This window comes from Macaca nemestrina, chromosome X (assembly GCF_043159975.1).
Source record: "Macaca nemestrina isolate mMacNem1 chromosome X, mMacNem.hap1, whole genome shotgun sequence".
NCBI classification, from domain to species: Eukaryota; Metazoa; Chordata; class Mammalia; order Primates; family Cercopithecidae; genus Macaca; species Macaca nemestrina.
This window is the reverse complement of record NC_092145.1, coordinates 43,610,845-43,755,023: the sequence shown is the minus strand read 5'-3', so window position 1 is coordinate 43,755,023 and position 144,179 is coordinate 43,610,845. Positions and strand designations below refer to the sequence as shown.

Here is a 144,179-nt window from a genome sequence, read left to right as displayed (position 1 = left end):
ATGACATATTCCAGATAGGTAACTGATAAATTATATTCATACCACAGAGATGGAGGCACTATGGCACATTGTAGGTAAGTGATTGGATCCTTGAAGATAAATAAATTCAGCAGAAGAATTAGCAATATTTTTACATTTTTATAATTTTGTATGACTTCATTTACTCCCCCAGCCAACTATCTTTGCAATCCTCCCTAAACAATGTTAACCTCCAGGCTTCCCTGAGCCTTCACATTCACATTTTTGTTTTGATTCCATTAATTTCAGCAAAGATTTGTTGAATATTTACTATTTTCAAGGCCCTGTGCTAAGTGCTATAGCAGATATAAAGATAAATGAAATCTTCTCAATAAGCTGAAATCTAGTAAAGATCATAATACCATAATACAATGTTATAAGAGGGATATAAACAAATGCATGAACCCAAAAGTGGGAGAGCATTTCTACCAAGGCGGAATCAAAGCAGTATTAGAAAAATTATCTGAAACTTAGAAGTAATGCAAAAAGAGTTAAGGGGCACATAGTTTCAATCTCATAAGAAGGTGCAGGCAACTCAAGAATTGCCTAGGGCAATGGTGAGAAAACTTTTTCTGTAATGGTCAAGATAATAAATATTTTTGGCTTTGTGGGCCATATGGTCTCTTTCACAAGTACTCAACTTTGCCCTTGTAGCATGAAAGCACCCATACACGATATACGAACAAGTAAGCATGGCCAGATTGGCCCACAGGCTGTAAATTGCTGACCCTTGGACTAGGGGACCCAGGTTAGTAAGTCATTCAACTCACTGTTACTAGTTGTTTAAGGTTCCAGATTTAGAGAAGTTGCATATTAACATGTAGATTTTTGTCTGGTCTAGATGCAGATAATTTCTGTCCAGTAGAGAGATAACCTCAAAGTTTTATGGCTCCATGAGACATTACTCACCTTGTATCTAATCCAGGAAGTTTACCATCCTATCAATATTCTATGTTTTAAAATGGTGTTTGACCCAATCATGACATTTTAATGGTTCTCTCATTTATTAATGAGTCAAATAAAATCTTTGATACTTGTTCACTTTATATTTGCCTGAGTGTTATGATTTTACATGGTTTGAAATTATATATCGACAGTTTTGGAGGGTGCATGGAGATGTTCAAATTGACTCACCTGATGGAGACAAGTAAACTGTGATCCTGGAGAAATGCACCTCAAGTCTATTTAAGCCCAAGCATATTTTTCTTGGCTGCCAGAAGAATCCCAGGCAGCAAGAGAACTTTAACATTGCTGATTCTATTTCTGTAGCTTTAATTTTCTTCTTGCTATTGATTTTTGTGTTGCACATGACAAAAAGTTATTTTCATTTGGTGGCAGCAACAATTGGGAATTTGTTTTTATTGTTTGGCCATTTGGTGATCTCTACTGGGCAGATGGTGAAGTACTGTTCTCTGTTGGGTGAGAAGCAGAGAAACTGGTTCGTTTAGGCTTTTTGCTTGTCTATTTGCAAAATCAAATCAATTAAGAATTTTGTGCCTATTGTGAAGGAGAACAATTCTTTCATATTTAGACTAACAGAGTTTTGTATTTATACGTTTACACTCGACCTGTGGTAGAAGCTGTAGAACTGAAGCAATAAACTCTCCATATATCTTATGTTTTTCTGTAAATTAGAAAGTTCTTTCTCTCTCATGTAAAGTATAAAATAATTTCCTACCCATGAAGGGCAATACTAAATCTGATCATAATGTATCTCTGAGGAGGTCAGTTGTGATTAATTTATAGATAATAATATATGAATCTAACAGTGCTATAAATAACAGAAAATGTTTAAATGAACTTCTAATACTTTAAATGTGCTATATATTTACAAAATTCTTACAGAAATGTCTAGCTCAGAAACATTTTAAGAATTAATGTTTACTTAAGATGAATCTTTGGACAGTTTAGATTGGTTTGATAATTTAGATTTAAGGTTGGGCACAGTGGCTCATGCCTGTAATCCCACCACTTTCGGAGACCAAGGTGGGTGGATCACTTGATGCCAGGAGTTCGAGACCAGCCTGGTCAACATGGTGAAACTCCGTCTCTGCTAAACACAAAAATTAGCCGAGTGTGGTGGTGCGCACCTGTAATCCCAGCCACTTGGGAGGCTGAGACAGAAGAATCGCTTGAACCCAGGAGGCAGATGTTGCAGTGAGCCAAGATTGCACCACTGCACTCCAGCCTGGGCTATAGAGCAAGACTCTGTCTCAAAGAAAAGAAAAAAACAGTTTGAAGAAAGAAAGAGGAAATCTCTAGGTCTTTTTCTCAAATTTTTATTAAGTATAATAAAATTTACATTTTATTTTTATAAGATTGTTTTCTTTCATGAAGAGACTATTTAATGTGAACTTCTTAAACATCTTTTGGTTTACCAATCAAACAAGCCAACACTCCTACATAATCTGTAAGATTATGAAAATGTAGATTCGTATTTTATTAAATGTCATCTTCTGACAAGTGTTTTACTTCTACTCTATGTTTTGTAGCTTGAACATGATTTGCAATATTCTTAGGTAAATTAAACACTTAGATTTCAATCAAATTAAACCAATTAATGAATAATTTTTGATTGCTAGATAATTTCTAGATGAAGTAGAATACTAAAAATAATGATTATTGAGCATAATTTAAAACGGTCATAAATTTACTTCGTATTTTTTATATGCTATAGGGTGACTATGTCTTTGGTCATGTTAACAGACATTTGCTTTTTGACACATTAAGATGTAAAAAGAAATTTGAGTCTGTAAAAAATTGTGCATTCATAAGCTTTGCTAGTTGGCTTAAATTCTAGTGTGTGGCATTTCTCAATTATTTACCTCCCAGTGTTTTCTGTAAGTGGAATTTAGTTACTCTGGTTAAAACTTATTATTAGCATGAGTGGTTGAAACTATTCTAGGAAAAACAGTAACAGAGAAATAAACCTGGGTATATAAGGTTATGTGCTTTTTTATCAAGATAAAAAGTTAATGCTTTTTTTTTCTTTAAAGCATCTGATCTATAATTTAAAAGAAGATGGGAAAACACAAAGCTTTAAGTTACAGAAAGTTATAGATTTTCAGAAAGAACATTTTCGTTTGCCATAGTTTATAGTACTGACTCTGAAAAGAAGTAATAAAATGTGTAAAAAATTGCCAAAATTTGACTCAATTTTAAAGGATTTGTTCATAAGCAAAAACAGAGCTTGTGAAATTTTACTGCCAATATTACTGCAAAACTAGAATTTGGCTCTCTCTGTATTAAAATGATAAATTACCAAGGGACATGCAAATAGATCAATGGAATAGAATATAAAACCCAGAAATTTTAGATTGGTGCAAAAATAATTGTGGCTTTTGCCATTAAAAGTGTAGCAAAAACTGCAATAACTTTTGCACCAGTTTAATATATCCCCACAAATATGTCCAATTAATTTCTGACAAAGAAGCAAAAGCAATTCAATAAATGGGGCTGAACAAATTGGATATCCATTAGCAAAAAAAAAAAAAAAAATGAACTTTGACCTAATCTTCATACTTTATGTTAAAATTAACTCAAAATGGATAATGAACATAAGCATAAAATGTAAAACTACAAAACTTCTAAAAATATATATAGGAAAAAATCTTTGAGACCTAAGTAAGACTAAGCAAATTTCTTAGAATTGACACAAAATAACAGGATTGATCAAATGAAAAATTGATAAATTGGACCTCAACAAAATTTTAAAATTTTGCCTACAAAAGATTCTGTTAGAAGAATGAAAGGACAAATTCTATATCCAATAAAGGCTTTGTATCTGTAAATAACTCTCAAAACTCAATATCAAAACAAGCAATTCAATTAAGAAATCGACAAACAATATGCATAGATATTTAATCAGTGATGATATACAGATGGCAAATAAACATATGAAAAGATGTTTAATATCATTAGCCATTAAATAAATGGAATTTAAAAGTACAATGAGATATCACAACACACCTGTCAGAATGGGTAATGAACAGAATGAAAGATAGTGATAACACCAAATGCTGGTGAGGATGTGGTGAAACTGGATTATTCATACATTGCTAGTGGGAATGTAAAATGGTACAGCCACTCTGAAAAATTGGCAAGTTCTTTCAAATCTAAAAATGGACATACCATATGATCCAACAATTGAACTCTTGGCATTTATCCCAGAGAATTGAAAAGTTACTTTCATGCAGGAACTTGTACATGAATGTTCCTAGCAGCTTTATTCATAAGAGTCAAAAACTGGAAACTATTAAAATGCTCTTCAGTAGATGGATGGTTAAAAAATACTCAGCAATTAAAGAAAGAATGAATTATTGATACATGTAACAACTTGGACGGATCTCAAGGGCATTATGCTGAATGAAAAGAAAGCCAATCTTAAAAACTCACATACCACATGATTTTATTTGTGTAATACTCATTAAATAGCATAATTGTAGAGATGGAGGAGAGATTTGTGGTTGCCAGGAAATAGGGGTGGAAAGGAGAAAAAATAACCTGAAGGAGTATTGTGGTGATGGTACAGTTGAATATGTTGATTGCAGTGGTGGTTACACAAGGCTACACATGTGATAAAATTGCATAAAACTACACACACACACACACACACACACACAAATAAATGCATGTATAACATTTAAAATCTGAATAAACTCTGTAAATTGTACCAATATCAATTTCTTGGTTTTGATACTCTTCTGTGGTTGAATAAGTTGTCAACACTTTGGGAGGCTGGGGGAAGAGTAAATAGAACTTTTCTGTACATTTCTTTGCAGCCTCCTGTGAATCTACAATTATTTCAAAACAAAAAAGATTTTAAATGAGAAATTGATCTTCAAGCTCTCCTCAGGGGGTAATAAGAGGATATATTTACCTTCTGTATAATATGCCTGATAGCAGAGATTTCATATATCACAAGAATAACTTAATCTGCATTGTTTTGTCTCTATCATGTCCTTGATTTAAATATACATAGATACATATTATATATATAATATATATATACACCCAAAGAGGGAAACAAAGAACACAGATGAAAGAACTAAGTTTTCTTATAACCATGTTACCTTCCTCTATAATTACTTTAAAATATTTTATTGTCATTTTTATTAAATAGATAACCAAACATTGTTTTTAAGGTACTCCTGATTCATCTTAATCGACAATCGACTTTGGCTAGTTGTTTTGATTTTGTCTTCCCAAGAAAGGATTCCAATTTTTAAAAACTAAAATACAATTTTGAGGATACTGTCTTCATATTGTGTAAACTCAACACCATTGTAAATTCTCAATTCTGAACCAATGGTTAGCCATACTAGGTTAAATTTGAATAGATAACATGGTATTAATGTAAATATTTCAGAAATTATGCACTGTATGAGAAAACACTGGAGATTTGTCAATGTCTTCACTGGGAAGTATGTTTTTAAACTCAGGGGAAAACATTGATCAAACCCTTATGAAATAGTTCTGTTCTGTGTGCCAGTGGAGAATTTTACTGTCTGCCAATCTAATATTTGTGACTGTAATAAACTAACCATACAATACCCTCTCAGCCTCATTATTAGACAGATTTCTGATTCCTGATGCATGCGTAAAGTCTCTACTATAAGGTTTTGGTTGGAATTTGTGTCTACAACAAAAGTACAATCCCAGTGACTTGTGGATAGGATTATATCAGGTACTCTAAACATTTTTTTTTTTTTTTTTTTTTTTGAGATGGAGTCTCTCTCTGTCTCCCAGGCTGGAGTGCAGTGGCGTGATCTTGGCTCACTGCAACCTCCGCCTCCTGGGTTCAAGTGATTCTCCTTCCTCAGTCTCCCAAGTAGTTGGGACTACAGGCACCCGCCACAATGTCCGGCTAATTTTTTGCACTTTTAGTAGAGACGGGGTTTCACCGTGTTAGCCAGGATAGTCTTGATCTCCTGACCTCGTGATCCACCTGCCTCGGCCTCCCAAAGTGCTGGCATTACAGGCATGAGCCACCGCACTCAGCCCTCTGAACTAGTAATACTTTAAGAATACACACTTGCTCAGATCTCATGTTGGAGGAGGGGCCTGGTGGGAGATGATTGGATCATGGGGGCGGATTTCCCCCTTTCTGGTCTCATGATAGTGAGTTCTCACAAGATCTGGTTGTTTAAAGGTGTGTAGCATCTCCCTCTTCACTCCCTCCTTCTCCAGCCATGTAAGATGTGCCTGCTTCCCCTTCACCTTCTGCCATGATTGTTAAGTTTCCTGAGGCCTGTCCAGTCATGCTTCCTGTAAAGCCTGTGGAATTATAAGTCAATTAAACTTCTTTTCTTGTAAATTACCCAATGTTAGGTAGTTTTTATGTAGCAGGACGAGCCGCAGACAAAACTCCTCAGACACTGGATTAAAGAAGGAAGAGGTTTTTTATTCGGCCGGGAGCGTGGGCAGACTCGCGTCTTAAGAACCGAGCTCCCTGAAGAATAAATACGTGGCCTTTTTAAAGGCTTACAACTTTAAGGGATCCATGTAAACGGGTCATGATAAATCAAGCATGTGTGGAAAACGTGATGAAGGGCTACATGCATCAGCTAACAGAACAAAAAGTTTTACAGTGCTTTCTCATACAATGTCTGGAATTTACAGATAACACTAGTAGTTTTGGTCAGGGGTTAATATTATCATTATTATTTTAACCACCAGCGCCAGGTGGTGGTGCCAAGGTCGTCTAGCTATTTATCTTACTTCTGTTTCTTTCCAACTTTTTGCTTTCTCTCCCTTCTCCTGTCTTATAAACTAGGGAAAAGGGGAGATGGGGAAAAGCTGGGAAAGACAGCAGAAGTGGTGGTCTCATTCTATATTTATAGTGATGTGAGAACGGACTAGTATATTGCTTACACAAGTTTCAGACTGAATGGAGTGAGTGTTTCCAGGACCCTTTATAGTATAGAAATAGAAGGAAGACTTTCATCCAAAATGCAGTGGACACAAATGAAACAAGAATTAATTGCACAGACATAAATGAACTTATGAGGGCACAGGTAGTAAGCCATGTGGGTGCAGGGCCACTGCAGAGAGTTCCTATTGGGGTAATGCCCAGAAGAGCTGTGGGTACAGGGTCACCACTGATCCCCAAGAGTGTTAGAGTCTCACAGCTCCATTAGGCACTGCCCTAGTGGAGGCTGTCTGTGGTAGCTTTGCCTTCGGGGTGGCACGCGGCCTCGGTCCTGTGCTGAGGCTCCATGGGCCTCCACCCTTTGAATTCTAGGCTGAGACAGACATGCCCCCACAGACTTAAAGTCTTTTGATCCACCTACTGAAGGATGAATAACAATGAATGAATAAAAATCAAGACTCAAATACATGCTGCCTACAAAAGACTCACTTCTCCATTAAGGACACAAGTAGATTGCAAGCAAAGGGTTGGAAAAAAGATATTACACGCAAATGGAAATACAGAGTGGGGATAGGTAGCTATACTTAGATAAAATAGACTTGAAGTCAAAACTGTAAAGCAAGACAAAGATGGTCATTGTATAATGATAAGGGGATCAATTCATCAAGAGAATAAAGTGATTGTAAATATGTATGCACCCAACATGGGAATACCTAAACATATAAAACAGATATTAATAGATCTGAAGGAAGAGAAAGACTGCAGTACTATAATAGCAGTGGATATAAACATATCATTTTCAAAAAAGGACATATTAAGACCACTTTATACCTAGATCAATTTTCTCAATTACTTTGTAAAGGCTTTAACAGTAAAAACAGTATTTTATATGCTGTGCAATGCTTTAATGTAATGTCAGTACTGCACATGTGTTAAAATAATAATCACTAGCTCCAATAGTGTGGGTAGTTTTGAAGGTTAGATTTGTTAGTTTTTTTGTTTGTTTGTTTTGTTTTTGTTTTGTTTTGTTTTGTTTGAGACGGAGTCTCGCTCTGTCGCCCAGGCTGGAGTGCAGTGGCACCATCTCGGCTCACTGCAACCTCTGCCTCCCGAGTTCAAGTGATTCTCCTGCCTCAGCCTCCCTGGTAGCTGAGACTACAGGCGCGTGCTACCATGCCTGGCTAATTTTTTGTATTTTTAGTAGAGACGGGGTTTCACTATGTTGGTCAGACTGGTTTCGAACTCCTGAGCTTGTGATCCGCCTGCCTCGGCCTCCCAAAGTGCTGAGATTATAGCCGTGAGCCACCGCGTCCGGCCAATTTGTTAGTATTATCTGAAAATGAGCCCAAAATTCCAACTCTGTTATGCAATACAAATCTGTCCACCCAAATCTAGAAGATGGGTCACTGAGACATTGATACTAACAAAATTTTAGACACATAAGAGTCATATTTTCTGCTCTTTATTTATGTAAACAATATCAAAAAGCAAGCACATATGGAACCAAGGATAGATGAGCTGCCAAAATTTAGAATACTCGTCATGTAATGAGGAACAGCATCTAGACATAGCAATACAACTTTAAAAATACCCAGGAGACATAAATTTGCTAAAAATCATTGAATACTATACTTCAAATGGTAAATTATATGATTTTTAAAAATATGCCTCAATAAAGAAATACCCAGGAGAAAGAAAAAACTATAGTTCTTGAGTTACTATATGAATTTTAGAAAACATACAGATAACAAAAAAGTCCATTATAGTAAAACAAAAAAACAAAAACAAAAACAAAAAAAACAGGCAACCTGTTAGGTATTGTAGATATTTAAATCAAACGGATGTCTTATACAGCTGTAGTTTAATACAGGTGATACATGCCACTTTGGAAATGGATTTATTAATTAAACGTCGGATGCAATTAGAACTCTAGCTATTCAGGAATAAAAATTTCAACAAGTCTATTTTTTTTCCTTTTCTGGAACAGTTATTATCATGCACACATTCAGAAATGTGCAGTTCATATAACCAACCCATCAATGACTTTCACCTTGACCACAGACATTGTATGGAAAAACACCAACAGTATTTGCTAAATAATGTGCAGTTTCTTCTACCTAATTAGTACCTCAGGGCAGTTTGTTTATAAACAGAAAACAATAAGGGACATATTAAATATTCCCAGCAGTACTTTCTGCATACTGTCAGGTTTAGATATAAGGAAGATTGTTTGCATTTGAAACAATAAGCCAGCTAGCTACCAGACTTCCATTAAGTACAAGGGAACCAACTAGAATAACTTGTGATCCGTGAAAAAATAATGCTGTCTGTAGCTTCGTACGCTGAAGAAGTGAATATAATTTCTTTTAGTTTCAAATCAAAAATATGATTAGAGGGCAACATGGACATAGATACTATACTTTTTGTTTCAATATTAATAAAAAAGAATGATACTAAAACTATTTCACCCTTGATGCTAACTATGGCCTAATTTTGTCTATCCCCCAATTTCCAATAATCACCCCCAAATGACTACCTAGTATCCATTTACGGATCACTATATAAATCAGCAACTAATCAGGGAACCTCTGGCTCAAGGGACCTGTAATGGGTTGCAGAGGATTGCACATCACGTTTCACATGTAGATGAGGTTGCCATCTGGTGGATTTTCTCTAACTAAAACCTAAAAACATTTATAGATATAAGCAAAGCAACTTTTTTTATAGTTGCAAAAGCTGCCATTTTTAGAAAACATATAGTTTCTTTTAACATTTATTGTGTCCATTTTCTGATTTGCACTGAATGGGTGCTATTCTTTGTAACTGTAGTATGAGAATAGTAGGAAAGTGAATATAATAAAGCTTTAGATTTAAATGGTAAATGTGACTACATTTTTTTAATTTAGCAAGTTCTTGATAAATTAAATTTTGTTACATTAACACTAAAATATCTAGAAATAAGGCCTATGACCTCACAATGGCTGTGTTTTAAATAACAAAGTGACTTTTGATGTCATGTATGTCTTTACCTGATAGCTTTGCCATGAGAATTTGGGTTCAGATACATGCAAGAACTGTAAATGGTTCAAACTCTAATCTACTCTAATGCAGAATAACTGTTGTTTCACACACCACTACCCACATTTTCTAGTTTTGCTCTTCTCTCCATCATTTCCCTATTGGAATTCTCTAAAAGTGATCCCCCCATATATTGTAATATGACATTTTTCCTTAGAAGGCATGGTAATTGATTAAAACAGTGTGCTAGAAAATTGGTCATTCATTCTGTGTTTACACATAGGCCAGTTACCTGAACTCTGTCCCATGGTCATCAGTCATCTCACAACTATATATTGTCTATTAATCACAAATTACAGCAGGGGTTAAAAAAAAAAAAAGAACATGGGCTTGAGTTAGATCTGAATTAAAATCTTTTCTCTGCTCTTTTTTTTTCCTCCTTCATAAGTTAGTTCTCCTTCATAAGTTAGTTCCACCTACTAAATAGTAAGTTTTAGCACATCTCAGTTAAATGTGAGAAATTTGTTTTGGAAAAGTATATGTTTTTCTGGCTTAATACAGTTGTCATGTGAATCACTGCCTTTTTTTTTTTTTTTAAACTGGAGACCTATCTACTTTTCTACTCCAAAGGTTTTTATTGACACTATGATGTTTGCATGAAATAACCCACATCAAAGCTAGTCTAAAAATAAATATTAAACATGAGCAAGCAAATGCATATACATACATACATACATAAAAGTATCAATTTAATACTAATGTAGCAGCTATTCCAGGGGTATGACATCGCCACTGCATATGTGATATTATGTGAATGGGTATTTGTCACCTGGGATAAAATTTTCTTGAAAGCAAGATGATAATAATAGTTTTATATAATATGTCATGTAACCTAGAAATGAGGGCAATGAGCTCTGAAAAACAGTTATATAACAAAACTAGACTCTAGTGATGTTCAAAATGCATGTGCATAATTCAAATGAATTATTTCATGAAATGGGATAAAGCGACACAGCAAAATTCATGTATTTATATAATGTAGCTTTAAATAATTATTTTACTAGATTAAAATTTCAAATGCCAAGAATAAGCATTTGATTCATTCATTGATATCCATAAAAGATTTTATAATCCAGTTGACAAGGGAAACTTTCTAGTGTCTTCTTTTGAAGTCTCCTTATATTTGAGGAATATAACACATCTTGATTACTACTAAATCTGTATCTCTAGCCTAACCCTTTCTCTTAAACTCCTGATACCTACATACCTCCTAGACATCTCCACTAGCATGTTCCACAGGAAAGATAGCAGAGCCAAATAGTTATCAGTACAGGCCACAGGAGTTAAACAGACTGGGTTGGACTCCTGACTCCATCATTTACCAGCTCTGTAACTTTGGGCAAGTGTATTAGCCAGGGTTTCCTAGACGGGCAGAACTAATAGGATATATATATGGGAATATATATATATATGGGAATATATATATATATGGGAATATATATATATGGGAATATATATATATGGGAATATATATATGGGAATATATATATATGGGAATATATATATGGGAATATATATATGGGAGTATATATATGGGAGTATATATATGGGAGTATATATATGGGAGTATATATATGGGAATATATATATGGGAATATATATATGGGAGAATATATAGATGGCAATATATATATGGGAATATATATATGGGAGAATATATATATGGGAATATATATATATGGGAGAATATATATATGGGAATATATATATATGAGAGAATATATATATGGGAATATATATGGGAATATATATGGGAATATATATGGGAATATATATATGGGAAAATATATATATGGGAATATATATATGGGAAAATATATATATGGGAATATATATGGGAATATATATATGGGAATATATATGGGAAAATATATATATGGGAATATGTATATGGGAAAAATATATATGGGAATATATACATGGGAAAAAATATATATGGGAATATATACATGGGAAAAAATATATATGGGAATATATACATGGGAAAATATATATATGGGAATATATACATGGGGATATATATATGGGAATATATACATGGGGATATATATGGGAATATATATATGGGGATATATATATAGGGGATATATATATATGGGGGAGTTTATTAAGTATTAACTTAGAGGATCACAAGTTCTCACAGTAGGTTGTCTGCAAGCTTGAGGAACAAGGAGAACCAGTCTGAAGAGCTTGGAGTCTGATATTTGAGGGCAGGAAGGATCCAGCATGGGAGAAAGATGTATGCTGGGAGGCTAGGTTGGTCTTGCCTTTTCACATTTTTTTCCCTGCTTTATATTCACTGGCAGCTGATTAGATTGTGCCCACCAGATAAAGGGTGGGTCTACCTTCCCCAGTCCACTGACTCAAATATTAATCTCCTTTGGCAACACCCTCACAGACACACCCAGGATCAATACTTTGCATTTTTACAATCCAATCAAGTGGACACTCAGTATTAACCATCACAGCAAGTTACTTAGTTTCTCTGAGCCTCACTTTCTTCATTTGTAAGGTGGTGACAAAAATAATACTGACCTCATATGGTTATTGTGAAATTAAATGAGATATATACCTAACACAATTGGCTGAATGGAATGTAGTTAACACTCAATAACTTACATATTCCATATGAGCCAAACACAAAAATACAAGTTCTGATTTGATGTGCATATCAGCACCATGGAAACTGGCAAGGCATCGCTGAACTCAGGGCAATTGGCACAGAGCAGATGAGCTATGAATCAAAGCCTGAAGAAAACTGCTGTTGATGGAATTATGGACACAGATTGCTTCTCACCCTATGGCTCCCTTTAATTCTGAACCAGGAGACTTAAACTTGACACTTTGATGGACTAGATCATCGTAGGGCATCACTTCTCATTTGTAACCCCAAGTAACAAAACTGTTAGCCATTTAGAATACAGACATCCAAGTATAATATTGTTTCCATTACTATTTCCGGTTACAAGGAATACATTTATAGAAATCTTCACAATGTTGTTTTCTTATTCGAACAACAAAATAAATACTTTTCTATGTCAGGCATTTTAAAAAGTTTTGCATTCCATTGAGATAAACACATACACATGTACATCTTTGAAATCAGAAATTTTTTCCCTTGCATGACATAGCTGGCAGCCCTTTTTCTAGACTTGCTGTACCTAAAATGCTTTCAAGGGTGTTTTGTAGCTGTTATAGAAGATTGACATGTATGATTAGGGTACAAAGAAGCACATATATTTGGAATGTCAGCTATATAATTCATTCTATATATATTGCAAGTTGGCAAAATGGAAAATGAAAATATTTGTGTCATTCATGTGGTATTTTTCACGTAATACTGTGTAGAGTTTGGCAGTTATTTTGTATATGTCTTATCCTCAACACTTGATTATGAGCTTCTTGGTAAAATAGATAGCATCTTAGACTTTTTAATATTTTTTCCTCCATAATGCTTATCACAATGCCTTGCACAAAGCAGGTACTCAGTAGATAAAAAGTAAGTAAGAAAGAAATCTACCTTCTTTTTTCTTTTTTTTTGAGACAGACTCTCACGGTCACCCAGGGTGGAGTGCAGTGGCGCGATCTCGGCTCACTGCAACCTCCGCCTTCCAGGTTCTTCCAAGCGATTCTCCTGCCTCAGCCTTCCAAGTAGCTGGAATTACAGGCATGCACCACCATGCCTGGCTAATTTTTTTGTATAGTAGAGACGGGGTTTCGCCATGTTGGCCAGGCTGGTCTTGAACTCCTGACCTCAGGTGATCCGCCCGCCTTGGCCTCCCAAAGTGCCAAAGTGCTGGGATTACAGGTATGAGTCATCACACTTGGCCTCTTCTTTTACAATAAAAAAGAATAACGGAAATTCTGATTCTTAAATAATCTATAGGCTCAAGTATATCTTACTAGTCTTTTGGATAATTATTTATATTCTCATTTTCTAGATTATTTCCATTAATCCTAGACCAATTTTATACATGTTCCAGACTTTTGCGTTCTTGTTAATTTGTTTGACTGGATATGTATTAAGTCTTCCCACGCTGATATTATTTAAGACTTTTGTAAAGGTTTGGTCATTTGAAAACAGCAGCCACATTCCTTTCAAAAACAGATTTTAAAATCGTAGTAATGCCTTGGCAGGTTTCTCTTTCTTCTCTCTCTCCTTTTATTCTATCTCTTTCTTTACAAAGTATCTGATGGCATATTTTGGAAAACAGTAATCTATGTGTGATTTGAACATTTACTACATATGCAAAATCAAAGCTCCTGCTTGAAGTTTCAAATCATTAATCTTCAAATTCAAGTAGCTAAGATGAACTATTTAATATTAACATACTAAAAGAACATCAAAAAGCATGATAACGTTCAAAATTATGCTATGAATATAAATAAGTCTAGAACATTCCTTGAGATTGGAAGGCATGGGGATGGAAAGAAAATGAGAACACCATAAGTATTTGGTGGTGTTTGCAACCTCTCTCCTCCTCCTTTCTCATTTATCCTTCCTTTTTTACTGCTTAAATATATTTATCAAATAATCACTACCCATTTGCTATTAAATAATTTATGAAAAGTGTTTAGCACAATTATTGGTACATAGTAAACACTCAATACGTGTCAATAAATGTATTGTGTGAAACTCTACTTCTTTGCTCTTACTGTACTCTTTTACTCAAATTTATATACAGGCTGGGGTGTGGTCAGGATTATGATAGAGGAAGACCATGCAGAGTCTTTTTAAAAAATACTTAAGTTCTGTCTGAAAATTTGTTTAAAAACTTTGTCTGCAATTCACCTATTTCATAAATCTAAAACATTAAATGCCTTGCTCCATCCTTCCATTCTGGAGCTGTTCCAATGAGTCACTAAATAGCATGCTTCTTAAGGTTCCTAAATGTGGTTAATTAATGTCTAAAGGCAATTTTCATAAAATACACTCAATACATTCTGTATCCACAAATCACTAGACAAGCCCATATATCTTATGTTGATTTATTGACTTATCTATAATTTTAAGTATTTGAAAATTCATGTAATCCAGTTTTCTATAGCAACAGAGCTTTTGCTTTTTCACAGAGCAGTGAATAGTCATATATATGGCTTATAGAATTTTTAAATTTCATCTGTCTCTGAAACAGATTTTCATGTTTGTGTTGCAAAGTGGGCTTCTTATTTTCACACCCTTAGTGTTATCAGCTTTTGGCCATATTATTTCTCAATATAGAATGTGCTATAAACTTCCAGTTAGACAAGGCAGATTGAACACATGCATTTATCTCTGCTGTTTTGTGAGGTTCCACTAAAATAACAGTAAAAAATTTTGTGAGGTGCAAAAGGACAAATGCAGTATAAACGCAGAAGGATACTGGGCATGGTGATGCACACCTGTAGTCCCAGCTACTCCAGAGGCTGAGGTGGGAGGATTACTTAAGGCCAGCGGTTAAGAGGCTGTAGTGTGCTATGATTACATCTGTGACTAGCCACTGCACTTCAGCCTGGACAACATAGCAAGACCTCATCTCTAAAAAAATGCAGAAGGGGCCAGGCGCAGTAGCTCATGCCTGTAATCCCAGCACTTTGGGAGGCCGAGGAGGGAGGATCACTTGAGGTCAGGAGTTCGAGGCCAGCCTGGCCAAAATGGTGAAACTTCATCTCTACTAAAAATACAAAAATTTAGCCAGACATGATGGCTCACGCTTGTAATCCCAGCTACTTGGGAGGCTGAGGTGGTAGGATTGCTTGAACCCGGGAGGTGGAGGTTGCAGTGAGCCAAGATTGTGCCACTCCACTCCAGCCTGGGCGACAGAATGAGGCTCCCTCCCCACCACACTCCCTGCCCAAAAATGCAGAAGGATAAAGAGAACAGGAGAGAAGATAACAGAAAACAAGTAAATTCATCAAAAATTCAGAGGCTGGAACACAATATATCAGATGAGTGCTAAACCAACATAATTGGAGAAAGCTGAACCCTGAGGCTGGTGGTGATGGGCTCAGTTCTTAGAGGTACTCAATACCTCTGAGGTACAGTATACCTCTGAGGTACAGGGTAAATGGAAAGCTTGCAAAGGAAAATTGATTGAAAGTCCAACTCAAGAAAAAATTAGATCAGGCCAGGTGTGGTGTCTCAGGCCTGTAATCCCAGCACTTTGGGAGGCCAAGGCAGGTGGATCACCTGAGGTCAGGAGTTTGAGACTAGCCTGGCCAACATGGTGAAATCCCGTCTCTACTAAAAGTACAAAAATTAGCTGGGTGTGGTGGTGGGCACCTGTAACCCCAGCTACTGGGGAGGCTGAGGCAGGAGATGGCTTGAACCTGTGAGGCAGAGGTTGCAGTGAGCCAACATCACTCCATTGCACTCCAGCCAGGGCAACAAGAGCAAGACTCCTTCTCAAAAATAAATAAATAAATAAATAAATAAATAAATAAATAAATAAATGCAAGATAAAAAATAAAAAAGAAGAAATTAGATCTCAAGAGTCCCTTGTCCATTTCAACAAAAGATTCAAGTTTTATTTTCTGGAGTAATTAAATCATCTCTCCAGAAAAGAAGCTCTAGTCATATAAACAGGCACAGCTGAGGGTTGAGATGATGAACTATAATAAAAATGGTGATTAAGTCTCTATATACTAAAAGACACCCCCACCCTAACTCCACACCCCCATCCCAAGCACCTTTCTGCTTTCTGCTGCTTACTCTTTTTCTCTTTTTCTTTCTTTCTTTCTTCTTTTTCTTTCTTTCTTTCTCTTTCTTTCTTTCTTTCTTTCTTTCTTTCTCTTTTTCTTTCTTTCTTTTTCTTTCTTGTCCTTTCTTTCCTCTTTCTTTCTTTCTTTCTTCTTTCTTTCTTCTTTCTTTCTTTCTTTCTTTCTTTCTTTCTTTCTTTCTTTCTTTCTTTCTTTCTTTCTTTCTTTCTTTCTCTCTTTCTCTCTCTCTCTCTCTCTCTCTCTCTCTCTCTCTCTCTCTTCTTTTTTTTTTTTCTGTCTCCCTCCATCACCGAGGCTGGAATGCAGTGACGTGATCATTGCTCACTGCAGCCTCAGTCTCCCAGGCTCAAGCAATCTTCCCATCCTCCTGAGTAGCTGAGACCAGAGGTGCACACCACCATGTCTGGCTATTATTATTATTATTATTATTATTATTATTATTATTGAGATGGAGTCTCTCTCTGTTGCCCAGGCTGGAGTGCAGGGGTGAGATCTCGGCTCACTGCAGCCTCCGCCTCCTGGGTTCAAGGGATTCTTCTCCCTCAGCCTCCAGAGTAGCTGTGACTACAGATGTGCACCACCATGCCTGGCTAATTTTTGTATTTTTAGTAGAGATGAGGTTTTGCCATGTTGGCCAGGCTTGGTCTTGAACTCCTGACCTCAGGTGATCCACCCACCTCAGCCTCCCAAGGGGCCGGGATTACAGGCATGAGCCACCACTCCTGGCCTGGCTATTTTTTTTTTTTTAAGTATAAGTGGGGTATCGCTATGTTGCCCAGGCTAGTCTTGAACTCCTGAGCTCAAGCCATCCTCCCGCCTCAGCCTCCCAAGGTGTTGGGATTACAAGCATGAGTCACTGCACCCGGCCTGCCACTTGGTTTCTAAGATATTGGCAGCTCAGCAGGAGATTGGAGGATTCTTGAGAAACAGACTAGCTCTAAAGTAAAGCCTTACAGATACTGATGTTTGAGTTTTTCCTATAGAAGACTGGATTTATGTCCAGTTACTCTTTAGTGAAGCTCAAAAATCTAAACACAATTTCCAGTCATCATTTTAGCACCTCACTTTTATTTATGGTGGCTAAATCACTAGACATTGATGACAGTTTCTAAAATGAAAGAGACCAAAACAACAACAATGACAACAAAAGTAAAAGGGAAAAGAGAAAACAGAAGGAATGAAAATAAAAAGGACTTAAAATATAATTAATAATATTCTTCAGAAAGATACAAGAAGATACATTAGAGACAAAAGATCAGCATGCTATAAAAAATGGAACTGTTAAAGAATGAGAAGGAGATCTTAGAAGGTCAAAATATTATAGCAGAAATCTAAGAAATAAATAGAATACAAATTTAACGTTGAGGAGATCTACTAGAGAGTAGAATGAACAGAAAAAGAAATGAAAAATAATAGAGAAAATATGAGGAAATGTAAGGATTTGGTACTGCAGGGCCAAATTACAACAACAGAAGTTCTAGAAAGTGAGGATAGGGAAAGTAGAAAAAAAAATAAATTATTAAATAAATAATGCAAAGAAAATTCCTAGCACTCTAGGATGATGATATGATTTGGATTTGTGTCCCCGCCCAAATCTCATGTCCAGTTGTAATCTCCAATGTTGGAAAAGGGGTCTGGTGGGAGGTAATTGGATTATGGGGCAGACTTCCCCCTTGCTATTGTGATAGCCAGTGAGTTATCACGAGATCTGGTTGTTTAAAAGTGTGTAGCACCTCCACGTTCTCTCTCTTCCTCTTGCTCCAACCATGCAAAAAATGTCTCCTTCCTCTTTGCCTTCTGCAATGGTTGTAAGTTTCCTTAGACCTCCTTAGCCATGCTTCCTGTACAGCCTGTGGAACCATGAGTTAGTCTCTCTTCTTTCTAAATTAGCCAGTCTCTGATAGTTCTTCATAGCAATGCGAGAATGGACTAATACAGATGATAATACAGATAGAAAAGTTCCACAAATGTACATGACAGTGAAATTTCAGAAGATGGATTAAAGAGAAGATTCTAAGAGCTTCCAGAGAGGAAAAACAGGTCATATACAAAGGATTGCAAATAATATTAAGTACGAACTTCTCAACTGTATTCCTAGACTCTGGAAGACAAGTTCTGAGGGAAAAAAATTTCCAACTGTAGTAGGCTGAATAATGTTCCCCCCAAACCCCACCCAAAGATGTCCTAATCTATGGACCTATGAATATGTTACCTTACATGGTAAAAGGTATTTTGCAGATGGCAATTAATTAAGGATCGTGAGATGGGCAGATGATCCTGGATCATCTGGGTGGGGCTGAAGTAATCACAAGGGCCCTTGTAACAGGAGGACCAAAGTAAGATGTGAAACCTGAACCAGAGGTTGGAGTAATCTGTTTTGAAGATAGAGGAAGGGTCCATGGGCCAAAGTATGCAGGCAGCCCCTAGAGACTGTAAAGAACAAGAAAAATATGTTCTTCGGAAGAGCCTCCAGAAGAAAGCAGTGTTGCCAACACCTTGATCATTGAAAGCGATTTCACATTTTTGATGGAAAGATAATAAACTTGTGTCATTTTCAGCCACAAAATTTGTGGTAATTTGTTATAGTAACATTAGAAAACAAATACACCAATCTAGAATTATATATCAGTTGAACTAACAATCTGATGAAATATTAGAACAAGGTGTTTTCAGATGTGTAAAATCTAAAAAATTGACCATCTTTTCTCATGAAGTCATTGGAAGATATTTGCCCACCAAAATGAGGAAGTTAAATCGAAAGTAAGGAAGACAGAGTCCAGAAAATAGAATCTGACATAAGAGATAGGCAAAAGAGATTTTCAGGATAAGGGTGAGGGGAAATCCCAGAGGACAGCTATTTATAAGGACTAAACCAGTTCACATTGGAGAAGGACAAAAATATCTAGCACAGACATCTTTACTAATCATAAAAAAGAAAGTTATTGATAACCTAATGTATTTGAACATACAAAGGGAAGATGTACAGATCTTTTGGAAAGATCTGTTTGAGAATGAGTGATAGATTCATAGAGAAAATCTTGAGCAAATAAAAATTAAATAAAACATGACAAAATTTTATAGAGAAGGAAATGTTATAACATACTTAATACATAGTTAAACTCCGAAAAATGTTTATAAAGTCATAATAATATAATCACTAAATATTGATTTCACCAAAAATTGTGGTATGAATATTCTGAGAGGAAAGACGGTATGTGTTTACGGCTATGTAAGAGAGCCTAATTGTCACCAATTATAATAAAAATATCAATAGATTAAAGCTAAACAATCAAGATATAGCAATACAAGCATGTTATATGGAAACGTGGTAGTAAACACCATAGGGAATAGCGAAAACTGTTTAAAGTTATTGCCCTTCAGTAGTGAGAATTAGAAATGGAGATGGGATTTTCTCAGTATACTATTTTTTAAAATCTGTGCATACGGCATTAATTTAATAAAATTAACATTTTAGTTTTCAAATGAATTATTCCCATGAACAGGGCCAGGGGCAGTGGCTCACACCTGTAATCCCAGCACTCTGGGAGGCTGAGGCAGGAGTATTCGTTGAGCCCAGCAGTTTGAGGTTGCAGTGAGCTATCATGGGACCGCTGTGCTCTAGCCTGGGCAACAGAGTAAGATCCTATCTCTAAAAATCTGTTTTTTTAAAGGAGTTATTCCCATGAACAATACACTTGGACTTAGCTTAATTACTCTGGGATGTGTTGTGTGCATGTTCTAATCTGGAAATCATAATTTTTAAGACAAGTAAAAGCCATCTAAATATGTTGTCACGTTTTCCACTTGCTCAATTCTTGAGGAATACAAACCAAACTCTTTCCCATGACCTGTAGGGCTTGTTGAGGTCTCTGCTGGCTCCTTTGCTTATTGTGCTCTACACATACTGTCCTTTTTCATTTCTTTGTTCAAACAAGCTAAGCCCCTTCTCTGATGGCCTGCTCACAATCTATTCACTTTGTTTGGAAGGTTATTCCCTCTGTCTTCTCCTGGTTGGCTCCTTAGTTTTCAAGCCTCAGCTTAAATGTCACTTCTGCCAAGAAGCTTTCCCTGACCATTAAATCTAAAGTTGGTCCCCACCCCAGTTACACATCGCCTGCTCTCTTGCATGGCTCTGTTCTTTACCACAGTTTATAAAAACATGTTTGCATTCATGTTTGTGTGTTTCTTCTAGATTGCAAACCGTCTAGTGCATCTGTGCATAGCAGAGGCCTTGCACATAGTAAGTGCTTAATGAATATCCTTGAATGAACTTGTTTTAAGTGATACAGCTGTGCATCTGACATTTATGAACAATGGTATGTTATATTCTTTTATTTTTGCTGTATGATAGTAAAAATTAAGGAGGATTGAAACAAACTAACACAATTCAGACTTTTTTTTTTCCTTTTTCAATTTTTATTTACGTATCAGGGGGTACATGTGCAGGTTTGTCTCAAAGTTATATCGTGTGATGCTGAGGTCTGGGTATGACTGAATCTTTTTGAAAATTTCTTAAGAAACTTCCAAGTCATAATACATCCTGTCTCATTTAAGCACTAGCCCTTTATTATACAACAGATTCAGAGCAAGGTCTAGATTTTGAGTACTTATTGATTGGAAGGGGCTATACTCAGACTATATTCAGTGTCCTTAAATCAAACATTTTATCATTTGTAGCATAGTTGATTACGATAATTTTACAAATCAGGGGATTCATTAATAACATCACTGATCCATACAGGAGGCATATACTCATATAATCAAGTTCACATAAATATATTTTCCTCCTTTTCAAAATACTTGGTATTGAGATATATTTAGCCTAGTAGTCACCATAATACAGTTAAATGTTTGACCAAAGTGACTTGCTCCATATTCAATGGATTTTACTTAAAGAGATCCTTTCATGATTTTTAATCTTTGTCACTGTGGCACAAGAGGGCAGGGTTTGGTGGCTCACACCTGTAATCCTAGCACCTTGGGAGGTCAAGGTGGGAGGATTACTCAAGGCTAGAACAGCCTAGGCAACATCTCTACAAAAAAATTTAAAAATAGCCAGGTGTGGGCCAGGCGCGGTGGCTCACGCCTGTAATCCCAGCACTTTGGGAGGCCGAGGCGGGTGGATCACGAGGTCAGGAGATCGAGACCACGGTGAAACCCCGTCTCTACTAAAAATACAAAAAAATTAGCCGGGCGTGGTGGCGGGCGCCTGTAGTCCCAGCTACTAGGAGGCTGAGGCAGGAGAATGGCGTGAACCCGGGAGGCGGAGCTTGCAGTGAGCCGAGATGGCGCCTCTGCACTCCAGACTGGGCGACAGAGCGAGACTCTGTCTCAAAAAAAAAAAAAAAAAGCCAGGTGTGGTGGCATGTGCCTGTGATTCCAGCTACTCAGGAGGCTGAGATGGGAGGATTGCTTAAGCCCAGAGGGTTGAGGCCGCACTAAGCCATCGTCATCCCATTTCACCCCAGAGCGAGATCCTGTCTCAAAACAAAACAACAACAATAAAAAAAGCACGAGTTTATTTTAATTATTTCCGTAATATTATAGCTTTAATATGATTTGTAGTATAATTTTCTATAAGCAGCAATTTCATGTAAAGATTGGTTTTATAAAAATCTTTAAATTGTATTTGGATAAAATTGGATCAAATATATAATGTGTTTACCACAATGCTTGGCACATAAGGAGTGTTCAACAAAAATTAGTTTCTTTCTCTGCCTCTGGTGACACAAGTAGTGATACAGCCGACTCTCATTTATTATAGTTCATTAAAACTCCAATTTTGTACTGCACAGTTGCTTTTTTTAAGCTAAGACTGATCTGATTTATTTCAGCTGATTGTTTCGCTACTTCATATTTTTAAAAAATTCCTTCATATCTTTTTTCATGTATCCAAATGAGTTTATTTCTTTCAAAAGAATCACAACACATTTATTCTTACAAAGTTGCCATTATTTAATTCTTTTTGAATCTTGATTTTGTCAGTTCTCTTGCTCGCCCTTGGGTGAATGGAGCAATTTGTTTTACTTGCTAGAATCTTGAGAAACAAAGCTACCTACTATAAACATTTTAAAGATAATTTCAGTAAAAATATCCATTAATAAATTAAACAATTTTGAGGTTATCCAGAAATTGACTCTATTATAGTATTATTTTAACTCTGGATTTGACCAATATAGCCAGAAAATAATTATTTTCGTGTTCCTAAAAGTAAGACAGTTGCCAATAATAATAGTATTGTGATGGTTAATACTGTCAACTTGATTGGATTGAGGGATACAAATTGTTAATCTTGTGTGTGTCTGTGAGGGTGTGGCCAAAAGAGATGAACATTTGAGTCAGTGGGCTGGGAAAGGCAGACCCACCCTTAATCTTGTGGGCACAATTTAATCTGCTGCCAGTGAATATGAAGCAGGCAGAAAAACGTGAAAAGGAGAGACTGGCCTAGCCTCCCAGCCTACATCTTGCTCCCGTGCTAGACACTTCCTGCCCTAAAAAATCAGACTCCCAGTTCTTCAGCTGTGGGACTTGGACTGGCTCTCCTTGCTCCTCAGCTTGCAGACAGCCTATTGTGGGACCTTGTGATCGTGTAAGTTAATATTTAATAAACTCCCCTTGAGATATATATGTGTATATATATATGTTAGGTTTTGGCAACTTCCTAAGAACGTAAACATCCACAAAGTGGAGATTATAAGTGGGTTTTATAACTCGAAACTTTTCAGCTTTGCTCGAAGACATTCACTATAATAATAAAGAAAAAAATATACAGAAAGTTTTGATGAATGATGGAAAATTAAAGAAATGAATCTAAAGTCACTTCAAGGATTCTGCAATGTGCTGTGTTTAAAAGATTAAGAAGAAACATTTATGATTTGTCATCCTTTCAAGTTACATTACTTTATATTTTAATGCATATGCCACTATTGAAGGCTCTTCATTAAAGGAAAGGTCAGCACAGTGTAGAGGAGCACAGGGCAGGCATCAGAAGGGTTGGAGTCAAGCCTTAGCTCTGCTATTACCAGTATAATTTTGAAAAAAAAAAAAACAAAAAATCTATTGATTTGAGCTTCTGCTTCTTGTCCATAAAATAAAAATAATGGATTCCATAGTTTTCTTTTTAATCTTTTGAAATTTCACAAACCATTAATCAACCCATGAATAAGACAAATCATCTATTGTTGGGATAGAATAGGAACTATGTTTTATTTATCTTTGTAATCCCAACAGGCCTAGGTATCCCACTAGGTAACTAGTAATTTATTTTTTGTTCAATAAACATTATTGAGTATCATCTAGTTTCCAGGAATAGCACTAAATCCTGGGAATTTAGAGATGATTTAAATCTGGTCTCCACCTTTTAAGATTTTACAGTACAAAAGAGGAGAAAAGTATACAGGTGATTTAAACATCAAGAATTATGACAGAGGTAGCCAAAGAGTGTTACTGGTGGCACAAAATGGGCACAATCTTAAAAGGGGTGGAGAAAGGCTTCCTGGAGGAAATTACACCTCTGATGAATCTTGAAGGAATAGTTAGCCATATTGATGAGGCAGCAGAGGTTAATAGCAAGAGCAATAACAAAGAAATGTAAAGATTATAAATAAATGAATATGTCATACATTCATTCCAAATTCCTTCTAAATTTTTAAAATAAAATATATCCTGTTATATAAAATGGGTATGAAATCACCTTTATCATATAATAACTTATGCTACTTTATTTTCCATATTTCCTTTAGATTCTCAGAAATAGCCACATGTTTATTTTATCTGGGTAAATGTATATATTTCTTTAGAAAAAATAGAAAACCTGGGTTTTATATTTATATTAATAACATTTTATCAAAACAAACTTAGGGAAGATTGAATGTCACTTCTGTATAACAATTATTCCCATGCAACTTTTACAATAGTAACACATAACAGTTTTGATCAGGGTTACACCTGAAAGTAAAATAACATTATGAACAGGGAGGGCACTGAAAAGTGCCAGGGACTTCCCATAAAGCACACAATTTCTGAAATACTTATTTTAATAACATTTTATTAAAACAACTTAGAGAGGGCTGAGTATCTTTTTTTTTTTTTTTTTTTTTTGAGACGGAGTCTGCTCTGTCGCCCAGGCTGGAGTGCAGTGGCCGGATCTCAGCTCACTGCAAGCTCCACCTCCCGGGTTTACGCCATTCTCCTGCCTCAGCCTCCCGAGTAGCTGGGACTACAGGCGCCCGCCACCTTGCCCGGCTAGTTTTTTGTATTTTTTTTAGTAGAGACGGGGTTTCACCGTGTTAGCCAGGATGGTCTCGATCTCCTGACCTCGTGATCCGCCCGTCTCGGCCTCCCAAAGTGCTGGGATTACAGGCTTGAGCCACCGCGCCCGGCCAGGGATGAGTATCTTTTTTGATCTAACAACTATTTCCAACATCTCTTTTCATAAGGTCAAATAATGAATCTCTGTGATTTTCCAAAGGCCCTCTGAGAAATTTCAGTGGTTTTTAGGTTAAAACTTTTAGTTTTAGGTATAAAATATATCCTAAAGGGTCGGGCGCGGTGGCTCACACCTGTAATCCCAGCACTTTGGGAGGCCGAGGTGGGCAGATCACGAGGTCAGGAGTTCAAGACCAGCCTGACCAACATGGTGAAACCCTGTCTCTACTAAAAATACAAAAATTAGCCTGGTGTGGTGGTGCATGCCTGTAATCCCAGCTACTCAGGTCTGAGGCAGGAGAATTGCTTGAATCCGGGAGGTGGAGGTTGCAGTGAGCCGAGATCGTGCCACTGCACTCCAGCCTGGGGGACAGGGCAAGAATCCATCTCAAAAACAAACAATTATATATATATATATATATATATATATATGAAATGTTTATTTTATTTGATCAAATTTAGGAACTGATTTTGAGAGGGCAAAATTAAGAGTTGTGGAGTTGATTAGGTGAGATCATGAGTGCCTGAGAAATAAGACTTCTTTACCTATTTAATCAAAGTAAAAATAAAGCATTTGAAAAAAACACAGAAGGTAACACTATCGTAAAAATGTTCATTATTTCATAAGTAAAAACCATATGTTCTATGGGATTTTTTCCCATAGATAAGGACATAATAAAGACAATGTAATCATAGAACATTTTTCTTGAAAGGCACAGAATCTCTTCTATTTACATAGATTACACAGAAGATAAGGATTAATTTTTTACATTGCAGGTAGAAGTATTAAGTTCTAAATAAAAGAAGCAAAACCCATTTAAGCAGAGGGACCATTGTAAATATCTTACTATATTTAATAGCTTATTTTCAGACTCAAGTATTATAAATCAAGGCAAATAAAATGCACTTTCCAAGTTTTGTTTTTCTTTCTGCTCTTTCATATTTGTTTTAGAGGATCTGTGAGGTCAAAACAATTTTCATAATAATGTCATCTGCCTATTTGACTCTCATTCTCTCATGAGTATACAGTGTTGTTTTCCATAGGTTACTTAATATATGATATTGTAAAGGATTAAAACTAGAAGTTAGGCCTGGCACGGTGGGTCACACCTGTAATCCCAGCACTTTGGGAGGCCGGGGTGGGTGGAACACTTGAGGCCAGGAGTTCGACACCAGCCTGGCCAACAAGGCAAAACCCCGTCTCTACTAAAAATATAAAAATTAGCCAGGCATGGTGGTGCAAGCCTGTAATCCCAGCTACTTGGGAGGCTGAGGCAGGAGAATTGCTTGAACCTAGGAGGCAGAGATTGCAGTGAGCCAAGATCACGCTACTGTACTCCAGTCTGGGCAACAGAGTGAGACTCCATCTCAAAAAATAAAATAAAATAAAACAAAATAAAATAAAATTAGTAGAAGCAGATACAAGGATCCAGGTGCCTTCTACCAGCCAAGATAAGAAAGAGATATGCGAATATGTGAAACAATTATATTCTTCTCATAAAATTTTCTGTTTTAAAAAATAGTTACTTTTTGTAAAAAAAGATCATTTATGTCAACATGCAATGTGTTCATCATTGCTATTTTTCACTGAATCAATCAATATTTTAAAATTTTCTTTTTTCTCTAATATGGTAAATATCAATATTTATAACTCACATTATAAATCACATAAGCAAAAGCTCTTTGAGGTTCTCAATAAATTTTAAAAGTGTAAAAAGGTCTGGAAACCAACAAGCTACTTAAGGAAAAACCTAATTTTTTCCTTTGAAAAACAAAAGCACATATACTGTTGTAATTCTCTGTCAGTGTTATTACTTAAAGAGTTTAAACCACCCATATTAATTATAACTTTTAATCAAAGTAACTAATTTCTGTTTTAAAAAGAAAAGAGCCAGAAGGAAAATAAAGTGTCTGGCATATACAACCATTTTAATAGAGTAGCAGAGGTTAAGAATACATATGACAAAACTTTCTATAGCCACACAAATTCTTTTTATAACTTCCTAAAGTGGCAAAAATAAATGCATTCATGACATGACTCCAAGATATAGCTAGCCACTTAACAGCACTTAAAAATAAGAAACAAAAACATTTAAATTTAAAATTATGTTTAGGTTAAACCAGTGTTTAATATTCTATTTTACTTAGAAAATAAAATATTTCTGGCCGGGCACAGTGGCTTACGCCTGTAATCCCAGCACTTTGGGAGGCTGAGGCAGGTAGATCGCGAGGTCAGGAGTTCAAGACCAGCCTGACCAACATGGTGAAACACCGCCTCTACTAAAAATACAAAAATTAGCCAGGCGTGGTGGCGTGTGCCTGTAATCCCAGCTACTCAGGAGGCTGAGGCAGGAAAATCACTTGAACCCGGGTGGCAGAGGTTGCAGTGAGCCAAGATCACACCACTGCACTCCAGCCTGGGCAACAGAGTGAGACTCCATCTAAAAAAAAAAAAAAAAAAAATTCTGTCCAATGATTACCCATTAATTAACTCAATTTAATGTCAGTCCATGATTTTGAGTTGCTTAAAGATCTTGGAAATAATCTTCAATCTGGCCTACTTCAAAGCATAATAGCTGTTGATATAAAATTTATCACAGTAATGATTTCATTTTCTTGAATACAACTTTACATCTTTTATAATCATAAACATTTTTTGGAATAATGTCAATTTATTTGATCAGTAAAACTATGCAAGTTTAGGAAAAAGAAATCCAAGTAAAATACAATTTATGCTTGTATTTCACTTTACACTAATAAGTCAGAAAAAACCATAATTGTCAAAATAATGTTAATTATGTAATCTTGGTTTCTGAATTAGTTTCTGTAAGAAATGTTTTGTTAAAGTCCAGTACATTTAAAGTATTATAAGTCAATTTGTTTGTTTTCTGGGAACTTAACATTTAATTCATACATGTACTTATGTTCTCTATTCAGAACAGTGCTCCTTTATTTTTTTATTTTTAATATATAAAAAAATTTTTTTAAAGCCATCAGCAGCTTATATTCCCAGGCAGTCTCCCATCCAAGTACTAACCAGGCCCCACCCTGCTTAGCTTCACGAGATCAGATGAGATCAAGCACATTCAGGGTGGTATGGCCATAGACTAATTTAATATCTTATAGGAAAAAGTTTCACAGATTCAATGAGATGTAAAGATCTTTCTGAATTATAGCCACACAGATTCACAGAGAACTTATAACTTCAGATCTACAACTTCAGGCACAGATCAAGATTAAACATAGAAACACAAATATTTGCCAATCCTGATATCAAAAACTATTCTTCTTCCCGGCAGCATAAATTTTTAATTGACTTGAAGACAAAATTGGCAGACAGACAAAACTCATAAGGGAATTCTGTTGTCTCTTGCCTAACAGGAAATAGTCCTTTATAATACATTACTATTAATCTATATAACCCATTAATGCAGAGATTGAATAAACACGCAATAATATCAGATTCCCAGCTATTGCTGCTACCAAATGGGAATAACCTAGTGGTCATGTATAAATTAGAAATAAAATAATAACCCCCAAAATAACCCAGGAAGGAGAATAACAAATGAAACAGAGTGTACAAAGTTAAAGTTCATTGGTTGCTTTGATTTACCTCAGGGAGGCAAGAAAAGACCTGCCCAGGCTTAAACAGCTCAAGAGCTGGACTTCTTCAGTAAGTTGCTTCCCAGATATGTGATCTTGAGCAAACAGCTTAACTTCTCCCATTCTGTTACTCCATAGGGAAGTTGTGTAATTAAAATATGATGATGAACATGAAGACATTTAATAACACTGTAAAGTGCCATACAAATGTTAGTGATAAATATAAGAATCAATATGATCAGTACAAGATGTGACATTAACATTAAATATGGATTTATATTATGTATTAAGAATTTTATTTTTTCCTGCTTTGTCATCAAACAGCAGAATATTTGCTCTTGGAGTTATAGAGTGTATAGTTAAAAGACCTAATCTGAATCTGTTATTTTCATTGTAAGTGAGAAAACTAAGGCTCAACAGAGGTTAAATGATTTCTTTGAGGTCATATAGCTAGAGTAGCGGGGTGGTGTGATATCTAGGACACATTGCTCTATTCTGCTTCTATTCTAATGTATCAGCTAGAAGTGGTTTTGTAAACTATTTTTAGGGTTTTATTTTAATAGAAAATGTATTTCTTTCTTAGTCCACATATAAGAAATGGTCTCTGTAGCTTATTGTGCTTTGTGGTATAATTCATAGCAAATGAGGCATTATAGTCTCTGATTCATGTGTAGAAATCTTAAGTCCTGGATTTTTTTTTTTTTAGGACAAGTAATACTTTTGAATATTTGTGTCTTTATATTTCACTAAATATTCATATTTTATGCTCTATTTGGGCAGAAAATGATTATGCTTGTTTCATTATTCAACCATGACCTTTCTATATTTATTGTTATAAAACTGTAGTTTCACCATTATCATTAATTTTGTTAACAAAAGACCATGAGGTCTGCAAAGGAAAAACAAAGAAGAGTTTTCTTTTTTTTTTTTTTTTGAGACAGAGTTTCACTCTTGTCGCCCAGCCTGGAGTGCAATGGTGCAATCTTGGCTCACTGCAACCTTCACCTCCCAGGTTCAAGCGATTCTCCTGCCTCAGCCTCCCGAGTAGCTGGGATAACAGGCATGCACCACCATGCCTGGCTAATTTTGTATTTTTAGTAGAAACGGGGTTTGCTCATGTTGGTCAGGCTGGTCTCGAACTCCCGACCTCAGGGGATCCACCCGCCTTGGTCTCCCAAAGTGCTGGGATTGCAGGAGTGAGCCACTGCACCTGGCCGAAGAGTTTTATTTTCGAAAAAAACAATCACAGCCTCTGTTGTAAACTGAAAGCATGCTATCGGGAAAGTTCCCACCCCAGCCCTCAATCAGGTCCATATGTGCAAATGAAGAATGCAAACTCTTTCAGCCCAAATTGGTTGAAAACTGCTGACTACCAAACGGGTAGTTTTCAAACCAGAACCAGAAGTCTCTGTTGGATGCTCCTTTCAGGCTGCTGGTGGGAGTTTTCCTGCCACTGTGTCTCAGCTCCAATTACTGGTTACAGGCACTGCCTTAGCTCAGAGGCTCAAACAGGATGTTCATCTGGAACTGCCCTGTCTGGGAACTATTTTAAATTTTAACATGTCAAAAAATGTCTAAAATACACAGAATTCCCAAAGCTATGACAATCAAGGCAAAAATAAAGTAAATGTAAGGGCTGAGCATATTACTCATACAGGCCTGGTCTGGAATCCTGGGTTAGTTGTCAACCTTATATGTTGTCTTCTTGGCCTGGAGATGGGGTTTTAGTGATCTGAATTTGGTATTAAACACTGGCATTGATGTCCAAGATTCTCCAGGAGTTGGTGCCATTTTTAGGTGAGATATATGTATCCAAGAGTCAATACACTGTAACTTGGCAGCACAGAGATTGATTAACAGTACCTGAAAAGAGTTCTTCTTCCAACAGGGCTGAAGGTAGTCTTTCAATTGATGTCTCTACCAACGTACATGATCACTAGGGTGGAGGCTGCGATGCTAGAGGTCGCCATCTGATTTGGGCCTGTAAAAGGATTCCACAACCTGGTGGTGGTTAGTCTTTAAAGCTTTGACAAGGCCTTGGTAGTAGGTTAGGAAGTCTCCCTGTAACTGAGCAGGGAAAACATTTCTTCAGCCAGGTACATCAGCAGACCAGCAACGATCTCAAAAGGGGAGAGAGAGTGTTTCCTAGTAGGTGTGGATTGTAAAACTAGCAATGTCAATGGGAGGGCCTTATGCCAGGGCAGGTTAAAAATACGTAGGTTCTTTGCAAATTGGGTTTTTATAACCCCATTTATCTATTCAACCAGCCCAAAAGATTGGAGTGGTATGCATAATGAAAATGCTGCAGAATGGGCTAAATGTTCCAAATTTTTGCTAATACTTGGTCAGTTAAATGAGTTCCTTGGTTACTATAAAGGGAGTTACTTGTAGGGCTGTAGCTTCAGCAGCTGCATCAACAAGATGCTTGCCCTTACTGTCTTCAGAGTTTTCAGGGGAGGGTCCTTGGATCTTGATAATGGCAAGAGATAATAGAGCCTGAATAGCTTTTAAAAATGTCAAAACAAAAATCTTTATTTTTAATAGGTTGTCTGGAGGAGGTCAAAAAACCTCATTGTTTCCAGGGCATACGAAATTATGTGCAACCCAAAGGCGAATCTACCATCTGTATAAAAAGTTAGTTGTTTTGCCTCCAGCCAGCAAACAGGCTCATGTGAGGGTATGCAATTCTGCTTGTTAAGCTGACCAGACTGTGGGTAGGGGGACCTATTCAATAGTCTCTGCTAGGGAAACTATGGCATATCTTGTGAGGTAAGAGCCAGCAGGGCTCTTGAGAGAAGACCCGTCAGTGTACTAGACAAAGTCCAGGTTGGGTAGAGGCATTTCCTTTGGGTATATGCTGGTTTGTAAAAGGAGGGTATCTGTAAAACTGACACAGTCACAGGATGTCTTCCACTGGATATGGTAAAAGGGTTTTAATAGATTGCAGTGGGCAATGGCTAAATTGGGAGAAAAAGAAAATAGTATCTCATAGGAGGTCAATCGGCTGGCTGAAAGATGTTGGGTATGATGAAAAGTGAAGAGGCTTTCAATGGAATGAGGGGCATACATAGTGAGAGGGGACTGTATGACTATTTTTTAGTAGCCTTTACAAACATAGAAGTAATAGCAATGGTTCTCAGATAGGGGGGCAATACTTGTGCCACAGGGTACAGCTATTGACTATAATAGCCAATCAGTTGATAGTTGCCCTCAAGGGGCTAAGGCAAACCCCCTAATGTGTTACCCTCTCCTTCATGCACAAAAAGGGAAAATCATAATAATTTGGATGTCATAAGGTAGGGGTAGTGGACAATTGAGTTTTTTAAACTTGGAAAGCTTGTTCACCATCAGTAATCCAGACAAGGAAATGGGGAAAAGAGGCTTTAAGTAAGGAATATAACGGTTGTACCATTAGAGAGAAATTAGGTTCCATATTCTGCAGTAATCCACAGGCCCTAAAAATTCTCTGGGCTGCCTTTTTGTAGCAAGTAAGGTGAGGAAAAAGATGACTTGAATGTGAGAGGGATCAAGGCTTAGCCCTGAGGAAGTTAATACATATCCAAGAAATTTAGATGAATCTTGACCAAATTGTAATTTTTCTTTAGAGACCTTATGACATTTATTGAGGGTCAGTTGACAGAAACAAAATGAAGAGTGTCAGCAAGGTAAGTGTTTTGAGAGGGCGAACATAAAAGCATATCATCAATATATTGTTACAGGGTTGAACCTTATAAAAAGGTTACCTTTTTCAGGTCTGCTCAAAGAATCTGGAAAAAAATAGATAGGGCTCTCAGTATATCCCTGAGGAAGCACTGTCCATGTATATTGCTGGCCTCTCCACATGAAGGTGAAAAGAAACTTTCAGGTAAACAGGGATGCTGAAAAAGGCAACACAGAGGTCAAGAGTAGAGACATATTGGGTGTCAGAAGGCACATTATGTAAGAGTGTAGGTGGATCAGGCACAATGGGGTGTCAGGAATAACAATATTGGTTACAGCTCTAAGTTGTTGAACAAACCTCCATCCTCTCCCATTATGTTTCTGCACGGGTAAAATTGAGGTATTGCATGGGCTAGTACAGGGGACAATGAGTCCCTTAGAAATAAAATAATCAATAATAGGTTCCATGCCTGCTAATGCCTCAGAATTGAGAGGGTATTTTTCGCATTTAGAAGAGAATTGTTAGGATCTATCTGAATGAAAATTGGTGGTGCTGAGTGAAAAAGACAGATATTGGTATTCGTTTTTTCCCATAGGGTCTCAGATAATTCCCTTAAGGTAGGTTATTCAGAAATGGCTGGACAGACATGGGCTCACAAGGGAAACACATAAGTGATGTCTTAGACTGGGCGCAGTGGTTCATGCCTGTAATCCTAGCACATTGGGAGGCCAAGGCGGGAGGACTGCTTGAGCCTAGGAGTTTAAGGCCAGCCTGGCCAACATAGTGAGACCTCGTCTCTATATGTAAAAAATGAGCCGGCTGTGGTGGCGACCACCTGTGATCCCAGCTACTCAGGAGGATGAGGTAGGAGAATCACTTGAGCTTAAGAAGTCAAGGATGCAGTGAGCCATGGTTGTGCCACTGCACTCCAGCCTGTGTGACAGAGCAAGTCCCCCTTGTTTTTTGTTTTTGTTTTTGTTTTTTAAGGTAGAGGTCTCAGGTGAGTTTATTCCTAAAATAACACATTTCCCTTATGGGTAAAAAATGTTGGCTTGACTCTTTTCAAGGAAATCCTTTCCTAATAAATGTACGGGAAGAGAGGGGAGAAGGAGAAAGCTATGGTATCCAATGATGGGTTCTATCTGATAAGGAATTGGATTTGGCTTGACTATCATTGGCTGGCTGGGGACCCCTATCATCTGGGTGGTTTGACTACTCTAGGGAAGGCGATCTGAAAAAGAGTTGGAGTTCAGCACTGAGAGTGTGGCACCAGTATCTATCCATGCCTGGACCAATTTGTTATTTATTTGCAAACCAACCTTCTTTAGCTGGTTCACAGAAGGAATAAGATTGCCCTTATTTCCCTGAAGCACCCCAATCTTGTAATGAAGAAAAATCTTGCATTTTTCTTAGCTTTATCTGGGTTCTTCTGAAGCCATCATTTGTATTTTTCATAACCTCTTTTGTAGTGATAAAAGCCCTTGTGAAAGAAATAGATCCTGTTTCCCAGAATCTTGAGAACATTTTGGTTCTGTGATTGTTTTTTAAATTGCTGAATATGTAGGGCCATGAACGTAGTGGCCTTTTCCTGATAATCAAGTGTCTTATTTATTCTTCCTTTGTCTCTTTACAAAGTCTTAGAGAGATAGTTTGCCAAGGAGGCAATTTTGTGGGATTTCTTAAAGGTCCAATTGAGGTTATATTGTTTGACTAAGGCATTAAGAGTTCATTTAAGCTCTGAAAGAAAACTGGAATCAAAAAGATTAATGGTATCCTCTGTTAAGTCCTTGATACCAGAATTTTGCTGGAAAGATTTTTATTTTTATTCTTATTTTTTCAGACAGAGTGTTGCTCTGTTGCCCAGGCTGGAATGCAGTGGTGCCATCTCAGCTCACTGCTACCTCTGCCTCCTGGGCTCAAGTGATTCTCGTGCCTCAGCCTCCTGAGTAGCTGGGACTACAGATATGCACCACCATGCCCAGCTTATTTTTGTATTTTTAGTAGAGATAGGGTTTCGCCATGTTGGCCAGGCTGGTCTCGAACTCCTGTCCTCAAGTGGTCATCCTGCCTCAGCCTCCCAAAGTGCTGGGATTACGGGCATGAGCCACCGCGCCCAGCTTGGAAAGTTTTTTTGAACCAGTCAAAATAATCTAAGACAGACTCATCTTTTATTTGAGTGAATCGTTCAATGGCTTTCCAATTAATTTGCCAGAGGAAAAGCACTGGAATGACCTTCAACAAATCACAGGTTATTTTCTTTGCTTTTGTTACGGCCATGTCCCTTTTGAAATGGAAGTCCTCTAGAGGTTTTATCCATTTAGTTAGGCATATACATGTTTGAGCTACAACAATGACCCCTAGCATGTGAATTAATTGATAGATTTTGGTGAATCTGTGCTAGTACGCACTTACGATGAAACCAAAGTGGCATTCAAATTCAAGGAAGTCAGTTTTAGGACAATCGCCAAGAGTTCAGATTTAGACTAAGGAATGTAAGATATGGTCTAACCTCCCTCTGCATTTTCACTTATTTTAAATGGGGCAATAAGAGGAGTTGAGGGGTTATGGATAGTGTGCCTGGGATAGACAGTGAGGAGAAAAAAGGAAGTTCAGAAAGTGAAGAAGGTAGTGGCGGAGGAGAATAAAGTAGAGGTAGTGCAGAGGGAGTGAAAGGAAGAGGAACAAAGGGTTTGAGTCCTTCTTGGGAATATAATCTGGGTTAGGAGGATTTTCAAGTTTTTGGAGGCACTAACTGAGTTCAGAATTAGTTTCTCTCAAGAAGGCAATCTGAAATTCCTGATTGCATTTGGAGTTTTCATAGTATCTATTAAAGAAAGCCTTGTATTGTCTTTGAGAGACCTAGATTCCTCTGTTCTAATTGCATGCATAAATAAATTTGATTAGGGATACAGAAAGTTCCCCAATTTAGTCAAAAGAGTTTTAAATCACCCTGGGTTAATTTTATCCAGAGCCTTAAATAGGCACAAGAATGTTCTCCACAGGTTTTAAATATAAAATTCATTGGTGCATCATCAGGTGGCTGGTTGGAGACCATTACCTTAGAACATGGGTTACCCACAGCACTGTGACAAAGGCATCCCTTTGAGTGCAACAGAGCATGAGTGTCCCCACAAAACTTGCAATGTGAGCATACTCCACCAAGCACAAGTACATTGCAAAATGCAAAAGTACTCCACAAAGTGTGAGTGTACCCCGTAGGGCCCATAGAGCCAGGTGAATGTGCTCCTTGGAGAAAACAGTCTCGGAGACCTCAACCTAAAAGCAGGAGATCTGCAGATGGGGAAACATAGCCTCCAATGTAAACTAAGTGTGCTCCAAAGAACAAAGAGTGGGTCTGGCTTAAATAGGGAAAGTCTCCTCCCAGCCCTTAATCAAGTCTGTGTATGCAAATAAATAACTCAAAAGTAGTCCCCATTAGTTGAAAACAGCTGAGTCCTGATTGGGTAGTTTCCAAGTCCCAACCAGAAGTCTCTGTTGGATGTCACTTTCAGAAAGGCAGCTGGCAAGTTTTCCTGCCATTGTGCATGTTACTCTTCAAAAAGACAACTGCCTAAGTTTAAAGGAAACACCCTGTAGAAATAAGCCCAAGGGTCTTCTCAGGCTATGTTCTAGGCCCAATTTACCTCCAATCCTTTTTCTCCTTGAAATAATTTCTTCTCACAGCCTGTCTTCTGTATATATCCAGGCAGGGCAAAGCACAAATATAAGCTAAGGTGATACTTTAAATAGGGAATACACAAAACATTAGAAGGAGATAGAGTGAGCAATTATCTTAACAATGGTATGATGGTAGGAGAAAAAAGGGGAGTTTTGAGAAATAACCTCTCCTATACATGCCTGCCTAAGTGTAAGTTATCTGTGGTACTTTATTGTGCTAATGTGTAATTTTACATTTAAATGGTTCAGTGGAATAATTCAATAGATTGTAGATCAAGGCTTCAGGCTTTATCACCTCTATTTTACAAGTCATGCTTGCTAATGGGGGTTAACTGCTTGCAGCTTCCAGGGGACCCTGGAGGGCCCTGGTTTTCTGAGAACCACAGTTCCTAAAGAGCCCAAGTTCCAGTGATTTTTTTTTTTTTTTTTTTTTGAGACGGAATCTTGCTCTGTTGCCCAGGCTAGAGTGCAGTGGCACAATCTTGGCTGACTGCAACCTCCACCTCCCAAGTACAAGCAATTCTCCTGCCTCAGCCTCCCAAGTAGCTGGGATTACAGGCGCTCACCAGCGTGCCTGGCTAATTTTTGTATTTTTAGTAGAGACAGGGTTTCACCATGTTGGCCAGGCTGGTCTCGAACTCCTGATCTTGTGATCCACCCCCTTCAGCCTCCCAAAGTGCTGTGATTACAAGTGTGAGTCACTGCACCCAGCCAGTTAGAGTGATTTTCTAAAAGCCAATTTTGATGCACCTGTAGGCCCAGCTACTTGGGAAGCGGAGGCGGAGACGGGAGTGATCTCAGACCAAACTGAGGGTGGGCCTACTATTTTTCGTGACTCAATGACAAGATGCAAACAAACTGGGGAGGAAGAGAGTTTTTTATTTCTGTAACTGTTTACAGGGAGAAGGCCTGGAAATTATCACCAGACCAACTCAAAATCACGATGATTTCCAGAGATTATATACCTTCTAAGCTATATGTCTACATGTAAGTGTGCATTCATCTAAAGACATAAGTGATTAACTTTTTAAAATCTATAAATAAGGTCTGAATCTTGAAGACCTTCCTCTGGAACCTCAGTAAATTTACTTAATCTAAATGGGTCCAGCAAGGTGCAGTGGCTCATGCCTGTAATCCCAGCACTTTGGGAGGCCGAGGCGGGCAGATCACAAGGTCAGGAGTTCGAGACCATCCTGGCTAACACAGTGAAACCCCATCTCTACTAAAAATACAACAAATTAGCTGAGCGTGGTGGTGGGCGCCTGTATTCCCAGCTACTCCAGAGGCTGAGGCAGGAGAATGGCGTGAACCCAGGAGGTGGAGCTTGCAGTGAGCCGTGATCATGCCACTGTACTCCAGTCTGGGTGAGCGAGCGAGACTCCGTCTCAAAAAAAAAAAAAACTAAATGAGTCCAGGTGCTGGTGTGATTACCCTTATCTTGCCTCCTGCTAAATCACAGAGGTTTGGAGAGTTCCTTCCACTTCCAACAAACTTGTTTGTGGAGCCCTGGGGGAGTTTCTTCAGACCTACAATAAAACTTGTTTAATCCTGAATGGGTCAATAATTCCTTTGTTATTTTGTCATGTTTTAAGGTCCAGGAAAGGCCTAGGCAAAACTCTTGGTGGGCTTTAGCTACATTCCAGCCTTTGTATAAGGGCACTGACTTTTTTTAGCTTTTAATATTAACTTCAACACTCAGTACTGAAACAGTTGTTATGGAGGCCTTCGTTAGTGAGACATGGCCTGCCATAGGAGGACTGCTTGAGCCCAGGAGTTAGAATCAAGCCTGGGCAACAGAGCAAGACCCCATACCTTATAAGATGCCTTTTATTTTTAGTTTTTTAAAAATTTTTTCGAGACGGGGTCTCAATGTCGTCCAGGCTGCAGTGCAGTGGTGTGATCATGGCTCACTGCAGCCTCAGTTTTCTGACTAGCTAGGACCACAGGTGGGTGCTCCCATCCCCGGCTAATTACATTTTTTTGTTTGTTTGAGACAGGGTCTCATTCTGTGTCACCCAGGCTGGAGTGCAATGGCAGGATCTTGGACTCACTGCAACCTCTGCCTCCTGGGCTCAAGCAATTCTCCTGCCTCAGCCTCCTGAGTAGCTGGGATTACAGGCACCTGCCACCATGCCTGGCTTTTTGTATTTTTAGGAGAGACAGGGTTTCACCATGTTGCCCAGGCTGGTCTGGAACTCCTGACCTCAAGTAATATACCTGCCTTGGCCTTCCAAAATGCTGGGATTACATACTTGACCATTGGCACCTGGCCTAAAAAATAATATTTTTAAGAGACAAGGGTTTTGCTATGTTGCCCAGGCTAGTCTTAAACTCCTGGGCTCAAGCGATTCTTCCCAGTAGCTTGGGATTACAGCCACTGTGCCTGGCAAGGCACTTTTATTTCTGATATTCCCTTAGCCAACTCGAAGTAAAACCATCTCTTAAATGTATCTTGACAAAACTTGGCAGCAAACAAAAAAATCTCAAACTTATCTGTCATTAAAAGATTGTGGTACCCACGCAATGACACCAACACAATACTTAGGGTATGGTGTTTTTTTACCCACCAGTTTTGAAAAAGTTAATTACATTTGGCAATTCCCCATTCCCTTATAGTGAGGGGTCTCAGGAGCTGGCTCCTACACATAAAGGGGCTTAGAAGAGTGGCTGGCACCTAGGCCACCAATAGACTTTTGCCCCACCCAACCGGTGACACAGCCCGGGGCCCCTCCGCCCCCTGGCGGCCATTACGGATTTCCGCCTCCCTCACAGAAGGCAGCCGCTGCAACGTGCGTGGCCTCAGTTGCGTCACATCCGGCCCTTGCGATCAGGGCTTGAGGAACCCGCGCCATGAAGTGCGTGTTTGTTACCGTAGGGACCACCAGCTTTGACGACCTCATTGCGTGTGTGTCGGCGCCCGACAGTCTGCAAGTGAGTGAGGGAGGCGAGCAGGCGGCGGCTTGGCTCGCCACCCGCCGTCTCCGGCCTTACTGAGCCAGCCGCGGTAGCCTTGCCTGACCGTCACGCTCGGAAAGAAACCCCCGCAACTCTACCACAGGTGCCGCTGTCTCTTAGCTGGCTCCTGCCTACGCCCGGCGGGGCCCTTCGGCTACCCGGCTACTCGGGGTCGCATGTTTCCTCTTCCCATTACCCAGGCCGTTCCTTTCCCTCATTTCTTCGGCTCCTTTCCCGGGCTTCCCCCGCGCTGTATTCTCCGCCTCCGCGTCCTCCGCCCCTCCTTCCAACGGCTCCGCCCCTCCGAGCCCGGGTTTTCCACCGGGCTAGGCAGTTTCTCCTCAGCCCCCCTGTGGACCGCGCGTCGGCGCCGGCGTCTCAGTCAGCCGAGCTCGCCTCAGAGCCCGGCTCCTTCCCCTCAGCGCTTGACCGGAGCCCGCGCGGTTCCCCTCAGCGCGCGTGGTCCCCTCAGGGCTCCCGGTTCTCGCAGTTCAGCAAGTGAGGCAGAACGGGTAGTCCCTGGGTTCCCCCCGAGTGTGCGACTCCTTTTCCAAAGTCTTTTCCTGCTGTGGCTTTAGCGGGACTCTGCGAGCTGGGTCGCTTAGATTCACGAGTGCTCGGGAGGTTCCTCGTCGGGCCCCGGACCGGAGAATACGTTAGTTTTGAAAACTAAGTGAAATTGGCCACAGGTAGGCTCTTTGGCGGCCGTGCCCCGGTCTTAACGTCAAACTTGAGTAGTGATGGTGGTTCCTGCTCTGTTTTACATAGTTTAAAAGGCCCTCGTGTTCTGATTTCCTCTTTCAGAAAATCGAGAGCCTCGGTTACAACCGACTTATCCTGCAAATTGGTAGAGGAACGGTGGTACCTGAACCCTTCAGTACTGAGTCGTTTACTCTGGATGTTTACAGGTACAAGGATTCCTTGAGAGAAGACATCCAGAAAGCAGATCTTGTTATTAGTCACGCAGGTAAAGGTGCCTTAGAATCTCAGGGTTGGGTCTTTTAATTTTAATTTTTTTTTTTTTTTTTTTTTTAAGTTCTGGGGTATTCTGGGGCACATATGCAGGATGTGCGGGTTTGTTAACAAAGGTAAACGTGTACCGTGCATCATCTAGGTATTAAGCCCAGCATCCATTAGCTTTTTATCCTGATGCTCTCCCTCCAGTAAGGAACTGACACTTGAACCTTTTCGAGGTAAAATAAAATCGCTAGCTGAACTCACTGTAGCCCTTTTTGAATACACAACTTATTTGAATATGATAATTGAGAACTTTATTGGAGAGAACTTAGTATTTTGGGGTGAGAGAAGAATGGGAAATTAATCACTGTAGCCCATCTTTACAATAAAAAACCCTAAACACTGAGGGGCAAAATAATTCACCCGGTGAAGTGTAATAAATTGTCAACTTGACATTAGTACTTGGGCTTAGCTAAAGGAGTGTTCTGCCTGCTGATTGGTTGGATTGGTCATGGAGTAAGTGGAATTGTAAGATTGTTTACACTTCTGTTGAATGTGAGTGAAATGAATCCAGTCAAAAATAGTAACAGCTACATACTGAGTAAATTGTTTCCTCTTCAGAGGACCGCCCTGATGGGCTACTTAATTAGACTTCTAGTGCATTCAGAAGAACTGCTTTTGGGGAGCAATGCAGTTTTGACTTGTTAAATAAGGTTTATTTTTATTTATTATTTTTTTAAGTCTAGTTTGAGGAGAGAAAAGTCTTTAGAAATAGACATTACCAAAAGATTGGTGATTAAAAAATGTATCTCCTAGGAGGTAACAGCCTTTGGCACTGCTCTGACTGCTTTGTGTGTATTAACTTTACTCTTTTTTTTTTTTTTTTTTTTTTTGAGACTGAGTCTGGCTCTGTCGCCCAGGCTGGAGTGCAGTGGCCGGATCTCAGCTCACTGCAAGCTCCGCCTCCCGGGTTTACGCCATTCTCCTACCTCAGCCTCCGGAGTAGCTGGGACTACAGGCGCCCGCCACCTCGCCCGGCTAGTTTTTTTGTATTTTTTAGTAGAGACGGGGTTTCACCGTGTTAGCCAGGATGGTCTCGATCTCCTGACCTTGTGATCCGCCTGTCTCAGCCTCCCAAAGTGCTGGGATTACAGGCTTGAGCCACCGCGCCCGGCTAACTTTACTCTTTTAAACAATCCTGTGAACTAAGTACTGCTAGTATCTCCATTTTACACGAGGAAACTGAGACACAAGAGTGGTTAAGTAATTTGTCCAGCCAGGAAGTGGTGGACAGATAACAATCTGGTGCTGGAGTTTATGTTCTTTTTTTTCTTTTCTTTTCCTTTTTTTTTTTTGGAGACAGAGTTTCGCTCTGTTGCCCAGGCTGGAGTGCAATGGCGCTATCTCGCCTCACTGCAACCTCCGCCTCCCAGGTTCAAGCGATTCTCCTGTCTCAGCCTCACGAGTAGCTGGGATTACAGGCGCACACTACCACGCCTGGCTAATTTATTTATTTATTTATTTATTTATTTTTTTGTGTATTTATTAGAGACGGGGTTTCACCGTGTTGCCCAGGCTCGTCTCAAACTCCTGAGCTCGGGCGATCCACCCGCCTTGGCCTCCCAAAATGCTAGGATTATAGGCATGAGCCACTGTGCCCCTCCGGAGTTAATGTTCTTAACTAACCACCCTAGCGTAAGATACCCAAAAAGGATTTATCTATTCACGTATCAATCTCTTTGCTCTCATTTAAAATAGCTAGATGATTTTACATTTCAGAATTTAATTGATCCTAATATTTTATATTTGCATATTTATGGAAATCATTCTTGACTGTTTCTGGGATAGCACTTCACATGTAAACCCATACAAAGTGGTCAAGGTTTTTCGTTATTGATGCCTGCCTGTCTCTATTGTAGGCTTGCTTTTCTACCTGGGGTTGAATAGAAATGAAATATAATTTCACATACAGTATGTGAAACCTCGATCTTATCTGCATTGAAGGCCATGCCCAAAGCATACTCCAGATGGCCCAATGTACAATGGTTTCACTTAGTTTTTCAACTTTATGGTGGTGTGAAAGCAATACACATATGCATTCAGTAGAAACTGCTCTGCGAATACCCATACAACCATTCTGTTTTACACTTGCGGTATTCAATAAATGGCATGAGATATTCAACACTTTATCATAAAATAGGTTTTGTGTTCGATGATTTTGCCCAACCACAGGCTAATATAAGTGTGTTCTGAGCACGTTTAAGGTAGGCTAGGCTAAGCTGTCATGTGTGGTGGGTTAGGTGTATTAAATGCATTTTCTACTTAGAATATTTTCAACCGCTTTTTTTTTTCTTCCTTTTTTTGAGGTGGGTTCTCTGTCACCCAGGATGGGGTACAGTGGTGCAATCATAGCTCACTGCAAGCTCTAACTCTTGGGCTCAAGCAGCCTTCCTGCCTCAGGCTCCCCAGTAGCTGGGACCACAGCCACCATGCCTTATTAATTATTTTTCTTTTTCTTTTTCTTTTTTAGCAGAGACAGGGTTTCTCTATGTTGCTGAGAGTGGTCTTGAACTCCTGGGCTCAAGCGATCCTCCCACCTCGGCCTCCCAAAGCGTTGGGATTGTAGGCATCAGCCACTGCACCCAGCCTGTTTTCAACTTATGATGCGGTTATACCCCTTCATAAGTCGAGGGTCATTGGTACTAGAGAGCAAGTAGCATAGCACTGAATCATAGGCCATAATGTCATCATCAGTGATAAAATAATGTATTTTTCAAATAAAGTTTCTAACACTTTTTATTAGGGAGCAACTGATAACTATACTCTTGTCATTTTGAATGTATAATTGAAAGACCTAGCTTGTAGTTCTGTCAACTTAAGTTTTTTAACTTTTGAGTTCTAGCTATAAAACTTCGTGGGGACCTTAACTTATTTTAAATTGTGTTAAACAAATTTAATTTATATTTGTAGGTGCAGGAAGCTGTTTGGAGGCTCTGGAAAAAGGAAAGCCACTCGTAGTGGTCATAAACGAAAAGTTGATGAACAATCATCAGCTGGAACTGGCAAAGCAGCTACACAAAGAGGGTCATCTCTTTTATTGTACCTGCAGGTATACTAGAGACTGATTATTTTTGATCTTTTGCTTTAATTCGTCCCTTGCTGTTCCTCTTATCCACCTACCTCCCTCATCTGTCTCTTCTGCCTCTTACCTTCTCCCACTTACCAAACTTTTTGATTTTCTCAGCTCTAAAACACTCCCATTTGTTTGTCTCCCACTTTGCAATCTCTGTGTTGTATTTCTATGTGTATCTGTGGCTGTTTCTTTGCATATGTGAATATCTGAGAGAGAGTGTGTGTGTGTGTTTAGACGCGCATGTCTCTGAGACACTAATTTTGGAGTTCTAAATTTTGAGTTCATTATTTAGATTTTCATTATTCAAGGAAGACATTTGCTTATTTTAGTTAAAAGTTTTGCTTATAGTAAATCCACTAGAATCCGTAAATTATGTTTACTCTTTCATTTAATCAGTTACACCGAATATATAAAAGACACTGTTTTAGGTGCTGTGGATACAGTAGTAAACATGAGATAAAGTCCCTGTTCTCATGGTGCTTACATTCTGGTCGTGGAAAATTGATAGTAAACAAGTTCACAAATAAATGATCAAGGTATTTCACATGGTGAAATGTACTATGAATAAAGTAAGACAGGGTGATGGGGTAACTGGGGTGAAGACTGATTAGAATTGTCAGAGAAGGCTTGGCAGAGTACCTAACATTTTGATCTTAGACTCGAAATACAGGGAAGAGCCAATCATATGAAGATTTAGAGGCAGAAGGAACAGCAAGTGCAAAAGCCTAAGTCAGGAATGAACTTGGAGCTTGGTGTGCTTGAGGAACAGAGGGAAGATTAGTGTTGCCAGAGCATAGTGAGCAATATAGCAATATAATAGAAGATGAAGCTGGGTAGGGGTAGCTTATGTAAGAGTTCTGATTTTATTGATGTTTATTGAGAAGCCATTGAAGTATTTTAAGCAGAGAAATTATGGTAAGGAGTATTATTTTCTACAAGTATATTAGAATTCAACAGGAACTGATCATCGTAATAGAAGGATGAAGAAAATTGCTTGTTTGTTTTCTATTAGTTCTTCTTTGAGACACTAGAAGCTTGCCAAAGGGCCAGGTCAGTAATTCCCAATTGTTTGACTTTAAAACCTATCCTAGTTTGATGTTTCAAGAAGTAAATGCCTCATAGAATTACTATATATGTGTATATATATGTTTATTTACGTTATAGTAAAATGAAATTAATTTTAAAATAAAAAACCTGAGAAGAAACTGGCTAGAGCATAAGCTTTTCTTTTAGTTTTACTGCTTCTGTCTCTTAGGCACTCAGTAAATACTTATTCATTCATTAAATATTTATTGAGTACCTTCTATGTGCCAGGCATTGTTCTAGGCACTTGGTATACATCAGTGAACAAAACAGACAAAGACTCCTGTTCTTATTGAGAGGAGGAAGATTCATTGATTATTTCAGGAGTAAAATTGTTGGTGTCATTATCACTATAATGTTGGAGAAGAGGGAATGTCAGGGTAGCTGTGTAATATAGAAGCCAGTCTTGAACTATTTAGTGAGTCAGGAGAGAAGCTAGATTAAAGAGGAATAAACTTAATTTCCTAACTGATTTATGCAAGTCAATTTTTTCCAGATACTTTTAATTAGTATTTTCATTCTAAATGTTAAATCAGCTTTGATTTTATGTTAGCACATTAAAAGGAAAACATTGATTTCATAAACATATCCTGATTTTTTACTCATGCTGAAAAGGAAGGAAACTGTACAAGTCTCCAATTTCTTTTATTTTTTTTACAGTTTTAAATGGCTTTTTTTCTATATTAATTTCAAGAAAGTCACATAAAAGTAGTAAGCAGTAAGTCAATAATTGGTTATATTTTCTTTTCTTTTCCTTTTTTTTTTTTGAATTTCGTTCTTATTGCCCAGGCTGGAGTGCGATGGTGCAATCTCGGCTCGCCGCAACCTCCACCTCCCGCCTTCAAGCGATTCTCCTGAGTAGCCAGGATTACAGGCATGCGCCACCATGCCCGCACTAATTTTGTATTTTTAGTAGAGATGGGGTTTCTCTGTTGGTCAGGCTGATCTCAAACTCCTGACCTTAGGTGATCTGCCTGCCTCGGCCTCCCAAAGTGCTGGGATTACAGGCATGAGCCACCGCGTCCAGCCAGTAATTGGTTATATTTTCATTTTCGGTAAATCATTTATTTTCCCCAAACCTAGGCTGGGGGGTGATATGTATGTTCTAATTTAAGCGATTGGTTTAAATAAATTTCTGAAGTAATAGTTCTATGTTTAAAAGCTTATTTCTAGCATACATGGTGGTGTGGTATATTGTTTAATTATATATGAAGTCATGATAGTAAATTACTGGCAAAGATTATTTCACAATCTTCATGCGTGGTCTAGTAGTTTCCCCAGCTTATTATCTTGTCTAGCAGCTATTATTTTTGGTTTCAATTTTTAAATATCATTTCTGAAATAGTTGACATAGGAGATAAGGTATCTGCTGAATTTATATTGACATTTTATAGTACTCTTTGTATTGCTTTAATAATCCTAGTATGTATACTTATAATATTAAAATATATACAAATTCGCATGTGCAATTCTTAGAAGTACCACTATATTCTTGGAAGTTAGATTCAGTCATCAGTGGGCAGCAGATAAAGTATGGAATTTTCTCCCATGTTGCCTAATATTTTTCTTCTTTTGTTTTAGCACGCTTCCTGGGCTGTTACAGTCAATGGACTTATCAACACTGAAATGTTATCCTCCTGGCCAGCCAGAAAAATTTTCTGCATTTTTGGATAAAGTTGTTGGATTACAAAAATAAACACTAAACTCTCAACACTTTAAAAGCAACCCCCAAATTCAACCTATGGAATGTGATTAAATCAAATTAAATACATAATATATATATTTACAAAATAATATAATTAATAAACTTCCTACATCTATAGAATGTATAGGAAATTTTATGGTGTGCACATTTGCATTGGGTCCAAATCCTAATTGCAGTTTAGTAAACTTTCTAGATTTTTTCTAATCTTCAGTATGTAGTAAGCATTCACAGATTTTCTCCTAGAATCTCAAGTGGAATTGGAATCATGAAAATGAATGAGATTTGAAAACTTTCACAAAGATTATAAATGTAGTTTGATGTTCCTTAGAATAAAAAATGAAACAGTAACAACTTAAAAAAAATTTTACATAAGAGTCAGCATCTTTAGCTTTATAATCTAAGGAACCAAATTTAAAAAATGATGGATTACGCTCTGTGAAATGAAAAGACTATCAAGTTAGTTGATCTCTTGTACGGGGAAAAGCTACTTTTTTCCTAAAGAACACAGTGGAGTGGATATGTTCACTTTTTTTTTCTAAAACATATATACAAAGTGTTAAAAGAATCGTGCCTAATGTCAAAACTTTACTGGTTTGAGAAGAACAATCAAAAAGGATTTATACCAATAGGACTTACTATTGTTTTTTTAAGGATCCTCTCTCACGGTGGTAATGAAACATTAACTGTAACAAATTTATAATTTATGTGCTTATGAAATTAGTTTTATGAATGAACAATAAACTGATGCATATAATGGCTTAAATATATGGTTTTAAAATTGACTTAACTTGAGCAAGATACATTATGAAGTTCTTTGATGAGAGTGTGTGGTCTCAAGACCTTTACAATAGATTATCCTTAAGTGTCCATAGCTCTCTGGTACAGTGTTTAGATATAGTTTATCTATCAAAATAGAACATTCACTATGAAGACCTCCCTTCCATTCCAGTCATATTATCCCAAAATGCTAAATGTTCCAAACATTTTATTTGGAATGCATTTTATGTTTTTATAGGTTTATTTTTCTGATTGTGTTTTATTTAGGCTAATATTTAAAAAATGCTTACTAGTGGTAGAAGGTGGTGACAAAGAAATACTCTGGGTAGCAGGAGGAAGCCAACTTGGATTAAAATTTTGCTGAGAATAATCTAAAAAGTGAGTAATCTGGTTGAGAATTCACAGCACCATAATCATAATTGCATATCGGTGTTATACTAATGTTTTAGGAAAGGTCCTATTCAAATCCAGGGAGAGAATCTTTAGTGTTTTCTGGGCCCTCATAAATATGTTTTTCTCATTTGAGAAAATTGTGACTCAAAGTTTATGTTGGTCACTTAGTTTATAGTTTATGATGAAGAATTAAAGAGAAACAAATGAAAGGCAAGGTCTACTCAAATATCAGACAACTAAAAGCCTATACAGCCCCTAAATCCTTTGCTATCTTCTTTCCCAGAATAATGCATAACCTAAATTCCATTATTTCATTTAGCAGAGGCTTAAGCCATTGTTGTCAATTGTGTGCAGTAACATCTCTGACTACGCTTTTGTGGAATTTTGTGTCAATTTGGATTTTTAAGTCAAAGGAGACTTTAGAATCATTTTGATTTGGCAGGGATTCTTGAAATTATCTAGTCCAATTCCATCATATTCAGATTTTGCCATTTGCTTAAAGTAATACCTTTTGGCAGAACTGCCCCTAGGAGCAGCTCCTTGATTCCCAGTCCCCTGCTCTTTCTACCATATATAATATATGTTGTAAGCTTTTTGTTTCTTTATAGTGGTTTGCCTAGTATTCATTTTAGTTACTTGAATCCCTTGCAAGGTAGGTTTTGTTTGTTTGTTTATGAAAGTTATTTAGTAGGAATTTCACACTTAACTGGGTTTTCCTTTGGCGTATGACAACCTTACCTAGGACTTAGAAATCTGTGATTTCTGAGTTTTTGGAATTTAGGAAAATGCTCTGGGTAGGATTGATAGTAGATTGAATATATTAAGACTTTAAGACATAATTGTAGACTTTGGAGTTGGGAGATAATCTAAAGAATATTTTAAACCACTAGTTTTACAGGAGGAAACATGCTAAATTAATCACCACATTTACATCTTATTAGTCCTTATTAAAGAATGGTAACCAAAAGTCTGTTTGAAATGTTTGCTCAGTTTGTTTGGTTTCATTACATGATAGAGCTGCAGGTTCTTGATATTAATGAGTAAGAGGAATGCAATTTATTTAGCAGTTTTCTGTTACAGATACTGAAATTTTCAGGGACAAGGAAATGAAAGAGAGAGTTCAGTATTGGGAAATTTGCACCATGGATAGATTAAGAGGTAGACAGTTAATAGAACATTTATGGGTTGGAGTAGATGAAAAGAGATGTGATGTTATGGGATGACCTTGGGAATTAAGGATTTTGGATGCTTATAATTTGGGAGGAAAGAAAGCCTGAAGGATTTGTTGGTAAGATAGTATAACCAATGAATTTGACATAGGGTTCTGGAACATTTAAAAGTAGTCATTATCTGCAGGTACCGTCAAGTATCTGATTTTGGACACCTTAGACCTCTACTTTTTTGGTAGAGATGGGGTTCCACTGTGTTGCCCAGGCTGGTTGCGAACTCCTGAGCTCAGGCAATCCGTCCGCTGCGGCCTCCCAAAGTGCTGGGATTACAGGCGTGAGCCACTGCGCCTGGCTTTACTTTGTATTCTTTTAAAGGCAAGTCATATATAGGCACAAAAAAGACAATACAAAAAGATTGTTTGCCACTTTAATATTTAGTTTGAGGAGTTTTCCAAGACTAAAGTAGGTAATGACTAGCAGTAATATAAATATTCTTCCTGGCCTTTTATTATGGTATAAGCACGTAATTCCTCTGATTTGTTCATAATGTAAAATTTGTGGAGATGACCAAAACCCTGCATATAGTCTGAGAAATAACACATATGGACAGATTATTTGAAATTAATTTTTGGGAAAGATTTGGAAAGGGTCATCATGATAGCCATGTGGTGATCAATTTTCTGCTGTACATGTAATACCATTTATTTATTTATTTATTTATTTATTTATTTAGAGACCAAGTCTCGCTCTGTCACCCAGGGTGGAGTGCAATGGCGTGATCTCAGCTCACAACAACCTCCACCTCCCAGGTTCAAGTGATTGTCCTGCCTTCGCCTCCTGAGTAGTTGGGATTACAGGCATGTGCCACCACGCTGGGCTAATTTTTGTCATTTTAGTAGAGACTGAGTTTCACCATGTTGGCCAGGCTGGTCTCGAACTCCTGACCTCAGCTAATCCTCCCGTCTCAGCCTCCAAAAGTGCTGGGATTACAGGTGTGAGCCACCGCACCTGACCGTAATACCATATTTTTATTGGGGAGTGGGGAGTGAAAAATAATTTTGGTTAACACTTAGTGCTTTCTGTGTATCAGGTACTGTTTGGAGCACTTTATGCATATATACTCATTTAATCTTTAAATAATCCTATGTCATTCTACAAATGACATAATGTGAAAAAAGTTGTATTCCATTTTAGGGTCCAAGAGATGTTGTGGAAATTGTAATTTGAACACAGAATTCCAGTATACTTCCATCCTTTATGGGGACAGTAGGAGAGAATATTTGAAATCAGAGGATTTTCCTAAGAAATTTGGATTGTATGCTAGCCATAGGCGTATAACCTTTTTGAATTTTTACACTGTTACTTAAAAAACCACAGTGATGGCTACTCGTAGAATCCATGTGGAGAAACTCTTCCAATTGGTTTACCTGATTGAAAGTTATTCACAAATCTTTTTCTTTTTTCTTAAATATTTGTATTTTAAAGTTTCATTTTGGTCCTTGCTTTATTTGTTTTCTTGGAATTTTCATCATTCCCACAGCTTCTACTGTTGACTCCTTTATCTGTATCTCCCAACTCTGATTTGGACTCCTAAATGGTATTTCCAATTGCCTTTGGTCCTGTCTGTCTGTTAATTCTGTAAGCACCTCAAACTCAATGTGTGCCCCAAACTGAAATAATATTTCTTTTCATTCTTCTGAGGTGCTTATCTTTATTAATGGTATCATCATTTAGTCATTCTTCTAGCCTTTAACTCTGTCTCCAACCCCTTATATCTAATTGGTTTCTAGGTACTCACAGCTTTATTTCCTAAGTACCTAAAGCTCATGTATTCATCATTGAGTCTTTTAATATAAATGCATAATGAGAATCTACCTTTTGTATCGGCAGGATCCAAGACATGATTCGTGCTCTGGAGGACCTATGTCTTACTCATTTTTGAGTTCTTTGTCTGGAACACAGTAGGCTTTCCATAAATGATGAAGTCACTTTTGTAACTTAGTACTCTTTTTTGATTACCTTGATTAGGATTAGGTATTGTTCTAGGAAACACTGTCATCTTGCACACATTCATTTCATACTGACTTTGATTTGACAGCAAAGTATCTAGTAAGTCTCTTGTTCAGAAGATGTGACCATCATATTGTATGGTAAGTTTGTAGGATCAAGCACATATAAGAATAGCGTACCAAGTATAACAGTGCTGATTCTATGCAATATCTCAATGGTATTTAAGGGTCTGTCAAATAATGGTACCTGTTGGGGATTTGTGGCAAAACATGATGTTAAAAATCAGGTATATAAAAAGCAGTAACTATAGTGTTTTCTAGTAAAAGCTTACAAAGAGGTTTAGGATATTACCAAATGATTTTTTTTTTCTTTGAGACAGGGTCTCTCACTCTGTCACCCAGGCTGGAGTGCAGTGGCAGCTCCTCTGCCTCCCCTGGTCAAGTGACCCTCCCACCTCAGCCTCTGGAGTAGCTGGAACCACAGGCATGGGCCACTACACCTGGCTTATTTTTTGTAGAGACAGGGTTTTGCCATGTTGCCCAGGCTGGTCTTGAACTCCTGGGCTCAAGTGATGTGCCCGCCTCAGCCTCCCAAAGTGCTGGGATTACAGGCGTGAGCCACTGCGCCCAGTCATCAAATGATATTTAATTACTTATTAAATGGCTAATGGCTAATTCCCTACATTAATGCTCTATGTATTGTATAGTTTTTAATTCTTTTTTTTTTTTTTGTAGGCGGCTAAACAAAAGGTAGACAAATCTGGCTAGGTTCAAACAGGAATGTAGAATACATGCTGCTTTTTTTTTTTTTTTTTTTTTTTTTTAAATGGAATCTCGCTCTGTTGCCCAGGCCAGAGTGCAGTGGCGTTATCTCAGCTCACTGCAACCTCCACTTCCCAGGTTCAAGCATTTCATCCTCCTGAGTAGCTGGGATTACAGGTACCTGCCACCACATCTGGCTAATTTTTGTATTTTTAGTAGAGACGGGGTTTTGCCATGTTGGCCAGGCTGGTCTTGAACTCCTGACCTCAAGCGATCCACCCGCCTCAGCCTCCCAAAGTGCTGGGATTACAGGTATGAGGCACCTTGCCCGGCCAGAATACATGCGTCTTAATGTTGATACTGAGTCTTGAAAAATATTTTGATAGGCTTTTAATACCGTTATATACTATCTATGTTGGTATTTCTAGATCTTCATTGTCTTATAAATTTTTTTACCATATCATGGCCAAAATTACTAATTTTGATTGACACTTGTATCATAGCTTTGAACATGATTTTATTTGATGGCTGCAGTCCTGTTCTCTGAGGCAGTGGTTCTTAAGCTTCTTTTAGCCATGGAACTCTTTAATTTAAAACTATGACTTTTCTTAAAACTATGGCTTTTCTTCTATATATACATGATTTTGCATTGACTTTCAGGAAGTTTGCAGGACCTTGTGGCCCCACGTTAATAATCCATAGGCTGAGGCAACTTCGTTAACTTCATTTCTTGGTCATTGTTCATTATTATTTTGGTGTTAACTCCTAGACTCATTTGTAATTAAACCCTTTTGATTAATTACGTTTAAATTTAGTAATTCCCAGTTATAATGTAACACAAATTCAATACTTTTTTCGTTAAGTTTAAAGCATACCAGCCAATACATTTTTGAAACTAACCTTAATATTCTTATGCTATTAACTCAGTATCTGTAACCCATAATGTCTTATGTAGTGCCTTTTCTAACAGATAACAAGGACTACATGGAATTTTTTATTTGTAGTAATTATTTTAGAATATCCTACAATAGACTGGTGAAGAAATCCAGTAAGGCAACATAATATTGTATTTGCTCATGGTTAAGTGTGCTTCTAAAGTACTTGTTTGCAGGACCCTGATAGTCACTTTTAGAGTGATGTCTGTGAGACGCCTATAGTACATCTTTTTGATTGATCATTTCTCCTTTTGTGCAGCATTACATACTGGTCAATTCTCCACTGCCAGTGTGAAGTGAGTGGATAATACACTCCCCAAATTTAGTAGTGAAAAACATTCCTAAGTCCCTAGCCTAAATTAGTAGTTTTCTGGATCTCAGTTTTCCTGTTTGTGAATTAATAAAACTAACTTCTCAGGTGATTTTAAGACATAAACCTAGTTGTGTGGCATGTTTTAAAAATTAAAAATGCTGTTGAAATAACACATTTTCTCTTGGTTAGTTTTCATTTTGAGAAGTAGGACTAAGATTTATTTTTAGAATTTGCAAAATACAGTCCTAAATGATTCAGAAAGCAGATTTTTCATTGAATTTCATATTTAAACTCATACTCAGTTTCTAATTGGGGTTATAGTTAGATAATTTAAGTTTATTTAGAAGTTTAAGTGAATGGGTCTTTCCAGTGCTTCAAATGTTCTGGATTTTTTCCCTCCTTCCCCTAATCCTGTCTCTAGAGTGATCAGACACTGCAGGTATCTTAAGTCAAAAAACAACCCTCCGCTAGGCGTGGGGGCTTATGCTTGTACAATCCCAGCATTTTGGGAGGCCAGCGCGGGCAGATCAGCTGAGGTCGGGAGCTCGAGACCAGCTTGACCAACATGGAGAAACCCGTCTCTACTAAAAATACAAAATTAGCCAGGCGTGGTGGCACATGCCTGTAATCCCAGATACTCAGGAGGCTGAGGCAGGAGAATTGCTTGAACCTGGGAGGCAGAGGTTGCAGTGAGCCGAGATTGCGCCATTGCACTCCAGCGTGGGCAACAAGAGCGAAACTCCGTCTCAAAAAAATCCCCTCAGTATTTCTGTGCCAGTGCGATATATTTTAAAGCAAAGTAGTATTTTCCTTTTTAAAAAAAATCTGTATTGTCATGCTATCAGGTGGAAATGGGGAAGAGAAGAAAATGAAAGCAAGTGGTTCTTGGTAATATTTTATTTTGCATTTCCGAACAAGGATCACTTCTTTGGGAAATCCATTCTTTATCTTGCCTTTATTTTCTCCTTCCTAAAACTTGAGGAGGAGGTTGAACAGGGCTGCCAGGCCACACTTTGTTTTAGAACCATTGTGTTCCCTTCCTTCATAAATCTTGCTTTACTAATTCTGCTTGAATGTTCACCCTGAAAAGTTGATAGGCTGTAGTTCCACGGTTCTGTTAAAATACACTTTTAAAAAACATTACCATTATGTTTTCAGTAATGAAAGACCCTAAAAAGAGGTTCTGTAGAGTTATTTCCCTTAATTGGCTTCATGTTATTTGGTACTAAAAATTGAAGTTATTTATGGCTAATTTTTAACATACTGGCTTTTCAGTAGGTTCTGTTACAAGTTGTTATGTGTTAATACATGGGTTTGTTATCTTAAAAATCTAGGTCTGTTTATGTGGTAATGTCAGATTTATTCATTTTTATGTGGGCCAGTCATCCCCACTTTTTGCCAAGATAATAGGCTAATAACCCAAAAGCTATTTTTAATATTATCACAAATTTGACCACTTAAAGGAAGGTGTTATCAATATTTTAATATTGATTACAAATTTTACCACCTAAAGTCTGTTATCCACTGTTGAATCACAGAGTAATTCCCTACATTTGGAAGAGTGCTAGAGATTATATAGCCCATCTACTTTATTTTACAGATGAGGAAACTGAGACTTAGAGTAAAGTGGTACAGCCAAGTTCATAATATTCTTTTCATGATACCATATTGCCTCTCAGAAACTAATAACTCATAGCATTTTGTCATATACATTTACAACTATACCTTGTGTGTCACAGGTAATGTATGCTTTAAAAAATAATTCCAGACATATAGCTCATTTAATTGGTTGAAATGTGAAGTGTTATTTTAGAATTAAAATCATTAGTATTTATATGTCACACTACAGTTTCCTCTTTTGATCAGTGGCGAAATAAATATAGCAATTAAAAGGACAAATTATATATTCTAGCTAAATTTCAGTATAAAAAGTAGTCATAAAATTAAAGCCCATCAATTTCATGACAGGTAAACTATGTTATTTAAAGTTACTTTAATATTTTTTCAATTTATTTTAATTTGTGCCCAGAGGTACAGTGCTTAAAACGTCCTTTTTAAGACAATCATTTTCTTTCCATTATACTTCGATGTCAAAGGGAATAATTTCATTAGGGATGGAGAAACAGGATATGGACACATGTTAGAACTTTCATTTCCAGTAGAATTTCAGTGAAATTGCTCTGGTTCTTACCTTTTTTTTTTTTTTTTTTTTTTTTTCTTGTACCAAAGAATGATTATTTGGTGAATGTTTTGTCAGGTAGCAGCTAACAGCAATCCATATTTAAGCACGAATGTGCTAAACACTGAATATACGGTATCTTATGTATTATTCTAACAACCTTAGGTTTAAGTCACAAAAATTTCTAGAGCAGTGTTTCTCAAACTTTGAAACATTGATAGGTGATCTATGGAGGGAAAAAGGTGTTTGGTAAAGGCTAGGTCAAAAATGTGAAGCATTTACTGTAAGCATTCCTTAGAACCTTTAATGTTGCTAATGGGCACTGTGACTCTCAAGGATAGGATTATAATATGCAAAGTTTGCTGAAATTTTGGCCTTGAAATTCTCTTTTTAGGAATACATTGTTCTAGAGCAGTGGTTTTCAAAGTGTATTCCCTCGACCAGCATCATCATCATCACCTGGGAACTTGTTAGAAATGCAAATTCTTGTGATTCATCTCAGACCTGCCTCAGAATCCCTTGGGCAAGAGGCAGTCTTTTAACAAGCCCTCCACTTGAGAACCACTGTTCTGGAGGTTTACAGGACTAAAGTAGTTTGCTGTGGAGAAAGCCAATTGGGATTTCAAGTGCGATATTTCAAAGGGCAGTATTAAGCACCTTGAAGTGGCTTTTTATTATATGCGAGACAAAGTCTAGCATCGACCCACAGGTCTCTTTAAAATATTCTATTCTACTAATCTGCAGAATGGAACCTCTGCTTTACCACTTCTGGGCCTTTGTTCGTGTATTTTCTGCCTTGGTATGTAATTCCTCTTTATGGCAATTGTGCAAACATCAGGAGATTTTATATAGTTTTAGTTTCAGTACTGTTGCTGATTGGATGTGAAAACTTAGGTCTTAAAACTATTTCAGACCTGTTTCTTCATCTGTAAAATAAGAGGTCCTTTGGAGCTGTAAAATTCCAATTACTTGTTTTCCCAGTTTATGATGCTATCATTTCTTGCTCACTAATGATAAAATGTTTAAATTTACTTTTTAAAATTAAGGTAATACATGTGAATAGTTAAAAATGTTAATTCTGCAAGGCTTACAACAAGGAACAGCAGTTGTATGTCTTACTCCTTCCCATCTCTTTTACTTGCTTCTTACAGGTGACCATATTACTTTATGTTTTATAAATAATATGCTTAAACTGGCTTTGTTTTGATTTTTAAATTTGAATATCAGTTTAGGCTTCCTATATGGAAGAGGAGACTTTCAAAAATTAATGTTTTTAATTTACAAGTCACGATTGTATATACATTTATAGGGTACAATGTAATGTTATGCTATTTGTGTACAATGTGGAATGATTATGTCAAGCTAATTAACATATCCACCTCACTTACCTATCATTTTTTATGGTGAGACATTTGAAATTCTTATTTTGAAGTACACAATATATTATTATTGACCGTGGCAACTCTGCTGTACAAAAGATCCCAGAACTTGTCTTCTATCTGAAGTTTGTACCCTTTGATCAACAACTCCCCTTTTCTCTTTTCCCACTCACCCCGCAGCTTCTGGTAATCATCATTCTAACTCTCTACTTCTATGAGTTCAACTTACTTAGATTCTGTATGTAAATCTTGCCCTCTTTGTCTTTCTGTGACTGGCTTATTCACTTAGCATATAATGTCCTCTAGGTTCATCTGTGTTGTCACAAATGACAGAATTTCCTTTTTGTAAACACTGAATAGCATTCCATTTTGTATATGTACCACATTTTCTTTATCCATTCATCCACTGATGGACACTTAGGTTGTTTCCTTATCTTGGATACCGTGAATAATTCTGCAGTGAACATGGGAGTGCAGGTATCCCCTGACATACTGATTTGATTTCCTTGGGATATATATCCAGAAGTAGAATTACTAGATCATATGGTAGTTCTATTTAATGTTTTGAGGAACTTCCATACTGTTTTCTATAATGGCTGTACTAATTTACATTCCCACCAACAATGTACAACAGTTTCCTTTTCTTTGCATCCTTGCCAACACTTATCTTTCATCATTTTAAATAAAAGCCATTCTAACAGTTGTGAGGTGATAATCTCATTGTTTTGATTTGCGTTTCTCTAATGATTAGTGATGCTGAGCATTTTTTCATGTACTTGTTTGCCATTTTTATATTGTCTTTTGAGAAATGTTCATTTAGTTCCTTTGCCCATTTTTAAATTGGGTTACTTGTTTTCTTGCCTTGTTGAGTTGTTTGATTTCCTTACAGGTTTCTTTTTTTTTTTTTTTTTTTGAGTTATTTGATTTCTTTACATATTTTGGATGTTAACCCATTATTATATGTATAGTCTGCAGGTATTTTCTCAATTTCTGTGGGTTGTCTCATCACTTTGTTAATAGTTTCCTTTGCTGTGCAGCAGCTTTTTAGTTTGGTGCCATACCATTTGTCTATTTTTGCTTTTGTTACCTGTGCTTACAGGGTCATATTCAAAGAATCATTGCCCGAAGAACTGTGGAGCTTTTCCCCTATGTTTTCTTCTAGTAGTTTTGCAGGTTCAGGTTTTATATTTAAGTTTTCAATCCATTTTGAGTTGATTTTTTAATATGATGTAAAGGATCCAACTTCATTCTTCTGCACGTGGATAGTCAGTTTTGCCAATACCATTTATTGACGAGACTGTCCTTTCCCCATTGTGCATTATTCTTAATACGTTTGTTGAAAATTGACCATAAATGTGTAGATTTCTTTCTGGGCTTTCTATCCTGTTCCTTTTTTTGATGTGTCTGTTTTTATACCAGCATGATGCTGTTTTGATTATACTCACTTTATATATGATTTGAAGCCAGGGAGTGAGATGCTGCCAGCTTTGTTCTTTTTACTGAAGATTATTTTGTCCATTTGGGATCTTCTGTGGTTCTATATAAATTTAAGGATTGTTTCTTCTATTTCTTCAAAAATGTCATTGGAATTTTGATAGAGATTGCATTGAATCTGTGGATCACTTTGGTAGTGTGGACATTTTCACAATATTCTTCCAATCCATAAACATGGGATATTGTTCCATTTATTTGTGGGTTTTTGTTTTTTTTTTTTTTCAGTTTTTTTCATGAGTGTTTTATAGTTTTCAGTGTTATATTAGTCTTTTACCTCATTGGTTACATTTATACCTACGTATTTGTTGCTATTGTAAATGGGATTGTTGTCTTAATTTTCTCTTTGGATAACATAGAAACACTACTGATTTTTTGTATGTTGATTTTGTATCCTTCAACTTTACTCTTTTTTTTTTTTTATCAGTTCTAACCATTTTTTTTGTGTGTAGTCTTTAGGTTTTTCTATATACAAGAGCATGTTATCAGCAAATAAAGATAATTTCAGTTCTTCCTTTTCTAGTAGGATGTGTTTTCTTTCTCTTGCCTAATTGCTCTGGCTACAATTTGTTGAATAAAAGTGGTGAGAGGGGGCATCCTTGTCTTGTCGCTGATCTCAGAGGAAAAGCTTTCGATTTTTCACCCTTGAAAATGGTCATAGCTATGGGTTTATCATATGTGGTGTTTATTGTACTGAGATACATTTCCTGTATACCTAATCTGTTGACAGGGTTTTTGTTTGTTTGAGACGGAGTCTCGTCCTGTCACCCAGGCTGGAGTGCAATGGCACGATACCAGCTCACTGCATTCTCCGCCTCTCAAGTTCAAACGATTAACCTGCCTCAGCCTCCTGAGTAGCTGGGATTACAGGCGCCCGCCACCATGCCCAGCTCATTTTTGTATTTTTTTTTTTTTTTTTTTTTAGTAGAGATGCGATTTCACCATATTGGCCAGGCTGGTCTCAAACTCATGACCTTGTGATCCACCCACCTTGGCCTCCCAAAGTGCTGGGATTACAGGTGTGAACCACCGTGCCCGGCCAAGAGTTTTTTGTTTGTTTTTTCATTATGAAGGGGTGTTGAATCTTGTCAGATGCTTTCTCTGCATCTATTTAAACGATCATGATTTTTATTCATTCTGTTAATGTGGTGTATCACATTTATTGATTTGTATATATTGAACCTTCCTTGCAGCCCAGGGATAAATCCCACTTGATCATGGGGAATGAGTCTTAGTGTGTTGTTGAATTTAGCTTGCTAGGGTTTTGTTGAGGACTTTTGCGTTTATGTTCATCAGGGATATTGGTCTGTAAATTTCTATTTTTGTGGTGTCCTTGTCTGGCTTTGGTATCAGGGTAATGCTGGTCTTGTAAAATGAGTTTAGAAATATTCCTTCTTTTTCAGTTTTTTGAAAGAGCTTAAGAAGGATTGGTACTGGTTCTTTAAATGTTTGGTAGAATTCAGCAGTGAAGCCATCAGGTCTTGGACTTTGGTGGGAGACTTTTATTACTGATTCAATCTCCTTCCTCATTATTGGTCTGTTCAGATTTTCTATTTCTTCATGATTTAATCTTGGCAGGTTGTATGTGTCTAGGAACTCATCCATTTCTTCTAGACTATCCAATTTGTTGGCATATAATTGTTTATAGTAGTTTCTTGTGATTGTTTGTATTTCTTTGATATCAGTTGTAATGTCTCCTATTTCATTTCTGATTTGAGTCTTTTTCTCCTAGTCTAGCTAAGGGTAGGTCAATTTTGTTTATCTTTTCAAGAAACTAACTTCTAGTTTCATTTATTATTTTTCTATTGTTTTTCTAGTCTCTTTATTTATGCTCTGATCTTTGTTTCCTTCTTTCTGCTAACTTTAGGCTGTTCTTCTTTTTCTAGTTCCTTGAAGTATAATTAGATTATTTGAGATCTTTCTTCCTTTTTAGTGTAGGCATTTACCACTATAAATTTCCCTCTTAGAACTGTTTTTGTTGCATCCTGTAAGTTTTTGTATATTGTTTCCATTTTCATTTGTCTCAAGGGTTTTTTTAAAATTTCCTTTTTGATTTATTCTGTGACACATTGACTTGTTCAGAAGCATTTTGTCTAATTCCCACATATTTGTGTATTTTTCAAGATTCTTTCTGTTACTGATTTCTAGTTTCATGCCATTGTGATCTGAAAAGGTACTTGATATGATTTCAGTTCTCTTAAATTTGTTAAGACTTGTTTTTTAGCCTAACAATATGATCTCTCCTGGAGAATGGTCCATGTCTGCATAGCAAGAATATGTATTCTGTTGCTGTTGCATTGAATATTCTGTATATGTCTGTTAGGTCCATCTGGTGTAAAGTATAATTCAAGTCTGATGTTTCCTTATTGATTTTCTGTCTAGGTTATCTGTCCATTGTTGAAAAAGGGGTCATGAGGTCCCAAAGAGCAGACTTGTTCTTTTTTCTCTTCCCCATTTTCCTTCCCATCCTCCTAATTTAGTTTTATCAGTTCTGTGAGATTCATTTTCAATGTTGATATTGCCATGACTGCTTAACTACAGTATTATTCACATCTGAGCCATGTAGTGTTCAATGATTTGTTTCCTTTCCTGTAAAACTTCATTTTATCTCATTTTGTTATTTTCTCATTTTCTCAGTTTTTAATAGTAACATCTCCAAACTTTCCAACAGAAGTGTACATCTCTCGTTATATTCAAACACATCGAGTTATCTAAACCTTTATTATCTTTTTCGAGATATCCACACTGGAGTTCTCCATCCTGTTTTTGGAAATACTTATTTTCTAGTCCTACTGAGTGTCTTGTCTTCCTGTGATTTCCCCTTCATCCTTATCCTGTAATTTCTCTTTGCTTTTCTCTTGTGTTGAATCTCCTATCTCCAAGATTGCTCCCTGACACCCCCAGACTTTAAAAGAAAATTCTTTATTTTGGTTTCACATATCTTCAGTAGCTTTCTGAGAAAGGGTGGCAACATTTTTAAATCTTTTTTTTTTTTCTGAAAACACCTTGTTTTACTCTTTCATCTGATAGTTTGCTATAGAAATAAAGGTTGGAAATAACTTCCTCTGTAATCTGGAGCTTCATTGTTTTCCGAATCCCAGTTTTTTGAGAAGTATATTGTGTTCTTATTTGTGTTCTTTTGTGTATAAACTGTTTTTCTTCTCTGAAAGCTTTAGGATCTTCTCTTTTTCCCCTGACTTCAGAAACTTTATTATTATGTCCAGGGATGATGATCTTTTTTGCTTTCATTGTTGTGACTACTTCATGAGCCCTTTCAATTTCAATATGGATACTCATGTTCTACAGTGCTAGAATTTTTTTATATTATCATCATCATCATTATGATTTCTTTCCCTCTGCTTCATCTCATTTTGGGCTTCCTGTTGGTTAGATGTTGGCTTTCCTAGATTGATAATCTAATTTTCTTATTTTTTCTTTCCAATATCGTTGACTATTCTGTGAGCTCCTCAACTCTATTTCTTCTGCTTTTTTGTTTTACTTAACTGTTAAATTTAAATACAGTAAAATTAGCCTGTTATATAGTTCTATAATTTTGACAAAGGCATAATCATGTAACCACTGCCACAGTCGAGATGCAGAACAATTCCAGTGCCCCCATTTATCCTTTCTCTTTGTAATCAGCTCTTCAACCCCAACTACTGACAAAAACTAATCTGTTTTCCCTTCCTATCCTTTGGCCTTTTTCAATATGTCATATAAATGCAGGCATACAGTGTGTAGCCTTTTGAATCTTGTCTTTTTTCGGTTCACATGTTACATTTGAGATACATGTTCTTTTATGTATCATCATTTCATTATTTTCTATTCCTAGGAAGTATTCTTTTGTTTGAATGTACCACAGTTTTTGTCCATTCACCAGCTGAGAAATGTTTAGATTGTTTCCAGTTTTGAGAGTTCATGATTATGGATAAAGCTACTATGAACATTCACATAGAGGTTTTTGTGTTACCATTTCTCTTATGTAGATACCTAGAAGTGGGATTGCTTGATCATATGGTAACTCTGTTCAATTTTATAAGAAACTGCTAAACTGTTTTCCACAGTGGTAGTACTATTTTACATTCCCACTAGCAACATATGAGAGAGTTCCAGTTGTTCTATATCCTTTTCAACACTTAGTATTGTCAGTTAAAAAAATTATTTTAGTTATTCTAAGATGTATGTAGTGGTATCTCATTAAAGATATACAAATGGTCAATAAGCAGATGAAAAGATGCTCAATATCATTAGCCACTGGGGAAATGCAAATCAAAACCACAGTGAGATACTACTTCACACCCACCAGGTTGACTATAATCAAAAGATGGAAAATAACAAGTGTTGATAAGGATCTAGAGAAAAATTGAACCCTCATACACTATTGGTAAGAATGTAAAATGGTGCAGTTGCTCTGAAAAAGTTTGACAGTTCCTAACATTAGGTTAAATAGAGTTACCATATGATCCAGTAACTCCACTCATAGGTATTATGCCTAAAATAATTGAAAACATAAGTCAAAACAAAAACTTGCATGTGAATATTTATGGAAATACTATTCATAATAGCCCAAAAGTGGAAACAACCCAAATTTCTATCAGCTAATGAATGGATGAACAAATTTTGTTTTATACAGTGGATTGAACTATGTAGTGATGCACCATGCTACAACATGGGTGGACTTTGAAAATCTTATGCTAAGTAAAAGAAGCGAGTCACATAAGACCACATATTTTATGATCCCATATATTTAAAATGTTCAGAATAGGGAAATCTATAGATTCAGGAAGTAGATTAGTGGTTGTCTGGGGTTGGTGGGGATAGAGGGATTAGAGGTTGACAGCTACAGGATGCAGAGTTTCATTTTGGGATAAAGACAATGCTCTAAAGTTGATTATGGTGATGGATGCACAACTCTATACAACAAACCATCGAATTGTATGCTTTAGGTGAGTGAATTATATGGTATGTGACATACCTGAAAGCCGTTAAATTTACCAGTTTTAAGAGTACAATTTAATTTTTAGTGAATATACAGAATTGTACACATATCACCACAAAATAGTTTTAGTAGATTTTTGTTATTCCAGAAAGATTATTTGTGCTTATTTGTAGGCAGTGCCTATTTTCACTCCATCCCCGGGCAACTACTTCATCTGCTTTCTGTCTCTAGATTTACCCTTTTGGCATATTTCTTATAAATGGAATCATATTCCTTTTGGAATCATACAGTTTTTGCTTCCATCCTCTTAGGACCAGTTTCTCCAATCCTTGTTAATGCTATTGTTTGTATTATTTATTATAGCTATCCTGGTGGGTATGTAATGATGTCTTACTGTGATTCTAATTTCCGTTTTCCTAATGATCGATGATTTCAAATATCTTTTTATGTGCTCATTAGCCATTCTTGTATCTTTGGTGAAATGTGTATTCAAATCTTTTGTCTATTTAAGAAATTGGATTTTTTTTATTGTTGACTTTTCAGAGTTCTTTACATATTTTAGTACAAAGTTTTTCTGGTTAGATATGTGATGTAAAAATATTTTCTCCCCGCTTTGGCTTGTGTTTTCATTCTAACAATGTCATTTGCAGAGCAAAAGTTTTAAATTTTGATAAAATCGAGTTAATTTTTTTTTCCCTGTTATGTATCTGAGAACTCACTACCTAATTCAGGATCTTAAAGATTTTCTCCTATATTTTATTTTTCAAAATTTTGAAGTTTTATTTTACATTTATGCCACTTTGAGTTACTTATAGTACAAGATGTGAGATATAGGTTGAGGATCCTTTTTTTGCATGTGGATGGTCAATTGTTCTGGCACCACTTGATGAAAATGCTATCTTTTTGCTATTGAACTGATTTTGCACCTTTATCAAAAATCGATGGACCATATTTGTGTGGATCTACTTCTGTGTGCTTCCCTGTGTGTTTTTTCTTTTGCTCTGTCTCCTTTTGTCTTCCTGTCCCTACTTATGTTTTTCTTTTTTTCAGTTTTCTATTACTTTTCTGATTCCCTCCCTCTCCCATTTTCCCTTCTCCCATTCCCTTCCTCAAAATGAAGCATTTAGATTGCATTGTTTTATATATCATACTTATTTTTAGTTTAAAAAGCAGATGTGTGAAGCATTTGTGTTTTTCTCTACAAGTACAATATGCTGGAAACAAATTAACTTTTAAATTATCCTTTTTTTTGAGATGGAGTCTCTCTCTGTTGCCCAGGCTGGAGTGCAGTGGCGCAATCTCGGCTCACACCATTCTCCTGCCTCAGCCTCCGGAGTAGCTGGGACTATAGGTGCCCACCACACCCAACTAATTTTTTGTATTTTTAGTAGAGATGGGGTTTCACCATGTTAGCCAGGATAGTCTCGATCTCCTGACCTCATGATCTGCCCTCCTCGCCCTCCCAAAGGGCTGGGATCACAGGTGTGAGCCATCACACCTGGCCAAATTATAACCCTTAATTAATTTTTCTCAGTGAATTAGTGACCTTGTCGAAAGATGGCAATCTCTCTTCCCAATCAGTGTGTTTCAGAACTTTTGCAAAAGGCATCACTTCTCCAGTGTGACAGTTTCTTTACAAAAGAAATTAGTGGCTGGACATGGTGGCTCATGGCTGTAATTCCAGCACATTGTGAAGCTGAGGTGGGAGGATAGCTTTAACCCAGGAGTTTGAGACCAGCTGGGCAATGTGGCAAGACCCCAACTCTACAGAAAATACAAAAATTAGCTGGATGTGGTGGTATGCACCTGTGGTCTTAGCTACTTGGGAGGCTGAGGTAGGAGGATTGTTTGAGCCCAGGAGGTTGAGGCTGCAGTCAGCTGTATTCACACCACTGCATTTGCACTTCAGCCTGAGTGACAGAGTGAGACCATTAAAAAAAAAAAAAAAAAGAAATTAAGGTAATTTCAAATTGGCATGCTAAGGAAGTCAAGATTTATACTTTTTTACCATGTCAAATATTATTTCATTCCTAAATTATAAAATATTGCTCCTTTTCCTAGAGGGAGCAGTCATGATTACTACTGGATCCACAGATACCAAAAAAAAAAAAAAAAAAAAAAAAAAAAAGAAGAAGAAAAAGAAAAAAAAGAAAAAACAATTTTGAAAGCAGCTTAATGTTGTGCCTTCTCTAAAGCCAACTTTTGACCTATTTATTTTTTTAATACTTAAAAAATGTAAGAAAGGAATTGGATTTTTGCGTTTAAATAAAAATAAAAGACGCTAGATAGCATAGATAATAGGAACAAATAATACAAGCAATTGGGCCTGCCTTTGGCACTTACTATTTTCTGTGTTTTTTCTCAGAATCCAGAGTTATGTTTCTGGAAAAGTATGCTAGTAAAACATTGAAACACATCTCTCATTGTCTACCTCATCTCATACTGTACCATACCATTTCAAATGTAGTCTATTAGAAAGTTTATGGATATTTTCATGCTGCTTCCATTTAAATTTTTATTTCCATTTTTAAAGAAACACTTTTTTTTTTTTGCATTTTTCTTTTTTATTGGTGCCATATAATACTTTGGAGGCCTTAGTCAAGAATTGTATAAGGTTTCCCTAGCATGGCCAATAAGATTTAGTTTCTGTGATCCTGGCAGAGATTATTATCTAGAATTAGAAGATTACTTCAACCCTATATCTGGAATATCCAGGTAATAGCTTTGGTACTTAGCTTGAACTGTGCCCTCTGCCACTATAGATTAAGGGAAGTTCCTTCTCCTTTTTTGTGTGTATTAAAAAGATACTAATGCAAATACTCACAGGTTAACTAGGTTCATCAAGATTCCCTCCCTCCATGTTTCCCTGAAACTATGAAAGGAGCAGGGAATTTGGGGGAGAGACTAGTTGAATATTCAGCTAGAGATCTTAAAGCAATGTAATGTTGACCAGGCTGCAACCTACACACCTGAGCCTTATTGTAGTCCCTTTTCAGCCTCGTGCAGCAGTTGCCCTGAGTTAAGCTGCAAAGTCAGTTTCCTTCTAGTCCCAAAGCTCAGCTGCTTATGCATACTTTTCTCAACCTTGGTCTGATTGGGTTAATCCCACTCTTTCCCAAGGAGGTAACACTAAGCACTTTCTCCCTCCCTCCCACGTCTCCTCCTCAGTCTGAGTTCCCTATTCCTAGGAGGATTGGCTCTTCCTCTTCTTTTCACAGGGTCCTGACTTGTCCTGGGCAAGCCAAGTCCATTGCTTCTGCTCCTGGGAAGTGCCAAGATTCTGCAGCGCTGACTTCAACTGCCTTCTCAGGCCTAGACTTTGGGCTGCTTTCCGGATACCTGCATAAGCAAGCCCTTGTTACTGCTACCCATCCTACCTGCACCCTGCTTTTTCCCTCTTGCCACACTTTTTTTCCTCTCCCTCTCACCCCCACCCTGTACAAAATGCATAAAGGATGGAAAAACTACTGCAGCCAGAAGTCTTTGAATGAGGCATCAATGGATGAATATTTAGGCAGCTTAGGGCTGTTTCGAAAGCTGACTGCCAAGGATGCCTCTTGCCTCTTTCGGGCTATTTCGGAGCAGGTAAAAGGAAAACATATCTTCCCTGTACTGAATTTTCAGAGTTTGAGACATGGGATGGTCCTGTAGTTTGCCAAAAGAAACAAAAAAATTCCCCTGCTTTCTAGTGAAAACATCAGGCCTATCAGGTCCTAGAGAGAAGCTGCTTGCTCTTATTAGCTTGGCGCATGCCTTTGCTGAATAGTCTATATTGCTGTACCTTTGCTATCTTTTCTGTTTTTTAAATGCTAGTTTGTAATGTAGGAGGGGTAAGATGAGGCTAAAGACAACTTTGAAATATATCTTGATCCTTTGTAAGCATCCCCTGCTTCCTCTAATACCTAAGAAAAAAATTATAGGTTGTGCACATAAGGAGTAGAAAAGGGGATGGGGCATGACAGTCATCCTTCCCCAATTTCGTTGAAGATGATATTAAGAAAAACTTAGAGTAAGATGATTTAATTTCCGAATTTTCTACATATGTTCTGAATAAGGAAGGCTTAAGTGTCCAGTTCATAGTCTTGATTTAGAAGTGCCTATTTTAAATGACTACTGACAGTGGGCTGGTCTTTCTCTTCTTTTTAGTTGTTTTGCAGCCAGGTCCATCATTTGGAAATCAGGAAGGCTTGTGTCTCATATATGAGGGAAAATCAACAAACTTTTGAGTCTGTAAGTAGAATACATACCCAGGGGAGTGCTGGTAGACTATGTAGCAGGTGGGAAAGTAATTGTGAGCACCTACCAAAATTAAACTATATCATGCAGTCTCCTCAATAGCAAATATTTAATTCCCAACTGGTTCCCTTCCCAGTAGCTAACGTGCTTCTGGACCCTCTGCTAGAATTAGGTTGTTTAAAAATCAAGGTTAATTAAAAATCAAGAATAATCTACATTTTCCCACTACTTACCTCGTCCTACACCAAGAACTCCAGACCCTAAAAAGTTACATTTTGATTGCTGTTTTATATTATCCATACAGTTTTATTGAACAATTAATAATAATTCATGAAAGGTTTGGCTCTGTTAATGTTTTGCAGTGCATATTTTAAAATATGTACAAATGGGAACCCCCCTCTATTTTCTTGCTTAATCCTGTGGACAGTAATCTTCAGCCAGTCAATTTGAGGAATCTTGTAAAACTTAGTTGTAAGGGAACAAATGAGTCTCAGTATCTAGTCTTTCCATGTGACAAATTGTGTAATTAGAGCTCTGCCACTAATGATTAACTTTAGGTAAAACAACTTACAGAAGACATTTGTACACCTTCATGTATTTGAATTCTTGTTAATGAAATTGGAGGCTTCCTTTTGTGTGTGTGTGTGTGTGTTTTAAAACACTTCTGGCCCTTCCAGTGCTATTTGTTTCTTCTATTTATTGTGGGTATTTGCCTGCTGTTCGAGTTTTACTCTTAATTTTCACCTGGTTTCAGTGAATTTTAAAACTATGTGAAGACTTCTTGACTTAAAAGCTTGTTACCTTGAAGTTGATTGTAGTCTTCTCTACACCTGGAGAAAGGATTATTCGTGACATTACTTCAAATGCAAGACCACAGTGTAAAGCAGTGCATCTCAAGTGTTTCTGTGCATACAAATCACCTGGAGATCTTGTTAAAATACAGGTTTTGATTCAGTAGGTCTGAGTTGTGGCCCGAGATTTCTTTTTTTTCTTACCTTGAGACAGGGTCTTACTCTGTTGCCCAGGCTGGAGTGCAGTGGCAGGATCACGGCTTGCTGCGTCCTCTACCAGGCTGAAGCAATCCTCCCACCTCAGCCTCCAAAGTAACTTGGGACTACAGGCACACACCACCTCACTGGGCTAAGTTTTTTGTGTTTTTAGTAGCGATGGGGTTTTTGCCATGTTGTCCAGACTGGTCTCAGACTCCTGGGCTCAAGTGATCTGCCCGTCTTGGCCTCCCAAAGTGCTGAGACTACAGGTGTGAGCCACTGCGCTCAGTGGAGATTTCTGCATTTTTAACAAACTCTGAAGTAATGTTTGCTATTGGTTTGTGGACAACATTTTGAATAACAAAGATGTGTGTAAAATTTTAAAACTACATAAATGAATTTCAATTCAATACTGAGTGATAGAAACCAAATACCCTGCAAAGTTTATACTGTTTGATTTCCCTTATATAAAACTCTAGAAAAAATACAAGCCAATCTATAGTGACAGAAAGCAGATCAGTGGTTATATATGAGTTATAGAGGGGCACAAGGATACTTATGGAAGTGATATATTCACTATCTCAATTGTGATGATGATTTCATGGGTGTATACATAAGTCAAAATTTGTACTATTTAAGTTGGGCAGTTTATTGTATGTCATTTATTTATTTATTTATTTACTTATTTATTTGAGACGGAGTCTTGCTCTGTCGCCCAGGCTGGAGTGCAGTGGCATGATTTTGGCTCACTGTAAGCTCTGCCTCCTGGGTTCATGCCATTCTCCTGCCTCAGCCTCCCAAGTAGCTGGGACTACAGGTGCCTGCCACCATGCCCGGCTAATTTTTTTGTATTTTTAGTAGAGATGGGGTTTCACCGTATTAGCCAGGATGGTCTTGATCTCCTGACCTCATGATCTGCCCACTTTGGCCTCCCAAAGTGCTGGAATTACGGGCGTGAGCCACCGTACCCGGCCTGTGTGTCATTTATATCTCAAAACTTTTTAAAAGGAAAATTTAAATGATTTTTTAAAAGTCTAATGATATGTATCCATGGAACTAGAAATAAATCTATTACAGTCCTGAGTTTAATTTCATTTTTATTGAGGCATATTTTACATACAATAAAACTCATCATTTTAAGTTTACCATTTTTAGTTTTGGCGATAATATGCAATCATGGAACTGCCACTACAGTCAAGATATAGAATGTTTCCATCACCCCTAAAAAGTTCCCTTGTCCCATGGTCTTTTTAGAAACGAATGAAATTCTCTTTAAAGTTCCTCAGTTTAATTTTGTAAATGCATGTCTTGTGAAATTTGAAATCCTTAGAAATACTGGTCTTGCTTGATTTATGAAAATTGTCATTACTTAAAATTGGCGTTTCAAATGAAACTCAAAAGCATACCATTTGATGAAATGCACTGGTATGTGGATATGCCAGGACCAATTCCTAAGATATTTTTATACTCCAGTTTTTCTCCACTCATGACTTTTGTGTATGTGCAAATCTTCTTGAGGTGCTGTGCAAAGTAGAAACTTACTACCATAATTGTTGAGCTGAGCAAAAAACCCATTGCAGGATAATATTGTAGAATATAATCAGATTTCAGTAATGCTGTGTATTTGGTTAAGTCGAGTTTGTTTTATTTTTGAAGTATGTGGAGGGATCTTTTGAGAAATACCTGGAACGGTTGGGAGATCCCAAGGTAAGATCAAATATGGGGATTTAATCTTTTCAGAGTTATTTGGAATAGTAATGTAAATTTATTCATTCAGCTGTATTATTTTAGCCAGACCCCAACTATTTTATTTAGTAGTCAACTGTGTTGAATCCAATAGTTCGTGCATAAGTTTAGAGGCTGAAAATTGACCTATTGGTTTGTGTCGAATATTGATAATTGTGTGTTAAGAATCCCATCAACCATAGACTAGCAAAAGAGTATATACTACTTGGAAACAGGAGAAGCTTAAGCCTTTTCACTTTAATGGAGGAGGAGGGTGGTAATGAATTTTACCAAGAGGTCATTATTTTGTTATTAAACAATTCCCCTGATTTGTAGTTTTCTTCCTTTTATGTGGGAGTAAAATTCATAAATTCATACTTTATTTAGAAATAATTTTTATATGATAAAGTTAATTCCATGGTTCTGGACTTAAAAAACACATTTACTAAATCCCTACTGCCTTTTTATTATACTAGTTCCATCTTTATTGTGTTTTTAAAATCTCTCCTATTAACTGTCCTTATTACTTAATGGCTAAGTAGGGCTTTAGATCCTTTTTTCAGGATAAGTTTATGTTAATAAGTAGCTATCACAGTATTCCAAGCCTTAAAACAGGTTATAGTGTGTTCTACAAATTCTTCATCTAAAATAGTGCTAAGCAGCTAAAAATTTGTTGAACTTGAAAAAACTACCTCCTAGCTACAGAATGTTTTTTTAAAACTCTATACACTATTTATGTTTAGGAAAGTGCTGGCCAGCTGGAAATAAGAGCTCTTTCTCTAATTTATAAGTAAGTTATATCCTCTTTTCTTTGAGAGTGGGTGTTTGCATGCATGTGTGTATAAGATCTCAATTAACGGTCTCTTCGGGATTGGGGAAATTTGAGATTTGATGTGTTGATATCTAGAATGAAGAAAGCTAAGAGAGAGTGTTAAAATATTTTAAATGGTTGAAAAGTCAAAAGAAGAATGTTTCATGGGATGGAAAAATTATATAAAATTCAGATTTCAGTGTCTATAAAGCTTTGTTGGAACACAGTCATGCTCATTCACTTATGCATTGTCTGTGCTGCTTTCATGCTACCAAAGCAAAGTTGAATAAACCATATAGTCTGCAAAAGCTGAAATGCCTATTTTCTAGCCTTTTGTCAAAAAATAAAGGAGAGCACCAACCCCAACTCACAGCCATACATACAATTAATAATTCATTGTCTTTACCCCTTCTCCTCCCAAATTAAGATACATTAAAAAAAAAAAATCCATAGGACTTTAGGGGCAATTAGCCATCTACTTTGAATTAACGTCATTTAGCCCTTTTGGATTATTTTAAAGCCAAACATTAAACCGGATATTTATATTGCTTTATATGAATAAGGTAGGCAATTTAAAAGCAGAAATAGTTGTTCCTATAACCATCTCTTACATATACCAAATTATGTCTTCCCACTTAACCTTTGTTTTCCCCATGTAGTCGGGATTTCATTCTTTATCGCTTTCCTGGAAAACCTCCAACTTATGTCACAGATAATGGCTATGAAGACAAGGTAAGAAGATGAGTGAATGTTGACTTATATAAAAGAAGTTGAATGATGCTTCTGGCTTGCCTGGATATTAAATCATTTTTTTAACCTAATTAACGAAAAGCATAGTCTGAATGACGGGTTTCTCTGTTACTAGCATTTTCCTCTCTAGTCAGTTAATCTCAGTGTTGTTAGCCCTCTAAACAGATCTGATTGTCATTTCTCTGTGATAGGAAAAAAGCCACCCCAAACCCTAAATGGCTTCTCAGTGACTAAAAAGGATAAGGTTCAAACTTTGAAGCTAGGCATTCAGCATCCTGAAAGGTCCCAAAGCAGCTTTATTTTCTTCCATCCTTATTATGCCATGCTTCCAGGTATTCTGCCTTTCATACTTTGTGTCTTTGTGTTTGAAACTTTCCCAATGCCCCTGGAGTCATTTTCTCACTTTGTTCTCCCCTAGCAGCTCCCAAGTAATTGTAGTATTTATTATATTGTGTTTGTCTTCATATGTATTTCTTTCATTATCTGAAAGTTTCTTGAGGGAAGTGACAGTGTCTACTACTGCCTGGTAAAGTACTTGATTGTTAGTTGAGAATACTCAGCAGATAAATTGTTTTTCAGCATACAGTTTCTCCTCCAAAAAGTTTATAAAAGAAAAACCTTTATCCTGATTATTTTATTAGTGAAATATAGACTACATAGTGTTTGAGTTTTATATGTCTTATTTCACAACATGGAACACAATTTAGACAAAATTTTAATGATGGCAAGACAAGACTAGAGACCAGGAGAACTGTTAGGATGCTGTTATGGTAATTGAGGGGGAATATCTCAACTAAGGAGAAGTAGCATTAGGAATAGAGAAGACTGAGTAGGAGATAACTTAGAAGATAAGTACGAATGAGGTACATTAATTATCTCTTTTCTGAGCTTTGGGGACACCAAAATGAATACAGTGAAATCCTTGCCCTCCAAGAGCTTAAGGGGCAATGAAGACAGAACTGCAAAGGGTTAATTACAGCAAAGTGGTAAGTTTTATAATAATAAAAACTGTGCTAAAAGCACAAAGGAAAAACCCCTTCTTTCTGCTTGAGGGAGTTTAGAAAGCTTCATGGTGGTAGTGACATTTAAGTGGAATATAAAAGAGTCCGTCAAATATGAAGAGCAGTGTATTCAGAGGAAACACTATATACAGAGGCATAGAAGCAAGAGACCCTTTGGCACTTAAGTAGTTGGATGTGAGGAGGGTGATGCTGGAAAGATAGGCTACAGTTACATAGTAAGAGGTAGAGCAAGCCATGCCAAATAATTTGTCTTTTCATTGTACAGAATAGTCATTTGAAACTTTTTCCCAACATTTTTTTATGATGTTCAAACATACAGAAAAGTTAACAGAATTTTACAGTGAGCATCCATATACTTACCCACCACCTAGAATCTGCTGTTAACATCTTAGTATTCTTATAACATATCTATTCCTCGATCCATTCATCTGTCCATCTTTCTTTTTTGATGTATTTTAAAGTAAATTTCAGACACCAGCACACCTGACCTGAAACACTAATGCAAAGTTTTTAGGCAAAGGTGTGACATAATCTGAATTGTTTGAGGAAGAGGAGTGTTAGCTTTTGTATCTAAGCAGTTGTACATAGCATTGCTTGAGATGAAATTTGGATCTTTACCAGGGATCTTTAAACTTCCAGTTCAGTTTTTCCCCAACATTGTATTCTGAAATTTTTCATACAGAGAGAAGTTTGAAGACTCATGTAGTAAACATTCATGTACCCACCACTTAGTTCCTGCAGTTATACAGTTCCATTTTAAATGTCTTGTGTATCTTACAGAGAGATTATTTAGCTAATTTAGGGGGAACATTACTCATTGGGAACCATGAGAATACAAAAATGTCAGACCTTTTGAGTGTGTACAACCTACAAATATCCATACATGTATACAGAGCTAATGCTTACCAGCACTTGGGTATTTGCATGTACAGGATAGTGCATATATATGTCTGATTTGGGAATTTATAGAGTGGGGGTGTGTGTTTATATTGAAAAGCCAGGTGCTTTTATTCTGTGATGCTTTACTTTCCCTAAAACTTTGTTGCTTTATCTCAGTTCACCCTCCTAAGATTGGCATCAGGACCGAGTTTTTAAAAATGAGGCCGGGTGTGGTGGCTCATGCCTGTAATCCCAGCACTTTGGGAGGTCGAGGCAGGTGGATCACTTGAGGTCAGGAGTTTGAGACCAGCCCGGCCAATATGGTGAAACCCCGTATCTACTAAAAATACCCAAATTAGCTGGGTGTGGTGGTGCATGCCTGTAATTCCAGCTACTCGGGAGGCTGAGGTAGAAGAATCGCTTGAGCCCAGGAGGCGGAGGTTGTGTGAGCCGAGATTTCACCACTGCACTCCAGCCTGGGCGACAGAGCAAGACTCCATCTCAAAAATAAATAAATAAAAATGACTTTATTATAGGCGTGACCATTATTAACGAACCTTCTAAAAATATTTTAGAACAAACTTTCATAGAAATAAATGTCTAATATTCACTTCGGTATCTTTCACCTTCTGTGTTGACTTAATTCTGCATTCTACATAGTTATCTTCAGTTTCTTAAGTGTATTCAGCTGAAATCGAGCCATCTTCACTCAGCTCATTTGCTCTATCTAAGTAGAAGTACATACTTATATTAAAAACAAAATAAAATTAAGTCTGGAAACGTAGAGTAAGAAAGTCCCCACTCATCCTCTTCAATTTTATGCACTTCGAAGTAACAAGTATTGGTTCTCATGTACTTCAAAGTAACAAACTATTAAGTATTGGTGAGTATCTTTCTGTATCATTTTCTTTGTATTTGTCTTTTAAATGTAAATGGGCTCATATTTAACATTGTTACTTGTTCTTTTTAAATATCCTTCTTAGTAATATAGGTCTACCCCATTTTTTCACTAGTTTACTGCCATTAATTACATCCCATCTGCCCACTCCCAAACAAATCACCCACAAGTATGTATGAATTATTATTTCATGTTGGGATACCATGAGAAACATAAAAGCCATCATGCCTTGTTTTGCCTCTTCCAGTCAAAATGGAAATTCTTGCTACTTTAATAGAGAAATTATATAGTTGTCTGTCTTCTTTCTATAAGAACTGCTTGTTCATCAGTCTGGTTAACTGAATTCCTTTATTCCTTAACAGCTACCTCTAGTTATTAATACTTTTTAGAGTTCCCAGTTCTTGTAGCCCAAAGTACAAAGGGTTTCTCTGCTCACAATCTGCTCACTGTTCTTATGGGTTAATAAACTCTTAAATGCAGATACCCCTTGTGGTAGGAGAAACTTATAACTTAAACTTTACTGTGAGTTACTTTAGCTTGACATTTGACTTCAGTACTTTGAAATGGATTATTACTGAAATAGAATTGTGATTTCCAAAAAGATGAGTGAAGAATAATAGACCTGGGATCAAATAACTGGATTATTGGGAGAAGTTAGCCCAGGGAAGAGTAGGAAGATAGAAAAAAAGAATGCTTAGGATAATTTTTTTTTCTGCCAAGGAGGCTTGGTGGCAACATCTTTCTACAGATTGCAGAATCATTTTGAGTAACTCAGGTTGCTGATACCTTCAAAATGGAAGAACCTTAATCACTAGGGATTATATCCCTTATATAAGACAGATTTTTTTTTAAGAGATGGGGATCTCACTATGTTGCCTAGGCTGGAGTGCAGTGGCTATTCACAGGTGAGATCATAGCACACTACAGCTTCAAACCCCTGGGCTCAAGTGACCCTCCTGCCGTAGTAGCTGAGACTAGAGGCACACAGCACCCCACCTGGCAAAGACAGATTTTTTTAACAAAAATTCAGAAAGGTTTTGGAACAGTTATGTAAACAAATTTCATCACATGCAACATTTTGACTGACAAAATTTTGCTTAACAAGCATGGCCTTTGAGTTGTTTTGGGGAAAAAAAAAACCTCTAGGGATTCAAGGAATCAGCTCAGATGTTAAACTGTCATTTTTGTAGCCTGAGATGTGCCTTAATTCATTGAGGAAGTCTCTCTAGCAGTATTGGTGCTATATAGTGTATTGATATATTGCTATTCAGTTAAATGGATAACTTTTTTTAAAATTTAGATTAATTTTATTGACAAGGTTTATAAGAATGAATTAAATATTTAAAATCGAAGACGAATTATTAGGTCTTATTTAGTTGTTTATTTTGTTCACTTCTATTTACCTTTCCCTAGTGTCTGAGTAACTATCAAACAAGTCAAACCTGTGAAAATACCTGTTAACATTCAACATATATATTTCTGTTCCATGATGCAAAGATATTTTTCAACCCTTAATTGGTACATCAAATGTGTCATTCTGTCATAAGCAGCATGTTTTAAAATTCAGATTTAATAAACTGATTTAAGACAGTAAATTTGAAAGACAAAATTAGTCTCATTCAGGAGTGGTCCATTATGTTGATCATCTAGAATCAACACTGATTAGCCGAACTTTAAAAGCCAGAGCCCCAACTCCAGAGAAACATCAAATTTCTTTAATGTAAAAGTATATTATTTTTGAGATACACTTTGTCAGAGATATCCACGATTGCTTGCACATTATATTCTGGCATTATAATCTGGTACTTTAATCGTAATCATGAAGGTGGCTAGGTTTCCGGTAAATATCAGCATTTTATATGGACAAAAGCAGTTAATAAAAATCGGTTCATTTACTATAAGCCAAATGTGCTTGTACTTAATCCTACCCTTTCCCAAAGTTTTTGAAGCTTTGATATGTTGATTTTTGGTCTGTCCTTAATATAAAACGTACTTACAGACACTTCTACAGAGTTAATACTAAAATTACAAATTGATGACACTTTCGAGACAAAGCAGGATAACTGTCTGTTCCTTCATGTTCCATCACTGAATTGACTTTCACTGCTCCATCATACTATCTGGCTGAACACTGACATTCCATAGTCTACACCTGTAAAGATACCTACCTATGTGAGTTTAAAAAGTGGTCTGCACAAAAGAAATTTAAAAACTTTGTATACAACAAATTGTTTTTTAAAAATACAAAAATAACATCTGTCACTTTTGTCATGCTGACAATCTGACATATATACACATGCAGGAGAAAAGTTCCAATTCAGTCATCTGGACAACTGTAGCTTGTATATTTTTAATATGATGGACACACTGCCACTGAATTTTCACACTGACAGAGATGTGTATTCAAAATATTTCATATACTAAATACTGCAATCTCTGTGTGTATAAATCCCAGTCATAATAGTTTTTGTTCTACTTGATTAAAAGTGTGCCTTAAGCAAGCTAATATTAAGTGCACTAAAAACCACAACAGTTCAAGAATCTATGACCTTATATAAAGAAACCCAAAATGTACAAAATACAACTATAAAAGCAAGGAACAGTTAATGCTATGTAAGATTTTAAACTAAAAATGGCATAGAAATGCAATTTAAAATAGCAAACTCAAATTCACATAACACTCAAGATAAAAAGGTCAGCAGTACTAACGTTGCTTAACAAGGATTTAGAAAAGGAAATACATTCTCTTTGCTGGTATAATGGTATAAGTCAGATCTTCAAATCTATGGGAACGAGTCATCTTCTCTGTCCTCTATCTCAAGAAATTAGCTCTTTTACAGTTGTTTTTATGAAATATTTTCTTTCAGTTAAATCATAAATAGGATAATTTTCATAGACCTTTTTGCAAATCTGTTTCATTGTGACTTCTTCCAAGTTAGCACTGGCCGGTAATTTCTTTATTGTTTCCTTTAATTCTTCATCTGTAGGGGGTTTCTTCAACTTTTTAATTAAAGGTTCATCATCTGAACTATCCTCAGACTCGCTTTCTTTTTTGGAACTGTTTTGATTCTTCTTGGTGGTGCTGCTATCTGCTTTCTTAACATTGGCACTTTTCACAGATTTTTTACTTTTAGAAGTAGCTTTCTGTTTAGGTTTTTCTCTTGGCTATCTTTTTTGGTGGCTCCTCTTCACTTTCTTTATCTTCATCATCTGAAGACTCTTCCTTGTTTTTCTTTTCATCTTCATCACTATTAGATTCATCTGACAGAATTTCAGGACATTTGGTTCGCTTAGCCTTCCTTGCCATTCCAGAACTGTTCCGTTCCTTTTTACTGCCTTTGCTAGAAGTTTTTTTTAGATTTTGGCTATGGTTTGCCAGAAGGCTTTGGATGCATTAAGAAATTCAAGATCCTCTTCACTAGTTCACTATTTACACCTGATCTCTCCAAATCAAGAACCTCACAGATGTTCTTTAGCATGGCATTTCTAAATTTTTTCAACATTTCTTCCTTGTTTTTATATTGGACACTTCCTTTTTCAAACGGAAAGCCACTGAACTGACCCACATTCTTCTTTAATGAGGACACAGTGCCTGGCCTGTTGTAAAGCAGTTTGTGTAGATTTCTAACTTCATCGGTTTTCTTCTTACATAGAAAAAAATGTATCCTCTCAATTTCACAAAGTTTCTGCCCCTTTCCTTGTGCAATTGTAAATGGCTCTCTCTGTAAGGAAGAGACTTGCATTGTCAACCTCTCTACTTTCTTCTTTCCCTCTTGCCTTCCACGATGAGACTCTTTTCTTTTTCCTCCTCCTCCTGGTTGTCCTCGTCCTCTTCCTCCTCGCTCTCCTCTCTGGGACCGGGCATTTCGGGTTCTTTCTCGGATGCGGGCTGGGTGGGGGTTCCCTCTCCCTCCGCAGCAGGGGCCAAGGCAGACATGCTGTGAACTGTGGATCTCGGCCACCGTGGGCCTGGCACACGAGGGCACGAGGAGGTTCTGGGAGGTGGCGGCGGCCGACACCGAGGAGAAGGCGAGCGGGCTGTTTGGCGTGACGCTCGTGCCATGCGCTCGGCTCCCCAGAATCAACAAGATTTTCAAAATTGATAACTTTTTAAATAATTGAATAAAATCCCTTTCCTCCCTTAGTCTGAGTTTGGAGTATTTGGGTATTTGACCTAATTTTTCCAGTCATTCTTAGAAGTTAGCTGGGTCTTTTGGCATCTGTTAGGCTTTCTGTTATGTTCAATAACTCAATTTCTAAGTGTTCCTTTTTTTTTTTTTTTTAAAGCAAATTTGTAAATCAGGACTTGTTTGGCATATTAATGTGATTAAGGCTCACAGTGTAACCTTAGTAGTAATTTTAATCTTGGCATTTAAAAGTCACTGCCAAGAAAATCTTTATGAGGTACAGGTTGCGTTTCCTTATATTTAGATTTTAAAAATCACTTTTAAAAAAAAGAAATTCAAATAGTTATCAGTTACTGACTACTGACTCAATTTCAAGTTAATTATCATCTTAATTTCATGGTTTTAAGATGTGTAACATTCACTTAATTGTTCTGTGTGTTTTTCTTTAGATTCTACTCTGCTATTCAAATAGTGGTCACTACGATTCTGTGTACTCAAAACAATTTCAGTCAAGTGCAGCTGTTTGTCAGGGTATGTGAAGGCTTTATAAATTTTGGGTGTGATTTCAGATGACTTGTTTTCATTCAGGGACCTACCATGAATAGCGCCTTTAAAACCTTGTTGGTACCCATTCACACGCAGGTTTATGACTATTTTCACGTAGTTAATATAAATCTTATTTTGACAATTGGAATTTCGGCCATTTTTTCTTCAGCTGTATTGTATGAAATTCTCTATAAAGATGTGTTTGTTGTGGATGAAGAAGAGTTGAAAACTGCGATTAAATTGTTTCGAAGTGGTTCTAAGAAGAACAGAAATAATGCTGTGACTGGAAGCGAGGATGCCCATACTGATTATAAGAATTCAAATCAGAATAGGTAATAAAGGGAAAGGGGATATTATAATAATTATGTTTCATACTTATGTGCATAGTCATTTGAAAGTGGAAGGGGCCTGGCAAGCTTATGAGTTAGGTTACATATTCACACATACACATATGTTAGGATATATATTTTTAATGGGGGGAGAGTTTTACCAAAGAGATGTATTGTGAGATGCCCAGACTTTGGGGGTTTTGTTCAGGTTCGTTTTGTATTGCTAGAAGAAAGTTCAGAACTATCTAATTACATGGTTCTCAAACTTTAGTTGTATAAGAATTACAGTGCTTGTTAGAAAGGTAGGTTCCTGCGCCTACTGTCACAAAATTTGAGGTCAGGATGGGACCACGAATCTGTTTTTTAAACAAGTGTGCCTAAGCATTCTGATGTAGGTAGGCTGTGGATCATACTTTGAGAAAATACTTATTCTAAAGTAGCACCAAGCTCATTTGGGACTGCCAGGAGTGGCAACCATGTATTAGGGTAAAGGTTGCTCCATTCGTCACTGATCACTTGTCTTAAGGACTTTAGGCTTACGGAAACTACAGTAGTCGGAAGGCAAGGTGTATTAGTTATGTTTTGCTGTGTAACACTGTTACTATAAAGTTGGCAGCTTAAAACAGCATACTTTTCTCACAATTTATGTGGATTAGGAATCTGGGCATGGCTTAGCTGGATCTTCTGCTGAGTGTCTCATAAGACTATAATGAGGTTGTTGGTCAGGACTGAGTTCTTAGCTGGAGCTTTGACTGGAGAAAGATCCACTTCCCCACTCATGGTTCTTGGCAGCATTCAGTTCCTTTGAACTATAGGACTGAGAGCTTCAAGTTTTTGCTGTCAGTTGGCCGGAAGTAATTACCTCACCTCTGCTACATTGTGGTGGTGAACATGGCTGCTTGCTTCCTTATAGGTGGCAGAGGAGAGAGAGAGAGACCAGTAAAATGAATGAGGCAGGGATCATAGGGATCACCCTAAGAGTGTGTTCTCACAGGAGTTGTAAAATACAGGAGGTAATCTGCTAAGTATATTGTAGCACATACTTATAAAAAGGAAGCGTAAATGCAAATGTTGGAATGAAAAAGCATTTGCCTTAGTTTTAGAACTGAGCTAATTTACCACTAGGTGGTGGTGTAGTCGTTAGGCTTAAGATAAGTAAATTCTGCATTTATAAAAAGCTCTTTGCTCTAAATATTTTGAAATAGGATGGAAGAGTGGGGTGCCTGCTACAATGCTGAAAATATACCAGAGAGCTACAATAAAGGAACAGAAGAAACAAAGGTTTGATATTTTCTAAGGCAAAGAATTTTCATACTCATGACAAACTAGTTAAAGTCAGATAGTATATTCTAGTTATATGGGTTGAGGGAGGAGTTGGTCATTTTCCTTTGTGAAAGTCTTACCTATCTTTAAACTTAAAATGCATGCTTAATGTTCTTTGAATTCTTATTTTTACAGAATTTTAGATTTTTCAGAACAAACAACACTTCAGAAATTCCCGGAGCAATATGCTTTTAAGTTAAATATTACAAACCCAATATTTAGTTTGTAATCAGTCTTGTGACACTAAGGTTTTTTCCATTAAGGAATACAATGCCTATCTTTATTTTCTTCAAACTAGGTGATAATCATGGTTTAAAGTTAGAGAAACAGGAGACATTTCACCATCCATATAGGACTAAAATCAAATAGGCCTTCAGTTTGAGGCTAGCTAAATAAGTCAAATACTATTATAGCAATCTCTGTGTGTACCTGAGGTGCTTGTAATTTTGGAATAGTATTGAATATAGTGAAATTCTAGGAAAGCAGAAGAAAAATGGTAGTTCCTTTGGAAATTTTAACAGGATTTGACCAAAATGAAGTAAGCTTCAGATATTTCCAGGTATTGTAGAGTACAGAAATACTTGCACCTCCATGTCTATATCATAACACTTCCTGAATAGCTCTGAATTTTTAATCCTGGTTTGTGTTGCATTGGTTTATATGGGATGTGTCCTGAGTCATTGCCTCATTTAGACATTATTTCCCTTCTGCCGTCTAAAACCTTTTAGATTATTTGCATTTTGCTACTTTAGTCTCCTGATTTTTAAAATATATGGCAAAGTTTATTGTGCGATTTATTTCTTGTTTTAATAAAGAACAACTTTTTTTAAGAAGGAAGCAACTTAATTTTTCCTTCTTCATAGAAGGAAGACTAAGGATTGTGAGTTTCTAGCATGATTATTTTTGTTTTAGTCTCCAGAAAATCCATCAAAGATGCCCTTCCCCTATAAGGTGCTCAAAGCCCTGGATCCGGAAATCTATCGTAATGTAGAGTTTGATGTTTGGTTGGACAGCAGAAAAGGTAATGAAATATCAACAGAATACTTTTGAATCCTGACAACTTCAGGAGTATAATTTTGCAAATTATGGTGAACACCTCTTATAAGAAATACTGTTATAAAAAACAGCCTGATGCTTTTTATCTTTATATATGATTTAAATCCACAGGAGGGAACATAGCTTCAGATGTGGGAGGGATTTTTTAGAGTCTGATGTTTGCCTGGGACTTCAACTTTGCAAAGACTGTGTGGAGATAATTTTTAGATAGCTTTAAGAAACTTAGTGACTGAAAACAAGCTCATCTTAAAATCCAGGTGTTAAGACCACCTTCCTTGATAAATGAGTAGGTTAGGCCTGTGGGTCAAATCTGACACACCAGCAGTTTTTATGTGGTCTATGAGCTAAGAATGGTCTTTAATTCTTAAATGGCAGAAAAAGTTAAAAGAATAATATATTGTGACACATGAAAATTATATAATTCAAATTTCAGCATTCATAACATTTTACAGCAGAGTTTGAGTAGTTCTGAGAGTCTACTCAAGACTCTCAGAATGTATGGCCCAAGAAACTGAAAATACTTATTATCTGGCTCTTTACAGAAAAAGTTTACCAACCTTTGAAAACAGGTCATTGTTTCTCTCCTTATAACTAAAGTGATCAACCTAGGCCTTAAAGTTTTGCCTTCAAGATAAGCCTTTAGTATTTCACATTCAACTGCTTGAACCCTGGCAAACTTAGCTGTAGTTAACAATCTAGAATGAGGTTAAGACCTTGGGAAACACAGTAAGTTGTTAAAAAATATATAGGTTGATTTGAAGAAGCTGAATAGTGTTGCTTTCAAATTGTACCTCATTAGTGTTTGACTATCTCTGATTAGAAACTCCCAATTTCCACGTATTTGTTTTTTAAAGCACAAAATTATTCTGGCAGATCTCTTTAAATTAACTGCAGAAATAAGTCATCCAGAATGATAGGATGGCCCTTTGGCACTTTACCCCTATTTTCACTTATAGTGGTAGCATTGTCAACGGCACTACGGTAACATGGTAAAAGTAAATGAGGAAATTAAATGATATAGGAAAGGAACCAGTTTAGTTGAGCTTGAATCTTCATTTTCTTTTAATAGAACTTCAAAAATCTGATTACATGGAGTATGCTGGGAGACAGTACTATTTGGGAGACAAGTGTCAGGTTAGTTCCTTCTTCAAGAATCAGTAGTTTGTTTAAGAATGTGCTTGTAGTCATAATATGAGTTGAGCAAGACTTATTTACAAAGTACTAGAAACTTTTTTTATTTTTATTTTTAAAGAGATCGGGTCTAGCTCTGTTGCCTAGGCTGGAGTGTAGTGGTATGATCATGGCTCACTGCAGCCTCGAACTCCTGGGCTCAAGTGATCCTCCTTCCTCAGCCTCTCTAGTGGCTGGGAGTACAGGCACATACCACCATGCCTGGCTAAGTTTTTTAATTTTTCTTTTCTTTTTTTTTTTTTTTTTTTGAGACGGAGTCTTGCTCTGTCTCCCAGGCTCTGGAATGCAGTGGCATGATCTTGGCTCACTGCAAGCTCCGCCTCCCAGATTCATGCCTCAGCCTCCCAAGTAGCTGGGACTACAGGCGCCTGCCATCACGCCTGACAAATTTTTTGTATTTTTAGTAGAGATGGGGTTCCACCATGTTAGCCAGGATGGTCTTGTTCTCCTGACCTCGTGATCCACCCATCTTGGCCTCCCAAAGGGCTGGGATTACAGGCATGAGCCACCGTACCTGGCCTATTTTTATTTTCTTTTATAGAAAGAGGGTCTTACTGTGTTGCCCAGGCTGGTCTCATTCCTGGCCTCAAGCAATCCTCCCACCTTGGCCTCTCAATGTTGGGATTACAGGCATGAGCCACCACACCCAGCCAAAAAAAAAAAAAAATGTTTATTTAATGTCTGTGTTAAATTTTAATTACAAATTTAGTGATTAGATGTAAGGTTCTTTCAGTATGTGCTGCCTCCTTTGATCCAGACTGGCAGTGTTGATGTGAATTACTTTAAAAAGTAGACACTGAACTCCATTTGGGGAAAAGTGGTATTTTGTTTGGCGGTAGCCGTGTCTGTCACTAGTTTTGAGACTAGATGTATTCTCTTTTCAGGTTTGCTTGGAATCAGATGGAAGATATTATAATGCTCATATCCAGGAAGTTGGAAATGAGAACAATTCAGTAACAGTCTTCATTGAAGAATTGGCAGAAAAGTAGGAATATGATAATTTGTTGAATTACTGAAATCTTTGGTTCTTGGTTCCATTTTGTAATATTAAATTGAGAATTACCAGGATGCTAGTAAGAGAACCAGAATTGTATCTAGTGTTGGCCTAGGATGACTTACCTTGAATTATAAAAGCATGTGCTGAAGTATGAAATCTCAATATAGGTATTAGATATGTATAAAAGTTTTCAAATCTTAGACACTAACCTAGTTATTAGAAATATTAAGTACAACGGAATTCTAATACAAAACTGTTCACAGTAATTGCAAAGTTGGATTACTGAGCCTCTGCCAGTATGAAGATAAACTAATCTAGTCTTTCTCAAACTTTACCATGCACCAGAATTACCTGGAGGGCTTGTGAAAACACAAGATTAGTGAGCCCAGTCATTAAAGTTTCTGATTCAGTAAGTCTGAGGTGGGGTCCAAGAATTTTAATTTTGAACAAGTTTCCAGGTGATGGTAATGCTGCTGGTCCACTTTGAGAACCATTAAATGAGGCTATGCTGCCCTAACAACCAAAACATTTCAGCAGCTTAAAACAGTAAGGTCCTTTCTCCTTCATTTAGCATGTCCGTAGTGGGTCAGCAAATGGGATCTGGTTCAACAGAGATCCTGTTTTAACACGTGCATCCATGATTATGGGGAATAAAATGAGAACAAACCACTTGTCTGAATCTTAAAATGTCTCATACTTTATTAAGCAGAGTGGTTTACATTCCCAAGCCTCATGTTAATGGGGTGGGGAGATTTAATCCTCCAAGGAGGTGCAGCAAATATTTGTGAATTAATATGGTCTACCAGTCTTTCTTCTGAAATGTGATCGGTACTAGAAACAGCAGTGAAATTGCACAAACTACTCTTAGGTTTTCTAAATTAATAACAAACAAGGAAACTGGTGTCAACCAGGTTTTAATAGAATACACTTGAAATATAAGGGGTGGGCTACGTGTATTGAATGAGAGTTAAGTCTGTGTTGCAGTATCTTCATGGTGATACCTTTAACTGTTAAGGCATGTTGTTCCACTGGCTAACTTAAAACCAGTTACCCAAGTGATGCCTGTTCCTGCCTGGAATGCTATGCCCAGTCGGAAAGGAAGAGGTTATCAGAAAATGCCTGGGGGATATGTCCCAGAAATAGGTTTGTATGCTAAAGGTTGTTATTTTATTTTCCCCTTCATGTACCTGCTTTTACTTACCTACATTGTACTGTTTTTTAAAGATATGTCATATGTCTTGTTGTAGGGTAGGGTTTCTCAACTTTAGCACTACTGATAATGGAATGGATACTACTTCATTGTCGAGAGGCTGTCCTGTGCATTGTAGGGTGCTTCATAGCATCCCTGGCTTCTATCCACTAGAAACAAAAATGTTTTCAGACATTGCCAAATATTTCCTAGAGGAGGGAGAGGCAAAATTGTCCCTGGTTGAGAACCATGGTTCTTAAGGGACTTTGTATAAACTTGAGCACTCATATTTGAGGGCTAAAAAGAAAAAAATGATATTGTGGAGATGAGGAGTAGAATGATGGTTACCAGAGGCTCAGAAGGGTAGTGGGGGTGGGGGATAAAGAGGGATTAGTTAATGGGTACAAAACTAGGTAGTAGGATCAAGATGTAGTATTTGGTAGCATTATAGGGTGACTATAGTTAACAAATTGCATATTTCAAAACAACTAGAGGACTGGATTTGGAATGTTCCCAACATAAAGAAATGGTAAATGTTTGAGGTGATAGATATTCCAGTTACCTTGATTTAATCATTATACATTGTATGCTTGTATCAAAATACTTCATGTACCCCATAAATACATACTGTTCTACCCCTATAAAAATTAATTTTAAAAACTTAAGCTGACATGGATCTTAACCTGAGGGGGAAAAATATTTCTTAGAGAACTAGGAAAACACCTCATAGAAGCAGCCGGGGATATTAACAGGCATAATTTATTAGAGAATGGTAATGTATGTGATTGGATGACTCAGTGTTTTGGGGGCTTTTTGTTTGTTTGTTTTGTTTTTCTTGAGACAATCTCACTCTGTCGCCCAGGCTGGAGTGCAGTTGCGCAATCTTGGCTCATTGCAATCTCCACCTTCCGGGCTCAAGCAATTCTCCTGCCTCAGACTTCTGAGTAGCTGCGATTACAGGCACACACTACCACGCCTGGCTAATTTTTGCATTTTCAGTAGAGACGGGGTTTCACCATGTTGACTAGGCTGTCCTTGAACTCCTGACCTCAGGTGATCCACCCACCTCAGCTTTCCAAAGTGCTGGGATTACAGGCGTGAGCCACCGTGCCTGGCCATGGATGACTCAGTGTTTTGATGACCTATACTAACCTGCCCATACTAGGGATAGTGCCGAGATATACCTGTTGATACAGAAATTACCTGCTGGTTTTGTCCTTCCAAATAAAAGATTTAGTATATCCTTCAAAAACACAAAAATTCCCTCCCTATGTTTATTTGGTTTGTTCCTAGGGGAAGCATTGGAAAGTTTAAGGCAGTGTGGTGGTGACAGTACACTGGGCCTTTTGCTTTGATTATGAGCTTATTTGCTACTTCTTTGTTTGCCTGAAAGTTATATCAGAGATGGACATAAAGCAACAGAAGAAGATGTTCAAGAAAATTCGAGGAAAAGAAGTTTACATGACTATGGCTTATGGCAAGGGAGAACCCCTCCTCCCACCCAGGCTACAACACAGTATGCATTATGGGCATGATCCTCCAATGCACTACTCACAGACAGCTGGCAATGTTATGTCTAATGAACATTTTCATCCTCAACATCCATCTCCGAGACAAGGTCGGGGATATGGGATGCCCAGGTAAGACATTGACAGATTTGTATTTTCATGGTCTAGGGAAATATGAAGCAGTTGAAGAGATCCAAGAAGATAGAATGCCATCAAGATGAGGGTCTGTGTGACATACAGACTGTATTTCATTAATAATAGATAGGCCTAATGCCAATATTGCAGAGAGCAGAGCTCTTTCTATTTGAATGTTTTTAGAAAGACAGATTAGTTCTATTTAACTACAGAGACTGACTACTTAGATATTGGTGAATAGAGAGTTTTATTTTTCTTTCTCTTTATTCTTAGGAATTCATCTCGGTTTATAAACAGGCACAACATGCCGGGCCCTAAAGTTGATTTTTACCCAGGCCCAGGTAAAAGGTGCTGCCAGAGCTATGATAACTTCTCTTATAGATCTCGGTGAGTATTGTGTTGAAAGTCAGAGAAAATGGGTAAGTCTGAGTTCATTGCTGAACATTAGTGTTTTAAAAAGTGTCAACTTTGAGATATTTGAACTGTTATTTAGAAGTTAGGGACAAGTTATATTTCATCATTTTTACTTTTTTATTCTTTGAACCACTTAAGTTCATTTAGACGTAGTCACCGCCAGATGAGTTGTATGAACAAGGAGTCCCAGTATGGATTTGCCCCAGGGAATGGACAGATGCCCAGGGGCTTAGAAGAAACTATTACTTTTTATGAAGTTGAAGAAGGGGATGAGACTGCTTATCCAGCTTTACCTGTGAGTGGATCAGTGCTTTACTCAAAAAGCTGTTTACTTTTTTCATTTATTTTTTTGAAGTAAAGGCAATGTGGATAAATTTTAGATTTTGTACAAATAACCAAACAAAGCCTTTTCTGAAAATTGAAAATGAGAAAAGAGACATTTTCTCCCAGCTGTTCCTAGAAAAGGGAATAGAGGTAGGCTTAATCTTGCCTATAGAGTATGTGTTAATATTTTCTGTTTTCTTGATTGTGACTTCATATTTTTTGTATTCTAAACTGCATGGAAAACAATTACAGAATTCTCTTACAACAGAAGTTCACATTGTTAGGCTAGTTTTTAAACTGCCTTTTAAAACGTCCCTGTAGCTTTTTTTTCCTGACTATATAGTGAGAATTGCAGTATATGTGTCTCTTTGATACAGAATCATGGAGGTCCCTCTACAATGGTTCCTGCTACTTCAGGATACTGTGTTGGAAGGCGGGGACATAGCTCAGGCAAACAGACTTTGAATTTAGAGGAGGGCAATGGCCAGAGTGAAAATGGTGAGTCAATTACAGTTAAATATTTTTTAAAAGATTCTTGTGGCATTGGCACATCAGGACGGTGAAGTAGACCAATTTGGTTTTGGGGTCTCTCTCTGTTCCACTAGCTTAGTTTTGAAAGATTTATATAAGTTCTTAATGCTTGCTGGGTTTTTGAATATGTCCTGGTATTTCTCAGAAGAATAGACTTCTATTTCAGTAGGCTGCTACATTGTTATAACTTGTTTTCAGCTCTCTGCATAGGTCTTTAGTGAGTTTTTGACTTGGTGTCAGATACCAGTATGGAAAACATCTGTTCGTTATTAGTAAGGCACTATTACTATACTATACAATATATAACTATACAGCTATACAACTACAATATACAACTATACAAATACACAACTATATAGTTGTCCTCATCATTTGTATATGTTAGGCTTTTCGTGTAACTGGCTGTTATTTTTTAAGACTGCTATGAAGTAACTTCTTTGCCGAAATAAGTCTATTTGATCTATAAACATTACTCTTTATTGAACCCTGTGTGATATCCACTCTACTAAGTCATTATATTCATAATATAGTCCTTCATGTGTTCTTCTGAGGAATGTGCTGTCCCTATTTTACATATGAGGAAATTGAGATTCAGAGGGTAAATGACATGGCCACAGTCATATCCTTGGTAAATGGCAGAGATATAATTTTTTATAACTGTTTTATTGAGATATAATTTACATATCATACAATGAAGCTATTTAAAGAATACAATTCAGTGGGTTTTTTATTTAGAGTTGCATACCATCAGCACAATTAATATTAGGACATTTTTATCACCACAGTAGTGAAATCCTGTGCCCATTAGGAGCCATTCCCGATTTGCCCCAACCCCCATAACCGTCAGTCTGTTTTCTGTCTCTATGGATTTGCCTCTGCTGGACATTTTATATAATTGGAATCATATATACACACATACCCTTAACAGTTTTTATATTGACTCCTACCATGGAATGTGTTTGTTTTTACCTTGTTCCTTTTAAAAGATACTGTAAATGCCTATTGAAACAATTGTGGAGCATTGAATGGCTTAAGGAGGTGTCAGGCATTCCCAATGACTTAACTTATGAATAAGTTTCTTATTTTCTTGTGGTACTTTTTTTTTCTGCTAGTATAGAAAAAAAGTAGATATTTTTAGGAATTTAATGAGTGAAAAAATCTAGTACAAGAATGATCTGTGAAAACTTTGTACATGTGTGCATGCGTGTGCTTAAGGACATTTACTGTCTGCTCTCTTATTTAGATGACCCTTTTGTCTTTTAGCTCTATGGGTGGTGTGGCATATTTGAGATAACCAAATCTTTGCTCCCACCTTAAATCTGGAGGAGTTTCATGCATGTGTGTTTGATAAGTGGTGTGTTTAATAATCAAATTTAGTTTAGAACTGCCAGATTATATTTGGTGGAAAACCATCTGGTTGAATATTGACTTTCTCTGCATTTCGATGGTACAGAAATCTTAAAAGTAGTTCAGTCTACTGAGCCATCCTTTGAGGACACACTGATTTTACATGTATTACTTACATGAAACAGATTGAAAAACAGATGAGGCATAACATATTCCCTTAATGTCCACCTAAGGAAACAGTAGATTATACTCATACTTTATAGTCACCATTGAGTATTTAGTATATGTAAAGCACTATGCTAAGTTACTTTTACTTCCATTAACCATCCTCAAAAGGCCTATGAGCTAGGTACTGTTACTCCATTTTACAGTGAAGAATTGAGGCACAGAGATTAAGTAAGTTACCTAAAGTAGTGTAGTTAATCAGAATTCAAATCTAGGCAGTCCTCACTTCAGAGCCTATGTGCTTAATCACCACACTGTAGCCTCACTGGAAAAGTTGGACACAACTGAGTTTTCACCTCTGCCTGACCTCTAAGAGCTAAGTGGATTTTCGGAGGAGAAATTTGTACAGCGTACAGCTAATCTCTGGCTTCAATATCTGTTGACTAGTGTGAAAGCTCATATCACTTTCCAGGATGTATGCATTTTAGTTTTGAACATATAACCATAAAACTGGTGGAAAAAGCAAGTGCTGGCCATTTGGCTCTGCTGAGCTAAAAAGGCCTATATAAACACATTTCTTCTGTCTTGTCTTTTTTCCCCAGGGGGATATCATGAAGAATATCTTTATCGTGCAGGTCAGTAAGATCTAGAAGTGATCTGGCATTCATCATTGTTTATAGAATTTCAAGCTATAAAATAATGCTCATTTTTTACTTTGGCTATATTCTCTAGAGCCAGACTATGAAACTTCAGGTGTTTATAGCACAACTGCATCTACAGCAAACTTGGTAGGTATTTAATAATAGCAAAGAGTTATAGCACCTACTATGTACTGGGGCACTGTTAAGAGCTATACATATAAATGTATTTAAATCAGAACAACCCTGTGAGGCTTAGTATCATTCTCATTTTGAGGATGAAGAAATTGAGACAGAAATTAACTCGTTTTCTGGAACTAATATATTTAGAGATATTCTAGAGATATTCTAACATAGGCAGTAATGATCTTTTAGAAGGTTTTATGTTTTTTTATTATAATGGATCATACATCTCAATATAACAAAAGTTTGCTTCTCCTTTATGCTACATGTCTAGTAGAGGTCTATAGAAGGGCTTGCTCAGGTACTCAGGCTGATGGAAATTCATCCACGATTACCAAGGCAGGAAATAAAATTTGGTAACTGGTGCACTGGCTCTTACAACTTCCACCAGAGGTGATACATGTCACCTTCTTTTCCATTTCGCTGGCCAGAGCAGGTCCCACTGAAGAGTCTAACTTCTTTGTGCCTGGAAGGCAAAAAGAAACATTTTAGCAGAACTAAGAACTGTATCATTCAACTTGCCTTCCCTCTCATAGGCAGAATACTTGTTTCTATGTCAAAGGAGGCATCCTAAAAGGTCCCATTCAGTGTAATCAAACTCAAAGCCTAGAGTTTCTGAGCTATGTGTAGTACTTGTTATATTGGGTCCAGATGTAGCTTCTTGTGATCTTGAGACCTAAAACCAAAAATATGGAGGTTTTTTATTTTTCCCCCCTCCCTCCCCAGTTTACAGTGCTGAAGCAGGGACTGAAATTTCTATTCAGAAAGGGAGAAAATGGGGAATAAAAAAACAGTTACTGGCCTGTAGCAATTCTGAGAACTTCATGGGCAGACGTTGTAAGGGCACCCAACGTACTCATGAGACTCTTCCCTGGAGGATCTCTTGTTTATTTTCTGGGGCTCTTGGTTACTCCCAAGGCCCATCCTTCCTGGCAATATTTGGAGTAGGCATTGGAGAATAATCTTTCCTTGGCAACAGAGCAACTTTCTAAGCTTGCTACTTATAGAAGATTGGAGGCGCAAGGGTGGTTTTATCTCAGTTGAATGGTTTTAGTTCTGACTCGTGATTTCTTTGACTGTAAGATTAATTTATTCTGCTTCTGTTTGATTTCTTTTGGTTTCATGTACCAATAGCCATACTACAATTTTTTCTATAGATATCCTACTAAGATTTGCTATAATTCTTTGTGGTTTTATCCTTATTTCTGTCTATTTGATTGCAAGTGGCTTGAGTTCATCAGGCATTGATGGAAGAGCCATGCCTTTTGGACATTTTTCTACAAGCCATTTTGTTGAAGTGCAAGGACTTACTAGGTGTTACATCCTTAGTTGAACTCAACTTTGAGACATCTTAATGCACTCAGGTTTTAACCAAAGAGTTGATTCTTGCTGTGAGGTCAAGTTTTCACTGTTTGTCGTCATTGAAACCATTCGTCAATACTACATTTTATAGTTTAGGGCTGAAACAGTTATTCCTTCAACCCTGTGAGTCCCTGTATTCAAGGAATCTATTCCCTTTCATTCCTGCCTGCAAACTACTAATTCTATCCTACACACACCTGTCTTAAAATAACTTGCTTTAAACCATGCCAACAGTAATCAAAGCACAATACTAACATCCAGTCTTCTAAATTGCTTACCCTGAGAGCTGCATGTTCATAATCTCCTTCTTAATTAGGATTTTGTTATAGCTGTACCCTACTTCTAGTTACCAATTTCTGTTTTAGTCAAGCTAGGTTATGCTACAGTAACAACCCCCAAAGTCTCAGTGACTTAACTCAGGAAAAGTTGTTCATGCTAATGTTATATAGTTCAATGCGAGTTGGCAGCAGGCTGCCAGACTGTGACTGTTCTTCATAGTCACTCAGGGACCCAGGCTGATGGGCACATGCCATCATGATCATCACAGCAGGGCAAAAGATACAGAAGTTGAACACTGACTCCTAACGGTTCTGTTCATATTTTATTGACCAAGTAACATGGTCATTCTTGACTTTGGATGGAGCTGGGAAGGGCAATCCTACCGTCTATTCAGGAGAACTGGAATATTTATGAAGAACTTGAATAACTACCTTAAATTCTCTAATTATGACTAATTTTAACTGTGGCAGCTTCGTGTACTAATTTTTTGTTTTTACTGTTTAGACAATATACCTTAGGAAGGAGAAGAAAACTCTGATACGTAATTCTCTTTCTGTTTTTTCTCCTTCCTTTACTTTGCTCCTTCCAGAGAAAGTTTTTTTCCCCATTTCCTGCCACCATTACTATTCTCATATCGTGTGCTTTTGATATCACCTTTTGAAGTAGCCATCCAAGTGAAAAGGCAAGTAAGAATCTTACCATGAGGGATGATAATACTTTTTTTTCTGTTCCTTCAATTTCACTTGTCACATGTTCCTTTTTGTTCTGAATTTAAACAACTCCAGTAGCTTTCAATTTCTTCATATGTTCCAAGCCCCCTGCCCCCATCACCAAATCCATAGCAAATTTCTGTTGTTGCTAAAATAAAGGATAAATGTCTTCAGAATTATCAGCATACATTTAAAAAAAAAACCTCGTTTTTAATTTTTAATTTCAATAGGTTTTTTGGAGAACAGGTGGTGGTTGGTTACAATGACTAAATTCTTTAGTGGTGAATTCTGAGATTTCAGCGCACCCATCACTTGAGCAGTGTACCACTGTACCCAATGTATAGTCTTTTATCCCTCACCCACTTCCCACCATTTCCCCCAAGTCCCCAAAGTCCATTGTATCATTCTTATGCCTTTGTGTCCTCATAGCTTACCTTCCATTTATGAGTGAGAACATATAGTGTTTGGTTTTCCATTCCTGAGTTACTTCACTTAGAATAATGGTCTTTAATTCCATTTAGTTGGTTCAAATGCCATTATTTTGTTTCTTTGTATGGCTGAGTAGTATTCCATGGTATATATACACCACATTTTCGTTATTCACTTGTTGGTTGATGGACATTTGGGCTGGTTCCATATTCTTGCAATTAAAATTGTGCTGCTATAAACATATATGTACTAGTATCTTTTTTGCGTAATGACTTATTTTCCTCTGGGTACATACCCAGGAGTGGGATTGCTGGATCAAATGGTAGTTCTGCTTTTAGTTCTTTAAGGAATCTCTACACTGTTTTCCATAGTGGAAAATAGTGTACACGGTTGTGCTAGTTTACATGCCCACCAACAGTATAAAAACGTTCCCTTTTCACCACATCCATGCCAACATCTATTTTTTGATATTTTTTATTATGGCCATTCTTGCAGGAGTGAGGCGGTATCACATAATGGTTCTTATTTGCATTTCCGTGATAATTAGTGATGTTGAACACTTTTTCATATGTTTGTTGACCATTTGTGTATCTTTTGAGAATTGTCTATTTATGTCCTTAGCTCACTTTTTGATGGGATTGTGTTTTTCTTGCTGATTTGAGTTTCTTGTAGATTCTTGATATTAGTCCTTTGTCGAATGTATAGATTGCTAGATTGCGAAGATTTTCTGCCACTCTGTGGGTTGTCTGTCTGTTTACTCTGCTGGTTATTTCTTTTTGCTGTGCAGAAGCTTTTTTGCTTAATTAAGTCCCATCTATTTATCTTTGTTTTTGTCCAACGCAGGGCTCTTTGAATAAAGATTTCCAGGCACAGCCTTCTAAGAACTCATGAACATTTATTTATACTTCTTATTTCCATGTCTAACACTCAAATAAATGTTTCTGTAGAAGCATTTGGTATTCACTTGGGAACTTCTGAGCCAGGGCAAATGTTTGCTTTTTGGCAGGGGCTTTGGCTATACTTGAACACAGACTTTGGAATTGTCCATGTTAAGTGGGGCTCACCTTTTCACAGTAAGGTACTTCTCATTGTTTCCTGTGATTTCCTTTCCCTGTTCTGTCTGTGCTCTTACTAATGTAACCAATCTCTGCTGCTAGAGTTCTTGCTGCCATGACAGTCTATCATTCATGTGTCCAAGCCATTCAAAATCATTTTTACTTTTAGAAAGACAGGGTCTTAAGCCAGAGGAGAATGATATTTGAATCTTACAGTATCTGTTAAATCCCACTTAGATAAAATGCAGCTGAATAACCAGTTTACCCTTGTACCAAGCTACATAGTCAGATAGAATGCCTTTTTTTTTTTTTTTTTTTTTTTAAGCAAAACTATTGTTGGTCCTATGGTACTTGAAGCTTTTAAGGTAAAGATCACTGAAAAGGTGTTTAGATTTCAATCATCAGTTACATTTTAGTATCTACATCAGGACTTGAGTTAGATGTGCTGAGGATTTCTGTAGATACGTAACAAAACAGTCACCTACATCACGTTTTAGAGTGACAACTTTTAGAGCTTTGTCTTAGGAGTCACTTCCAAATTTGAATTATTTCAGGACTGAACACTTTCATATAGTTGGAACAAAGTTATTGATGTGGTTTTTTTTTTATGTAACTATATTTTTGTATTCATTAAAGTCTCTTCAGGACAGAAAATCATGTTCTATGTCTCCTCAGGACACAGTTACCTCGTACAACTACCCCCAGAAGGTAATCTTCATAGTGTTATTAAGCAGTTACAATGGCCTGAACAGAGAAAAATGAATTTTCTCTTTTCATTTACCTTCATCATACTTCAAAGCAACTGCTTTCGTTCCTTTAGGTATTATTGTACCTTCTGGTGTCTGACACAGTGATTAGTAAATTAATTCAACAAATTATTGAGCATCTACTGTGTTCCAGACACTGTTCTATGTGCTGGCTTTAGATTACTCATAGTTTACTGTGAACCTTTTTTATATAAAGAGTGAGTTAATCTAAATTACCTGTCAATTCTGTCTCATTAACTGAAACTTAATTTTAAAGCTTTCCTGTAGAATCGAGAGTCAGCATTATAAAAAGGTAGCTGAAACCATAGGAGTAAACAAGATCATCCTGGGCAAAGGAAGAGGTTGAGAAGAGTATCTGGAACAGAGCCCATGAATTATCAAATTTTAGAAAATGGGCAGAGAAGGAACATCCAAGGAGGGAGGAAAAGCAGGAGAGAGGAATATTATGGAAGCCCTAGGAAGAGAATGTTTCAAGGAGCAGCCAGGTGTCAGTTGCTGCCAAGAGGTCAAGCAACATAAGGCTTAACAAAAGTCTATTAAGATCTGTTGCCATAGAGACCACTAGTGACTTTGAATACAGTTTCAGAGAACCAGTGTGGGTAGCAGCCACACTGTGGTTGGGTGGTAAGAAAATGGAGACTCCCAGTGAGGACAGTATGTTCAAGAGGCTTCTGTTACCATTTATTGAATATCTTTCTGTGCACAGCCCTGTACTGGGTGCTGTGGAAAAATAGTTTATTCTGTTAAGGAGCTGTGGCCTAAGCAGAAAAAAAAATACAGTCTTACAATGTTATAAAAAATGCAAGGCACCTTTTCTCTTTAAAAAAGAAAAAAGTGTAGGCCAGATGCAGTGGCTCATGCCTGTAATCCCAGCACTTTGGGATGCTAAGGCAGGCAGATTGTTGGAGCCCAGGGGTTAAACACCAGCCTTAGCAACATGACAAAACCATCTCTACTAAAAATATAAAAAATTAGCTGCGTGTGGTGGTGCGTGACTGTAGTCCTAAGCTACTCGGGAGGCTGAGGTGGGAGAATCACTTGAGCCTGGAAAGTTGAGGCTACAGTGAATGAAATCATGCTACTGCACTCCAGCCTGGGCGATGGGAGTGAGACACTGTCTCAAAAAATATATATATGTTACAAATCTTTGGAATAATATGCAGGAAGCCCAGAGGTTAACTGGGGAGCAGGCAACTAGGCAGACGGAGGACAGGGCTTGGAGGAAAACTTTCCGTTGTATACGATTTAATACTTGATTTTCAAATCATATTAGTGTATTACCTTTTAAGGAATAAATGAATTAAAAAATCAAAGCTCTCAAGTGACCTAAGATCTTCTGAAAGAAATAACCTTCCTATATAAGGTTTACATAAAGATTGATTTTCAGTGTTTTAGTTGTCTAATTACTGTTTTCTGAAGTTTAGGTTCAGATAATCTACTGTTTGAGAAACCAAACTTAGAGTTTTGAACTTTCTTCCACATTTACAGGTGATGGGAAATATTGCAGCAGTTGCAGCTTCCTGTGCCAATAACGTTCCAGCTCCAGTCTTATCTAATGGTGCAGCAGCTAATCAAGCTGTTAGTACTACTTCAGTTTCCTCACAGAATGCTATACAGCCTCTATTTGTATCTCCACCTACACACGGCAGGCCAGGTAGGTTATTAGCGGATGCTTACTTTGGAAGCCTCTTTTCCTATTCATGAACATGCACATCCAGCTATTCTGGTTATCAGATACCATTACTTTAATTTCCAGAATTAAATTTATTTAACCTACTTAATAAATTATGTTCTGCCATTGAACATAATCTCAAATCCATGAGATTTGAGAGTCAGGGATTCAAGTTTATTGCAAATTTCGTGCAGGTAAGATTTTATACCTTTCATTTTGCTACCTGCTGAATTAGGGGACTTGTACTAGTTTCTCAAACCTTGAGTTAAGTTTTATCGTATAAGAGTTAAGATAATGATGTTTCTCACCTTATAGCAAACTTTTCAGGAATTCTATAAAATACATTCCTTTGTAATGAATAATTGTCCTGTAAATATCATAATAAAAGATACAGGCTCTGGAATTTAAAAGATCTGGGTTAGAATTGTGGTTTTACAACTTATTGTACAATTTTGTACAAATTGTTGAAGCTTTTTATCTGTGACTTGGGGGTACTGATAGTACCAATTTATGAAGTGGTTGTGGATTTTCAGTGAGTTAATAAAATTTTAAGTTATCAGCAGACTTTTAGGAAGGTGGTGGCAACAACAGCATTAGCTTTTCTGAGTCTCAGAATAAAAATGGAAATAGTGAAGTCAAAACCCATGACACCTACAAAAAACTAGGTGACGAGGTATCCCCATGAACCCCAGGATTTAAGCAGGTAGGGACAAACCACCAGTCACAAGACCTGCGTGCTATCAGGGTCTGTGAGGGAGCAGACCTCTTCTTACATAGAAGCATTGAGGATGTTGTCTTATGTACCTGAGAATTCCAGTGAATAAGAAGTTACTGGAAAGTGGGGCCGACAATTTGGAAGCAGCAGCCAAAACTGGGAAGGGATTTGGTTTCTCTAATACTGGATGAGTGCATGTGGCACATAGTAGAAGGACTTAAAGGGCTTAAAACAATTTAACCTCTAACTCTTCAAAATTGACCTGCCAGAGCTCCCTTTTAGGATAGTATTCCTCTCTGGGAAGAAACTGCTAAAGAATGGAATCTGAATCGATCAGGATAGAGAAAAGAGCAGGTCAGGGAAAAGAACAAAAGAAAAAGATTAAGGTCAAATGCTACACGAATATATCTTAAGGAATAAAAAGCAGAATGTCCCTACAGACAATGAAAACATGTTAGAAGTGAAACACTAAACAGAACTAAACAAACTAAAACTGTGACAAACTAGTTCAAAATGAGCTACAGATTTTAATAATACAAAACATTAAGGAATAACATAAATCAGAATTAGAAAAACTTACCCGAGGTAATAGAACTCAGGAAAGAATTATAAATGGGAGAAGGTCGTTTTAGTAATGGAAACTAAACTATAATGAGCTTGAGCAAATTCAGGTTGAGTATTCTTTATTCAAAATGCTTGGGACTAGAAGTGTTTTGGACTTAGGATTCTTTTAGATTTGAAAATATTTGCAATATACTTGTTGAGCATCCCTAATCTGAATTTCCAAAATTCTCCAATGAGCATTTCCTTTGAGCACTATGTAGGCACTCAAAAAGTTTTGGAATTTGGAGCAGTTTGAATTTCAGATTTTCAAATTAGGGATACCCACACTGTATGTACAGCAGATAATGCTTTAAGAGAAATGAGTGCTGTAGGCTTTAATTTTTTTTTTTTTCGAGACGGGGTATTGCTCTGTCACCAAGGGTAGAGTGCAGTGGCATGATCATGGCTCACTGCAGCCTGGATCTTCAGGGTTCAAGCAATCCTGCTGCCTCAGCCTCCTAGTACCTAGGACTATAGGCACACTCCACCAAACTTGGCTAATTACTGTGTTTTTGTAGAGACGGGGTCTTGCCATGTTGCCCAAGCTGGTCTTGAACTCCTAGGCTTAAGTGATCCACTCACCTCAACCTCCCAAAGTGCTGGGATTATAGGCATGAGCCACCACACCCGGCCGTAAACCTTTTTTTTTTTTTTTTTTTTTTTAAATAAAGATGTAAGAAGAGGGAAATCTAAAATTGAAAGAAAATGAAGATAAAGATTTAAAAGCGACATATTTGAAGTTAGGCAAACAAGATCAAACACGGATAGAAGTCCCTGAAAAAGAAAACCAAAGTAAAGGAACAAAATAATACTAAAAGCTATAATTTAGAAAACTTTGCTGAAGTTTTGTATTAGGTTGTTTTCACACTGCTATAAAGAAATGCCTAAGACTGGGTAACATATAAAGGAAAGAGGTTTAATTGATTCACAGTTCTGCATGGCTGAGGAGGCCTCAGGAAACTTGTCATCATGGCGGAAAGCAAAGGGAAAGCAGACACCTTCTTCACAAGGCGCCAGGAGAGAGAGAGAGAGAGCAGGAGAAACTGCCATTTATAAAACTATCAGATCTCATGAGAATTTACTCACTATCACAAGAACAGCATAGGGGAAACCGCTCCCATGATCCAGTCACCTCCCACCAGGCCTCTCCCTTAACACCTGGGGATTACAGCTCAGTTTACAATTCAAGATGAAATTTGAGTGGGGACACAGAGTCAAAGCATAAGTTTAAAAAGTTTTAAAAGTACGTACTTGAAACAGCACCCTGAATACCTGAGAATATTGACCCAGAGTGATGGACAGCAGAATATTCTAATAAAATTGTCAGACTTAAAAAGTCCTGAGTATCTAAGAGTTTATGGCATATAAGAGAAATACAATGATAATCATCAAACTTTGAGAGCATTGTTTTATGCTGGAAGAAAGTGGAATAACATTTAAGATACCCAAGGAAGGAATATGTGAACCAACAATTTTGTATCCATTCAAACTGATTTTCAAGCACAAAGGACAACATGTGAGAACCCAAGAATATTATTCCCATGAACCCTTCCTGATGAATCTGTGAGAGCTGTGCTGTCAAGCAGGGTAATCACTAGCCATGTGTGGAAACTAAGTTAATTACAGTTAAGTAAATCTGTAGTTGCATCAGCCACATATCAAGTGCTAAAAGCCACATGTGGCTAGTAGCTACTATATTGGACAGCAGAGATATAGAATATTTTTGCCATCACAAAAAGTTGTATTGCACAACAGTGTACTAGAGAATGAACTTTGAGTTTTAGGTTACCAGAGTTTTAGGCTACCAGAACAATTAGAGACATTGTTCTGTTATTCTGTAGCAGAACAATTAGAGGCAGAACAATTAAAGACATTAGAGACATAAGACGTGATGATAAGTATTAAATACATAGTTACCCGTAGAAGTAAGACATGTGAGGGCTGAGAAGTTGAGACTGTACTATGTAATAGCCTTATGTTTGGAGGGTATAGATGTAGTTATTTTTTTAGATGATAGAATTGAGAGACTATGGGCAAAGCCTTTTTGCATGCTGTCAGTCACATCAGATTCTTTAATACTCAGAAAGCTATTCTGAGACTGTGTAATGTGGGCTAAAGCAAATGAGTAATTATGGGATATTCAAATTTTATCCCCTGTGTCCTAATGAACCAGGATTCTTAGTGTGGGAAAAAAGGTAATGCAGATGTTATAGAGGCTAATTAAAAGCTTTTATAGTCTTGAATTTGAATTAGAAGTATCAGTATGAACTTGAGATATTTTATCTTTTAATATATGTAAATGTTTCCTCGCTCTGTCCACTGAAAGGCCTGAAAACAATAAGTATTCCTAGCACCTAGTTTGTGGTCTTAAAATAACATTTATTACTTTTAAAATAAACTGGGCTCTGTGGAGAAATGGCTGACTCCAGGTCTGGGCAGGAAATGTTCAAGATGATCCTGGAACATCCTGTCATACCAGATAGCAAGGAACATTATCAGAGTATAGGCATCATGTCAAAAGGACTCAGAAACCATCACAAAGAGAGATTCCCACTGGCCAAAGATGGAACAATTTGAGCCTCAATGATCATTGCAATAGATTGGAATATACCAAGTATGTTGAATATAAAAGTTCTTAGTGATATTTTAAAAATTGCTTACTTTAAGAGGATGATAGGAAATCAATAAGTTTTCTTGAAAACTGGAACATGAAATAATCAAGCATTTATTCTGCCTTCCTTATATGAACTATACCACTGAATAAACAAATAGATGAGGGTAAGTATCTTTTTGTAATAGTATTCTAACTAATCAATTAAAAAGTGACAATAATTTTGCAGTCCCTATTAAATGGATGAACATTAAACATCAGTAGCTACTAAGATTGCAAAGTCAGTCAAACTTTAGCTATAGATGTCCCAGAAGAATCAGTCCTGAATCTGATTCAGTTTCCTTGATCTAGCTGCCTATTGACAGGAAATACAGAATAACATGTTGGATTGCAGCATGAGTATGTAATCTGCAAAATCCAGACTATGGGAAGCTTGTCAGATCAAAGGGCCCAGGTTCTTTAAAGCAGAACTTGTCAGGAAATGGATGGAGGAAGGACCAATAGATTAATACAGTCAAGAAATATCCAATTTTTTTAATGGATAAAACTAAAAAACTGTTCAAGGATGCACATTTGAGTGACAAAACTCTGAAAAGACCCCAAGGAAGTGATTACTATTAAAGTCAAAACAACGGTTGGTTATGGTAGGAGGGAAAAGTATTTCTAGACGTGGGTAGTATCCACATTAAAATAACTCATTAAGCAACGTATTTGATTTGTTTGCTATATCTGTTTTATTCATAAAAAGATAAAGTGGGCCGGGCGTGGTGGCTCACGCCTGTAATCCTAGCACTTTGGGAGGCCGAGACGGGCAGATCACAAGGTCAGGAGATCGAGACCATCCTGGCTAACACTGTGAAACCCTGTCTCTACTAAAAAATACAAAAAATTAGCCGGGCGCAGTGGCAGGCACCTGTAGCCCCAGCTACATGGGAGGCTGAGGCAGGAGAATGGCGTGAACCCGGGGGGCGGAGCTTGCAGTGAGTGGAGATTGCGCCACTGCACTCCAGCCTGGGCGACAGAGCGAGACTCCGTCTCAAAAAAAAAAAAAAAAAAAAAATTGGGCAGGGCGTGGTGGCTCATGCCTGTAATCCCAGCACTTTGGAAGACCGAGGTGGGTGGGTCACCTAAGGTTAGAAGTTCGAGACCAGCCTGGCCAACATGGGGAAACCCCATCTCTACTAAAAATACAAACATTAGCCAGGCATGGTGGCACATGCCTATAATCCCAGCTACTCTGGAGGCTGCGGCAGGAGAATCACTTGAACTCGAGAGTTGGAGGTTGCAGTGAGCTGAGATCATGTCATTACACTCCAGCTTAGGCAAAAGTGAGACTTTTTCTCAAAAAAACACAAAAGTGCCTAGCACAGTGCCTGGAACAAAAACAGACAATAAATGTTGATGATGATATAAATTTTTCACTGGAAATGTTAATGTAGACCCTACTTTTACTACTTTATGCTAGTTGTAAGGGAAAGTGTTTGCTGTCTGCTTTTAGCAGCTGTCTGAGCTTAAATTCAAGTGACAGATGAAGCAAGCATTGTAATGTTTTATTTATGTGGAATCATTGAAAGATTACCATTTAAATGCCAGATTTTTCTAAAAATGCATACTGCCTTCATTTATTTACTTTTTGTTCTCTCAGTCACTTAATGAACCTCAACTATAGATCTTTACTAGATCTGGCTGCTTTTTAGTTGCTCTTTGTCATTCTTGTCAATCCTATTGATGAAACAATTGATTTTTCCCACTTTGTTCTTCATATGTCTCTCTGGCAGGCCCCTTCCATCCTTAAGTGACTTCTAATCTGCAAGGTAACAAGATATGATGATTGCCTTTAAGTATGAGTCTCCTTTTAGGCATTAAATCCTGTCAACTTCGAACTCTGGATTTCAGTAAATGTTCCCAAGTCTTTTGCCAGGGCTGGGATCAGTGACTGTCCCTGAATGCAAAATTTAATGGAATGCCAAAAAAAAAAAATACAGTAATCAACATAATAACACTTTAATTCATCGTTTTTAAAAATAAAGATGATTATAAAAAAATTTGAGAACAAAGTATCAATTTTAAATAAAGACAGGATCTGTGGATCAGGTTTAAGGTGAGTTGAGTAAGGCATATACTCTTGGGGTCATGTAAGTACAGGGTTAGATCCTGTCTTTATTGAAAATTTTGATGTTGTATTCATAATAGTTTTCTTTGTATTAGTTTTGGTAGCCCCTTAAATTTTGCACTGGAGCATCTCACCACACCTTGGCCTTGGCCCTGCTCTGTGATTTCTAGAGAAGCAGCAGTATCTTATTATAGTTATGTTCTCTTCTGAAGTGTCCTGAAGCAGACTACAGTTACATGGACGGGGGAAATAAGCATTCTGAATGCATTACATTGATTTCTACTAATATTTTAGAAGACGTTTCTGTAATTCTTGAGCCATTCCTTGAAGTGTATCTGTTAAGCCTGTGGAGCTCTTCTTAAGTCTGAGGATGAGATGCTCATGCATCTCTTTAGAAACTTGAAATTGTAAAAGCTTTTACTTAGAGGGTTTATTGTAATACTGTGCATTTATAAGGAAGGTGAATTCAGACAAAGTAACCTCCAAATTGTGTCTACTCTTGATTCTTTCAGGCACATGAGAATGTATTTAGCCACTTCTATGTCTAGTAGTTGGTTTTTATCTAGTGATCATAATCACATGCTACTGTCTTCAGCTAATTGCCTTTCTCCATTTGCTTTTTTTTTTTTAAATGGTATGATACATTTTCAGTGCTAGTTTAAAAGGAGTAAGAGCAGAGCTTTGTTGGGGGAGCCATTTTATTTTAAAAAAATGTATGTCTAGAACATTTGGGGATATTCTGAAAATTAAATTCCTCTCCCAAAACTGTAAAAGTAGAGATTTCTAAATATATGACAAAACTCCAAAACAGCTAGTTGAGCAAGCTTTAAAAATTTACTGTTTAATTTAGATACAGAATAATTCATTTTTTTGGTGCCCAGTTCTGTGAGCTTTGACAAATGCATAGAGTTGTGTAACCACCACCACAATCAAGAGATAATTGCATCACTCCTAAACAGTTGTTTATCAAATTTTAGATCACCTGAAGACACAGATCTATTACTGTTAGCCTGTAAATGTACGAAAGATATAGATGAGTATATTGTTAGTACTGGTCACTAAATGGAAACAATGTGGATTATGTCTTGCTAAAATATCAGAGTAACAAATTCAGGTTGTGTGAATTGTTCCTATGCTAAACTCAGTGTGCTGAAACTCTGACTTTAAACATTTATAGAATGATAAGACTAAACTTTCTATGTTTCTTAGGGTTAAGATGATAATGCAGATAACAAAATGATGAAATTTTGTACTTAGGTTTCAGCTGGCTAAAATGATTCAGTTTAAACTTGAAGGGTTTGTATTATTCATCTTTTGTAAAAAAAATTAACAAATTTACATGTTATATATATATGCAGGTATGTGTTTTTACTAGGTTGTAACCACATTGTTTCCTTTATCGTCACAGAGGATTAATATTTAAATATAATTACATCTGAATTTCTTATGTCAAAAACAAACTTTTAAATATTGATTATTTCTAAGCTATAGTAACAGGTATAGAAAGCTAAAGGGATAAGATATTGTATCTATCCTGTTTTTAGATTCTGTACCTTCTTAGAAATGGAACGTTCATGATTTAAAATTCCCTATATTCCTGAGATGCTACCAGTAGAAACTTTCAAGGATTGCTAAAATCTGTAGTCTGTGCACTTAGTCCATCTCTTATTAGCTTCTGCATTTTGTGATTTGACTGAGAGTGACAGATTGCTGAAAACATTCTTAAATTTGCATTGGGTATTAAACTAAGTAAAAATTTTGCTTTAATTATGTTTTACTTATGTACCTGTTAGCTAAATGTTCAAAGTCTGATAGTCAAAGCTCTGCCTCTTCCAGTTTTTTCCCTTTTAATTTCCAATACTTTTCTTAAATCAAAATGACTTGTTATGAACAAGCTCTCCATTGGTATGTCTAAGAGAATGTAGACAATTCACTGTCCAAGTTTTTTTTTTTAAAGCCAAACCATAAGAATTAAGAGTTCTTTGACCATACTGGAGACAAGAAAAGTAAATGAGCCTGCTGTTCATAAGGTGTTATAGTTGTGTATTGCTACTTTATGTTTTGTTTCTTTGTTAGTGATTGCCTCACCATCCTATCCATGCCATTCTGCTCCTATTCCTCATGCTGGTGCCTCTCTACCACCACCACCACCACCACCGCCACCACCACCACCACCACCTCCTCCTCCTCCTCCTCCTCCTCCTCCTCCTCTTGATGTGGGAGAGGCTTCAAACTTACAACCACCACCACCACTACCACCTCCACCTTATTCCTGTGATCCAAGTGGCAGTGATTTGCCTCAAGGTAAGTAGATTTTGAGATTTAGGTGAGGGGTCTGAGACTTAAAAAATATTGTTAGAGCATATCTGTCTTTGGTTGACCTATTGGGGAATGGGGAACCAAATGAAAATTGACTTGAGAACACAATGCTGGAAGTGACTAAGGAAAGGAGCAATTAAAAGCAGAAAACTGAGAATATCTTCTACATAACCAACAAGTGGATGGTTGAGTTGACGTGTGCTGCTATTTTGTTTTGTTTTGTTTTGTTTTGTTTTGTTTGTAGCTACATGCCTACCCTGAAGAAGATTCTCAAATGGATGTCTGCTTTTCTTAACTGTTTTTCTTGCAAAACAGGACTTGGTATCAAATTTTTCTTTATTTCTTAAATTCTTTCCACAAGTGCATGAATTATTGCAGTCTTTTATATTTAGAATTTCAATTGAATTTTAAAGATTTGGGGGAGTGGGGATTAGGAGTCTTATCTGCCTTGAATTTCAGCTGTGTTTTCTTAAACATCTAAGGAGTAGTTTTTCATTGGAGGGTCTTTATTACTCCTCAGTTTGGCATATTTCTCAAGAGAATTATAGTTGAGAATTGTTTGTAGCTTATACCTTCTTGCTATAACATTTTCTTGGTTTTCCTAGCTGCTTCTCTATTTTTGATTTTTTTTTCCAACCACTAATCACCAAGATTTTCTTTAACTTCCTTCTGTTTTTTCCCTACCTTTAAACTTCACTGTTACTTCTACGTAGTTTATTCCTAAATCTAGCTAGCCTTGGCATCAGAAGTTTTAGTTACTTGTCTCCAGATACTTGCTAGACATTTTCACTTAGCTTTTTAGTTTTCATTTCAACAATGAAATTCCTCATATTTATCTTTTCCCCAGGCCACACAAAACGTTGGCTTTTCTCCTTGGTTTTTTATTTTGTTAATAGTGGTATCATTTCCACCTAATTTGCCCAATATCTAAACCCTGATTTCTTTACTACTCTCCCTTCCCTTACCTACATATGCCCGAGATGTACTTAGTCACCACATAATGCTGATTTTGTATTTTTCCATTATTTTACTATGACAATATTCAAATATTCATCCAAGTTGAATTTTAAAATGAAGTCATATCTATCACTTAGATTCTGTCATTAACGTTTATACTTTATCACATATCTGTCCATCTTTCCCTCCATTCATCTCTATTAATCCATCTTCTTTTTGATACATTTAGAAGTAAATTGTAGACATTTGTACACTTCCCCATAAAAACTTCAGGATAGATATCATTAAATAGTTTTTTCCTTTTGATGTACAGTTTACATGTAATGTACAAAACTTAAATGCACATTAGCTTGGTTTTAACATATGCATGCATGCACTTGTGTAACCCAAATCCCTATCAAGGTATAAAGTATTAACATTGTCCCACAAATTTCCCTCATGCTCCTTCCCAGTTTTTTCCATGCTCCCCCTAGAGGTAACCACTGTTTGGACTTTTTTCTACCATAGATTAGTTTTACCTGTTTTAGAATTTTATAGAAATATAATCATATAGTATATAATCTTTATAGAAAGCTTCTTAAACTTGGCATAATTTTGAGATTTGTCTGTTGTTGCATGTGTCAGTAGTCCATTTGTTTTCATTGCCAAGTAGCATTTCATTGTATGACTGTTCCACAGTTTGTCCATTCTCCTGTTGGTGATAGATAGCTGGACTATTTCCAGTTTGGGGCTGTTATGAAAAAAGCTACTATGAACATTCTTGTAAAAGTCTTTGTAAACATGCGTTTTTATTTCCCTTGTGCAGATACCTAGCAGTGGAATTGCTGGGTCGTAGAGAGATATGTGTTTACTTTTATAAGTAACTGCCAAACATTTTTTCCAAAGTTGTACCATGTTACACTTCCACCAGCAGTATATGAGAATTCCAGTAGTTTGTCTTGCTCACCAACATTTATTGTCGCCACTCTCTTTAACTTTATCCGTTCTGGTGACTGATCATGTTTTTTAAAAAATCTATTTTATAGAGCGGTTTTCTGTTCCTTGCCAAATTGAGAGGGAGGCATAGGGATTTGCTCTTTTCCACCAGCCCCCACATGTCCATAGCCTCCCATATTATCAGTGTCCCCCACCATACCAGAGTGGTATATTTTTGATACAATGATGAACCTACCTTGGCACATCATTATCATCCAGGAGCCATAGTTTATATTAGTGTTCATTCTTGCTCTTGCGCTTTCATGAGTTTGGACAAATGAATGATGACATGTATCCTTAATTATAGCATCACATGGATGCTATAATGGAGCATCTCTACCCCAGAAATCTGTGCTCTGCCTGTTAGTATTCATCCCCCAACTCCTGGCAATCTCTTATTTTTTACTGTCTCCGTAGTTTTGACTTTTCCAGAATGGCATATAGTTGCAGTCATGCAATATATAGCCTTTTCAGAGTGGCTCTTAGCAGTATGTATTTGTTTTCTCACCAAATCATTATCCGAATGTACCACAGTTTATAGATCCATTCACCTACTGAATAACATCTTGGTTGCTTCCACTTTTGGTTACAGTTGCCCTAAACATTCGCATGCAAGTCTTTTTGTGGAAATATATAGAGAGAGATGGAGTCTTGCTGTGTCACCCAAGCTGGAATGCAATGGTGCGGTCTTGGCTCACTGCAACCTTCGCCTCCCGGACTCAAGCGATTCTCCTGCCTCAGCCTGCTGAGCAGCTGGGATTACAGGCACCCACCACCACACCTGGCTAATTTTTGTATTTTTAGTAGAGATGGGGTTTCACCATGTTGGCCAGGCTGGTCTTGAACTCCTGACCTCATGATCCACCCACCTGGGCCTCCCGAAGTGCTGGGACTACAGGCATCAGCCACCGCACCCTTTGGAAATATATTTTTAACTTCTTTGGGTAAACACCAAGGATTACAATTGCTCTATTGAATTAGAATATGTATTATTTTGTAAGAAACTGTCAAACTGTCTTCCAGAGTGGCTATATCATTTTGCATTCCCACCAGCAACGAATTGAGTGTTCCTATAGTTCCACATTCATACCAGTATTTGGTATTGTCAGTGTTCTGGATTTTGGCCATTCTAATAGGTGTGTAATGATATCTCATTGTTTTAATTTGCATTTCCCTTATGAAATCCGACGTGGAACATCTTTTCATGTGCTTATTTGCCATCTATATATCTTTGGTGAAACATCTGTTAAGGTGTTTGGCCCATTTTTAATACAGGTTGTTTTCTTACTGAGTTCTAAGAATTCTTTGTATATTTTGGGTAACAGTCCATTATATCAGGTATATCTTTTGCAAATATTTTTTCCAAGCCTGTGGCTTTTAAGTGTCTTTTGCAAAGCAGGTGTGTTTACTTTTAAAGAACTCCAATATATAAATTATTTCTTTTATGGATCATGCCTGTGGTGTTATATCTAAAAAGTAATTGCCAGACTCAGGGTCATCTAGATTTTCTCCTGTGTTATTGTCTAGGATTTTTATGTTTTGCATTTTACTTTTAGGTCTGCGATCCATTTTTAGTTACTTTTTTGTATGTCAAGTATGTGTAGATTCATATTTTTGCATGTGGATATCCAGTTGTTTGAGTACTTTTTTCATGTGCTTATTGGCCATTTGCATATTTTTTGTAAAGTGTGCACATATTTTGACTACTCTGTTTTTTATTGGGTGCTTGTTATTGAGTTGTGGAAGTTCTCTACATATTCTCTATGCTAGTCTTTTGTCAGGTATGTTTTGTGAGTATCTGCTCCTATTCTGTGGCTTATCTATTTTCTTCATGGTGCCTTTTGATGGGTAGAGGATTTTAATTCTACCCATTAAAATCTAATTGATCATTGTTTGGTATATATTGCTTTTGTAATCTAAGAAACTGGCCGGGCGTGGTGGCTCACACCTGTAATCCTAACACTTTCGGAGGCCGAGGCAGGTGGATCACTTGAGGTCAGGAGTTCGAGTCCAGCCTGGCCAACATGGTGAAACCCTGTCTCTACTAAAAATACAAAAGTTAGCTGGGAGAGGTGGTGCGTGCCTGTAATGCTAGCTACTTGGGAGGCTGAGGCAGGAGAATCATTTGAACCCAGGAGGTGGAGGTTGTACTGAGCCGAGATCATGCAACTGCACTCCGGCCTGGGCAGTAGAGTGAAACTCTGACTTAAATTAAAAAAAAACAAAAAAACAACAAAAACCCTTTGCCTTATTTGCCTTTCTCCAAAGTCATTATGATTGTTTCCTGTGTTTTCCTTTAAAAGCTTAATGCATTTAGTTTTATGTTTAAGTCCACTATCCATTTCAAATTCATTTTTGTGGATAGTGGAGGTGATTTTTTTTTTTTCTTTATGGATCTCCAGTATTCCAGCAGTACCATTTGTGCAAAAGATTTTCCATTCCTCGTTGGATCACTTTGGTGTTTTAGTCAAAAATCAAATGACTGTTTTAAGTGCACGTCTATTTTCGTGCCCTCTTCTGTTGCGTTGATCAATTTTTTAATCCTTACATCAGTACTGTACTGTCTTTTTAGTAAGGTTTGAAGTAAGGTAGGGTCATTTGCATGTCTCTTACACTATCAAATTTTACCAAAAAAAAAAAAAAAACCTTCTGGAAATTAGGAATTGTGTTTATAATCTATAGCTTAATTTGGGGAGAATGCTAGTGCTCACCAGTATGGTCTCTTTGAATTCATGAATATGGTATCATAGTATACCTGCTAATTTATTTAGGTTCCGTTTGGTTTCTCAACGTTTTTTTGTTTTGTTTTGTTTTGTTTGTTTGTTTGTTTTTGTTTTTGGTGTAGCAGTCTTCTACATCTTCTGTTAAATGTGTTCCTATGTATTTGGGTTTTTGGAGCTGTAGTAAGTAGAATTTTAAAACTTTTATTTTCCTATTTTGTCCTGTACATAAAAATAAAATTGATTTTTGCATGTTAACCTTGGCTGATTTATTAAAAATCAGTGTTTCACAGAGTGTCTTTAAAAAATACCCATTGCCTCTTTCCTGGGTCATGCCTTTATAACCTTGTCCCTGAACAGTTAGAGTAGCGTCTCCATTGGTCTCGCTGCTCTGGTACTATTCCACTTTGTGTGTGTTCCTAGCTCAGAACTCTTCAGTGATTCTTTGGTTTCTGTAGATTAAAGTTCAACAGACTAAGTATGGCATTTATGACTTTCCACAATCTAGTCTGTCTTCCAACCTTATCTCTTTCTACTCCTGTGTGAACTCTATGTAGCAGGTTTTCTTCTCCTAAGGCTTTGCTGGCATGGTGATTCAACTCAAATTCTTTCCCCATTCACTCTCCCATCTAAGTTCTATTAACCCCGAGAGTATATCATGTATTCATTAGTAGGTGCTCCCCATTCTTCCTGGCCTTAACAATCACTCCTCTAGTTTGGCCATGGATTTGCCTATTCTGGACATTTCATGTAAATGGAATCATACAATATGTGGGCTTTTGCAACTAACTTTTTTCTCTAAGCATACTATTTTCAAGGTTCATGTTGTCGCATGTATCAGTACTTTATTCTTTTTTATGGCCAAAAAAAATCCATTGTATGGATGTATTGGCATACTCCATTTTGTTGCACTTTGCTTTATTGTGGTTTACAGATACTGTGATTTTTATTTTTTTACAAATTGAAGATTTATGAGAACCTTGTGTCAAGCAAATCTATTGGCATCATTTTTCCAACAGCGTGTTCTCCCTTTTCTCCTTTCATTTCTGTCAGCATTTTTTTTTTTAGCAGTATTGTATTGTATATTTATTTATTTATTTTTGAGATGGAGTCTCTGTCGCCCAGGCTGGAGTGCAGTGGTGCAATCTTGGCTCACTACAACCTCTGCCTCCTGAGCTCAAGCGATTCTCCTGCCTCAGCCTCCCGAGTAGCTGGTGTTACAGGCGCCACCACCATGCCCGGCTAATTTTTTGTATTTTTAGTAGAAATGGAGTTTCTCCATGTTGGCCAGGCTGGTCTTGAACTCCTGACCTCAAGTGGTTCGCCTGCCTTGGCCTCCCAGAGTGCTGGGATTACAGATGTGAGCCACTGTGCCCGGCCAGCAATAACGAATTTTAAAATTAAGGTATGTACATTGTTTTCTTAGACCTAACACTATTACACTCTTAAAAGTCTACAGTATAGTGTATAAGCGTAACTTTTTTTTTTCTTTTTCTTTTTTTTGCAACGGAGTCTTGCTCTGTTGCCAGGCTGGAGTGCAGTGGCGTGATCTCCGCTCTCGGAAACCTCCACCTCCCAGGTTCAAGCGATTCTCCTGCCTCAGCCTCCCGAGTAGCTGGGATTACAGGCACGTGCCACCACACCTGGCTAATTTTTGTATTTTCAGTAGAGATGGGGTTTCACCATGTTGGCCAGAATGGTCTTGATCTCCCGACCTCACGATCCACCCACCTCAGCCTCCCAAAGTGCTGGGATTACGGGCCTGAGCCACCATACCCAGCCATAAGCATAACTTTTATATGCACTGGGAAACCAAAAAATTGGTGTGACTCACTTCCTTGCAATATTGACTTTACTATTTTCTGGAATCAAACCCATGATATCTCCAAAGTATGTCTGTATCATATTTTATCTATTAGTTGAGGAACATTTGGGTTGCTTTCACTTTTTTGGCTATTAATATTGCTATGTGCATTTGTGTATACAAGTTATTTGATACATATATGTATCAAGGAGTAGAATCTCATGCCACTCATGAATTTATTTCCTGCTATTTTTAAAAAATATTCTGTAGCTAGAGCACTGGGCTTTTTGCTGTGCTCCTATATAATAGTCAAAATACAAGCTGATTTTTTTTTTTGTGGTTTCACTTTGTTTTTCATTTTTGCTTATACTTTTTAAAGCTCATTATAGAAAAGTTTGAAAATGCACAAAAGTATTAAATTAAAACAGCCGGGTGCAGTGGCTCACGCCTGTAATCCCAGCACTTTGGGAGACCAAGGTGGGTGGATCACGAGGTCAAGAGACTGAGACCATCCTGACTAACATGGTGAAACCCGTCTCTACTGAAAATACAAAAGTTAGCTGAGCATGGTGGTGTGTGCCTGTAGTCCCAGCTATTCGGGAGGCTGAGGCAGGAGAGTCGTTTGAACCCAGGAGGCAGAGGTTTCAGTGACCCGAGATCACACTGCTGTACTCCAGCCTGGCGACAGAGTAAGACTCCATCTCAGAAAAAAAAAGAAAAAAACACCTATAGTCTTTCTCCCATAGGTTGCCTTTTTTTTTTTTTTTTTTAATTTAAGTTCTAGGGTACATGTGCACAACTTGCAGGTTTGTTACATATGTATACATGTGCCATGTTGGTGTGCTGCACCCATTAACTCATCATTTACATTAGGTATATCTCCTGATGCTATCGCTCCTCCTCCCCCCTCCCCACAATAGGACCCGGTGTGTGATGTTCCTCTTCCTGTGTCCAAGTGATCTCATTGTTCAGTTCCCACCTATGAGTGAGAACATGCGGTGTTTGGTTTTCTGTTCTTGCGATAGTTTGCTGAGGATGATAGTTTCCAGCTGCATCCATGTCCCTACAAAGGACACGAACTCATCCTTTTTTATGGCTGCATAGTATTCCATGGTGTATATGTGCCACATTTTCTTCATCCAGTCTGTCACTGATGGACATTTGGGTTGATTCCAAGTCTTTGCTATTGTGAATAGTGCTGCAATAAACATACGTGTGCATGTGTCTTTATAGCAGCATGACTTATAATCCTTTGGGTGTATCCCCAGTAATGAGATGGTTGAGTCAAATGGTATTTCTAGTTCTAGATCCTTGAGAAATCACCACACTGTCTTCCACATGGTTGAACTAGTTTACAGTCCCACCAACAGTGTAAAAGTGTTCCTATTTCTCCATATCCTCTCCAGCACCTGTTGTTTCCTGATTTTTTAGTGATTGCCGTTCTAACTGGTGTGAGATGGTATCTCATTGTGGTTTTGATTTGCATTTCTCTGATGGCCAGTGATGATGAGCATTTTTTCATGTGTCTGTTGGCTGTATGAATGTCTTCTTTTGAGAAGTGTCTGTTCATATCCTTTGCCCACTTTTTGATGGGGTTGTTTGTTTCTTTCTTGTAAATTTGATTGAGTTCTTTATAGGTTCTGGATATTAGCCCTTTGTCAGATGAGTAGGTTGCAAAAATTTTCTCCCATTCTGTAGGTTGCCTGTTCACTCTGATGGTAGTTTCTTTTGCTGTACAGAAGCTCTTTAGTTTAATTAGATCCCATTTGTCAATTTTGGCTTTTGTTGCTGTTGCTTTTGGTGTTTTAGACATGAAGTCCTTGCCCAACAAGCTGATTTTTTAAAAAATGGCAGTAAATGTATTTGTATGTGTAGGGAGTCTCCAACTTAAAGAGGGGTTTTCTGAAAGTTCATCTGTTAGTGGAACTCAGATTATATTACTTTGTAAATAAAAATATGTGTGGATCTCAGGTCAAGCAATAAAAATACATTTAGAGGTGCAATTGGAATGCTAAAAGCAGTTTTTGTTCATTTATGAAATAGTTCAGTTTCATAATGTCAAGAAAAATTACCTTGCTCATTGCCCTTCTCTTTGGAGTTCTGATGGTGGTATGTCAGTCATGGCAAATAAAAACAGGATGAATTGTTTCATATTGTTCTAATTGTCTCAGCAGGCATCACTAATCTCTGTCAGTAGAGTATTAGTCTGTATTGTATGTAAGTGCTAGTAACTGAGGACCAAAATAATTGCTTATGTTCTAGAAGTGTATTAAAGTAAAAATTCCATTTTGAAACAAACAAGAAAATGCCTTTATTGGATTCTTCCTAAATATTACCCAAGTGACACTCTTTTAACATCTGCCTAAAATTAAGATTAGAAATAAAAATTTTATTTGGTAACTAAACCTTAGATGAGAAAATAATTTTACCTATATTGGTAGGTAAGTAGTCATTTACTATAAGGTAAAATTGAGAATGGTATTAATGTGGCAAGATTACATTGATATCTTAATAATGCTGAAACAGAAAAGCTCTTTTTTTTTTCTTTTTTGAGATAGAGTCTCACTCTGTCACCCAGGCTGGAGTGCAGTGGCATGATCTCAGCTCAATGCAACCTCCACCTCCCAGATTCAAGTGATTCTTATGCCTCAGCCTCCTGAGTAGCTGGAATTACAGGCATCTGCCACTACGTCCAGCTAATTTTTATAGTTTTAGTAGAGACGGGGTTTCACCATGTTGGCCAGGATGGTCTTGAACTCCTGACCTCAAGTAATCTGCCAACCTAGGCCTCCCAAAGTGCTGGGATTACAAGCATGAGCAACCACGCCCAGCCAGAAGAGCTTTTAAAAGATAATTCTAATTGCTTATGTCAGTCAAGTCACTAATTTTTTTGGTTTTTAATTTTAGATACAAAAGTTTTGCAGTACTATTTCAATCTAGGATTACAGGTAAGTGCCATGTTAAAATTTCTTTGATAAGCCCTATTTTCAAAGTATAAACTGTTTTGATAATCAGACCCTTGAACTTCAAAAACCAAAAGCACTAAGGGGACTAAAAATTTTATTTCTGTCTGAGAGATCTCTCAAGATGATGTAGTTCAGTTGTCTGCTTTAGCCTCCCAGTTCTTTAGTTTCTCTTACAAAATACTCATTAAACTGAAGAGAGGGGTACTGGGCTGTAAGCAGCACAACCTCAGCATATATTAGATTAGCCATCATATTTAACATTACATACTAACTTTTCACTGTGGTGGTCTGTCTCAAAATAAATGAATTATCCTAAAATATTTTTATGACTATCTTTCCATTTTATGTGAAAATTAGACAGATTCAAAGATACTTAAGGCACTGTGTTTTGTTCTTTGAAACCAATGAGAACAAAGACACAATGTACCAGAATCTCTGAGACACAGCTAAAGCAGTGTTTAGAGAGAAATTTATAGCACTAAATACCCACATGAGAAACCGGGAAGTATCTAAAATCAACACCCTAACATCACAATTAAAAGAACTAGAGAAGCAAAAGCAAACAAATTCAAAAGCTAGCAAAAGACAAGAAATAATTAAGATCAGAGCAGAACTGAAAGAGAGAGAGAGACATGAAAAACCCTTCAAAAAATCTGAATCTAGGAGCTGTTTTTTTTTTTTTTTTTTTTTTTTAAAGATTAACAAAATAGATACACCATTAGCCAGGTGAATAAAGAAGAAAAGAGAGAAGATCAAATAGACATAATAAAAAATGATACCACAGAACACGAACTACTGTCAGAGAATACTATAAACACCTCTATGCAAATAAACTAGAAAATCTAGAAGAAATAGATAAATTCCTGGACACACACACGCTCCCAAGACTAAAGCAGGAAGAAGTCGAATCCCTGAGTAGACCAAAAACAAGTTCTGAAATTGAGGAAGTAATTAATAGCCTACCAACCAAAAAAAGTCCAGGACCAGATGGATTCACAGCCGAATTCTACCAGAGGTACAGAGAGGAGCTGGTACAATGCTTTCTGAAACTGTTCCAATCAATAGAAAGAGAGGGACTCCTTCCTAACTCATTTTATGAAGCCAACATCATCCTAATACCAAAACCTGGCAGAGACACAAAAAAAGAAAATTTCAGGTCAATATCCCTGATGAACATTAATGTGAAAATCCTCAGTAAAATACTGGCAAACTGAATCCAGCAGCACATTAAAAAGCTTATCCACCACAATCAAGTGGATGCAAGGGTGGTTCAACATAAGCAAATCAATAAATGTAATCCATCACATAAACAGAACCGATGACAAAAACCACATGACTATCTCAATAGATGCAGAAAAGGCCTTCTATAAAATTCAACACCCCTTCATGCTAAAAACTCACTATAAATTAGGTATTGATGGAACGTGTCTCAAAATAATAAAAACTATTTAGGACAATCCCACAGCCAATATCATACTAAATGGGCAAAAGCTGGAAGCATTCCCTTTGAAAAACCAGCACAAGACAAGGATGTCCTCTCTCACCATTCCTATTCAACATAGTATTGGAAGTTCTGGCCAGGGCAGTCAGGCAAGAGAAAGAAAGAAAGGGTATATGAATAGGAAAACAGGAAGTCACATTGTCTTTGTTTGCAGATGACATGATTGTATATTTTAAAAACCCCATTGTCTCATCCCAAAAACTCCTTAAGCTGATAAGCAACTTCAGCAAAGTCTGAACTTGTGTGCAACACAAAATCAGTGTGCAAAAATCACAAGCATTTCTATATACCAATAATAGCCAAATCATGAGTGAATTCGCATTCACAATTGCTACAAAGAGAATAAAATACCTAGGAATCCAACTAACAAGGAATGTGAAGGACCTCTTCAAGGAGAACTACAAATCACTGTTCAACGAAATAAGAGAGGACACAAACAAAGGGAAAAACATTCCATGCTTATGGATAGGAAAAATCAGTATCATGAAAATGACTATACTGCCAAAAGTAATTTATAGATTCAATGCTATTCCCATTAAACTACCATTGACTTTCTTCAATTAGAAAAAACTTCAAATTTCATACAAAATCAAAAACGAGTCCGTATAGCCAAGACAATCCTAAGCAAAAAAGAACAAAGCTGGAGGCATCATGCTATCTGACTTCAAACTATTTTACAAGGCCACAGTAACCAAAACAGCATGGTACTGGTACCAAAACAGGTATATAGACCAACAGAACAGAAGAGAGGCCTCAGAAATAATGCCACAGATCTACAACCATCTGATCTTTGGCAAACCTGACAAAAACAAGCAATGGGGAAAGGATTCCCTATTTAATAAATGGTGTTGGGAGAACTGGCTAACTATATGCAGAAAACTGAAACTGGACCCATTCCTTACACCTTATACAAAAATTAACTCAAGATGGATTAAAGACTTAGACATACGACCTAAAACCATAAAAACCCTAGAAGACGACCTAGGCAATACCATTCAGGACGTAGGCATGGGCAAAAACTTCATGACTAGAACACCAAAAGCAATGGCAACAAAAGCAAAACTAAAATTGACAAGTGGGATCTAATTAAACTAAAGAGCTTCTGCACAGCAAAAGAAACTCAGTGTGAACAGGCAACCTACAGAATGGGAGAAAGTTTTTGCCATCCATCTGACAAAGGGCGAATATCCAGAATCTACAAGGAACTTAAACAAATTTACAAGAAATAATCAAAAAGTGGGCAAAGAATATGAACAGACACTTTTCAAAAGACATTTATGTGACCAACAAACATGAAAAACTCATCATCACTGGTCATTAGAGAAATGCAAATCAAAACCATAATGAGATACCAGTTAGAATGGCAATCATTAAAAAGTCAGGAAACAACAGATGCTGGAGAGGATGCGGAGAAATAGGAACGCTTTTACACTGTTGGCTGGATTGTAAATTAGTTCAACCATTGTGGAAGACAGTGTGGCGATTCCTCAGGGATCTAGAATGAGAAATACAATCTGATCCAACCATCCCATTACTGGGTATATACCCAAAGGATTATAAATCATTCTATAAAGACCCATGCACACGTATGTTTATTGCAGTACTATTCACAATACCAAAGACTTGAACCAACTCACATGCCCATCAATGATAGACTGCATAAAGAAAATGTGGCACACATACACTGTGGAATACTATGCAGCCATAAAAAAAGACTGAGTTTGTGTCCTTTGCAGGGACATGGATGAAGCTGGCAACCATTCTCCACAAACTAACACAGAAAAAGAAAACCAAACACCGCATGTTCTCACTCATAAGTGAGAGTTGAACAATGAGAACCTATGGGCACAGGGAGGTGAACATCACACATCGGGGCCTGTTGGGGGATTGGGGGCAAGGGGAGGGAGAGCATTAGGACAAATACCTAATGTAGATAATGGATTGATGGGTGTAGCAAACCACCATGGCACATGTATACCCATGTAACAAACCTGCGTGTTCTGCACATGTATCCCAGAACTTATAATAAATTAAATATAAAAATAAAAATAAAGAGCTGCATTTTTAAAGCACTCATGTGTTCAAAGATGCTTGCTCAACACTGGTTTTTCACCACTCCCCTGAGTTGTAGAGGCAGGTGGGTACTGACAAATGTCTTCATCAATGAAAGGTGTCTCTGATTTGAGGTGAGAGCTCTTTTATTTTAGTCTTTCAGGGATCACTTTCCCTCTGAAATACACTTGACTTAAAATGTAACAACATGGCATATTTACTGAAAGGAATAATGCATCTTAAAGATCTCTCAGATGATGATAAACTCTATGCTGTCCTGGATGAATGCTCAGATTAGTTCATATTCCCTGACACTGATTTCCCTAAAGCTTTAGACATGTCAGTGCCAAGAAAACTGTCTTCCCAAATAGTACACATCTATAAATTAAGAGTAATGGGGTGGGTTTTTGTTCTTTGAGACTATTTTTCCTAAATTCAGTTTCAAGAATTGATAAACCGCTTGCCCCTTCTGTTATGTTAGTTTATTATAGTCACATGTGGAAACTTTGTAATCTATTTCACTGAGGCATTTAAAAATATTTTCCTGCCTTTTACATCATGGAATACCAGGAGATGCTGAGTAGATATTTCAATATTTTTCTTATTAGAAATCATAGTGTCTATTGTAGTACATTTTGAAACTATGGTATAAAGAAAACTAAAATCACCTCTATGATCACTGTATACTTTCATATATTTTCTTACAGCTTTTGTATTTTATAAACTATGGATTATGCTGTATAATTTTTTAATCTTTTAATAATACAGGCATTTTTTCTTTAAATAGTTTACAGCATGATTTTCGTTGCCTGTATAGTATTTCATTACGGGTATATAATTTATCCAGTTCCCTGTTGTTAAATACTATGTGCGATGTGTTTTGCTTTTAAAAATACTATAAAAGACACCTTTGTATACAGGTCTTCTAGACGATTCCCTGAAAGAATTTTTAGGTTTAAATATGAGATACAAATTCTGCAAAAGATCCTGAAGTTCTTATAGAGAACAGACTAAAGTGTCAAGTTTTTAGGTCAAAAAAGTCATTGCTACCTCACCTGAAAATCATGTCCTAATTCTTACTTTTTTTTTTTTTTTTTTTTTTTTTTTTTTTTTTTTTTTGGTCTGTGGGGAACTGTATTACATTAAGAATAGAGAAAAGTAAAGTTTCTTGTTTTTTTGCTGCCCTTTCTTGCTCAAGTGCTATTACCACAACTACTGGCACTCCATGGTCTATGTGCCACAGATGCAGCAGCAGCTTCATGTAGAGAATTATCCAGTCTATACTGAGCCACCTCTGGTAGATCCAACCATTCCTCAATTTTACAGTGAGGTGAGGAGAGAAGATGGCACACAGGCGGAAGCATCAGCAAATGGTGAGTATGTAATGAGATTGCCAGCAAGAAAGACAGTTGGATTTTATTGTGTGTAATTCAGTAATAACTTTCATATGTTTCATGAGGTCCATATACTACACCAGTGATTCTCAAAGCATGATACGTGGACCTCTTGTGGTCCCTAAGACTCTTTCAAGGGAGTCATGAGGTCAGAAGTGTTCATAATAATACTAAGATTTTATTTGCCCCTTTCACTGGCTTGTATTTTCATTGAGGGTATAGAAACCAGTGATGGGTAAAACTGCTGGCACCTACGCACAAATTGGTAGTGGCCCCAGACTCTGCTAGTAATCAGTGTTTATCTCACTGCAATACACCCATGGTACAAAAATGCCAATCTTATTTTTTTTTGTTTAATCAAAGACATTTTTACTAAATTTTTATCCTTGAATAGTTGTATTTTTCTTTGTGACAAAAATGGAACTACTTATAAAACACTTCTGCATACTAAATGAAGTATAATGATTAACTTAAGGAAAAAGACTTGTGCTATTAAGTTATGAGTTGTACTTGCTGACTTGAAAGAGGGATAAATTATCATTATTCACACTTAGTTGATCTGGTCGGCATTTTCTTAAATGAACAAAGTGAGCCTGTCACTTTAGGATAAATAACTAGTAATATTTGTTTTCAAAGATACAATTTTAGCTTTCAAATAAAAATTAGAATTTAGGAAAACATTTATTTTCCACCACGAGCTTGACACCTTCCCACCAACTGAAACTCCTGTAATAAGTAGAGCTGAATGTAGTTTCTTAAATTGTATGAGGAAATGTGTCAACATTTGGAAGATCTGCATAACTCAGTGAAGGAGGAGTTTTACCTTTGAGGAACTACCACTTATGTAGTTTGGGTGTAGCATCAAAGAATATCTACAATTACCTGAAAGGCTAGGTATTAAAATACTGGTGGTTCACGCCTGTAATCCCAGCACTTTGGGAGGCTGCGGCAAGTGGATCACCTGAGTTCAGGAGTTCATACCTGACTTGCCAGGGTTGTTACAGAACTAATTGGGACCTTATGTATAAGTATGCTATTACCTGGTGCATATTAGGAATACTACTTTCTCTCTTCCTTTCCTTTTTTAAAGCATATTACATTGTCAGTCTTTTTTTTTTAAATTTTGTGCAATATACCTTCTACAGAGCTATTTTTAATTGTAATTAACTATGAGGCAGTGGCAGTCTTAATTTCACAGAGTTAATCTAAGCCCAAGTAATGAATTTTTTTTTTTTTTGGTCTAATGTGTATGCTCATTATAGCAAGATCAAAACAGCATTTATTTCCACTGGAACTGACTCGTGGCAAAAGTGCTATGAAATTAAAATTTGATCTTAATGACATTCAAGAGATGACACTTTTAGGGTGCTCTTCAGAATTATACTTTCAGGTATAGACCAGACTGTCCAGACACCTGAGTTTTTCATTGCTAAATGGTTATTCGAATGATGTCTCTTGTAAAACTATTGGATAACTCAATTGTAACCACCTCTTATAAGAATTTAACTAGAAGGACTCTAGAGAATATTTATGTATTTAGCTTGTTAATGCCTAAATCATCCCAGAAAGATAGCTGTCTGTACGTTGAATAGATTTGACACATGTATTTCACAGTTTTTTAATTTGGAAATTTTCATATTTAGTCATTATTTGTATTTAAAGTACTCCTCCTGCAATTGCTGTGATCTTTCTTATAGTTAATAAATTTTATTTTCACACATAAGAACATCCACTTATGTTGCATGGGGTTTTGCTTTGGTGAATTTTTGTATGTAAAGTAGACTGTATACATTCTTTCTTTCAGATACTTTTCCGAATGCTGATCCTTCATCTGTCCCTCATGGAGCAGTCTATTATCCAGTAATGTCAGATCCCTATGGGCAGCCACCTTTGCCAGGTTTTGACTCCTGCCTCCCAGTTGTGCCAGATTATTCCTGTGTTCCCCCCTGGCATCCAGTTGGTACAGCATATGGTGGTTCTTCTCAAATTCATGGTGCTATAAATCCTGGGCCAATTGGCTATCTTGCTCCATCTCCCCCAGCTTCTCACTATGTACCTCAGGGTATGTAAGATCCAGCAGTATGAAGTATTCTTGCACTGCCATTTTCTTGCTGTTTTTGTTTTTAGAAAGTTTTTTATGTTAGTGGTTAAATGATTTAGGTGATTAGTGTTTACTATTGTATTTGTCTTTAAAATTATTTTACCTTTTGATTTAAAATAGTACTTTAAAATAAAGGGATATTATTTTGGGCTGTGACTAAGGAAATTGAGATGGATGTACAACTAGCCCCATATTGAGCATACTTCATTGTATTCAGCTGTTTTCCTGTCAGCCATTTGTCAGCTTTATATTAGCTGATGGTACCAATTGATAAAATGAATATAAAGTATTTCATTGGTTCAGAGATCACACATCATATTAAACCATGCAGAATTGGAATAACTTGAACTTTTTTCTAGAAAGTAAAACCAAGAGCCTTTGCTTCTGGGTAACTCACTTAATATTAAATTAAAGAGCTCTTCAGGTTTCTTGAGAATTGTCTGAAGCCAGTTGCATTCTGTGATATCAGTTTTGAAGGCACATGGTTCTCTGCTTTAGATTTATCCCATACGCTATTGTTTAATACTGGATGTATGTAAGTGTTTTACTGCACTGTATTGAATTGGTGTCTTTTGCACAGTTAGCAGTAAATAAAAAATAGCATTTAAAATTGCCAAAACAAGTGGGATTTTTTCTTTTTGCGTTTTCATGTCCGCAAAGAGTACCGGACGTTTGATTGTTTCAACATGTTTTTTCTCTGGCTCTGGCATTTTGGTTGTCAAAGAATGTGAATTTTTAGCATAAACTGGTGGGGAGTAGTTGCAGAGCCACTTGAAATGTTATTTAATCTAGAGTCATTGCAGCACATACTACCATATCTACGCCTTTTCTCTGGAAAATGTTTCTTTTGTGTGTGTGCATGTTTTTTAAAGCATCTATAACCCTCTTATAGAACTTTAGACTTCTCATTGTCCTATACTTTCAATAGTTATAGGGGCCAAGGGAAAACTCCTTCACCCTCTAAAGGTTCACCGAAAGCTCACGAAAGGCAGGTAAAGAGGAGAAAGGGCATACAAATTTTAATGTGTACACGGGAACCTTCAGAATGAAGACCCAAAAATACAGGGGAAATTGTCCATTTTTATGCTTAGGTTCAACGAAGTATGGACAGCCATGTGGAAATATAATTGGACAAAAAGGGTATGATCTGCTAATGGACTTGAGTAGGGGAAACCCAACAAGGCTTATTCGTGTTCTTGGCCTCTCTGAGCACACATTCCTTCCTTCTGGGTATGGGGCAGGATCCTCTCTGGAATAGGGGGTCTTATGATGACAGTCAAACCAGGTAGATCAGATAAATGTTTTATGGCCAGTTTTTACACAGAAAGGTGTAGTAATATTTTTAGGTTTTAGAAAAGTTCGAGTAATATTTTTAGGTTTTGTGGCTGGCTTTCAGGAAAAAGGGGTTCTGGTTTCTATGACCCACCTTGGGGAAGAGGGACTCTAGTTTCTATGGCTAGCTTTGAGGAAGAAGGAGACTGAGAGACAGGAGGGCAGGAGAAGGTCAGAGAAAAACTTGCTACTGAGGCCTTCATTCAGGGTTATTGTTTTCTGAGTCCAGACATTGTCATATCTTACCGTTTTTGTTTTTAGACTTAATCTTGTATCTCTGAAGGCTTGGCTTGTCTTTGGCTTGCTGTGAGATACATTTCATCATCCTTTTTTGCCTTCTCCCTTTCATCTATCTGAAGACCACAAGATGTCCTGTATTGATCAGTTCTTCTCTGAGGGGAAAATAATCCTGAATGCTTTGCTCTGTCTCACCTGACAAACAGCTATTTAAAAAGTGTTCTTTGGTTGCCACAAAACCTATTTATATCACTTTCTTAAAAGGTTATTTATGTTTGTGAATCAGTCTCTCCTTTCCCCCTGTGGCTACACCCTGGCCAAAAAGAACAATTTGAGACATCAGGGCTTGAAGTACTTGAACAGTTGAAGGTACTGGAGTGGAACATTGCAAAGAAGATGTATCTTCAATGTACTGTTCTCAAGATGATTGATATTGATGAGTTTTAAATAAGCCAGTGTGGTAAAGGGTTCTGCTTCATAATAGTACTGATCGGATTTGTTTTTGTATCCTTGATTTTAAGAAGGCCTTGCACTACAAGTTAGCATCTGACAACTTAAGGTGGATAGCAGTGCACTAATGTTTTATAACAACCAACTGTGTGTATTAGTGTTTTAACTTCTCTGCTAACCTCCTGGGTTCTCAATTTATGCAGCCTGCAAATTGTGTTTTGCATGAAGGTTTATTTTACTCAAGCTTATAACATGGAATAGCCCCTTCCCAACATTTTTTGAATGTGCACACATTTCTGAAGTATACATATCACAGAAAGTGATTGTCCTCTGTCTTCAGCTGTCAGTGGTTCACTAGCTTCTAAGGGGTGTTTTAGAAGATTGTAGTCTTGAGAATACCGGTTTGGAATTTGGCGGATTTTGAGACAAGCGCATCTGCCTTAGATTTCCAGTAGATTTGTTTTTATTTCAAACTTGTATATGCTGCCTTGCCTTGTGCTCTATTACCAATTAATGAAATTTAATCATGATTGGTATTAACGTAACCTGGAAGCAATGTGTGTACTAGATTGTGAACTAACTATCAATTGAGGTCAGTGTTTATGGCCTGCTTAAATCATACAAGTTCTCTTTGTTTATGTATTACAATCAGTCTTCTCTAAGAAATAATCAAGGAGTGAGTCCTGGCCTTCCTATTGTTGGGGTAGAGGTGAGGGTAACCTGTACTGCTGCAGAAGTCTGCAGTCTTTCTTGGAGGCAGCTGCCAGGTAAAAAGGAAGTGGTTTTTGTGATGAAAACCAAAACAAAACCCTAACACTTAATCACCATATAGGATAAACATAGTGGTAGACTTCTCCTTTTTACAGATTACCTCTTAAGTTGCTCTTGTTGCAAAAGGTATCCTGTCTTTTCTCTGCTTTTAACCAAATTTCATCCATTTAGAATTGTTTAGGGAAGGAAATATAAAGGCACTGTAGTTTGTTTGGAACCCTTTACTTACAGCCCCTTCTTGACACGAATCTGGTTACGCTAAAGGTAAATAGCTGGATAATTTCTCATAGCCAGGAAAAATAATTAAATTCATTTGTATGCTGTATATATTCTCAAAACTGATTGTGGCTTTCTGCCTTGATTAAGAGCAGATGAAAACATTGAGTTGGTTTTACTGTTGAAATGTAAGACTTACGAATTTAAAACAGCTTTCATTTCCTTAAAGCTTATAATCAAGGTGTAAGCTTTGGATTTAAAAGCTTTGGATTTAAAAGAATAAACAAATCATGGGATTTTTTTTATGTGAACACCAGACATTCAGAACTTAAACAAATCTCCATAGATAATGAATGATATAGTCTATTGGGAAGGGTGGAGCATGAACTTAATCTAGACTTTTGTAAATCTGGGCCAAATTTAGTTCATTTCATATGAAACCTCTTTAAGGCCTTTTATACTTACATTTATAATGAAGAATTCATATAATTTATATAAGAATTCAACAGAACTAATATGCGCATCCCTAATCTGAAAATCCGAAATGCTGCAAAATCTGAAACTTCTTGAGCACTGACTTCCTGCTCAAAGAAAATGCTCTTTGTGGCAATTTGGAATTTCGAATTAGGAATGCTCAACCAGTAAATATAAAGCAAATATTCTCAAACCTGAAAAAGTTTGAAATTCCAAACGCTTCTGGTCCCAAACATTTCGGATAAGGGATACTCTATATAGCAAGAGACAACCTCTTGTTTCCCTCCATCCTACCTAGAATGTTAAGTTTCAGTAGGAGCAGCTTGATTTAGAACACTTGTCTTCTCTTCCACCTCAATGACCAAAGGCAGTTTTCCCTAAAGTAGTTTTCATGGACATGGAGGGTGCCTGTGTGTGGGAGATGTAGCTTCAGGAAAGGATTGACCTGAGTTTAGGTAATGACCTGCTGTGTGACTAAAACTGCTTTAGAGTGATTATGGGAGGTGCTTCAAAATAATTTCAGGATGAGTATTATAGATGAAAGAACACAAACTTAATTATTCAATGACACTAGCTGTGTGTCATTGAATAATTATCATTGAAACTTGGGTTCATTATGCTATTTTGTTTGAAATTTTTGATAATAAAAACTACCTTGGTAACCTGCCATCTGGAGAGGAGATGTTTGCTTATGAAGTTAGTATGAATTTGGGTTTTTTGAAATGTTATCTTGAATCCTGAAAAGAATTATAAGGTTGTAGAGAGGCTGTCACATAAAGTCCGCCCTTTAAAACATCTGGAGTTTTGGGGAAAGCTATGGGATGGAAAATGGGTTCTTGAAATTCTGTAATTAATATTTGCTAGCTACACATAAAACCAATTTTAATAAACACATGACATTTATTTGTAGTGGAAACTAATTGAGGTAAGTGAACCAATTCAGGTTTTATTGTTTCAGTAATTGTTTTCCCAATAATCACTACTTTTTTTTTTTTTTTTTGAGAAGGAGTTTCCCTCTTGTTGCCCAGGCAACAATGGTGCAATGGTGCGATCTCAGCTCACCACAACCTCCTTCCCTTCCCGGGTTCAAGTGATTCTCCTGCCTCAGCCTCCGGAGTAGCTGGGTTTACAGGCATGAGCCACCACACCCATCTAATGTTGTATTTTTAGTAGAGACGGGGTTTCTCCATGTTTGTCAGGCTGGTCTCGAACTCCTGACCTCAGATGATCCACCCACCTCGGCCTCCCAAAGTGCTGAGATTATAGGCGTGAGCCACCGCACCTGGCCAATCACCACCACTTTTGAGTTTACTTTTTTTCTTATGGCCGCTGGTGAGGGGTGATCTTGGAAACAAGAAAATCTGACTATTGTTTAGTTTTTTTCCTGGTAGGTGTCTCTTGCCACTGAGTAGACCTTTTGTGAAGGGGGTGGGGTCATTACTAACAATATTGAGGTTAAACTGAATCAGTTCTTGTAAATTCAGACCAGTCAGTGGATAAAAAGGTTAAAATCTATTCTAGCCAAACATTATTGGTTCATAGTATTGATTTATTAGTGTTATATGGATGGTCAGTCCCCTCACCCTAATTAGCAAATCTTTCTTGCAGAACTTTTGACTCTTTCCAGACTATATAATACAGGTTTTTCCAAATTGTTTACAGAATTGCTGAAAAAATTCTACCCTAATACTAGACTTAAACTAATGTTTTATTTCCTTTCTCTGGTATATTGGCTACCTCAAAGTGAAAATTTTTACCTTCATAAAAAGCTATTTTATATTCAGTTGTTTTGTTTGTTTTAGCAGTTGAAGTTTGTTTCGATTTTCTTTAATTCCTTTTAGCTCTGCTAAAATAGCTTCAACTACCCAAGAAGTTTTTCCTTTCCTGGTTGTTTTGAAACATGGCATAGGATTTTGTTAATTTAGTTCTTTTTCTTTACTCACTGCTTATTTTTTCTCCAACATTTTATTATAAAAATATTTTAAACACAGAGAAGTTGAAGGAATTGTTCAGTTAACATCTGTATATTTACTACCTAAGTTCTATACTTAACATTTTCCTGTACTTGCTTTTTCACATATCCATCTATAAGTCCTTATTTTTGATGCATTTCAAGGCAAATTGCAAACTTCAGTACAGATTACCTGTTGTAAACACTTCATGCATATTGTTAACTAGAGTTCAACAGTAGTTAAAGATTTTTTTCTTTTGAGGTAAAGTTTACATGCAGTGAAATGCACAAATCTTAAGTGTTAGATGCAGTGAGGTTTGATAAATACTTGTGAAACCCAAGCCCTGATCAAGATAACATTATCATCCCCAGAAAGTCTCTTCATGCTTCTTCCCAGTCAAATCTTTCTATCCCATTCCCCTAGGTAACCACTCTTGGTTTTGATTTTTCCCCAATAGATTAGTTTTCTGATTTTCTAACTGTACATAAATGAAAGTATATGCTCTCTTGTATAAGACTTATTTCAGCATAATGTATTTGGAATTTATGTTGTGTGTATCAAAAATTTATTGCTGAATATTATTTCATTGTATGAATATGCCATAGTTTATCCTTTTGGTGGACACCTGGACCGTTTCCAGTTTTTTTTACATGTTATAAATAAAGCTTCTATGGATATTTTTCTGTAAGTCTTTTTATGAGCACATGTTTTCATTTATCCTGGAATAGAATTGTTGGGTCATAGGTGAGGTGCATGTTTAGTTTTTTTTTTTTTTTTTTATGAGAAACTGCAGGACATTTTTCTCAAGTGGGTGTACCATTTTAAACTCCCATCAGCAGTGTATGACAGTTCCAGTTTCTCATTACCATCAGCAGATGATGGTGTCAGTGGTTTTTATTTTAGTCATTTTGGTGGATGTGTAGTAAGTGGTATCTCATTGTAGTAAGTGGTATCTAATTTGCATTTCCCTGATTGTTTTTCATATCAAGCATTTTTATGTGCTTGTTCATTTGTATACCTTTGTGACGTGTGTTCACATAATTTATGTTATTGCATTATAGAAGTTCTTTGTATATGCTGGTTGCAAATCTTTGTCAGGTATACTTCTGCTTATTTTAATTATCCTTATCTAACCAGTGTGTAAATGTTATGCTTAAAATAATTAGGCCAGGACTTGTAGGTGAGTTATTTAGCTGAAAGTTAAGCTTTTCTGATATGCTAACCAGTGCCCTGCTGGTATAAAAGTTAATCAGTAAAATAAGACAAACTTTAGGAATCTGAATTAGTGGAACGCTAGTTGCTGAAAAGTTTGTTACTACAAAAAAAATCTGAAGCAGAAATATCAACTGATTCTGGAATTATTGCTCAAATGTCCTCACATGACACTGGTTTAATCATGACCAGCTTAACCTCCGTTTATATGTTTTCTCACTGTCTCACAGATTCCAACTGTTCTATGCAATATGTATCATACTTTAAGTACTCAGTGAAGAATAATTAATTTCCGGGATCGGGCCTCTAAGGTTTTTCGATGTTGTAAGCTATAGCTTTAAAGCTGTATTGGTCTCTTTACTTCAGCCCATAGTTCTTATAAATTATTATTGAATTCTTAATTACTAGTCAGCTTTGTTTAATGGAAGATACAAAAATCAGAATATTTATTCTCATATACTTTTCAAAATATATTAGACTGTGGAGGTCTCCCGTTAGTGTTTCTGCTAGGCAAATTACATTGTGAAATCTGTTGTTCATAAATGTTAATAATAGGTGGCTACAAATGATTACACTGAAAAAGGGAGGAACATAACACCTTAAATCTGAGTTGTCACACATTTAAGGGAAAAAAAGTAAATACTTTATTTTATTGATACTGAAGCTAAAAATACACAAAATTATTTTATTGTACCAGATTCTTTTTAATACATTAAGATTGACACTATGCACTTACAGAAAGTGTTTAAATAAAAGTGATAGTTATTCAAAGAGATTTCCACTTTTAAAATACTCTTCAAAGCCAATGCCATTTACACAGACACGTTTGGAATTTTCCCTTTTCATGATTATGCTAGAGGTGTATCATTTTAAACTGAAATTTGACACACTTTCTCTATGGTGATATGTGGTTGGGGCTGCCAACTAGGTTTAGAAGATGAATTACACATAGCCCATATTTTCTAGTATTCTCCTTCCTGCTACCAAATATTAGCTTGTTGCTGCAGACTGCATTCATTGTTTTGAGTAGAAAGAAACTCCCATCCCTAATTTCAACCCCATTTTTTAGAAATGTGGAATAAATTAAATCCTGTGAAGAGTTTATTCTTCTGTTGAAGAGTACCTCTGGTGTGCATTCTTATGTTATAAGAAACAAACTAATATGTATTTGCTTGAGAAGGATGTGTTTATCCTTATCTGAAGTATCCTGGGGAAAGTCTGTGTCTTTACTGTTGAGATAAGATAAAGCTTTACTTTTACTTTAAGGTAATAATTTGAACAGTTAATTTTAAAGTTAATTTATCGAATTGAATTTCCTTTTATACTAAACCACAGACTAATGTGTAACCCTTTGGGTTTAGAGGACTCTTCTTGTGCTCACATAATATTCATTTTGGTGCCATTGGTCCCAATTATCCTGTTAAGACACTTGAGAATTCTGTCTGCTTCTCCTGCCCAAGTACGATAAGCACAGTTATCACTGATTATTGGACTACAGGTTACTTTGCTTTGGATATTTAAACTGATTGCTTAATATGTTTTACAAGGAGGTCCTGCAAGGTGTGACCACAACATGATGAGGCTATACTTTAAATACTATGACTAGATCTTATACAGGAAATACCTAATCTGAATATGTGACTTTCAAATGACCTGAACATATTCAGCTAGCTGGCTGCCATCTTCCCATTAGAGTCTCTTTCCATTGCTTCTGCCACCATGGGTTCTTATGAGTCCAAAATCCTCCCTTCTGTTCTCTATGGAGGTTAGCGGTTTTTCTTTACCACCCCCCTCCCTGATAACAGCCTAGTCATCAGAGCCTCCGTGCTATACAATGTCATTTCTTAAGGATCAAATAAGTTTGAGGAGTCAATTCTGAGTTTACAGAATAAGCCATTGGAACTCAATGCATTTTACTATTTAAACACAAATGTTTCAAGGGTTAATCATTATGGTTCCCAAATCAGTGAAGCTTCTCTATCTAAATATATTGCTCTTTAAGGTGTTCTCTTCAGGAGGCTATGTGCTTATTCATGTAAGGCTGCCACTGCTCCAAGCATAATTGAAACTAGATTCCAGGATACAAAGGGGAACAAGGATTCTTGAGGGGGTGACGGAGATATTCTATAACTTGATTTTGGCTGGTGTTTCCAGGGGTATATACAACTCTGAAAACTCACCAATTTGTATACTTTAAATGGATGCAGGTAATTGTACATAAATCATTCCTCAATAAAGTTAATTAGGGGAAAAAACTAGATTCCCAAGAGCAGTTCCAGATCCCTTACAAATCCCACAAGAGACAGTCTCATTATTTTATAATTGTGCCTATCAAAGTGCCTATTGTGTAATAGCACTTGAAAATTTTTGTTTTTTTGTTTGTTTTTAACCAGAGAAAGTGGTACTCATCTTGACCACCGCATGTTTTACCAAGTGTGGATCTAAAATTACTTTTGGCAATTTCTAAATTCCTAAAAATTTAATCTTATAGGATCCTGATTTTCTACCATTGAGGATATTCAGAGATTGTACTGTGGACTTTGAAAGTCATTTCAAAAGCACAAGTCCAAAGTGGGTTGAGTAATGGCAGCATCATTAGAATATGGGTATGGCTTTTTAAGGTGACTACTTTAAAGGACCACATTCATTTGGGTGCATAAATTCTGGTATGTTTATGAAAATATCAGTCATTATAATCCTATTTTATATTTATTCCAAATTATGAGGCTAAAAGATGACAGCAGATATATAATCTGACTTTTTGCCATAGTACCCTTCCTTAATTTTAGCTTTCATTTCTTTTTCATGTTGCTTTGACAAACCCACTTTATTTCTTAGATAAAATTTGAAGAAAGTGATCTTTCCAATTGGCTAAAATGTACATATTTATAAAAGCCCATCTGTGGTATTTCACTATGGGTGTGGTGTGTTGCACTTATATTTACAGTGATCCCAAGGTTGAGAACTTGTTAACACCTGAAATTTAACCCAAATATGACCCAAAATTTGAAGAATGATTTACAGGTAGTTCTGCTTTCATATATTGTTGCAGTTTTTGAATTTAATTAAAGGAGAAATGGTGATGTTAATGTTTTAATTAACCATTTTAAATTACATTTTTTATTCAGGTGATTCATCTCAATTTGGTCATCCAAAAAATTGACAATTTGGTGGTTTAGCCCCATGTTTTAAAGTGCATATCCTCATTCGTCCTTACTTCAAAGGCTTTTCCAACCGTCTCTTTACTACACTATCACCATCTAAGTTTCCCAATCCCAGCAAAAATCCAAAGCCTCCTTTCTTCCTTCCAAGGATCAGCTTTAAGAGTTGTGTAAGACTGGATAACTGTCAAGACGGTTCCTAGGTTGGAAGGCAATTGGTGGCAATGAGTATTTTGGGGATATATTGAACTTTGGGGAAACAATATAAAATGGCCAATCCCAGCTTAATTGTACTTTCAAATGGTTGGCTGCCTTAGGTTTAAATAAAAGGCACACTGCCACATATTCGTTCAAGTGCCATTGAGGACAGTGCCTTTTGTGTGTACGTATGTAAGCTCCTGGGATGTTAGGTTGCCCCCAAACCTGCTAAAGTCAAAGGGCAAATATGCTGAAAAATTGTGAAAATGACCTTCACATTGCAAGCCATTCTAACCTACTTCAGTTAGTCTTTTTTGGTTCTATCAAGTCACTGGAGTTATAAAGAAAGTTCTTTGAGGGGGAAGAGGGTAGGACAGATACATGCTACTTTGATGGATGTATAACAGTTGATTTCAATGATCAAAAGTTGTGGGCTGTTTATGTTCCTACAGAAATTGTTTGCCATTTATTTGTGTAGTAACAGGAAGCCTCTAGAGCTTTCACAACTTTTCACATCAGATAAGAAAACTAGCTTTTTGGCATAAGGGCATTCCACTTAGTTTTATATTTAAATATTATAATTCTTAATATGTATATGTCTCTCAGGTACCACAAACATTGATGGTATAGCTTTAGAAAAAGAATGAACACAGATCCAATAATCAAGTGCAAGATACAAGTCCACTCAAGTTGGGGATAACACAAATAGCCTAAAGATGCTAGAGCACACTGGCTTGCTGCCTCTATCATTCCAGCAGTTAACTCTGTTTCTTAAACATTACATTTTCTAAAAGTAAAGCTCTCACAAGGCACCCACTAACACCTCCTCTGGATCACCACACAATAGATGAAAATCCTAGGCCATGTGCCAGCATATGAATGAATATTAACACCTCAAGTATGCATCAAATCTCAGGTATACAGTAAATCTGAAGTATGCAGACTTACTTTATTTTGCCAAAAATGTGTATATTTGAATCTTCCAGGTAAGTTATTCTGACCTAAATGCTTTTTTTCTTTTTAACAAAACCAGACACCTCAAATTTTGATAGCTCTCAATATAAAAGTGCTACAGAAGATGCTGTCATGGCAGTTCATTTTGGCAATTCCTCACAGCTCAGGAAATGTCTCCATTGAAAAGTTATTCTTGCTTCCCTCTCTTCAAAATGATCTAGTAATTACCTAAAGGGATAAAGGGCCAAGGGCAGAACAATCAAATGCTATTAAGTTTTGTTATGTGTGTGTATGTATATACATAAACACGTTCTCACTTTTACAGACATCCCTCAAAAGGCAAAGCAAGCCAAAACCCACATCTGTTGGAAAAAAGTTACAACAGGAAGGTTCATTGGAAATATAATGGTAACAATGTTTCTCTGTGCTAAAGTAAAGCTCACATTCATTTGGGGTACTCAGATCCCACTGTGGAGTTCTACACCAACAAGGTGGATATTTGGAGCAATTATCTAGATAAAGTAAGCCAAAGAAACGATCTAAAATATCCATAGTTTTGAGGCAAAGCTGCAGGGGTTGAAGGTAGGGAGAGCTGTGAAGTAGGTATGAAGAGGTTATTTAAATGATCTGAACACTTGAATCAATTTGCATTTACTATGTCTATATGAGCAATCTTTTGAAAACTTGATTACCAAGAAAATATACTATTTTTTTCTTAGATACCTTTATTTATTTATTTTTGAGACAGTCTCGCTCTGCCACCCAGGCTTGAGTGCAGTGGTGTCATCTCAGCTCACTGCAACCTCCGCCTCCCAGGTTCAAGTGATTCTCATGCCTCAGCCTCTCAAGTAGCTGGGACTACAGGCGTGTACCACCATGCCCAGCTAATGTTTGTATATTTAGTAGAGACGGGTTTCACCATGTTGGCCAGGCTGATCTCGAACTCCTGGACTCAAGTGAACCGCCCACTTTGGCCTCCCAAGGTGCTAGGATTACAGGAGTGGGCCACCATGCCCAGCCTCATTTTTTCTTAGGTACTTTTAAACAAAGGATTTGCTGCCTATCTTCAAGTACTTTTTACCTGATGATTTAACAAACCAAGGTCTGGAGCACTAAAACTATTAGGCAAAACACCACTCGAGTTTCACCCACGATGCAACGTGAATGTCAATGGTTATTTGTATTTTCAGGCTAAGGTATGGCCTCATTATTATCTCTAAAGTTCCCACTGAAGTTTTCAGAGGAGGTTTGCACTGCCATAAGAACTATAAAGTTCTTTTTGGAAAAGGTATTAAGTCATTTGAAAAGTGGAGGTGTTCGTTTTTTAAAAATTATCTAATCAAATTGCAGACAGGTATTTATGACTTAGCTGAAATAGCCTAAGTTAGGTCACGGTGGAATGAAAAATGATGGAGGCGGAACAGGGAATTTTTTAATATCTCCATGTAAGTAGACAGAAGCATAACTTGAAGCATTTATATCCCTGTTAAGTTTGGCATTTTCCAAAAATGATTTTAAATTTAGAATCTTTCCTCTGTCTTTGCATTTCACTGGACTTAAAGCTGGAAGTGGAGATACTTCAATAATGGTCACTTTCTAATAGAATTCAAATATTTTCTTTGTAATTTTTACCTTTATTAGGGTGACTTTATGAGATCAAATAAATGAATCCAAGGTGTCTGGAAGTGATAAGCCAACTGTAATGTAGGTGGACCATGATATGGATATTTTAGATAAGTAGTAAATGACTTTTGTATTATTTGTGTTTGACTTTGCAGTACATTTTTAACTTTACATTTAAAAATGTAAGTCTGAAGTTTTTGGAGTTCGCAGCATTTTTGGCAAATGAACAAAAGGGTGTCTGTAGTGGCTACTTCATGTTCACATATATATATGACATATATGCTTACTAATAAATGTCTTCTATAATCTAGAAGGCTTGAGTTTATTGACCAGCTCTGTGACCTTAAGCAAGTCATTGTCCTTCTCTGGGCCTCTTTATTTTCTACTTGTAGAATATGAGGTTGGAATAGAGTAGATCCTTTATAAAGTTCTCTTTTAGTTCTTAACCTTTTGTGTTTATAAATGTACTCTCAAGTTGGCTTATAACTCCTCTGGGGTCAGAAGATACACCTAAGCATTTTCACTTGAAATACCTTTTATGATACTTGATCAAGAGAATAAGGAAGTGAACAGAATATTTTTCCTTTCCTACTTTGTACTGAATAAGAGTTAATAAAAATGTTGGTGTCACCAACATGGAAGTTAGGGCAATAGCTGTTTAGCTTTAACCCCCATCCTAAATGAGGCTTCACTATAGCTAGTGAAGTCCTAAGCCCAAGTCACAACGATAACCCTGAGAAGATCTGAAAAGGAATGTACTCCTGTGACATATGACACTGGTTCTTTCAATAGTAGAGATTGATTTACACATATTATCTCTTTAGAACATAAGTGACAGAAGACTTTTGGAATACAGTTCCATGTCTGGCTAGCCTGTTTTCTGACAAGTTGATAAGGTCACTGCTAGAACACTTATACGTAAGTTTTCAGAAGTGATATACATTTCTGAGAAAAACATGTTTTTCTTTTTATAAAATGGGGTTATATGCTATTTTGGTGCTGTTAATATGAGTTAGGAATGTAGCCCAGGTTCTATTATTATTCAAAGTGAATTTGGCAATTTGGAAAGCTGAATCTGTAAGTTTAGAAACCTTTCTGGAAAGTAACCTGTTATTAAATGTCAAGGCCATTTATGATAGTCTCAGTGAAGCAGGGCAGAAATTGATTTGAGGAAATAACCACTTCAGATATGATCAAGGAATTATTTTCGGACAACCTCTTGCCAAATGGGTCTTGACGCAGCGTTTTCACTTGATCACTTTTCCCTGGATCTGAGGCTTTATTCTTCAAAACCTCCTCCTATTTCTGGCCCCTCCCCCTCCATTTTGCTCTTCTCCAGGCTAGAGACAGAGATGGGAATCCATTCAAATAACAGAAACCACACTATCAAAAGCTAGTTTGGAGGCATATTTGCAGAGTGAAAATTCCTCATTTCTCTTACTTGTATGTTTACATATATTAATCTAAATGGATTCCTATTGGACATTTAAAAAAACCAGGGTGACACCTAACTATTTTACTTTTCTGGGCTACACACTATTAATATAATCTCTAGGACTCAGACCTAGAGTTGTTTCAGGTCATATGTTAGAGTCTAAATTGAGGGAACCTTTGTGCTAACGTTGGTAAAAACCGTCCTTGCTCAGCAGGTTCTCAGTGGTTATTAGGTCTAAAATGATGACCAGATGCATTATGGACTTTATTTTTTAACTTGAACTACTGTATTCTGATGAGGTACTTTTAAGCTGTGGAAAAGAACTTGTTTGGATGTATAAATGTGGCTTCCTTGGAAGACAGTAGAATTTGGATCACGTTTATAATTCCATGAATCCACTAGGGTTGTTATGTTATATATCTAACATAATTTACACATGCAATTCCACTGCCCCAATGAATATTAAAACTGCAACCTGAATTAGGTTATCTATACCTAGAATTGCCATTTTTATAAAGCAATTAATTAAAATGAAGATGCTCTTTTCTCATATTTTGACACTTCAGCAATATGCCATTTTTTTCTGATAAAAATCTTTCAAATTCAGGCTTTTATCTTAGAAATTCTTTGATAGCTATGATAATTAAAACTATCAACAGTAGAGTAGGACCCAACAAATATGACAACTATTTATCTTGCCAATGTATGAGATGTGGTGACTATTGGTTAGAGTGTAGTAGACGTTTTTAAAAAACAGCACAAATTCTAAATACTAATTTTGATACTATCAAATTTTAAAATGTAGTAAGTTGACTGAAACACAAACACAGAAAAATAATTCACCTAACTTATTAGATATGACATATACTATGGGGTAAATATTTCATTGGCACACATTAGGAAACTAACACATCTTTAAGAAACAAGAAAATTCAACAGCCCTCACAATAAGAAGTTGTAGTATTTAAGAACGAAACAAGCCACTTATACCTAGAAACCACAAGCTGACAATTCTTTGGAATCTCTTCAGCCTCCCTTTGATGCTGTTCATTGACCCAGCATGGGCAGCGTGTAGCACTGAATGGCAACAAAGATGGGCAGGGTAGTTTGCCTTATCTGATAGCTGGTGGGGACTGCTGACCACATCCCTCAGCTCTGTGGGAAGATGGCATGAGATCCTGAGGATGGTCAGGAATCTGTGTAGCAGCAAGAGTAGCAAAGTGGCACCTGGGGCTTCAAGGAAGCATGGGTGAGAAAAGCAAAGCAAAAGGGTTAAGCACCCAACTGCACCTCTGCTGATTAGGTGCAACACCCCTTCAGTTGGTTGTAAGATGGACTTAGTGTGTACAGGTATTAAAAAGGCAAATAATAATGAAAGTAATAATAAAACAAGAACAAAAATGGAGAATGTGGCTATAAAAGATGATGCAAATAATAGGAGTTTCACTCTCCTTTCTTGGGGGCAGGGGCAGTGAGGGAATCATATTCTGTGTCACCTCTGAGAGCAAGGAAATTACAAATTTCTGTTGAGTTCCAAAACAGATGATTAGGGCTTGACTTAGAGGCGAGTTGTAACTTGTTCTTCCTGTCCATCACCCCATTTGTGCATGAGCAAGTCACAAGCCTCTCCCCAAGTTTCAAATACATCCTCTGAGGAGTCTAAAAGTTTAGAATTTGAGGAGCAGATGCTGGATGCACAGTGAAGAGAGCTGGAACAGGCTAGAGGGCATTCACTGCTCTGAGCAGCGCCCTGGACTTCACCTAATTCTACCTCACTGAGGTTAATTTCACTTTGAGAACAGGCCTCTGCTTTCCCTTTCTCCATCTGAGAATATCTGATGTCCTGCCACATACAGTGCTGCTGAACAATTCCATCAGAAATTGTGTACATTGGCTCTGAACTGGGTTCAGACATATGACCATTAAATTTGGAGAACAGGAGACCCAGTTTCTTGAGAGAAGGACCCATGAAGGAGCGTTTGCTTGATGACTCAGCTTTTGACTTTCCTTGGGCACCACTGGACCTTGGCATGGTTCTGATGAGAGGTGGCCCATGGCAAGCCTTTTTCTTGCAGCCTAAATTAAAAGAGACACTCTTGGATTTGGCTCGAGCCCCACCACTGCCATCATTAGTATCATCTCTCTGAGAGAGTTCAGTGCTGCTAGTGGAAAAGCTTCTCCTTGGGTGTTTTCTATTTCCCAAGAGGTCAAGCACTTCATACCGAAAGCTGGAGATGTCTTGCTTTAATTCCTAGGAAAAGAGAGGAGACATATTATGTCAAGAAACTTGGTCTTTATTTCAAAGTAGGCACATTAGATACCTTTGGAATGTTCCAGGTTTTTGCCTAGTAGTAAATCACAAAATAAAACACCAGAAAAATCTGCCATTATTCAAACACAAGAAAAACATATTAATAATTCCGTGGGCAGGGCTGGCCACTGGCAAAATTGTACAATGGGTAAAGTTGATTCAGGATTAGCTAACACTTTAGTAGGGATTAGTCTGTTGAGGCGCTTTCATAAGGACTAACTCCTGCTCAAGTATTAACTAACAAGGTATTAGATTAGGACACTGGCTCTCACAGGTGTCTGCATATAAAAGGACTACTGAAGAGGAAAAAGCTTTTAAGACTCTAACGAGTGAAACTAGAGAAGTGGAATGTCAGGTGATGAGACTGCTGTTTTGAGACAGGGGGCCCTGTTCAAACCTTTATGAAATGTCTTCTATCTCCAACTGAATGCTTACATACTAGACTTCTTTAAAAGCCAAGCTGAAATTTATTCATGTACTTCCCCTGCTCAAAACTTGTTACTAACTTGTCACTAACTTTAGGAAAAAATAGAAATGCCATACCATGGACTACAAGGTTTTTCAAGGCCTAGTACCTGTGTTTTTTCCAGTCTCATCTTTCTACTCTTTTCCTAGGCTCTCTGCTGTCCACCTGTATGGACATATTCTCCCTTGCCTCTGGGCCTTTGCCTGTGCTGTTCTCTCTGTCTAGAACACTCTTCTCCCCAGCTCCCCTTTATCTGGCTGGCTTTGCTTTCAAGCCTCAGCTTAAGCATCACTTCCATTGGAAAGTCTGTCTTGACTCCCCAAGTCCCAGTTGAGAGTCCCTCCTCTCTGTGTTTCCACAGTGGCCTGTGTTTAACCTGTCAGAATATACAGTTGTTCATCACCCTTTATTATTGTTTGTCACTCCTTGAGAGTAGGAGCTGGTTAGATCTTGCTCACCACTGTACCAGAGCACGTAGAAGAGTGCTTGGAACATAGCAGACCCTCGGTAGATGAATTATGTCTATGAATTAGAATAATGGCCTTCCTGTGTGCCTTAGAAAATATAGACGTTCATGGACACAGGGAGGGGAACATCACACACAGGGGCCTGTCGGGGGGTGGGAGTTAGGGGAGGAATAGCATTAGGAGAAATACCTAATGTAGATGATGGTTTGATGGGTGCAGCAAACCACCATGGCACGTGTATACCTATGTAACAAACTTGCACGTTCTGCACATGTATCCCAGAACTTAAAGTATAATAAAAATTTTAAAAAAGAAAAATATATATAGATGTGTTCTAGGATAGGATTTCTCAGTCTTGGCACTATTGACATGTTGGGCTGGATACTTCTTGTTGTGGGAGGCTGTACTATTTATTGTAGGATGCTCAGTAGCAACCTTGTCTTTACTGTCTGGATACCAGTGTGACAACCAAAAGTATCTCCAGACATTGCCAAATGTGGTTTTGGGGACAAAATTACCCCTGGTTGAAAACGGTTGTTTTAGGCTAATGCCACTAGTAGAATTTTAATGTTTAATGGTAGAGTTTCTTAAGACCTTATATTTAATAACAGATTTATTATTATTATTATTTTTTTAATTATACTTTAAGTTCTAGGGTACATGTGCACAACGTGCAGGTTTGTTACATATGTACACTTGTGCCATGTTGGTGTGCTGCACCCATCAACTCGTCAGCACCCATCAACTCATCATTTACATCAGGTATAACTCCCAATGCAATCCCTCCCCCCTCCCCCCTCCCCATAATAGGCCCCGGTGTGTGATGTTCCCCTTCCCAAGTTCAAGTGATCTCATTGTTCAGTTCCCACCTATCAGTGAGAACATGCAGTGTTTGGTTTTCAATAACAGGGATTTTTTGATTTTATATCTTTCAAGTAAAGAAGATCTTTAAGTCTCCAGGCATCTTCCCTTTGCTATCTTGTCCCTCACCACCATGCATCCTTGCCACATCATTTAAAGCATTCAATTTCCACACTGAGAAACACTCAGAATATTAAAAGAACGCATACAGCAGATTTCCTTCTTTCATGACACTGATTGTGGTGTGACATACATTGGTAAAATCTCTCGGTCTACTGGATGAGAGACAATTCTAAGAGAATAAGCATTATAACTGGGTTTGCTATATCGTAAGCAGATGAAATTCCATCACCAGAAACCTCACACACTGTGAAGATTAAATGATGCTTATGATATGTAAAATGAGAAACCACTTCATGATTAAATTACCTTAAAATTTTCTTCTGTTAGCCCCTCATTTGTTTTGGAATTTCTTATCATAGCAGCCACATATCTTTTGACTAAATTCCTGATAACTTCCTGGAATTACAAAACATGAAGAGGCATTCAATCTCCTTCTCAGGCTCTCAGTACAATAAGAAACTTACATAGGAAATAAAACATGCTTAGACCTCCTTTCCAGTGGAAAATCCTCATAGGATCCAGCCTTTTACTATAAAAAATGAGTTAAGTCCATTGGCTAAACAACTATTGTGTCTCTGAATTTAGTGTCAGAATCAAATTCACCCTAAAGGAAAATTTTTTACCCGAGCATAAGGTAAACATGTATTTCCAGTGGAATAATTCTTGCATGGTCATATAGTTAATATTATTTTCCTTTAGGATGGATTGCACGTTAACACTCCTAGTAAAATGAGAGTTTTATTCTCCTTTTATAAAATTGAGAGAATTTTCTTCAGAGTCACTAAGTCTGCTGATTTTAATGTCCACTAATTACATAGTGAAGATATTTTTCTCATAGTCAACCTACACTTCTCCTATACAGGAATGTCCTCTTTTCACTTAGCTCCCAGGGGAGTAGTCTGCACGTGGTCAGTACAGTTTGTATTAGTGATGGTGATGATGATAGCTACCGCTTATTGCAATGTGTCAGGCAACACATGCACATAATACATATTATACATACTCATCACTCAATTTTCACAACTCTGTAAGTTAAGTTTTATTACTATCCCCATGTTACAGATGAGGAAGTCAAGCCTCAATAGGCTGACTCATCCAATGTTACACAACTAGTAAGTGTCAAGATTAGACTTTCATTCTACTTCAGTCTGATTTTAAGGCCAATGGTATTGCTGCTTCTACTATGTGTACTTGAGGAACTCACTGAGATGTGCAGGAATCATTTTTTTTTTTTTTTTTGTTATCGTTGAGGGCTATGAAGCAGAACATGAAGACAATGAATCTTATTTAAGGTTTGTTATTATAAAAGGAATAACATTTGAAGGCGGGAGTAGGGAGAGGAGGTTTACATACAAAATACCGTACTTTCTGCTTCTCTTTGTTAGTTATGGTCTAAGGGGAACAAAGTTAGGAGAAGTGACCTATAGAATAAGGATGCATTTCCTTCAAACGCTGTAGAACATTTTTCTACTTTGGTTTTCTTTTGATCAGGATGGTGAGAGATGGTTGTCCCTTATTTGTGATTTGCAAGGATTATTCTCAAGAGATGTTGGTGATATTTGTATGCTTGGCTGTTTTCTAGCTGGTGGGAAGAGTGCCCTAATGTTTATTAGGTTTATTACTTTTTTTTTTTTTAACAAAATACAGAAGTGCTTCTCTATTTCTTTGATTAAAGTCATGTTGTAATTTATCAAGATCTAAGTTCCTGACATTCAGATAAGCTTTTACTTCATTGAGGTTAGTTTCCTCCTGTTATATATTACCATTACCCTATGTATTTTTTCTACATGGCAGTTTTTAGCCTTTTAATCACTTAATTTTAATACAATCATCCCTTGTTATACTCTGGGGATTGGTCCCAGGACCCCTGCCCCGTGTACCAAAATCCATGCATACTCAAGTCCTGCAGTCATCCTGCAGAACCTGCAAATGCAAAAAGTCAGCCCTCTTGTATATGTGGTTTTACATTCCATGAATACTATATTTTCTATTTGCGTTTGGTGGAAAAAATCTGCCTGTAAGTCGATCTACACAGTTCAATCCTCTGTTGTTCAAGAGTCAACTGTAATTTTAATGATGTGTTATTTTATCCCTGCTAGATAACAAATTTCATAAGGGCAGAAAGATTGCATCTTTTTTGTTCATAGTGATTTTTCTAGTATCTAGTGTAGTATTTTATGTACAGTAGGTACTCATATATTTGACTGACTGACCAACCACATATTCTATTTTATGTAATTTCAATGAAGACAGCTTTCTAAGTCATAGTTGTTGCTGATCAAGCCGAGGCAATGCATAAGGGCCATGAACAGGATTATAAAGCAGGTGATTCCACTTGGAGAAGGTACGTCAGTCCTTGATAAATTACAGCCTTTCCAAGCCTCCTATCCCAGTCAAATGGGATCATGTCCAGACATAGCCAGAGTGAAGTTTGCTTCTCCTCCACAGAACCAACCAACAACTATTGTGCTTCATCCCTGTGAGGAAGCTTTACCTGATAATGTTGATTTTGTATCAGGCTGTCAGCATTGCGTTCCTATAATTGAAAATAGAGATGTTACATGAGCAGTCCCAGCACCCTACCCACCCAAACATCTGAATATATTTTTAAATATTAGGACTGGAGAATGATACGGGAGCTCCTGCCTGACAAACCCCCAAAGCAAATATATGTTGGAATGATTTTATGATGCTTAAAACAGTGAGTGTCACAAAGGAGGGACAGGAGGAAACAGTTTTGTTTAATAAGATTCATAATTTTGGTCAGGTGCAGTGGCTAATGCCTGTAATCCCAGCACTTTGGGAGGCCAAGGCGGGAGGATCACGAGGTCAGGAGTTCAAGACCAGCCTGGCCAACATAGTGAAACCCTGTCTCTACTAAAAATACAAAAATTTGCCCGGCATGGTGGTGCTCGTCTGTAATCCCAGCTACTTGGGAGGCTGAGGCAGGAGAATCGCTTGAACCCGGGAGGTGGATGTTGCAGTGAGCCGACATGGTGCCACTGCACTCCAGCCTGGATGACAGAGTGAGACTCCATCTCAAACAAACAAATAACAACAACAACAACAACAAATTAGCCAGGTGTGGTGGTGGACGCCTGTAATCCCAGCTACTGGGGAAGCTGAGGCACGAGAATTGCTTGAACCCAGGCAGCAGAGGTTGGCAGTGACCCGAGACCATGCCACTGCACTCCAGCCTGGGTGACAGAGTGAGACTCCATCTCAATTTTTTAAAATTATTTTTTTAAAATTAAAAGTCTTACTGTGAAGCTTCTCAAGTTGCGCCTTCTCCGTCTACCATCAGGGTCTCTTTTGGGGCAGAAGGTGTTGTTGAACCAGTTACCAAGGTATAGAAATGACTTGGGGCTGGGGATGATGTTGAAAGGAGGTGGCAAGGTGCCACCTTCATCAAAGTAACTCATCCAGAGCTTTGTCCTTGCAAACTTCCACTCGATATCAGCATGATCCTATGAAAGATAACGAAGTTCAAGGATTTGGGATGGGAAACTGCACGATGTACTCACTTCTCATTCTAAACTTTCTAGTTGCTTCTATAGAGGGCAATAAGTCAAGAGCTATATAAATTCAAATTATACATACCCTGTCACCCAGTAACCCTACTCTTAGAAATATATCTTATCAATATACTTACAAAAACATGTATGTACATGGTTGTTTACTGTAGCACAGATAATAGTAGCAAAACAACTGGCAGCAATCTAAATAATCAACAGTAGAACTGGTTAAATAAATGGTGTTATATCTACAAAATAGTATAAATACAACTACTAAAATATGGTAGATCCATAAACATTATATATATGTATCTATATGCATCTGTCCAATCCCTCTAAGTGAATAAAGCAATATAGAGCACAACATATAGTATGTACAACAATTCTATTTATACAACTGAAAAATCTTTTATATTAACATGCTTACATGTTCTAGACAAGTACACACTAAACTGTCAATAGTAGTTATTTTTAAGGTGTGGGATTGTGGTGGGAGGCTCTTTTTTAAAAAAAGAAAAATCAACTTTATTGAGGCATGATTTACACAGAATAAAATTCAACCATTTAAAGTGTTTGATGAGTTTTGACAGGTATATATACCCATGTAACAATCATTATAATCAACACACACACACACACATCAGTGTACATTTCTAGAAGTTTTAAGAGCTGCATCGACTGATGTAACCACTACTACAATCAGGATACACAACAGTTCTATCACCCTTCAAAGTTCCCTATTGTTACCTCTTTGTAATAAAACTCTCCCAACCTCTAACCTCTGACAACTGCTGCTTTGTTTTCTGTCCCTATAGTTTACCTTTTCCAAAATGTCATATAAATGGAATCATACAGTAGGTAACCTTTTAAGACTGGTTCATTTTACTCAGCATAACACCTTTGAGATTCATCTGTATTTTCGTATGTATCAATAGCCCATTCAATCACATTGCTGAGTAGTTTTCTTTTATATGGATGCACGATGGTTTGTTTGTTTACCCACCGAAGAACATTTGGGTTATTTCCAGTTTTTTAGCAATTATGAGTAAAGCTGTTATGACCATTCATGTACAGGTTTTTGTCTAAACATACATTTATTTTTTCTAACTTAAATATCTAAGAGTGGTATTGCTGGATCGTGTGTTAAGGGTGTGTTGATAATAAAATGCCGAACTGTTTTCCAGAGTGGCTATACTGTTTTCCATTATCACTAATTGTTCTATATCTTCTTTAGTGCTTGTCAGGTTTTTAAAGTTTAGTCATTCTAACAAGTATGTAGTGGGATCTCATTATGGTTATAGTTTGCATTTCCCAAATGGCTAATGATGTTGAGCATCTTTTCACATGCGTATTTACCATCTGTATATCTTCTACGATGAAGTGTTTTTCAGATCCTTTGCCCATTTTTATTATATATACGTAATATAATATAGAATATATATATATATATTCTAGATACAATCCCTTTGTTAGATATATGACTTGCAAGTATTTTCTTTCAGTCTGTATCTTGTCTTTTCATTCTCTTAATGATGTCTTTACTGGAGCAAACTTTTACTTTTGAGAAAGTCAAAATTATCATGTTTATAAAACTATCAATTTTTTTATAGATTGTGCTTTTTGTGTCATGTCCAGGAACTCTTCAGCTAACCCAAGGTCATGAAGATGTTCTCCTATGTTTTCCTCCACAACTTTTATAGTCGTAAGATATGCCTTTAATTCTATGATCCATTTTGAGTTAATTTTTCCATAAGGGAAGAGGTTTATGTTGAGGTTCTCTTTTAAAATA

At 37.0% G+C, this 144,179-nt stretch overlaps 2 protein-coding genes and 2 pseudogenes across 21 annotated transcripts in view; 1 reads left to right on the top strand and 3 right to left on the bottom strand.

The window, feature by feature from the left end:
- Positions 1-28,081: 28,081 nt before the first annotated feature.
- Positions 28,082-28,201, bottom strand: LOC112428147 (5S ribosomal RNA; annotated as a pseudogene).
- A 10,603-nt stretch (positions 28,202-38,804) lies between these two features.
- Positions 38,805-121,408, top strand: LOC105490480 (ALG13 UDP-N-acetylglucosaminyltransferase subunit). Of its 19 annotated transcripts, none has more exons than XM_011756168.3 (27): positions 38,813-38,966; positions 39,795-39,957; positions 42,918-43,056; positions 65,433-65,799; positions 66,361-66,444; positions 69,096-69,146; positions 69,908-69,954; positions 70,635-70,707; positions 78,101-78,182; positions 78,367-78,529; positions 79,732-79,807; positions 80,762-80,870; positions 81,975-82,039; positions 82,981-83,081; positions 84,109-84,236; positions 85,676-85,922; positions 86,199-86,312; positions 86,478-86,634; positions 87,041-87,161; positions 89,309-89,341; positions 89,439-89,494; positions 94,038-94,070; positions 95,618-95,783; positions 103,920-104,147; positions 113,526-113,566; positions 118,336-118,510; positions 120,336-121,406. In XM_011756168.3, the coding sequence occupies exons 1-27, from the start codon at positions 38,886-38,888 to the stop codon at positions 120,599-120,601; spliced, it is 3,366 nt and encodes a 1,121-aa protein (XP_011754470.1). In that variant the 5' UTR covers positions 38,813-38,885; the 3' UTR covers positions 120,602-121,406. The 19 variants fall into 19 exon arrangements, with proteins under 19 accessions (XP_011754483.1, XP_011754470.1, XP_011754469.1 ...); XM_011756167.3 differs by having other exon boundaries at positions 93,999-94,070; positions 120,336-121,403; XM_071088333.1 differs by having other exon boundaries at positions 38,867-38,966; positions 39,899-39,957; positions 93,999-94,070; positions 120,336-121,408.
- LOC105490479 (protein DEK pseudogene) lies at positions 76,231-77,461 on the bottom strand (annotated as a pseudogene).
- Positions 121,409-129,640: 8,232 nt separating the features above from the next.
- The window catches only part of LOC105490484 (transient receptor potential cation channel subfamily C member 5), a 327,334-nt gene continuing 312,795 nt past the window's right edge, over positions 129,641-144,179 (bottom strand). For both annotated transcript variants that reach the window (XM_011756193.3, XM_024795644.2), the window contains 4 exons: positions 142,139-142,342; positions 141,370-141,411; positions 139,182-139,271; positions 129,641-136,898 (listed from right to left, as the gene is read on the bottom strand). In XM_011756193.3, the coding sequence (XP_011754495.1) occupies positions 136,206-136,898; positions 139,182-139,271; positions 141,370-141,411; positions 142,139-142,342 (1,029 nt within the window). In that variant the 3' untranslated portion in view covers positions 129,641-136,205. The remainder of the gene's footprint in view (positions 136,899-139,181; positions 139,272-141,369; positions 141,412-142,138; positions 142,343-144,179) is intronic.

Bases quoted from the DNA above. Each gene is read 5' to 3' on its own strand.
- LOC105490480 (XM_011756167.3), top strand. From the start codon at position 38,886: ATGAAGTGCGTGTTTGTTACCGTAGGGACCACCAGCTTTGACGACCTC. The intron at 38,967-39,794 runs GTGAGTGAGGGA...TTCCTCTTTCAG, and splicing joins CGGCGCCCGACAGTCTGCAA to AAAATCGAGAGCCTCGGTTA. The intron at 69,147-69,907 runs GTAAGATCAAAT...ATTTATGTTTAG, and splicing joins AACGGTTGGGAGATCCCAAG to GAAAGTGCTGGCCAGCTGGA.